Consider the following 130321-nt stretch of genomic DNA (forward strand, 5'->3'; position numbering starts at 1 on the left):
ACCCATCAGGGGATGCGGCTGACCTGGTTGGGGCAGGAGCATTGGCGATGGAGAGGAGAGAGGCTGTGCTCCGTCTTCGCCCAGATGTTTGTGAGAGCAGGGAGGGAGGAGTTCTGAATGCTGAGATTTCCAGCTCCGGCAGCTGGCTGGGTAGCCACTGATCAAGCTTTGTGGAGGCGGACTTGGGGTTCAGGCTTTGTCCTCCGTCAGTAGGTTAGATCGTGGGTGTAGAGATTCCAGCTGAGCCCAGAAATGCCGGAAAGGCTCCGCCTTCTGCTCCTTCCTTCCAGCTGCCCCATCAGCCCTTACTCCCCACTCCACACCCTGTCACCCCAGGCCCATGACCCTATCTCTGCCCACAGGGACATTGGGGGCAACGAGACAGTGACCCTGCGCCAGACGTTCGTACCTGTGAGACCAGGCCCCCGCCAGCTCATTGCCAGCTTGGATAGCCCACAGCTCTCCCAGGTGCATGGGGTCATCCAGGTGGACGTAGCCCCAGCCGCTGGAGGCGGGGCCTTTTCAGACACTAGAGGCATCAGTCACTCAGGGGAGACCATCCCCATGGCCTCTCGAGGTGGGGCTTAGCCCTGGGCCAGGAGCAATGGGACTGATGTCAGATGAGCAAGGACACTGCCTCAAGACAGGGGCCTATGGCAGAGAGGCTCCCCAGGGGCTCAGGTGGGGAGATCTGGGCCCCTGGGAGGAGCAGATCTCATTTGCACAGATGCTAGACATAGATGCTAATAAACTGTTTTTTAATGAAGCTGTTGTTCTGTCCATGTGTCAGTCTATGCCAAGCTAAGAAGTGTGGGCCCACGGCCTATCCTGGGGATGCAACTTGGCATTTCTGACACCCCTAGTTCTGAGAAGCGTGGTTGGCAGATCACCAATGGCACCCCTCAACAGCTCTTAATGGGGGCCACTTGGCATCAGGACAGCCTCCAGTGCTTCCCTGGCCAGTCTCCCCCAACCTCAGGGTGCTTCTACTGACCAAAGCCCTTCTGAAGCTACCTGGGCTGAGGGGGACTGCCCCTTCCACAGCACCCCCTAATGGAGAGAAGGAGCTAAATTCCTTTCTGTGGGCACACGTTTGAGGTAGAAATAGGCTGGACTTCTCTGTGAACACCAAAAGTCACTTCCCACTATTGATCTTCAAATATCCTTGTCAAAGAATTTTTATGAAAGTAATATGTGTTCAGTGTTAAGCATTAAGAAAATACAGAAAATTGTAAAGGAGATAACAATAATCCTCAACTCCCACCGTGTACAGAAAGTAACTTAACATTGTTTCACATGCTGCTTGCCACCACACCCCTGGCACCCTGCCTGTAACTTCCTATAGAGTTAAATATTCTTTGAAAACATCATGGCTAGAGACTAGATGGTAGACTAGGCCCTCCTGGTCCCTCAGATCTCTGGCTGCTGTTCTCACTCTCCTCGGCTGGTACCTCTTCCTCTCAGTTGGGGTGACTCAGGCCTCTGCCCCAGGCTGTCTGTCATCCAGCTACACTCTGCCAAGGTGAGCTCTGCCAGCCTTGACGTTTTAAAGACTCCCCAAGTTGTATGTGTTCCTTGAACCCCAAACTTGTGTATTTACTGCCTTCTCAATATCTTTACAATGTGACTGTCCAATGTGGTTGTCTCATAGACACCCCAAGTATAACAGGTCCGAAGTCAGGCTCATGACCTCCCTCTAGCATATATCTTCCTGCAGCTTCCCCTACATCAGTGAATGGCACTTCCCTCTTTCCAATTTCTTGGCCCCAAACTGTTGGAGTCACCCTTGACTCCTTTGTTTCTCTCATAACCCACATTGGATCTGTCAGCAAATCTTGCTGGTTCTATCTCCCATTCATAAGTGTTCGGCTTCTGACCACTCCTCATCTCCTCTACAGCCACCATCCTGTTCAACGTGCTTTCCTCCCTCAGCTGGACTGTTGCACTTGCTTCCTAATTATTTCCCCACTTTGACTCATGTCCTTTGATACCCCGTTCACACAGCAGCCAGAACGAGCAGGTGGACCAGATTGTGTCAATCCTCTACTCAAAACCTTCCACTTCATCTCCTCAAATCAAAGTCCTTATAGTGCTCTGTGACTCCGCCCTCCCTCCCCTCCCCGTCCCAGGCTCAGTCCATCCAGCTCGCTGGCCCCTTCCTACCCGGACAGTGTGAGGCACACTCCTGCTCCATGAGCTCTGTGGGGCTGCACTGTGCCTGAAGACTTCTTTCCCATGGCCCCCTCCCTCTTCTCCTTCAAGACTCGCTTAAGAGTCACCATCTTCTGGTCTTCTCTTCCATTCTATTTTAAAATTGTAACACCTTCCATGTTTGCTATCCCCCCTTCTTCTTTACTTTTCTCCAGAGTACATGTTACCATGTGATGTTCTTATATTGAATTTTTGTATCATTTGTTTATTATCTAATTCTCTCTACCAGTACTGCCCCATCCTAGTCCAAGCCACCATGCTCCATCACTTGGATCGAAACCCTAGTTCTCCCACAAGGCTTTGCCCTTCCCTGTCTATTCTCAACTTGGCAGCCAGGGGATGCTTTTAAATGTCAATCAGATTATGTTACCAATCTGCTCACACTCCCCAGTGGCTCCTTACCTCTCACAGAATAACAGCTATGGCTACTTCACCTTTCTTGTTGTTTCTCAAAGCCTTGACATCATGGCCTTTGGACTGACAGTTTTCCCTGCCTGGCACATCATTCCCCTGATATCCAGGTGGCAGGTACCCTCCTTTGAAGTCTGTCTTTGAATATCACTGTCTTAATGGAACCTTTTCTGGCCACCCAATTTTATTTTTTATTTATTTTTCTCTGTGCCAGGTCTTCACTGCTGCGCAGGCTACTCTCTAGTTGTGGTTCGAGGGAGGGCTTCTCACTGCAGTAGCTTCTCTTATTACAGAGCATGGGCTCTAAGCGCGTGGGCTTCAGTAGTTGTGGCTCCCAGGCTTGAAAGCACAGGCTCAGTAGCTGTGGTGCCCAGGCTTAGCTGCTCCAAGGCATGTGGGATCTTTCTCGATCAGGGATCGAACCCACAATCATCTCAATCAAACTCAATCGTCTCCTGCATTGGCAGGCAGATTCTTTACTACTGAGCCACCAGGGAAGTCCCTGGCCACACTATTTTAAATTGCAACCCACTCTTTTCACGACCACTTTTCCTTGCTTTATTTTTCTCCATAACACCTGTCGACATCCAACATATTCAATATTTTAACAATGCATTTATTTATTGTGTTTCCCCTGCCCCAACTGTAATATAAACTCCAAAAGAGCAGTGATTTTTGTCTGATTTGGTCTTTGTTATATGCTCAGAAGTTAGTGCATAGAAATGCTCACTGAATACTTGCTGAGTGAAGAAGAATTTGGTACTAACGTATGGCTTTCCTGGTGGCTCAGACGGTAAAGAGTCTACCTGCAGGGTAGGAGACCCAGGTTCGATCCCTGGGTTGGGAAGATCCCCTGGAAAGAAGGAAATGGCAGCCCACTCCAGTATTCTTGCCTGGAAAATCCCACGGATGGGGGAGCCTGGTAGGTTACAGTCCATGGGGTCACAAAGAGTCGGATACGATTGGGTGACTTTACTTATGTATAAGAATGACTGTCATCTTCACAGCAACCGCTTAAGGTAGTTGGATTGTAATTCCCCCTCTACAGATGAAGAAACCGAGGCAAGGGGCTAGGGGACCTGTCAAAAATCATTGAGCAGTCTAGAATAGGATGAGAACCTGAGCAGTCTGGTTCCATAGCCTGTATTTTATCTGAGACTGAAAGTGGCCCCACAGAGTTCTTAATTTCACCCTCACACTCTTCTTCCCCTAGTTTTCCCCATCTCATTGTTACTATGATCATCTAGTTGTTCCAGCCAAAAACCTACAAATCACCCTTGATTCCTCTCTATTCTCTCCTCCAAGGTTCACCCCACCAGGATTTCTTATCAGTTCTATGTCCAAAGTATATCCAAATCTGTCCTCTCCACTTACACTGTCACTGTGCTCTTTCCCTGCAGAACTGCCATAGCCTCCTGATGTGTTTCCACTCTTGTTTCTGAATAATCCAATTTCTACGCAGCCAGTGAGCTTTCTAAGCTCTAAATTAAATCCTGGCACTCTCCTGCTTAAAACCAGACAGGGCTGGTACTGAACCCAAGGTCATTTGTTTGCTGCTTGTAAGCCAATACTTGAGAGACATGTGTTGGTGGGAAAGGACTAGCTGCATTATTCAGGAGGACATCAACCTGGGAAGATGGTGGACTAATGTCCCCAAACCATCTCCAAGTTGCCAGTTATGGGACAAAGGGTTTTAAAGTGGAGTTTCAGGGGTGTTTGAGATGGGGCCATGTGCAGAAGAGCACCGTCAGCTCCAATAATAATAATAAATCGGTCATGTGGTGTTCTGGTCAGCACCATCTAAACTTCAGGGTTGGTCTGCGCCCATATTCTTAAGGCCAGTCCCTGGGATTCTCAAGCAAGCAAGATTAATTGTCTCCCATTCAACTAGTCATTATCTAAAAGCTCTAAGACATGCCAGGGTCAGTAGGGAGCGAAAATGCAGGTAAGTTTTTTTTTTTTTTAATAAATTTATTTATTTTAGTTGGGGGCTAATTACTTTACAATATTGTAATAGTTTTTCCCATACATTGACAAGAATCAGCCATGGGTTTACATGTGTTCCCCTTCCTGGACCCCCCAGCCACCTCCCTCCCCATCCCATCCCTCTGGGTCATCCCATTGCCCCGGCCCTGAGCATTTGTCTCATGCATCGAACATGGAATGGTGTTCAGTTTCACATATGATAATATACATGTTTCAATGCTATTCTCCCAGAACGTCCCACCCTCACCTTCTCCCTCAGAGTCCATAAAATTTTTCTATGCATCTGTGTCTCTTATTCTGTCTCGCATATAGGGTTATCGTTACCATCTTTCAAATTCCATATATATACAATTAATCTCAAAAATATACAAGCAACTTCTGCAGCTGAATTCCAGAAAAATAAACGACCCAATCAAAAAATGGGCCAAAGAACTAAACAGACATTTCTCCAAAGAAGACATACAGATGGCTAACAAACACATGAAAAGATGCTCAACATCACTCATTATTAGAGAAATGCAAATCAAAACCACAATGAGGTATCATTTCACACCAGTCAGAATGGCTGCTATCCAAAAGTCTACAAGCAATAAATGCTGGAGAGGGTGTGGAGAAAAGGGAACCCCCTTACACTGTTGGTGGGAATGCAAACTAGTACAGCCACTATGGAGAACAGTATGGAGATTCCTTAAAAAACTGGAAATAGAACTGCCATATGACCCAGCAATCCCACTGCTGGGCATATACACCGAGGAAACCAGAATTGAAAGAGACACATGTACCCCAATGTTCATCGCAGCACTGTTTACAGTAGCCAGGACATGGAAGCAACCTAGATGTCCATCAGCAGACGAATGGATAAGGAAGCTGTGGTACATATACACAATGGAATATTACTCAGCCATTAAAAAAATACATTTGAATCGGTTCTACTGAGATGGATGAAACTGGAGCCCATTATACAGAGTGAAGTAAGCCAGAAAGAAAAACAACAATACAGGTAAGTTTTAAAATCCATGCTGGAGCAGCTTATGTTATGGCTACACTTCCAATGCTTTCCCAACACCCTTGGAACCATGCAAAGTGCTACCCTCATCTATTTGGCCTTGCAGCCTTCTCTAACTCAACTCGACCACTTGCCCCTGGCCCTGCTGCCTCAGCCCCACAGTCCTTCTGCTTCTCAAATTCACCAACCTTCTACCTAAGCCTTGGCATCTATTCTTCCTTCTGGAGGAACACTCTTCCCTGTGGCATGGCTGCCCCTCATTCTTCAGGTCTCAACTCAGATGTCACCTCCCTCAAAAGAGAGGGGATGTAGGTATACCTATGGCTGATTCATGTTGAGGTTTGACAGAAAACAACAAAATTCTGCAAAGCAATTATCCTTCAATTAAAAAATAAATTAATTTAAAAAAAAAGATGTCACCTCCCCATAGAGCTCTTCTCTATCCATCAATCTGATTAGTTGGTTACCTCTGGTCTCTTAAGTATATCACACTATTTTATTTTGTATCCTACTTAGCACTTGTTTAACATCAGTGTGCTTGTTTGTTCATTAAATTCTGTCTCTTTTCTCTAAAATGTAAGCTCCTTAAGAGCTTATCTGTCTGTTCACACCCAGGACCCAGAACTGGGTCCAGCACAGAGCTTCACAAGAAGTGTTTGCTACTTATACACTTAAAAGCAACAGTTTGCAAGATTTAACTTATAATTGTTCCTTGAATTTGTGGAGCAAACTCTGATAGTTGTATGCTTTTTAATAAAAATGATGTGACTTATTTGATTAATCTTTCATTCCTAGAAATTTAAGTCTTCCCAAAGTTTTACAATTTAATTTTTTTTCTATTTTTTTAAAATTGAAGTATAGCTGATTTACAGTGTTGTGTTAATTTCTACTGTGCAACAGTCATTCATTATACGTGTACGTATACATTCTTTTAAAATACTTTGCCATTATAGTTTATCACAGGATATTGAATATATAGTTCCCTGTGCTATACAGAAGGACTTTGTTGTTTATCTGTTCTATACATACTAGTTTGCATCTGCTAATCCCCAAATCTCAGTCCATCCCTCCCCTCCCCTCCAAAGGTTTTGCTATTCTGAATAGAGCTATAATAAATATCCTTGTACAAGAAAATAAATCTTTGGGCTCATTTTAAATTATTTCCTTAAGATAACCCCCAGAGTGAGAATTATTACACAAACAAGATTGAACACATTTAAGGTGGTTCAATACACTTTATTAGTTTCCATAAAGGGGAGCAGTAATACATCAGTATCTCTTTTTATTGAACTTGGGGGAAAATGTGAGAGCTTAAGATTTCTAACAACTTTGTAACTTGCTTCACATTTATTCACTTTATCCTGGTCCTCTGCATGTATCAGAGTTCAAAAATGCTTGAAATCCTCAAAAAAGAAAAACAAAAATAACAACAAAAAAACAGGAAGGCAATGCTATTCTCCAAACAGCTAGAGGGAAAGAAACAAATATATGTTGAGCTCCTACTATGAGTTAAGCTCAAACTGGGTGCTTTATACGGATCATCTCCTTTAATTTTCTGGGGGTGAGCATCAGAATCCCTATTGTCCCAGCTTAATTTGTTCTTAGGCCTCTGGCTCCCCTCCCATTAGAACGGAAGGGCAAGGACCTTATCTCTCTTACTCACACTGATTCATAGTCTGTGACATACTAGGTGTTCATTAAATATCTGTTGAATGGAAAATGAACTAAATTGGAGGGTGATGGGGCCTCTGGAGGCTTAGGAGTGCAGTGGAGGATTATGTTTTGGAGCATTTGTGGGAAGAATGCATGAGGGATAACTAGTCCAGCTCTGGGAAGAGATAATTGGGTACTCAGGGAGAACTGAGTAATGACCAGCTGAGCAAAACTCTTACTGGGATTGTACCTCAGCAAAAGTACTAGGGGAAACCTATTTAATACCATTTACATTTTATATGATTATTTCCTTTACATCATCCTTTATATAACAGAGTGCCTTTCTTAAAAAATTAAAGATGTATGCTTAGTTTTGGTTTTAAGAAATTCACTAGAAGACTTCCTTGGTGGCTCAGTGGTAAAGAATCCACCTACCAATGCAGGAGATACATGTTCAATCCCTGACCCGGGAAGATCCCACATGCCTCGGAGCAACTAAGCTCATGCACCACAACTACTGAGCCTGAGATCTAGAGCCAGTACTCCACAACAAGAAAAGTCACGGCAATGAGAAGCCCAAACACCACAACTAGAGAGTAGCCCCAGTTTGCCACAACTAGAGAAAGTCCACGCATAGCAATGAAGACACAGTACAGCCAAAAATAAAATTTTTAAAAAAATTTAAAAAGAAATCTGCTAGAGTTGCTGAGGAAGGCTTGGGGAGATAACTATGAGGGGTTTTGTGGAGGTAGTCATCACACGGGCCACAGAAGATGAAAGTCAAGTCCAAGAGGCAAGGACAAAGGAATCATCCAGCATGCACAAAGCACAAAATATGAGACAACTCAGTATATCATGAAATGCAAGCAGTTTGAAGAGGATTGGCCTATAGGTGCATGATAAGTGCAAAGTGGCAAGCAGTGTGTTAGAAGAGGTAAATTTATCCAGATCATTAAAAATCCTTTTGCCATATTTTGGAGCTTGGACTTTCTTTTGAAAATAAGGGGGAGCTTTCAGTTAGGGATGATGTGATCAATTTTGCATTTCAACAGATTTATGATGAAAGCAACATGGAAAAGAAATTAGGAGTTGGGCTGGAGGTGGGGAGACTAGTCTTCTCAATGTGAGAGGCAGCGAACCTGAAATAAGATACAGACTGTGAGCATGAAAAAAAGAGGGCTAAGTTTGAAGGTTCCATTAGAAGTAGAACTGATTAGACTTGGTGAGGGATTAGATTTGGATAACAGAGAGGACAAACTTAAGGGAAGTGGTCTTGTTTTCTGAGTCACGGGTAAAGAAACATGTCATGCACAGAAATACAGAGGCCAGAAGAAAGAATAGAATTTAAAATATAAGATAATTTTCAGTTTTCAGTCTGGCATATATGGAGCTTAGAAGTTCTTCTCACTTCTGTCCTTACAAGAAGGATGAACAGAAAATCAAAAACCAGGGGAAAATCTTGAACGAAGCCTGAGGAGTAGAAGTGGGTACATCTTACCTATAGAGGAGCAAGGATAAGAATTACATTGGGGGAATTTCCTGATGGTCCAGTGATTAGAACTGTGTACTTGCACTGTCAGGGCCAGATTCAATCCCTGGTTGGGGAACTAAGACCCGGCAACCCATGAGGGGCAGACAAAATAATAATAATAATTACATCGGACTTCTTCAGAAACCATGGGAGAAGAGAGCACAGTAAAATGTCTAAAGTGTTGAAGGAAAAAAAGTCCATCAACCTAGACTTCTGTATCCAACAAGATTATCTCTCAAAAGTGAAGGCGTAACACTTTTTCAGGCAAACAAAAATTGAGGGAGTCTGCAGCCAGAAGACCTGACTTGCAAGATATGCTAAAAGAAATTCTTCAGAAAGAAGAAAAACGACATAGGTCAGAAACTCAGATCTACATTAAGGCAGAACGTTAAGGAAAAAAATAAAGGTAAAATAAAAAAGGAAGGTAACTAGAATTTCATAGATGTCTGATTTGAGTACTTTGGAACTTCCAGCTAGATGTCCCGCAGGCAGTCGAATGCATGGCTCTGCACAGAAGACTGATCTCGGGTGGAGACAGGGAGGAGTATAGGGGCCATTATCTCTAAGAAAGGAGATGGCCCATGGAAAGGGTAGTTTCACTAAATCCGTATAAGGCAGTCAGAGCAGATAATTAATTCAGAAAACAAAGAATACACACTGTTTCAAGGTTCTGTCCCTGGCAACGGAAATAAGGAGAGACCCCAGGAAGGGTGACAAGAAGAAAGACAAGTTATATGAGGGGGCTAACTGGAGTAAGCGCACGACAGAATTCGAAAAAGGAAATCTATGTTATTATTTTTAGCACTACACGCCTTTAAAAAGTATATCAAAGAAAGAAAGACACAAAAAATTACCTATAGTCTCACCATCTAGAAAAAAGTTAACAATCTGACGTATTTTTTCAAACTCTGTATTTTATTTTTTAAGGGCGGGCGCCCTCTCTTGTTCTGTAAAAAGAATCGAACTCTTACTGGAAGCCGCGCGCCGCCCGGGGAAGGCTTTGCAGACGCTGGTATGGGCGCTGGGATTTAAGGAATCGGATTTGAGAGGCTGAAGGCGATGGAGATGGAAAGTGGCACGAGCCTCCCTTTACAGACTAGAAAGTCAAGTCTTCAAAGAAGGAAGCGCTTTCTCTGCAGGTTCCCCGATATAATGCAACGGTTGGGGGCGGAGCCCAGATCCGCGGTCCCCTCCACCCCGAAGCTGTCGGAAGTGCGGGGAAGCGAGGGCGGGGACCAGCAGCGGCGCCGGATCTGCCAGGGCGTGGCCTTGTGACGCGACGTCACGTATCCCCTGTCTGGCAGCCCATTTGTTCGCCACTACCACCCTTTTCCCGGGTAGAAGAACTGGTCGCAGAGCCGGAAGCGAGGTAGCCTTCGGGTTTGAGACAGCGGCGGCGTTTCAGGCAGAGCGGTCTAGTGCCAGTGGAGCTGGCCAGCTTTTCCATTTGGGCTCCATCCCGAGTTGGAGAGAGACCCCAGAATTCTGGTGGCCCTTGGGAGGCGCAGAGTTGGATAGCCAAGTATCCGTTGCATACTGAAATAGCGGAGCCAGAGAGGGCCACCGGAAGCCCCGCCCCTGGGAGGAGTCGGGAAGCCGCGCCGGGGAGGTACGAACCCGAAGAGACGGCCCCTGGGGTGGGGTCCGCCGGCCATGGCCACACCCCCGGAGGCCGGTCCCGCTGCTCTTCGCCTTGTAGCTGCTGCCAGCTGGCAAGTCATTCGCGGACGCTGCGTGGAGCATTTCCCCCGAGTATTGGAGTTTCTGCGATACCTGCGTGCTGCTGCCCCTGGCTTGGTTCGCTACCGGCATCATGAACGCCTGTGTATGGGCCTAAAGGCCAAGGTATTGGAACCAATAGGACCTGGTAGAGGGAATAGGGGCCGACTGCTTGGGGATGGAACCGGTAGGAAAAGGGCAGTTTGCTCCGATATGGGCATTCTGAGCTCAGTACCCTCCACAGTTGGTGGTGGACCTCATCCTGCAGGGCCGGCCTTGGGCCCAGGTTCTAAATGCCCTGCATCACCACTTCCCCGAGTCTGGACCTCTAGTGCGGGACCCCAAAATGGTGAGTAACCCTTGAAGCAAGCCCTACCCGTCAACTGATGCAGCAAAGTTGCTCCTCTTCCTGGTCACTGGATCCTGGTGCCCCTAACCTGTTTGCCTTCCTTACCCTCGACAGACAAAGCAGGATCTGAGGAAGATTTCAGAGGCTCAGGAAACCTTTTGCCAGCAGGTGAAGCAGCTGGCAGAAGCCCCTGTTGATTTGGCTTCGAAGCTGCAGGTGGGACTGGCTTCTTTGGAAGCAATGGTGTAGCTGTTGGCTCTAGCCTTCTCTGACCTGCTGCTTTTCCTCCTGCAGGAACTTGAACAAGAGTATGGGGAAACTTTTCTGGCTGCCATGGAAAAGCTGTTTTTTGAATATCTGTGTCAGCTGGAAAAAGCACTGCCTACGCTGCAGGCACAGCAGGTTTTGTTGGGGCAAAACACATAAGGGCAGAATGCTGGGGTGGCAGATGGGGTTGTAACAAGGCCTGTGGTCTTCATGCTTCTCTCCCTGCCCACAGCTTCAGGATGTGCTGAGTTGGATGCAGCCTGGAGTTTCTATTACTTCTTCTTTTGTCTTGAACCAATATGCCATGGACATGGGGTGGCCACTTCCAGGTACCAGGACCATGTAGGAGAACTAAGAATTTTGGGGGTGGAGTGTTTAGCTTGAGACCTTTTGAGACAGGTCTCAAAAGGGTTGAACCAATATGCCATGGACATGGGGTGGCCACTTCCAGGTACCAGGACCATGTAGGAGAACTAAGAATTTTGGGGGTGGAGTGTTTAGCTTGAGACCTTTTGAGACAGGTCTCAAAAGCCCACTGGAAGGGTTATATGAGCCTGAGGTATAAGAAACTGAACTGAGTGAATGTGTTAGAATTTTAGCTTTTTAAGGAGCCTGTTTTCTTCTTCAGAATGCTCTGCTACTGATTCAGTGAACACGACAGAGCCCTCAGAACAGAGTCCTCCTCAGCAACCAAGCCCAGCACTCCACGACCCTCTGCCAAAAGCCTCGCCTGGCCCACTGCTTCCTCAGGGACCAGCCTCAAGGAAGCATCCAGAACCTCTGGCCGGCCACCATTTCAATCTGGCCCCTCTAGGCCGGCGAAGAATCCAGTCCCAGTGGGCACCCACTAGCAGAGGCCATAAGGAGCGCCCCACAGTCATGCTGCTCCCCTTTAGGGATGTGGGTTCGCCAGCCCAGGTCATATCTAAGCCTGGGAAGAGCAAAGACAGCACACACACAGCAGATCCAGCAGGTGTTGTGGGCACCAGAGCAGCCTCGACCGGGAAGTCTAGGAGTCCATCCAAGACCCTGGGAGGAAGAGCTCTGAAGGAGAATCCAATTGACTCATCTGCCTCAGAGCAAAAAGAGTGAGTAGAACAGCTGCTTCTTCCTACTAGAAGCACATGCCCTGCCTTCTTCCCTTTCACCTTGTCTTTGCTTGCTCCCACCTCAGGAACTGCCACATGGAACCACTAAGATTGTCATTATCACCTCCTAGGAAGTCAGGTAGGTCTCCTGAGTCAGAACCAGATCAAACAGCTTTCTCTCCTGGGGACTCCTGAGGATCTGTATTCACTGAGGAGAGTACCTGGACTCTGCTTTCCTCCCTACAGTGTGTCCTCCATCTCTGTACAGCTCTGACATTACCATAGGGGACCTGGTTTTGGACTCTGACGAGGAAGAAGATAGCCAGAGGGAAGGAAGGGTGAGTAGGAAAGCTGGGAAGGGGATGGGTGGGCAGAACAAGACAGAAAGTGACATGCTCTAGGATATGGAGGGCTCAGGGCACGTTTCAATGATAGGATCTCCCTGCTCCCTTCTCTGCAGGAATCTCTGGAAAACTATCAGAAGACAAAGTTTGACACCCTGATCCCCACGTTCTGTGAATACCTACCCTCTTGTGGCCCCAGCACTGTGTCTATCCCCTTCCCTGACTATACAGACAGTTCTAGAATCCTGTGATAAGACTGAAATGCCCACGACATTCTGCCTGTCTCCTTTCTCTCACACAGTTTAGTGGGGATAAAGTGGAAGCCTGGGCTTGGGTTGCCTGACTACAATGCTGAAGTTACTTTGTAATGCTTGATAATTAAATTTCAGATTTGTTAAAACACTGTCTTGGTGCAAGGAAGGGGAATGAAACCTTCTCTAAGGTCAGTGTAGGTCATTCTTTAGAAACACAACCAGCCTCTCTGGTGCTGGAAGCGGATCCTTTTGCCATTTTACTTCCCTTGGAGAGTGTTGTTCAGACATGCCCAATTACCAGGGCTGAGAGCCTGGAAGATAAATTTCCTTTTGCTATTCTGAAAATACTCGGTGGTCTGATGCCAGAGTATACTTTGTAAATTCTCATGCTGCCAGGTTCCTTGGGGGTAGTGGCTCTAGAATGGAGATATTTCATGGGAAGGGTACTCACTGTCTCTGACTCCACTGGGTCAGTGCTGACTCCTCCACTTGCCCTGGGGTAGCACCCAAATGCCAGCCTTATGCAGAAAACCCCAGAATCTCAAAGTCATTGGGATCTCTCTTTATTGAGGTATTTAAAGTATATAAACGCTTCCACACTTTGTAGATATTCAAAGGTCTATTTAATGAATCTGATGAACAAAACATGATTCTAAAAGCCTACCTCTACCAGAACCAAGGCCATATAAAACATTTATGTATGAATAGCCTCTCTTCTTTTTAATCATCTTCAGAATGCTGGGTCCTGATTCCCACTTGATTCTCTCAACTTCCTTTTCTCAGCCTGCCTGCCTTGCTTCCTCCCCACTGAGTGTCCTCGGCATTTTGCATGTGCAATAGAAAAGTACAGAATTACTGCAGGAGCCCTCAGGAAAGGGTAGGAAATGATCAAGTAATAGCCTGAGTGGCTGGGATGAGAGGGGGGCCCACTTGGGAGCCCTGTGGTGGATGCTAGAGCCCTGGGAGGGCAGAACTGCTCAGGTCTAGCTCTCGTCACTGAAGATTGGATTCACCTGCTGGGTGACACGGATGAAGGTAGTTCGCCGGCTCAGCTCCTTCAGCTTAGCTGCTCCCACGTAAGTGCAGGTGGAGCGGATGCCTCCAAGAATGTCTCGGATGGTATGTTCCACATCCCCTTTAAAGGGCACCTCCACCGTCTTTCCCTCTGAGGCCCTTAGAAGAAGAAAAGCTTTCTTTTCTTGCTGGATTCCTTACCCTGGTCTCTAGCATTTAGTCCTTCCCTGTTCATCACTTTTCTTCCAAGAACTGTACCATCCATATCCCAGCAACCATGAGTTTTGCCATCACCCTTCTTGGAAAGTCATGCTTTCCATGAACCCTTGGCTTCTGGCCACCACACCTACCTGTACTCAGCCACACCCCCGGCATACTTCTTCATGGCCATTTCGGAACTCATGCCGTAGAAGAGCTTGTACTTCCTGCCATTCCTCTCGATGAGCTCACCACCTGACTCACTGTGCCCAGCCAGCATGCCGCCCAGCATCACGAAGTCAGCCCCTGCCCCTGCCAGCACCAGCGAGAGGGTAAGAGATGAAACTGGCCCAGGTGCCCAAACTGTCACCCTCAGAAGCAACTCACCAAGTTTTCAGGCCTGACAATGATTATGGCATCTTCCTGGTTTTGTTTCCTTAGCTGGCTCATAACCCAAGCGCACAGGCCTGCTCTGCCCTGACTTCTGTTCCTCAGTAGGCCAGACTTTCCCAAGAATTTCAAAAAGAGTCTGCTAGGCTTCTGCTCTCTGCTTTTTGTTGCTTTTGCCATCTTCTGGTCACCTCTTTTTACTGTGCCCAGCCAAACAAGACTCACTTCAAGTGTCCCAAGAGCAAAGGTCTCCAATTTCAGTGTGAGCAAGGATGCCCCAGGAAGCTGGGGAAGTACAGATCTGCAGCCCTACCCCCCAGAGCTAGAGCCTGTGGATGCAGTGTGGGGCTCGGACCTCCACACCATCCAGCAGTCCAGGGAATGGTGCAGATGGTCTTGGCCCACATTTAGAGAGTTCGTATCAGAGTTTCAGAATGTCCCCTGCTGGCCTGCCCCAGGTGACACCATAGACTTCTGGGTCCCTAGTCATATTATAAAAGAACAGCTTTCTTGGACTTCCCTGGCCTGATCCTAGACCCTCAGAGGTGACTCATCCTCTTCTACAGGATCCTCCTTATGTGCCCTCCTTACCGAAAGCCTTGGCCACATCCCCAGGACAGCTGCAGCCTCCATCCTGCAAAGTAAGGAGCACTGTGAAGAGACAGCATGGATGCCCCAAGCCCTCTAGGAGGTCCCAGCGGTCCAGCTCAGTGCTGACAGGGACCCAGGAGCCCTGATCATACTCTACCAGAACCTCCAGACGTGGGTGAGAACCCAGATGTTTGGCAGCTTCATACCCTACCCTGCCCTTGACCTTACTGAAATGATGTGACCTTTGAGGCCATGAGCAGCATCTGCACACTCCATCACTGCACTTAGCTGTGGATACCCAACTCCGGTTTTCTTCCGGGTTGTACACACGGAGCCTGAGAAGAATTTGACAAGAATGAGGATGAAGTCCTCCACAGGTATCTGCCACTGGAGGGTGGCCAGTGGCCCCCAGTGAACCAGCTTACCTGGTCCAATTCCCACTTTGATGATGTCAGCCCCAGAGAGGATCAGCTCTTCCACCATTTCTCCTGTTACCACATTCCCTGCCTGGGACAGAACCATCAAAACAGCATTCTCAGGGTCAGAAAGAGAGGAGGTCATGTGCTTCCAACATTATTACAAAGAAGAGTCCCTGGGTTCCCCTTTTAGATGAGTCACTTCAAAGGACCCTGCTTCCCAAGCTGAGTTAAGGGGTGAGTGGCCAGTGTCACTGTTGTACTAGGGTAAAGTAGGGGTCCAACTGGAATAAGCTCACACCAGATTTACAGTAGATGTATCTCTCCCCACAGGACACCCAAACATATCCTGTGCTTAAGTTGTTATGTCATGAAACCTCTCTGGCTTCAGGGGAAGTGGGAGGACATGGTAATGTAGGCTAAGTACCCACCTACCCAATTGTATTTGCTTTTGATGAACAGGACAGAGAGACCCCACGATGCTATGAAGAAAACAAGGCCTTGTCATCGCTCCCCTGAGCTTGTAAAAAAATAAAACTGCATTTCATGCAACCCCTTGAATGTAAGACTGTAGTGTCTGTCCATGTCTTTGGGCAGGTGTGTATGTACCAGAGATATGTGCAATGCATAAGTGTTCCGTTGTGGTTTGGTGAGTGACATCGGGTACTGGATTTACAAGGCTGTGTATCAAGGGTCAGAGAAAATGGCAATGGCCAGTAAACAAAAACTAAAATGGGGAACCGTGGATAACCACCCAGTGACATGATTAAGTGGACTAGGAAATGCAGTAGAGGAGAAAGGAACTGTTATAACAAAACAGAGTGGCAGGAAAGAGTGGAGGAAGGAGAGGAATGGACCCACTAGAGGGTAACAGAGACATACCATGATGGTGTGTTCAGGGAAGCGTTTCCGCACATCCTTCACAAATTCAACAAAGTGTTCAGAGTAGCCATTGGCCACATCCAGGCATACATACTTAACCTGGGGAATAGCGTTCAGGATCTGTTCCAGCTGCTCAAAGTCTGAAGAGCCTGTGCCTGAGCTGGCAGCCAGATGCTGTGAGAGAAAGGGCCATGAGCATGTCAGAGACAACATGGCTGGTTAGCCAACGGGAGTGGGGAGGTCAGCGTTGGAAGCCAAGCAAAAAGGATTCTCAGAAGACTGGGCTAAGCAAGGGATCAGGGGAGGACCAGTGTTACCTCAAGACAGTCAGGATTCTGGCTAGCAAACTCTTTCCACTGCTTGAGGTTGTAGTGTTTATGGACAGCAGTGAAGAGGGAGAACTGGGGAGAAGAAAGAGCCGTTAAAAAGGAAAGAACTTTGTTAGAATCTCTTTCTCTGGAAATAGACCTTTATATTATCCTATCTGAGGGACAAAAGGACTGAAGTCTGGGAAAAGCAACTTGAAGATGTCAGTGGTTGAGCTGAGACTTCAGTTCCACCATTATTCTCCCTACAAATGCAATCGGGCTTTTCCACATAAGCTAGTACTTGCCCAACACTCCCACCAAAGCACTAAGTCATCTGGATTGGATTTCACCTGCCAGCGCGTGTAGTGCTTCTGACTTAAAAGGTGACAAGAACAAGCTGTTGGTGCAGTGGGATAAGCAGCAGACGAGAGAACCATGAAAAGGCTGAACAGAGACTGCCTGCCTGCACTGACTCAGCTCTTCCTCCTATGACAACCTAGTACAGAACTAGCCTATTTTAGGTATTTTCTTGTCCACTTATCAGCAGTAATTCAGTGAGCCTAAATGCTCACAAAATCAAAAAAGGTAAAGCCTTAAGGTTAACAGCCAATAAGGTACTACCCTTTCTCCATCTCCACTAAAGTAATGGACAAAAGGGTCTTTCCCAGTGGTCCAGTGGTTAAGACTCACTTCTCATGCAGGGGGTGTGGGTTCGATCCCTGGTCCCACATGCTGTGACGCATGGCACCCCTCCACACACACAAAAAAAGTAATGGACCAACCTGAAAAGTCTGTTTCATTCAGCCTATTTCAGCTAACCAAGTTCAAGGCTAGAATGACTCATCAGACTTAGGTTCCCTAGCTCAAAAAATTGCAGATAATACCCCAATACTCTGAGAAAGGCATTCAAAGGCCACTGTGAATGCTGGTGTTTGTGCTTTAAAAGTGCAGACATACAAATAAACAAGACAGCAGTTGAGAAAGCACAAATCTTGCAACTGATAAGAGATCCAAGGGAGTCACACATTAGCCAGCAGTAAGAAGTGCAAATGCTATACTTAGAGATCATCAACACCCAGCTAAAGCTGCTACTGAATTCTGCTCTCTCAGCAACACTCTGCCACCAAAAAGAAAAATAAACAACAACAACAAAATCACTCTAGGAAGTCATCACACCTGGGAGATATCTTGGCACAGGGTGGCATGATGAATACATTCAATTACATACCAAGCTAGAGATCTAGAAAAAGGTCCTTGCTTGCACTCAACCTTTTAATTATTACTGAGATTTGCCTGTATCTCTAAAATCTGACTTCTTCAGCATTCATCAGCAGAAACGAAAAGCCAGTCTCAATACAAAGCATCAAGACATTCCCAGCAAGGTCCATACATTGTAGGACATCTGTTAACACTGAAATCAGATTCACCATTCCTTAACTCTACTGGATAGGCCAGGTGGACAACGGGCAACAGTGGGATTCCTAAGCAGAGAGTGAATGGCAACAGTAATATGGTACTAAAGCTGCATAACTATGAACCTCAGAGAAATGACTGCAGACACTCCAGAAAGACTTACAGCAATCAGAAACAGAGAAAGGGAGACAAAGTCCTTAAGGATAACAGAGCCACAAGCAGCAGCAGAATCCATCAACCAGGGCTACATGCATTAACCAGAAGAGTGTATACGTCCTCAGGATACCCAAAGTAACTATCTACTTTCTCAGCTACAAGTATAGAAGCAAGTAATATAACTGACAGGAGCAGAATCTTCCATTTTGGAAACAAGCAATAACCTGTATAAGAAAAACATTCCATTTTGGGCACATCCCAGAACACCCAGGAACCTAGGACTTAAAAAAAAAGGAAGATTAAAAAAACAAAAAAAATGGCAGGTGTGAAAGAAACTAAATTTCTTCTCTCTAGGATTTTCTAGTTGGGAATTTTTGAATGCTCAAACTATATTTAGTTTCTGGACTAAAACAGTGAATGCTGAGTATCCTAACAGTAGTGTAAAGAGAGATGCATGTGGTTTGTAGAGGGTGATCTGGGTAGTGGGAAAAATTGGCAGAATGTTTAAAATGCTGGACAGGAGAAAAGGGAAGTTTCTGTTAAAATGGGTGCAAAACTTAGCTTTGAATCTCCCTAAGTCAGATGGTCATTTAAAGTTATCAGATAAAGAGGCCTTAGAACTATTGCAGAAAGCAGTAAATCAAACATCCTAACTGTTAATTGCCAGAGCTGACCTGGGATGGGAGTGGGGATGCAGATACCTCTGCAGTCAGCCCACAAAACACCATAAGGAAGGGACATGAGGGAAGTCCTACCTTACAGAGGACCTTGGCCATCTCAAAGGTGCCCACAGTATCCATATTGGCAGCAATAATGGGGATCCCAGTGTACATCTGCTTTGAGTTCCGAAATGCAAAGGATCTTGTGAGATCCACCTGCAGATGCGAACAGAAAACTGAGAGGTTCACTCATCCAAAAACAAGTACTGCAGGAGAGCAAAAGCCAGGAATCGTTCCCAGTTCAGGCCCTCCAAGGAGCTTGGGATGAAGAAAGAGCAACTAGGAAAGCAGGCTCACCTCACTTCGAGACTTAAGGGTACTGCGTTTGGGCCTCAACAGGACATCCTTGAAATCCAGTTTGACGTCGTTGTCGATGTGAGGCATGGCAGGGACCTCAAGATAGCAATGAATCTGAGGGTTGGAAGGTAGGAAAAGTCTGGGAGAGGGTAGCTGAGTCAACTTCCCTTTAGTTCTTAATGCCCTGTTAGGGTTGGGGGGCTTATCTCTCTCCTAGTTTAATCGTGGAAAGTCTGGGCATTGACTGAGGTACAGTCCCTGAAGAATGTCACTTCAGACCCATGCGGTTTCAATTACTCTCGGTGTCTTCAACAAATAGTACTATTTGTTGGGGGAGAACTGGGATGGAGTCGTGAGTGACCCTAAAATGGTGCATTCTTTTCCCCACCACTCTTCTTTCTGCCACCCTTACAAAGACCAATCTGGAGTAAGGGGCAGATTTGGGAGCGAGGAGTGGTGGGTTTCTCATAAACCAGCTTCCGGGATAGGGGTACTCACTTCCTGTCGCCGTGATCCAGAGGGCAGTTGACTGACTCTTCTCTCGCTTAACCACAGCCTCGCGCAGCCCCGCTGAGCCTTGTGGGATAACAGTTGGGCTAATTTGCCGCAGAGAACTAGCAAAGGGGGAATTCCAGCTTCGGGGGCAGCCGTGCAAGGCCTTCTGGGTAACAGTTCACACACTGAGAATGCCGTCGGATCCGAGGGACAGGGGACTACAACTCCCAGAGTGGGACGCGCGGAGCTGCCCCCTGGCATGATGGGAGTAGTAGTTCGTTCCGCGCCCGCTTATTACTAGCCCCAACTCACTGGGGACTCGCAGAATTGTCATCTCTGCTGTGACTAAGCTGGCTGCCTTTTTACCTTCTTTTTTTTTTCTTTCACTACGCCACCGAAACGAAACGCAGAAATATTCCTGAGCCTTTCCGGAACTCCTTGGAAAGAAGGGGGTGGGGGAGTGCGAGGCAGGGGTGGAGCCTGGCAGTGACCCGGAAGCAGAAGTGATTCCTACAGGCGGAGTGCTGGGGAGAGGCATCGGCGACCGCAGCGGCAGAAGCAGCCGTTAATCTGTGTGCAGCCCCAAGCTGAGAAGAAGATGCTAATTAAAGTGAAGGTGGGAGCACCACTAGCCTTGCCAAGACGCAGTGGTACTGGGCTGGCCGCTGTGCCTTAAGGGAGAAACCGGGAAGGAAAACTACGTCTTTCCCGAGCCTGGAGAGGGTTGACAGCTTCGGGGCTCCGCGCGAGGGGTGCCGGGAGGTAGCGGGGGAGGCCCAAGAGGACTTTGAGAGCAGGGGGTTGGCCCCGCCAGGGGTCTCTTCCTTACTTGCTTTTATTCCAGGGCCGCCTTTGTCCGAAGTCTCGCTGTTTGTATGCACCCCCGCGGTCATAGAGAGGGCCTAGCAGCATCTTGGCCTCCTTATCTCTCGGTTTCTTGAAATAAGCTCTGTTCTCCACCCTTCGTCCCCAAGTTACCCGCTTCTCCCAGGCCCTAACGTAGGCTACTCCTAGCACGGCACAGCACAAAAGCATCAGCCTAGGGAACTGGGGCCTCCCAGAAACTAGACTGTAAGCCTTGGCTAATTGTTGCCAAGATGTAATATCTCAGCCTTCCTTCAGGAGCCAAAGGTGGGAGCGTGTTCAGTCAGCACCTGCCTTTCTGAGCCAGCATCCTGGACTAGCCTCACTTCCTTGACTGAGGCAGGTTAGTTATCAGTGCCCTAGTACGCGATCTCCATCCCGCCTCCCATGGTTCTTCACTAATTCCCAACCCTCATTATCCCTACCTGCAATTTCCTCCTTTGTGCCTTAAGACGGAGGGACAAAAACTAACAATTGGTGCGGTGCAACGTTAAACGTTTTTAACTGCTAAGTAAGTCTGTCGTTACTGCATCTGCTCCTTAGTGTATTTACCACGCATAATAGCCATTAACATCTTCAGCGCTTCTGAACTAAGGATTGAGTTCTTAGCTCTCTTAGCTAAGGAGTGAGGCCAAGCAGCATTTTAAGTTCATTGTTTTTTAAAATTTGAATAATGACTTATAGCTTATAGCTCAGTTGGTAAAGAATCCGCCTGCAATGCAGGAGACTTGGGTTCGATTCCTGGGTCAGGAAAATAGATCCCCTAGAGAAGGAAATGGCAACCCACTTCAGTGTTCTTGCCTGGAGAATCCCATGGACAGAGGAGCTTGGCAGGCTGCAGTCCATGGGGTCGCAAGAGTTGGACGCGACTTAGCAAGTAAACCACATATTTTCATTTCCTTTGGATAAATACCAAGGAATGGAATTACTGGGTCATGTATAACTTTAAAAGAAACTGCCAAACAGTTCTCCAAAATGTGGTACCACTTTACATCCCCACCTCTGCAGTGAGTAAGCATTCTAGCTGCTCTGCACCCATCTTTATTTTAGCTGTTACAGTGGGTGTGAAATGTTATCTCAATCAGGTTTAAATTAATCACTGTTGGTCTTCCCTCACCACAGCACTTTGTCACTGCACCTTGTATTTGGACAGTAATGATCAGTACGGCATTTCCTTGTATGTTGGTTGGTTTTATTAATTGTATGTCTCATTGTCTCTTGATTGTAACTCTTCACTTGAAAAAGATTGTTGACAGAGGCTGAGTCACTTAATTCCTTTTGTATCCCCTCCAGTGCTTAGAGCAGAATGTTAAGCTTAGGTTCATCATAGACCAGTTGAATACCATTGGATATAGTCCCAGGTCACAATGATCAGATTTGAGGGAGGAAACCCAGTATGACACGATCTTTTAAAATTGTTCAGTTTTAAACAGTTTTAATTTATGGACAATTTCAAACATATACAACAGCAAAGAGAAGGAATAATGTACCCTATGTTGTTGTTTAGTCACTAAGTCATGTCCAGCTCTTTTGTGATCCCATGGACTATAGTCCACCAGGCTCCTCTAGGTCCATGGGATTTCCTAGTCAAGAATACTGGAGTGTGTTGCCATTTCCTTCTCCAGGGCATCTTCCCAACCCAAGGATTGGACCCAGGGATCAAACCCACGTCTCCTGCATTGGCAGGCGGATTCTTTACCACTGAGCCACCAGGGAAGCCCAAAGCACCCTATATGCAACTTCAAAACTATCATCTCATGGCCAATCCTATTTTATTTATACTCACCACTTTTCTTACTCGATATTTTAAGAAGCAAATCCCAGATAGCATAGCATGTATTATTTGTACATATTTCCGTATTTATCTGTAAAAAAGAATCTTTTTCCTAACATAACCATAATTATTACACCTAAAACATCAGTGATAACTTCTCACTATCATTGTCTTACTTATTTTTTACAGTTTGTTTGAATCAGGATCCAATTAAGATTCATACATTGTACTTGGTTGATAAGTATTTTAGGCCTCTTTAAACCTGTAATTCTCCATTGCCTCCATTTTTTCTTGTTGAATAACCTAGATTGTTGGCCCCATAGAGTTTCCTGTATTTTGGATTTTGCTGATTACATCCCCATGTTGTCTTTTAATATATTCCTTTCTTCTTTATTTCCTGTCAATTGATAATAAGATCTAGAGGCTCAGTTAGTCCTATTTGTCTGTTCATGTGAGAATAATTCATGGGTGGTTTTGTGACATTTACTTCTGTCAGGTTGTTTTGCTTTCTTTGATGTTAGTAGTTGCCTAGATCTATTATTTCCTTGGAGTTTACAAAATGAGGATATTCGGATTTTATTGTTGCTTCCTACGTAAGCTGGAATGCTTGAGCAGTGTCCAGCACAGTGCCCATTAGCCCACGTGGGCTATCAAGCACTTGAAATGTGGCCAGTGAGACTGAGGAATTGAAGTTTTATTTCAGTTATTTATTTTATTTGTATTTAATTTTAGTTAATTTAAATATAAGAACTAAAACTTTATTCAGCCCTTGGGAAACCTTTTAACTTGTTTGGGACAAGTTAGGAATGTAAATCTTTTTCAACTGTAAATTATGAAAAAAGTTTTTAAATCTTCTTAATACTTATTTATGTGGCTGCATTGGGTCTTAGCTGCATCATGTGGGATCTTTTGTTGCGGCATATGGACTCTGGCTCAGTAGTTGTGGCGCTCCGGCTTAGTTGCTCCTCGGCATGTGGGATCTTAGTTCCCCTACTAGGGATTGAACCCTGATCCCCTGCATTGCAAGGCGGATTCTTAACCACTGGACCACCAAGGAAGTCCTATCAGCTGTAAATTATGAAATTTAAATACAGGTCACGTATTTTAGATGAAAACTTACCATCTGAATTGAAGTGTGCTGTAAGTATGAAATGCACACAGGATTTTGAAGATTTAGTTAGAAAAAAGAATGTAAAATATATTAATAATTTGAATCTATTGGGTTTCAGAATATTAAAATTACACCTTTAAAAAATGTGGCTCAGTTCAGTCACTCAGTCGTGTCCAACTCTGCGACCCCATGAACCACAGCATGCCAGGCCTCCTTGTCCATCACCAACTCCAGGAGTCCACCTAAACCCATGTCCATTGAGTCGGTGTTGCCATCCAGCCATCTCATCCTCTGTTGTCCCCTTCTCCTCCTGCCCTCAATCTTTCCCAGCATCAGGGTCTTTTCAAATGATTCAGCTCTTCGCATCAGGTGGCCAAAGTATTGGAGTTTCAGCTTCAACATCAGTCCTTCCATTGAACACCCAGGACTGACCTCCTTTAGGATGGACTGGTTGGATCTCCTTGCAGTCCAAGGGACTCTCAAGAGTCTTCTCCAAACACCACAGTTCAAAAGCATCAATTCTTCGGTGCTCAGGTTTCTTTATAGTCCAACTCACGCATCCATACATGACCACTGGAAAAACCATAGCCTTGACTAGGCAGACCTTTGTTGGCAAAGTAATGTCTCTGCTTTTTAATATGCTCTCTAGGTTGGTCATAACTTTCCTTCCAAGGAGTAAGCGTCTTTTAATTTCATGGCTACAATCACCATCTGTAGTGATTTTGGCACCCAGAAAAATAAAGTCTGCCACTGTTTCCACTGTTTCCCCTTTGCCATGAAGTGATGGGACCGGATGCCATGATATTAGTTTTCTCAATGTTGAGCTTTAAGCCAACTTTTTCACTCTCCTCTTTCAGTTTCATCAAGAGGCTCTTTGAAGTTCTTCTTTACTTTCTGCCATAAGGGTGGTGTCATCTGCATATCTGAGGTTATTGATATTTCTCCTGGTAATCTTGATTCCAGCTTGTGCTTCCTCCAGCCCAGTGTTTCTCATGATGTACCCTGCATATATAAGTGAAATAACCAGGGTGACAATATACAGCGTTGACGTACTCCTTTTCCTATTTGGAACCAGTCTGTTGTTCCATGTCCAGTTCTAACTGTTGCTTCCTGACCTGCATACAGATTTCTCAAGAGGCATGTCAGGTGGTCTGGTATTCCCATCTCTTTAAGAATTTTCCACAGTTTATTGTGATCCATACAGTCAAAGGCTTTGGCATAGTCAATAAAGCAGAAGTAGATGTTTTTCTGGAACTCTCTTGCTTTTTTGATGATCCAGCGGATGTTGGCAATTTGATCTCTGGTTCCTCTGCCTTTTCTAAATCCAGCTTGAACATCTGGAAGTTCACGGTTCACGTATTGCTGAGGCCTGGCTTGGAGAATTTTAAGCATTACTTTACTAGCGTGTGAGATGAGTGCAATTGTGCGGTAGTGGCTACTAGAATATTTAATATTGTATATATGGCTGTCACTTAAGTTTCTGTCTCTAGTAGACGGTGCTATTTTAAAGAATTGTTTCCTTATACTCTCATCAAGGACATTGTTTGTTTTTTTTTCATCCCAGTGTGTTCATGGTTTTTAAAAATGGAAAACAGAAAAAAAGCAACAAAGAAAGTAATTTAAGTCAGCCATAATCTCACAACTCAAGATAAAAGCACTGATATGTATATCCTTTCAAACTTTTTTTGAAAGCATATAAATACACGTGTTTATTGATTTATTTACAAAATTAGAATTATACTATTAGTCTAAACACGATTTGAGGACTCTGTGATTTCCCCCCTGTGTCTATACCATAATTGATTTAACCTTCAATTGTATGATATTTAGATGCTGTTTCTAGTTTTGCAGTTTCAAAAGGTTGCAGTCCATTGTCATAGATATATTTATGGACATATTATTTTCCCAGAAGTGTTGTTGCTGGGATACCATATGCCAAATTGCTGTCTGGATACATTCATAGGCTTTTATAGTCAATCTCAGAAACAAGAGGACCAGTCCTAGACTTTTAGAATTTGTAAACCAGTAATTTTTTTCAAATGCTGTAAAGCCCAAGCATCCAACTCTTGGGGGGGCAGTTCTAGGCCTCCTGTTAGAGTCTTCTGTACTCTTTAAAAATTGTTATTATTAAATCAGAATGAATATTTATTAATATCCATATAAATAAAGGAATATATTTTTATTAGAAATGTAAATAGTACAGATAAAGGGAGAGTTAGCTTTGGTAAACCCTCTGCTCAGTCCTACTCCCCTTCTCAAGGATAATCATTATTTTAGGAGATATGTATACTTTTAATCCTTTTTATGTATGTATGTATATATCTACATATAGAAAGTGATACTAATCATATATTCTTTTAGATCTTTCCATGTCTGTGTATAAGCTGTTGCATAATAAATATATCATTCTATGGGTGTACCATAGTTTGTTTTCTTATTAATAGGCATTAAGCTATTTCTAGTGTTTTGCTTTTATGAAAGGTGTTACAATATACCTTATATGTTCCTTTTTGAATATGTACTAAAATTTCACGTTTTTCCTTTAGATTAGTTACCTAGAAATAGAATTGTCTGGTTAAAGAGTCTTTTGACTTAAAGTATTAAGAACAATAAAGTGAAATATTCGTGGACAACACAGAATTGTATACTTTTCATTTGGTCAGGAAAGAGCCTAAAAAATATACCATGTATTGTCACTGTCATTTCATAAAAGGACATTTTAACAGCTGAATATATTTAGTTTCAGGGCTTCCCAGGTGGCACAGTAGTAAAGAATCCGCCTGCCAATGCAGGAGATGCAAGAGACACAGCTTCGATCCCTGGGTTGGGAAGGTTCCCTGGAGTAGGAAATGGCAACCTGCTCCTGTATTTTTGCAGAAAATCAGAGGAGTGTGGTGGGCTACAGTCCATGGGGTCACAAAGAGTCAGACACAATCAAGAACCCACTCACATATTTAGCTTCATGAAAATCTCACTGTTGTCATTACTTTGCTCATTTTAACATAGACTATTGAATTTTCATATAGACCAGCTTGGGTTGGGGTGGAAACTTGAGAATCACTATTGTAATTTATTATTTTGCATCCAAACAGGTCAATCCAAGGGAGTTACTCCTGCATTTTTTTTTTTTTTTAATATCCTTAGTACTGAGCCATTCTCATGGTTGAGAAATTAGGTCCTATGTCCTTTCTTCATGCTCGTCCCATAAGTGGGAACCATATGTTATTTTGTGATCTGCCACAGGAGTGTACATTGAGTCCCAATACTAGATCACCCGGGCTTCCCAGGTGGCTCAGTGGTAAAGAATCCACCTGCCAAGGAAGGAGTTGGAGATGCAGGTTCGATCCCTGGGTCAGGAAGGTCCCCTGGAGAAGGAAATGGCAACCCACTCAAGTATTCTTGCCTGGAAAATCCCATGGACAGAGGAGCCTGGCGAACTACAGTCCATGGGGTCATAAAGAATCAGATGTGACTTAGCAACTGAGCATGCATGCACTAGATCAGCCAGACTCAGGCAGTGCTGAATATGGAGCAAAAAGCTCTGGTTCTGGGGCCAGAGAATTTGTATTTGGATCCATACTTTCCTTGTGACATCATAGGCATGCTTTTTAACCTCTCCAAACCCCATTTTCCTGATCTATAAATGGTTATAGGAATAGTACATATCTCTAAGTTACTTGAAGGATTAAATGTATTGATGCGTGTAAGACACTTGGCATGGTTTCTGACTCTTAGAAAGTGTTCAGTAAGTGTTGGCTGTGATCGTAACATGATCTTCAGTGTATTTAGTGAGTGAAGTCGCTCAGTTGAGTCCGACTCTTTGTGACCCTATGGACTGTAGCCTACCAGGGTCCTCCGTCCATGGGATTTTCCGAGCAAGAATACTGGAGTGGGTTGCCATTTCCTTCTCCAGGAGATCTTCCTGACCCAGGGATTGAACCCGTGTCTCCCGCATTGTAGGCAGACGCTTTACCGTCTGAGCCACCAGTGTATTTAGCCTTTCCATTAACATTTATTGACTGCTTATATGTCATACAACGTACTTGGTGCTTAGACTGGGAAGATTGAACAGTCTCTGTCCTTTAGGAAGCTGGAGTGTAAGTTGGAGAGTTTGACACTTAAACAAGTAGCTGTAATGTCTATTAAAGTGCATTGGTGACAAGTTATCAATCTTAAAGGGTCCCTTGAAGGTTTGAGAAAGAGTAGAAGAGGGGATGGCAACAAGGAAAACAGTAGAAGCAAAGAAAATGCCCCTAAATTAGACCATCCATTTGTAGTCTAGATTACTGTAGACTGATGCAGGTGGAGCTTTAAGAGCAAGGATGGATGGAGATAAGAATGGATGAAGCACAGCATTTGTAAGTGTACAGTTGTGTTTTGGGTATCAGCAACCCTTAGCCTATGGAAGAAGTCAAGAAGACCAGAACTGCAATTTTAGGATTTAGGTGAAAATCTGGAGAAGATACAGGAGAATAGAATGTTGAGTTCTAGTATTGCTTAAAAAGCTGGTCAGAGGTGATCTCTAGTGTCCTTGAGAATGCTTTGAATTATCTGAGTGTTAATTTCTAGCATTAGTACATAAAACAAGGTCCTTTTCAAAGGAATACTCTCCTTAGGACAACTCTCATTGCTGTCTTATCCAAAGGAGTTAGAGTATTCTCATGGATTCTAATTGGGTCGGGGATGAAATGACCTGTGAGATTAAGAGGTCAAATGGTTTACAGACTCTTCCCCTATCAAAGTTGTCCACAGCCTAAAAATGTCTGAAATTGGGTATGAGCAAATACTCCTGACACTTCAAATCAACTTTGCTGAGAGTGTGCATTTCTCAGAAAGAAGTTGATCCCCCAAGGCTAGGCCAGGATGTTTTACCTAGGAGACAAATTGTATACTGAACTATAAGATTCATGAAACCCTTGCCTATTTCAGACGCTGACCGGAAAGGAGATTGAGATTGACATTGAACCCACGGACAAGGTAATGTATGCCCAGTACCTCTCCATGCCTATCTCTCTACATGTACCTTTGCCTGGGTATGCTGATGAAATTAGTCCTTTTGCTCTCATGCTATCTGCATAGCTCTTGTTCTTTCCACTTCCATGGTCCCTTCCCCTGAGCAGCCCCTGACTACTTGTACCCCTAAAGGTGGAACGAATTAAGGAGCGTGTGGAGGAGAAAGAGGGAATTCCACCACAGCAGCAGCGGCTCATCTACAGTGGTAAACAGATGTAAGTATGGAAGGGAAATGAAGGTATGGTGATGGTTTTTTTGTTTTGGCTATGCTAGGTCTTTGCTGTGCTGGCTTTGCTCTAGTTGAATGTGTGGGATTCTCAATGCAGTGACTTCTCTTGGTGCAGAGCACCAGCTACAGGGCATGTGGGCTTCAGTAGTTTCAACTCCCGGGATCTAGAGCACAGGCTCAACAGTTGTGGTGCATGGGTTTAGTTGCTTCTCGGCACGAGGGATCTTTCCAGATCAGGGATTAAACCTCTGTCTCCTGCATTGGCAGGTTGATTCTTTACCACTGAGCCACCAGGGAAGTCTGAAAATATCTCTAATTTCTCTTGTTAACAGGTTACCCATATTGCTAGTACCCCTGTGCGCTTTTGTGGGCTTTTGTCTGTGTTCAAAATTGAAAGAAATATCAAATTACAGTTGGGGGTTAGTAAAAATATAAAGATGTAATTTTTTTTCTCATATGCATTTATAGATCTCCAGAGATCCATGAAACCCAGGTTAAGAATGCCACTCTGAAGGGTATTTCTAATAACTTTTTTTCTTTTGCCTCTTCCTGTAGGAATGATGAGAAGACAGCAGCTGATTACAAGATATTAGGTGGTTCAGTCCTCCATCTGGTGTTGGCTCTGAGAGGAGGAGGTGGTCTTAGGCAGTGATGGACTCCGCTCCATTTTACCTCCTTGCCCTGTCACTAATAATGAGGCATCATATATCCTCTCACTCTGTGGGACACCAGAGCCACTCCCCTCTCCCCTGGATGCCCAGTCTTGTGTGTCTGTTGGGAGACTGTGAGGACCCCAGGAGGCAGTGTTCCTAGCCCAAAGGGCCCTTGCTGGCTATTGGGTTTTAGTTTGCAGTCCTTTGTGCTTCCCTCTCTTATGGCTGTGTCCCTGGTTCTCAATAAAATATTTCTTGACCTCCTGGAATCTTTCTTCTATTGTACAAATGTGACTGAAATCAAAGTGGACCCAGGGAATTCCCCAGTGATTCAGTGGTTAGGATTCCATGCTTTCACTGCTGAGGGCTGGAGTTTAAGTCCCTAGTTGGGGAACTAAGATCCCACAAGGTGGGTGGGATCTTAGTTTTGGGTGTGGCCAAAAAACCCCAGAACGGACCCAGTGCACACCCAGTTACACCAGGCTGAAGGATTGGGACAATGGAAGGAAATGTACCCTTAGAGGAATTCTCAAACTGTAAGTGTATACTCAGGAGTGTGCTAGAGCCACCTGTTACTTGTGCCAGAACTAATCGTTGGCATCTTTCCCAGCCCCATATTAACTGGCTTCATGTTGATAGCTTGAAATTGGCCATGGTCAGAGTAGTTACAGAAATTGACAATATAAATCAGGCCTTCCCCCCCAAACTGGTTGTTAAATATCTTTCAGCATACTACTGATGTGGGTGGTAGAAACCAGGAGAGTGAGTTCTCCCCCATTGAGACGCTACAGGACATTTGGGCCTGGTTCAAGAAAAGCCCTCAAGAGCTTAATCAACACTACATTCTTCTATGGCTGGAATAGTGCTGAGGGCTCAGGTTTCTATACCATGGAGAGGCTGATACTGAGATAGGATGAGGAGTGATGAGCTATGATGAATCACTTTAGGTCTCGGTGAGATAAAATGAGAGAGGGGTACTAGAAGAAAGGGCTTCCCTTCCTTGGCTCCTCTAGTTCAGTAGAATATGGTGAGGCTGGGTGGGGTGGAGAAACAAGGGAAGTTACCTTGCAGAGACTGGAGGGTCATGGGAGCTGTCGGCGTTGGTCCTTTGCTGAGGTTCTTCCCCTCCTCCACCACCAGAGGGCGCCCTTGTGCGGTCTTGGGACCGACCTTCCCAGCTGGGCTTGGCGACGCTCTAGTCGCCGTTTCTCTGAGGCCCGCCGGCGGCCACTGAGCTGTGAGAGCAAGGCCTGCCTCCGTGTGCACCGCCTGCGGGCACGGGTCATGGCTCGACTCCCGAAACTCGCAGTCTTCGATCTAGGTGAGGGACTGGAGGGGGAAGAGTTTCGTAAGGCACAGTATTTCTCCAAACCCCAGTAGCTGCTCTCGAGGCCCGGCGCCCGCGCAGGCTGAGACACCCCCACCTTCTTTCTCTCGCAGATTACACGCTCTGGCCGTTCTGGGTGGACACGCACGTAGACCCCCCGTTCCACAAGAGCAGGTGAGGCTGGGCTGGGGAGGCCTGGGGCCAGGCGGGGCTCCGCGGGAGCTGAGCGCACTCTCGCCCTCTCCAGTGATGGAACTGTACGAGACAGGCGGGGCCAGAGCATCCAACTGTACCCTGAGGTGCCTGAGGTCCTGGATCGATTGCGGGGCCTGGGAGTGCCCATCGCGGCCGCTTCACGGTAAGAAGAGGGACTGAGTCGGTCTAATGTTGAGAGGTGTGTGCATGAGGAGACCCGTGTAACCCTTTGGCTGCAAAAATTTAGGCCGTGCAAATTTGCAGGTATTTGTATATTTTCGAATTGAATCCTCTGCTGTGCATTTTGTAATTTAATAAACATTGGCTCAGTGGTATCTGTATCAGACAGGAAGGATATGGAATTGAAGCTGGACGGAAGATGCTTGCCCATCCTGGACAAACAAGAAGTTGATTTACCCATGGTTACACTTAACTTCACTTGCAGCCTTGGCCCTCCATTCTCCCCATCTACTACACCTTTTTGCAGGACAAGTGAGATTGAAGGAGCCAACCAGCTGCTGGAGCTCTTTGACCTTGGCAGATACTTTGTTCATCGGGAAATCTATCCAGGCAGCAAAGTCACGCACTTTGAGAGGTACGAAGGGATAAGTGGTGAAGCAGGGAGAGAGACCAGGGAGACTGGAGGCGCTAAGAAGCCAGCGTGGTCACTCCCACCCTGTCTTGCACAGGTTGCAGCGGAAGACTGGAATTCCCTTCTCCCAGATGATCTTCTTTGATGATGAGAAGAGGAACATCGTAGATGTCAGCAAACTGGGTACTAAGTGGTGAGGCTAGCCATTTGGGGAATGAGGAGAAAGGCTTTTTAAGAGGGAAAGGGTTGGTAGGTATGTACAGGATAGTTTGCATGCAGGTGATTCCCCAAAAAGGCGAGAGTCCTAACTGGGAGCCCTGAAGGTCTGATGAAATATGGCATCTTTTCTTTCTAGGTGTTACCTGCGTTCATGTCCAGCATGGAATGAGCCTTCAAACCCTAACTCAAGGATTAGATGCATTCACAAAGGCCCAAGCTGGACTGTGAGGTCCAGTCATTTGAGGCACAGAACTGAAAGGAAATCAGGAGGGCATTTTCAGGTGCATTTGTAAATTATTAAAGTGTATTTGTGTGTGGCAGAAGAGATCTTACCCTGTGTGGGTTGTTTCTGTTTTGACCTGGGGTGGGCCATCCGGAAGTGCAAAGACCAGAATGTGAGGCACTGGTTCCGCCTTATAAACTTGTGGCAAACCGACTGTGATCTCCTTCTGCTCTCCCCATTCCCACCCCTCTCCCGAGCTCTGTCAAGGGCATAAAAAAACTCTTCCACTGGCCCCAAGTAGTAGGGTGCATTACCCTGCACATTTCCTTCCAGGAAACAAAGAGTTTGTTTGCGGGTTGGAGTGGGGCGGCCTTTTTATACAGCGGGAAACGAAGCGGCCGCTTTGAGAGGAGCGCGTGGATTTGGGGCTGGTGTGTTGGCTCACGTGATAGCAGTGGTCTCACTGGCGCCTGTTGATGATGTAGCCGCGGTGCCCTAAGGAGGGATTGGCCCAGGCCGGTCTCGGAGTGATGCGCACAGCACCTTCCTCGGGAGCAAGGCGGAAGCGCACGGGATACCGTGGGGCGGAGGCGGGAGAGGCGAGGGTCGCGATGAGTGGGCTTGGCCGGCTGTTCGGGAGGGGTGAGCCCGGGCGAGACTGGTCCCCGGGAGGTGCTGGCCGCAGGGGGCTGGAGGCGGGGAGAGCAAGACACGCTGTCTGGAAAATCCCTATAGCCCGGCCTTCTCCCGAGCCAGCACCGCCGCCTTGTCAGGGTGCGCGGTTCCAGCTGCCTTCTTCCCAGACCCGGGAGGGAAGAGCCCGAGGCCCTGGAGGTGGCGCGAGTGGAGGGCGTGGCTACTGTGCTGGCTCCCACTGTTGAGGCTTTGGGGACGAGTTTCTTGGCATCCAGTCTTTTCCAAAACACTGGTGCTTCCTTCATACTGGGCCGGAGGCAATCTGAGGTGACCCAAGAAAGCTAGCCCTCTTGAGCTCCTCTGAGGTGGGGGAGACAGGCAAAATCTGGCATTTACAGTGTGGTGTGGCAACTCCGTGATGGGGATTTTCCCGAAAGCCAGGGGCATACAGAAGAATCAGGGTGGCAGGTGGTGATCCGGAGTCTAGAAGTATGCCAAGTGCGGGGGTGGGGGGGTTGAGGTTCTCTAGGAAGAGGGAACTGTGTGCCAAAGAGAGGTAGGAAAAAGTGTGGTATATTTAGGGAAAAGAAGTTCTGACCTCTGAGTATGGTTGTGTGTGTATGTGTGTGTGTGAAGGACTCTGTATCTTGTTAAAAAACCTTTTTTGGATTTTATTCTGTAGGCTAGTGGAGAGTATGGAAGGATCTTAAGCAGGCTCAGGCCTTCAGCTTTTTTATTTTTTTTAAATAAGTCTGTTAGAAGTGCAGAAGATAAAGGGAAAAATTGAGATCAGATTTTTTTTTCTTTAACCTCCATGCTTAGTTCAATTTGATGCTGTGGAGTCAGGACCTTGAGTATCTTCTAGGATAACAAGTGGAACAGTGATTATAAAATGTGTGATTGAACTCTGGTGGGGAACGAGATAATGAGGAGGTTATGCATGTATGGGTGCCTGCAGCACATGGGAAGTCTTTGTACATTCCACTTGCTCAGTTTGCTGTAAACCCAAAACTGTTCTAAAAACTGTTCTAAAAAATAGTCTATTTGAAAAAAAAAAAGACTGGAAATGACTTGAAACGTAGCTAGGAATAGCAAAAGGATAGTGGCTTTGGAATTCATACTGTCACATTTCAGTTCCCTTGCAGTCTCTTACTACAGTAGTTGTGATTTTAGATCAAAATGTTAACCTTTTTGTGCCTGTTTTCACATTTGTAAACTGGAGTTAGTACATTCATTGTAGAAAGTCGCTTGGGGATTAACAATAACACTATTAAGTGCCTGGCACACACCATGCACTCCACAATCGGTGGCTAATATTTTCTCTTCACACAATGTGGGCTGCTCCATTGGATTCCAGGAAAGAAGGAGAAGGGGCCAACCCCTGAAGAGGCAATACAGAAACTGAAGGAGACGGAGAAGATATTGATCAAGAAACAGGAATTTCTCGAGCAAAAGATTGAACAGGAGCTACAAACTGCCAAGAAGCATGGGACCAAGAACAAGAGAGGTAATGGGGGAGGGAAAGGTGCCACCAGGGAGGGCCCGGGGGGAAGCAAGGGCTTCTGGCTCTGATGTTCAGGGTGTGGGCTGGATCAGCCGCCCTACAGGCTTTGCGGAGGAAGAAAAGGTTGGAACAGCAGCTGGCACAAACCGACGGGACATTATCCACCCTGGAGTTTCAGCGTGAGGCCATTGAGAATGCCACCACCAATGCAGAAGTGCTTCGTACCATGGAGCTTGCTGCCCAAGGCTTGAAGAAGGCCTACCAGGACATGTGGGTATGGGGGGAGGGGAGGAGGGGACCCAGGCACTGGGGAGAGTAGCTTGATTTTGTGCTGTGAATCTTAAAACCTCTCCAGATGTGAATTTAGAGTAGAGACGTTTGTGACGGCTAGACGTCTGTCAGCCTTCTTGCTTACTGCAAGATGATCTCTTTGCTGGCTGGGACATTCTAGGGAGGAGAGATGATTTTCCTGTTTTTTTTCTTTTTGGCTGTGCCGAGCAACTGTGGGATCTCAGTTCCCCAATCAGGGATTGAACCTGGGCCCCCAGCAGTGGAAGTGCAGGGTCTTAACCACTGAACCACCAGGGAAGTCCCGATTTTTCTCATTTTTTAAGACCCTTCAGAGAGAGCAACCAGTCTTCCCCATTGTGGCTTCATGTCATTTCTCAGCCCAAGTTTGCCTCTTTATACTTTTCCAGGGATCTCGTTTACCTGGTAGCCATGGATTTGTCAGTCTGAAGCCACAGGCAGGAGGGATGTCATTCATGTGAGATGAAAAAGTGAAGGGGATTGTCACCTGATTTCTGGGCTATGTATCTTGTTTTCAGGGACATTGACAAGGTGGATGAACTAATGGCTGACATCACAGAACAACAGGAGGTGGCCCAGCAGATCTCAGATGCCATTTCTCGGCCTGTGGGCTTTGGAGATGACGTGGATGAGGTGATTGGGTGGGAGGGGTCAGGGAATGTTGAAGGCACAGGACCAGCCAGAAGGAATGCCCAAGAAAATTGTGGGGCAGGTTTGGGGGGAACTCCAAAAGTATGTTTTGGGAAATAGAATTTTCCTTTGTTCTGAGTGGCCTTGTCCTCCCATATCCAGGATGAACTGTTGGAGGAGCTAGAGGAGCTGGAGCAGGAGGAATTAGCCCGAGAGTTGTTACACGTGGATGACAAGGAGGAAGAACCCCCAGTCACACTGCCCAGTGTACCCTCTACGCATCTGCCTGCAGAGCCAGGTACCCAGGGCTGTTCTGTCATCTCAAGGACTTAAGAGGGTGGGATAGATATGGGGAAAATTACTCCTCATCCATCCTGCCTCAAAGGATCCAGACAGAGAGGGTTGCTGCTACAGTTGCTTGCTTAGGTTGTTAACTGCATAAGGGTACCTGGCTGAAGGGGAATGGGGACTGAGATCCAGCCTGTGCTTCACTCCACAAACCATGTATCCTGGTTGACGGATGCAAATGGTGGGAGAAATGAGCACCTTCTGATTTGCACAAAGATGCTATGGGAATTAGCAGCAGCCAAGCAAGCAAGACCATACCCTTAGCTTCTTTGCTGGGAGAGAGCATTCAGCGGGTTCTGAGTGTTACAGGAGGGGATGATTGGAAGTTGCTGAGACCTTAACACTTTTCTTTCTCTGGGTGTCCTTGTCTCCAAAGCTCCCAAAGCGGATGAAGATGAAGCAGCACTAAAGCAGTTGGCTGAGTGGGTGTCCTGATGAGTCTGGGCTTGTCGGCCTGACGCTGCCTTTGTTGCTCTCTTTTCCTTAAGTACCAAGTGCTGAGCTAAAGGAACATGGCCTTGTTGGGAGGTCCTGCTGAGGGTGGTGGTGTGACCCTGCCTGAGAAAAGGGTCTGTGGCCCTCCCTTCCCTGGCTCAACTATGAAGAAGGATTTGTACGGGAAGAGCCACTGAGCTCCCATGGATGGCATTACAGTTGCCCTCACTCCCAATAAAACTGGGCGGATGGAACCCTAGTGCTTATGCTGCCTTGTCTACCACTGAAACTCATCTCCTGGTTCTTGGAGCTTTGTTTCAAGAAATGAGTGATAATGAGAGTGAGAAAGGGGAGCTGTAGCATAGAACAAATGGAGCTTCCAGTATCTGGTGTGTTCCAGGCAGATATTGTTCCATCTCAAGCTGGTTTGTCCTAGGGTTGCCTAGTGCTGAGGGTAAGGAAACTGCCGTCTAGTATTATCCCAGAATCATGTGGAGCCGCCCCTAAGTCTTCCCTCATCCCTTTTCACCCAATTGTGCCTCTGGAAAGAAAGCCGCATGATTTACTGCCCATATTCCTTTTACTAAGCCCGTTCACAGATAGCAAAGGAGAAATACATGGATAACGGGGGAAAATAGGTTTGCTTTCTCCAGAATGCATAGTGAATAGGCTTGGTTTGAAACCATCACTTCCACGTGTAGGAATAATGAGGGACCATGACTCCCGGGACTGTTTCAGCGGTGGTTAAGGTGGCATTTGGAGGAGGAAGGAACCAAAATATTGCCTACCTCCTGATACTGGTTTCTAAAAGAATGAACAATGCTGTCCCTTTGGACTATAGACAAGCAGAGCAACCAGGGTAGAGCAAGTTCTGCCCCACTACTTGAACATTTGGAGTGCGTGGAGATACACAACAGTGAACATGTCCTCAGCCAGAATAGTGAGGCTTCTCCGAGGCAGGTGTTCCTCCCATCGTGCCCAGCCCACCTTCAGAGCCACAGAAGAGCTACATTGTAAATTACCATCTAGACTTAACTGGTGTCAAGATGACTGGTTATAGGCTCTGGGCAGAAATCCACCTCTCACCCTCAGCACTGTTCACTGCTAAGGGTCCCCTGAGGAAAGAATGTGACTCCAGCTAATGAAACTAAAACAGATGTATTTATTTTTGGTATAAAAGGTTTTTAGCCCCAGACCCTCCTGCTTCGCTCCTCTTTCAACCCCCTTCCCCCTCCGCCACTTTCAGGTACTGATTTCCAAGGACTGGTGACGATTAGTGGTGCTGGGGGGCTGGCACATGGCCTCAAGTAGCCTGATCTCATGGGTGGGTTGCTCGGGCTGGAACTTCAGCACCCAGGGATCTTTGATGATGTCCAGGATGGTGGCACGCTTGGTGGCTTGGCGTAGCGTCTGGAGGATCAGGTTCTAGGGTAGGGGAGAGAGAGGTCTTGGGTGAGCTGGCCCCCTACTGTGCCACACAGGCAATGAGCAGCTGGACCTAAGGAAGAAGCAGGATAGACCATCACACCACTCTGGTGAAAGGGAGTATGCCCTGACTTTACCCTTAAAAGTCTCCTGTCTGCTCAGAAAGCCAATATCTTGAGGGGAATCCTTGCAGAATCCCCTTCTGGCCTAGAGATAGAGACTAAAACCTGCTATCACTCATCCCGGGTGCAAGCCCAGGGGTTGGCCCTTTAAGCCCTCCCTGCCATTCTAAGGCAGAGAGTGGGCATGAGATGGCCCTGGTGGTGGGGAGCCTCCCACAGGATCGGGAGGTCTAGGTTGGGTATTCCCTCCCTACGGGGCACCCAAGGCTTCAGCCCTCCTGGGGGAGCCAGCACCTTGCACTCCTGGGAGATGGCATAGTTAGGTGGAAAAGCGACCTCCTTCTGAGTCTCTTTCAGCAGCTTCTTGAGATTGGTGTCATCAAAGGGTAGACGGGCAACCACTAGAGTGTAGAGGATGACGCCCATGCTCCACGTGTCAGACAGGAAGGGGTTGTAGGGCAAGCCTAGCAAGATCTCTGGGCAGGCATACGCAAAGCTGCCACAGTAGGTCTGGCTGAGGTGGCTAAAGCAGTTCAGTTGGCGGTAGGAAGGGCTATTCCGCACAGACTGGTTAGAAGGCACCATCTTGGCGAAGCCAAAGTCTGATATCTTCACATTCTCCCGCTTGTCCAGCAGCAGGTTCTCCAACTTTAAGTCCCTACCAGCAGCAGAAAGGCTGGGAGTCAGGAGAGGGCTTAGTATTAGACTGGGAGCTGAAGGGCCAGGGGTCAGAGGCTAGAGATGAGGAAAGGCAAAGGGAGAGAGATGCCATTATGAGGACACAGGGCAGAGAGGAAGGAAAGCCAGGGAGTTGTGAGCAGAACCCAAAGGGGAGAGGATGGTAGTTAAGGACTACTGGGAACATACCATCACTTTTCATAAAGTGCTCTGCTCACAGTGAGCACTTAATATATGTTCTTGACCAGACGATTAAAGTGGATGAAAGGGCCTAGATACTGAGGAGGGAGATCAAGGAGGGGAGGGTGAGGGAAAGAGGGCAGAAAGTAGGAAATGTGCATAAAACCCCCTAGAACCCAAAGGCCCCAGTCTGAGTGGCAGCGCCCTCACCGGTGCACGATGCCTTTGCTGTGCAGGTAGGCGATGCCCAGGGTCAACTGGGAGAACCACTTTCCAGCAAGGGGCTCAGAGCAGGCCCCGTAGCGCTGGATCCACTCAAGAACGTCACCACCCTGAGCCAGCTCCAGAATGATGTAGACCCGGGATGTGGTCTCGATGGCCTGATAGAAGTTGATGAGATACTTGTGCCGCAGGACCTTCATCACCTGCCTCCAGAAGAGGGACCCATCAAACCCAGGCAGGGAGCTGAGCTCCAGCCCGCCTCCTCTCCCACTGCTGCTTGCTTAGAACTCTGCAACAGAATCAAACCCCAGAGGGCTGGTGGCTTATGGACAAACCCTATGTTTTGTACTTTTACTTTTGGAGGGTCTGAAGGTGAGGTGGAAGGAAACTTAAATTTTCCTAGCTGCCTAGTGAGTCATTCAGTTGTGGTTTAGTGGTTTCTGGCTCCACCCCCTCCTAACCATACCCCTTTTGAGAATCATTAAGTAGCTTGATATCAGTTCCCTCTTCTAGACCCCTTTCCAACCTGTATCTCACGGGGCAGGAACTTGTTAAGATAGTCCTCAGAGGCCTTCTTCTTTGAAATGATCTTGACGGCCACCATCACCTTCTGCTTTGTGTAGTAAGCCTCATACACTGTCCCATAGGAGCCATTGCCAATGACTTTGCCCACTTCATAACCATACTCCTCCATGACAGAGCGGTAGGCTGAGGTGGGTGGTGCTTCCACGTCTCCCTTCCCCATGGTATTGGGCTTGCTGAGTGCAGGGAGCTTTGCTATTTAAAAGCCTCCTGTCTGCCTAGAAAGCCAACACTTTAAGCTGCTGTAGGCTAGGGTACCAAAGTGAAGTTAAAGTCTCCAAATGCTTGCCTATGTAGTCACACAAGTTTGGGATGCTGGGCTCAGCTCTCCACTAGGAACTTGGAGGGGGAAGAAGGGAGAAGCAGTTCTTTTTGTCTACACTGGCTGTTGTTACTTCTTTCTCCTCTTGGTTACGGAACTCCCCAAGGTCCCATGTTCTGCACACATCACAATTCACCTTCTATCCACCACTGGCCACAAGGCTTGAGAGGAAATGCAGGTTCATTGCTGGAAATTATCGCTTTGTAATCTGGTGAGACTCATTCCATGGATCTGGTCCTTTCAACCAGTCATGTTTATTGAGTACCTGCTATGTGCTAGGCAGTGTGTGGCATCCTGGAAGAAAATTACCAGTAAGACCAATAGAGACCCTATGCTGCTAGTGTTTATAATCCAGCATGAGAAACACCTGAGTGTGAGAATATTACAGAGAATGGTAAGGTATTGCAGAAGCATGTTCTAAGGAATCTAAAATATTCTTTTTGTGGGGGTGGCTTTTTTTTAAACAGATTGAGCTGGACTCACTTAGGTAGTTCACCTGGTGACATCATCTCAGCTAGGCTGGTTTGTTTCTGCATAAGTGAAGTGAAGTGAAAGTTGCTCATTCGTGCCCTACTCTTTGCAACCCCATGGACTGTACAGTCCATGGAATTCTCCAGGCCAGGATACTGGAGTGGGTAGTCTTTCCCTTCTCCAGGGGATCTTGCCAACCCAGGGATTGAACCCAGGTCTCCTGCATCACAGGTGGATTCTTTACCAGCTGAGCCACAAGGGAAGCCCAAGAATACTGGAGTGGGTAGACTATCCCTTCTCCAGGGATCTCCCCAACCCAGGAATCGAACTGGGGTCTCCTGCATTGCAGGCGTATTCTTTACCAACTGAGCTATGCATATCATGTCATTATTCAGTAGACTAGCTCAAGTTGCCTTGCATAGTTTGCACTGAATTCCAAGTGGAAAAAAAAAAAAAAAGAAGCTGCATGACCAATTGAAGCCTAGGCTCCAAAATCAAAAAATATCATTTCCATACCTTTATATGAGTAAAGACAGTTACAAGGATCACTTGGATGTATGGGGTGGGGGTGGAGATGCCTCTTAACCTTGAAATGCACCCTTATCTTGTCTTCCATGACCCTGGACTCTAGTTTTCCTTACATCCAGCCAGCCATTCCCCAGGTTCCACTGGAGCCTCTCTCCCCATCCATCCCTGTAACAGAACCTTATTTCTGTTATTTCTCCCTCTATTCCTAATAGAAATAAGGTTCTGTTACACGCCTGATTTCCTCTGACCTTTACATCCTTCCTAAGGATCTCATCAAGACCCCTCATTTCTTCACTGATGACTCCAGCAAGCCTTCTGCTCCTCTCCCCTCGGTGTGTTCACCCTGAAGTCCAGGAAATAAATCTGATTTTGTTCCCACAACAATTCAGTGCCTCCCCATTCTCCTTAGGATCAAGTTGAAATTCTTTTATGTGACTTCAAATTTGACCCCACTTACCTCTCCAATTTTCTGTTGTAACCTACATGCAATGCTCCAGCCAAACAACTGCTTTTCCTTCATTGTTCCCTCTGTTCTGGCAGACCGTGACTCTCTCTTCGGGGCTTAGCTGATGCGCTGTTTTAAGGAAGCCTTTACTGACTGCTCAGGTCCAAATTAGATGTCCCTCCCTCCTGAGTGCTCCCACAGCTCCAGTACTTTCTCTAATGTCGTGTCTGTTATTTTTCTTGCTTGCATCTCCTGCTAGGCTGTAAGGAAGGTCAACTGATGAGAGAAGGGGTATGAAGTCAAAGATCTGAGTAGAAAGGCTTGTCGAGAATGGGAGAGAGCTGATTGGGAAAATGAACATTATTGGACAGCACTGAGGGTCCAACTGAGATTGGAAAACCCAGCTTATGGACACACAATCTTAACACATTATAGTGTTAAGATTCTTGTAGCATCCTGGATATTGGTGCTTGAACATTAACAGACAAATTGACTCAAGATTAAGATTTCACTTGGCAGCTGCAGTGAAAGGATAATGGGAGAGAGGCATCAAGAACTCAGGCAAGAATGTGGCTAAAGACCTAAGCTGCATGGGTTAGGAAGACAAGTGAGAAAAAGGCCAAAGGGCAGGGGGAGGGGTTGCAGGTCTCTGTGAAATGAAACAAGTCTGGTGGGAATGACAGAGGAAGAGCGAGTATCTGGATTTAAGATGATGGGGGGTGGTGATGGCACACAAGGAATAACAAGGGAAGAATCAAATTACTTTTATCTTCCATCCTCGAAAACAAAACTTTCAACAGATTATGCCATAGGCTACTGGTAAATTCTCATTTATTGACAATCCTGCTGGCAGGGTGGCTGAAAGTCCTGTTGGAGTCAGATCTACATCCTCAGTCTATCAAAATGAGTAGCTGTCCAGGACACACCATGGTAAGGAGGCTCACCCAGCCCCGCCTGTCTTCTGCTCCCCTGGATAGGCAGCTTGGTGGCACCTCTGTTCTCATCATGTACAGCAGGTAAATCAGTTCATGCAAGGAATGTGTATTAAGCTGCCTCAGTTCAGTTCAGTTCAGTTCAGTTGCTCAGTCGTGTCTCACTCTTTGAGAACCCATGGACTGCAGCACACCAGGCTTCCCTGTCCACACCAACTCCCAGTGCTGCTCAAACTAATGTCCATTGAGTCGGTGATGCCACCCAACCATGTCATCCTCTATCAGCCCGTTCTCCTCCTGCCTTCCATCTTTCCCAGCATTAGGGTCTTTTCAAATGATTCAGTTCTTCACATCAGGTGGCCAAAGTATTGGAGCTTCAGCTTCAGCATCAGTCCTTCCAAAGAATATTCAAGACTGATTTCCTTTAGGATTCACTGGTTTGATCTCCTTGCAGTCCAAGGGACTCTCAAGAATCTTCTCCAACATCACAATTCAAAAGAATCTATTCTTCGGTGCTCAGCTTTCTTTATGGTCCAACTCTCACATCCACACATGACTACTGGAAAACCATAGCCTTGACTCGACGGACCTTTGTTGGGAAAGTAATGTCTCTGCTTTTTAATAGGCTATCTAGGTTTGTCATAGCTTTTCTTCCAAGGAGCAAGCGTCTTTTAATTTCATGGCTGCAGTCACCATCTGCAGTGATTTGGGAGCCCAAGAAAATAAAGTCTGTCACTGTTTCCATTAAGCTGCCTACTGTATACAAGAACACTGCTAGGTTGTGCTTGCTAAGGATTTATCTTTTGCTAAGGATACCAAAATGGGTAAATTATAATTCCCCTGTGAGAAGTTAGCAATTAGCAACGGAGACAGACACATAAGAAGTTAACGAAATAGTACAGTGAGATAAAGTTCTATAAACAAAGTCTGACAGGTGATGTAAGGGAAGGCTTTATAGAGAAGGTGGCATTTGTACTGTTCAAAAGAAAGACAGGGAATGGTGGATTGAACAGTCTAGGCAGAAGGAACTATATGAAGCTTGCAGGCCTGAGAAAATATGACATTCAAGATTTCAATTTAAATACAGGATAGGGTTCCAGAGGGGAATGTACCTGGAGAAGTAATTTAGATCCAGGTCTGAGAGGCCTAATATGCCAAGTTTTTTTTTTTTTTTCGCTCTGTCCTGTGTACTCACGGTTAAATTTTGCTATGCATCAAAATCAGAGCTTGTTAAAAAATACTGATGCCCAGTAATGTCCTCCCCAAGATCCTGATTTGGGAGGGGACCCAGTATCTCTGTTTTTAATAAGTTGCTAGCTGAATCTGATGCACACTGAGATTTAAGAACCGTTGTTTCAAACTAGTGAATTTACTTTTTTGTTGTTGTTGCACTGCGAGGCATGTGGGATCCTAGTTCCCCAACCACGTTCCAGGCATTGGAAGCAAGGAGTCTCAACCACTGGACTGCCAAGGAAGTCCCAAACTAGTGAATTTAACAAAAAGAAGCAGACTCACAGATAAAAAAACAAACTAGTGGTTACCAGTGAGAAGGGAGAGAGGAACAATATAGGGGTGGGGGAATGGGAGATACAAATTACTGCGTGTAAGATACGCTCAAGGATGTACAACATGGGGAATACAGACAATATTCTGTAATAATAACTAAATGGAAAGAAACCTTTAAAAATCATATTAAAAATTTTTTTAAAAAGAATTACTGTTGCTGGAAATAGGACATCTTTAAGATTTAAAAAAGAAAAAAACCTTGCAGCAACAGTGTGGAAAATAGATACAAGGGGAAAGATGACCAAGAGAGAAGCAAGGTGGCTGTCAACTTAGTTGAGGGGATAGGGCCAGCACCAAGACAGCATGGAAAGCAATTTGGAAGATACTCAAGAGAAAAGCAGAGGAGCCCCGGTGGCACTGATCTTACTGGGGGGTGGGGGTGGGGTGGGCGGTGACTGTTAACTGTGAAAGAGGCCCAGGTTTAGAGACCAGGTGGTTGTCACGTAAAAGATGATTCCAAAGCCACTCTAAGTTACTTTTCTAATTACAAAACTCACTGTCTAAAAATCTCAACCCCTACATCCTGGAACCTCTCACCTCCTCCTGCAGGGAGGAGGGCTGGGTCAGAGAGGGCAGAAATGAGTAAATGAAGGACTTCTCAAGCCAGAAGTCAGTTAAGACTTTTCACTTTCTTTACTCAACTAAAAGGAACCTTAAGTTCTTCCCAAGTGGCCAAAGTCACCGACCCTAGGTCTGATCTCCAGAGGAACCTCCCTAATGACAGATCCCTTGACAGAATAAACTTTTCCAGAATAATCTGCAATACAAAATTAAAAGATGCTCAAACACCAAGAACTTCCAGATGTTCAAGCTGGATTTAGAAAAGACAGAGGAACCAGAGATCATATTGCCAACATCCGCTGGATCATAGAAAAAGCAAGATAATTCCAGAAGAACATCTACTTCTTGCTCCATTAACTACACTAAAGCCTTTGACTGTGTGGATCACAATAAACTGTGGAAAATTCTTCAAGAGATGGGAATACCAGATCACCTTACCTGCCTCCTGAGAAGCCTGTATGTAGGTCAGAAGCAACAGCTAGAAATGGACATGGAACAATGGACTGGTTCCAAATTGGGAAAGGAGTACATCAAGGCTGTATATTGTCACCCTGCTTATTTACCTTATATGCAGAGTACTTCAGGCGAAATGCCGGGCTGGATGAAACACAAGCTGGAATCAAGATTGCAGGGAGAAATATCAATAACCTCAGATATGCAGATGGCAGAAAGCGAAGAGGAACTAAAGAGCCTCTTGATGAAGGTGAAAGAAGAGAATGAAAAAGCTGGCTTAAAACTCAACATTCAAAAAACTAAGATCACGGCATCCGGTCCCATCACTTCATGGCAAATGGGGAAATGATGCAACAGTGACAGACTTTATTTTCTTGAGCTCCCAAATCACTGCAGATGGTGACTGCAGCCATGAAATTAAAAGACGCTTGCTCCTTGGAAGAAAAGTTATGACCAACCTAGACAGCATATAAAAAGCAGAGACACCTGTATTGCTATGAACCTTCCCCTTAGTATTGCTTTTACAGTGTCCCATAGGTTTTGGGTTGTTGTGTTTTCATTTTCATTCGTTTCTATGCATAATTTGATTTCTTTTTTGATTTCTTCTGTGATTTGTTGGTTATTCAGAAGCGTGTTGTTTAGCCTCCATATGTTGGAATTTTTAATAGTTTTTTTCCTGTAATTGAGGTCTAATCTTACTGCATTGTGGTCAGAGAAGATGGCTGGGATGATTTCAATTTTTTTGAATTTACCAAGGCTAGCTTTATGGCCCAGGATGTGATCTATCCTAGAGAAAGTTCCATGTGCACTTGAGAAAAAGGTAAAATTGATTGTTTTGGGGTGGAAAGTCCTGTAAATATCAATTAAATCTAATTTGTCTATTGTATCATTTAAAGTTTGTGTTTCCTTATTAATTTTCTGTTTAGTTGATCTATCCATATGCGTGAGTGGAGTATTAAAGTCTCCCACTATTATTGTGTTATTGTTAATTTCCCCTTTCATACTTGTTAGTATTTGCCTTATATATTGTGGTGCTCCTATGTTGGGTGCATATATATTTATGATTGTTACGTCTTCTTCTTGGATTGATCCTTTGATCTTTATGTAGTGTCCTTCTTTGTCCCTTTTCACATCCTTTATTTTAAAGTCTATTTTATCTGAAATGAGTATTGCGACTCCTGCTTTCTTTTGGTCTCCGTTTGCATGAAATATGTTTTTCCATCCCTTCACTTTCAGCCTGTGTGTGTCCCTAGTTTTGAGGTGGGTCTCTTGTAGACAGCATATATAGGGGTCTTGTTTTTGTATCCATTCAGCAAGCCTTTGTCTTTTGGTTGGGGCATTCAACCCATTTACATTTAAGGTAATTATTGATAAGTATGATCCCGTTGCCATTTAGTTTCTTGTTTTGAGTTCGTGTTGAAACATCCTTTCTGTGTTTCCTGCTTACAGAAGCTCCTTTAGCATTTGCTGGAGAGCTGGTTTGGTGGTGCTGAATTCCCTCAGCTCTTGCTTGTCTGTAAAGCTTTTGAATTCTCCTTCATATCTGAATGAGATCCTTGCTGGGTACAGTAATCTGGGTTGTAGATTATTCTCTTTCATTACTTTAAGTATATCCTGCCATTCCCTTCTAGCCTGAAGGGTTTCTATTGAAAGATCAGCTGTTATCCTTATGGGGATCCCCTTGTGTGTTATTTGTTGTTTTTCCCTTGCTGCTTTTAATATTTGTTCTTTGTGTTTGATCTTTGTTAATTTGATTAATATGTGTCTTGGGGTGTTTCGCCTTGGGTTTATCCTGTTTGGAACTCTTTGGGTTTCTTGGACTTCTATGACTATTTCTTTCCTCATTTTACCTAAAGCAACTAGAGAAGGAAGAAATGAAGAACCCCAGGGTCAGTAGAAGGAAAGAAATCTTAAAAATTAGGGCAGAAATAAATGCAAAAGAAACAAAAGAGACCATAGCAAAAATCAACAAAACTAAAAGCTGGTTTTTCGAGAAGATAAACAAAATTGACAAGCCATTAGCCAGAACTCATCAAGAAACAAAGGGAGAAGAATCAGATCAACAAAATTAGAAATGAAAATGGAGAGATCACAACAGACTCCACAGAAATACAAAGGATCGTAAGAGACTACTACCAACAGCTATATGCCAATAAAATGGACAACTTGGAAGAAATGGACAAATTCTTAGAAAAGTATAACTTTCCAAAACTGAACCAGGAAGAAATAGAAGATCTTAACAGACCCATCACAAGCACGGAAATCGAAACTGTAATCAGAAATCTTCCAGCAAACAAAAGCCCAGGACCAGACAGCTTCACAGCGGAATTCTACCAAAAATTTAGAGAAGAGCTAACACCTATCCTACTCAAACTCTTCCAGAAAATTGCAGAAAATGGTAAACTTCCAAACTCATTCTATGAGGCTACCATCACCCTAATTCCAAAACCAGACAAAGATGTCACAAAAAAGGAAAACTACAGGCCAATATCACTGATGAACATAGATGCAAAAATCCTTAATAAAATTCTAGCAAACAGAATCCAACATCATATTAAAAAGATCATACATCATGACCAAGTGGGCTTTATCCCAGGAATGCAAGGTTTTTTTAACATCCGCAAATCAATCAATGTAATACACCACATTAACAAATTGAAAGAAAAAAACCATATGGTTATCTCAATAGATGCAGAAAAAGCCTTTGACAAAATTCAGCATCCATTTATGATAAAAACTCTCCAGAAAGCAGGAATAGAAGGAACATACCTCAACATAATAAAAGCTATATATGACAAACCCACAGCAAACATTATCCTCAATGGTGAAAAATTGAAAGCATTTCCCCTAAAGTCAGGAACAAGGCAAGGATGCCCACTTTCACCACTACTATTCAACATAGTTTTGGAAGTTTTGGCCACAGCAATCAGAGCTGAAAAAGAAATAAAAGGAATACAGATAGGAAAAGAAGAAGTAAAACTCTCACTGTTTGCAGATGACATGATCCTCTACATAGAAAACCCTAAAGACTCTACTAGAAAATTACTAGAGTTAATCAATGAATATAGTAAAGTTGCAGGATATAAAATTAACACACAGAAATCCCTTGCATTCCTATACTCCAATAATGAGAAAACAGAAAGAGAAATTAAGGAAACAATACCATTCACCATTGCAACAAAAAGAATAAAATACTTAGGAATATATCTACCTAAAGAAACAAAAGACTTATATATAGAAAACTATAAAACACTGATGAAAGAAATCAAAGAGGACACAAACAAATGGAGAAATATACCGTGTTCATGGATTGGAAGAATTAATATAGTGAAAATGAGTATACTACCCAAAGCAATCTATAGATTCAATGCAATCCCTATCAAGCTACCAATGGTATTTTTCACAGAACTAGAACAAATCATCTCACAATTTGTATGGAAATATAAGAAACCTCGAATAGCCAAAGCAATCTTGAGGAAGAAGAATGGAACTGGAGGAATCAACCTGCCTGACTTCAGGCTCTACTACAAAGCCACAGTCATCAAGACAGTATGGTACTGGCACAAAGATAGAAATATAGATCAATGGAACAAAATAGAAAGCCCAGAGATAAACCCACGCACATATGGACACCTTATCTTCGACAAAGGAGGCAAGAATATACAATGGAGAAAAGACAATCTCTTTACTGGGAAAACTGGTCAACCACTTGTAAAAGAATGAAACTAGAACACTTCCTAACACCATACACAAAAATAAACTCAAAATGGATTAAAGATCTAAACATAAGACCAGAAACTATAAAACTCCTAGAGGAAAACATAGGCAAAACACTCTCCGACATAAATCACAGCAGGATCCTCCATGACCCACCTCCCAGAATATTGGAAATAAAAGCAAAAATAAACAAATGGGACCTAATTAAAATTAAAAGCTTTTGCACAACAAAGGAAACTATAAGCAAGGTGAAAAGACAGCCTTCAGAATGGGAGAAAATAATAGCAAACGAAGCAACAGACAAACAATTAATCTCAAAAATATACAAGCAACTTCTGCAGCTGAATTCCAGAAAAATAAACGACCCAATCAAAAAATGGGCCAAAGAACTAAACAGACATTTCTCCAAAGAAGAAATACAGATGGCTAACAAACACATGAAAAGATGCTCAACATCACTCATTATTAGAGAAATGCAAATCAAAACCACAATGAGGTATCATTTCACACCAGTCAGAATGGCTGCTATCCAAAAGTCTACAAGCAATAAATGCTGGAGAGGGTGTGGAGAAAAGGGAACCCTCTTACACTGTTGGTGGGAATGCAAACTAGTACAGCCACTATGGAGAACAGTGTGGAGATTCCTTAAAAAACTGGGAATAGAACTGCCATATGACCCAGCAATCCCACTGCTGGGCATACACACCGAGGAAACCAGAATTGAAAGAGACACATGTACCCCAATGTTCATCGCAGCACTGTTTACAATAGCCAGGACATGGAAGCAACCTAGATGTCCATCAGCAGACGAATGGATAAGGAAGCTGTGGTACATATACACAATGGAATATTACTCAGCCATTAAAAAAAATACATTTGAATCGGTTCTACTGAGATGGATGAAACTGGAGCCCGTTATACAGAGTGAAGTAAGCCAGAAAGAAAAACAACAATACAGTATACTAATGCATATATATGGAATTTGAAAGATGGTAACGATAACCCTATATGCGGGACAGAATAAGAGACACAGATGCATAGAACAATTTTTGGACTCTGAGGGAGAAGGTGAGGGTGGGACGTTCTGGGAGAATAGCATTGAAACATGTATATTATCATATGTGAAAGAGAACACCATTCCATGTTCGATGCATGAGACAAGGGCTCAGGGCCGGGGCAATGGGATGACCCAGAGGGATGGGATGGGGAGGGAGGTGGGTGGGGGGTCCAGGAGGGGGAACACATATAAACCCATGGCTGATTCATGTCAATGTATGGCAAAAACTATTACAATATTGTAAAGTAATTAGCCCCCAACTAAAATAAATAAATTTATTAAAAAAAAAAAAAAAAGCAGAGACATTAGTTTGTTGACAAAGGCTCATCTAATCAAAGCTATGGTTTTTCCAGTAGTCATGAATGGATGTGAGAATTGGACTATAAAGAAGGCTGAGTGCAGAAGAATTGATGCTTTTGAACTGTGGTGTTGGAGAAGACTCTTTGAGAGTCCCTTGGACTGCAAGGAGATCAAACCAGTGAATCCTGAGGGATATCAATCCTGATACTCACTGGTATACTTCAGCATAGCTGAAGCTCCAAATCTTTGGCCACCTGATGTGAAGGGCTGACTCATTAGAAAAGACCCTGATGCTGGGAAAGATTGAAGGCAGAAGGAGAAGGGGCCGACAGAGGATAAGATGGTTGGATGGCAGCACCGACTCAATGGACATGAGTTTGAGCAAGCTCCGGTAGACAATGAAGGACAAGGAAGCCTAGCGTACTGCAGTCCATGGGTTCGCAAAGAGTCATACACGACTGAGCGACTAAACAACAAACACATACACACAGGTAAATAAAAATAAAAACAGAGTTCAAAACATGTTAAGATGCTTTACCTGCAATTAATAATAAGCGTCACGCTGCCCAACTTACGGGGTAAAAACTCTGATTTCTTTTGCCTGCCTCTGCATCATACCTGGCCCAGGCCTGCCTATCGTCCGACACAGGACGGTCACTATGCAGTCAAGGAGGCCTCCAGTACAGCCTCGGGAAGATGCTTTTATTAACGTATTTGGTTTTTGGCGAGAGGCCATTCATGACTGTTGGCAGAGCAGCCGTGAGGTGAGAGCCGACTCTAGGGCAGTTGTACGGGCTGTGTCCTCGCTGTCCTAGCACAGCAACGCCCAAGGCCTCATCCTCGTCCTCGGTGGGAACCTTGAACCGCCTCTCGGGACTCGGCCTCAGCACTCGGTGGCGAGTCCCACTGTTCAGCCGGCAAACGCTTCGGGCATCCACTAGGCGTGGGCTAGCCGCCCCCAGGATCCGGAGGGTCACTCGGTGCGCGCGGCAGGCACTGCTCTTAGGCGTCCAACCCCAAACTTCCCGAGGACCGGGGACTGGACTGTCGGTGACTCTTATCCAAAAAAAGGTGTTTGTGTCCTCGTAGCAAGGTCTCAACCGCAACCCCTCCGGGGGAAACAGGACAGCGTAGCAGCGGCTTCTGCCAGGGGGCGTGGCTCCCTCCAAGCCCCAGGAAAGGAGTTTTCCGCGGGGCTGAGGTCCCTGCGGGAGAAGGCGGAAGGGGTAAGATTGACGTGTCCTGAGCTGCCCTTCCGATTGCCCGGAGGGCCCCGCGCCGGGCGACGCACTAGCGGGGAGTCGCTGGGTCTCCAGAGGTGGGCCGAGCCTCCAGCCGTAGAAAGTTCCTCCGGCAGCACTGAGGTGAGCCGAGCGCGGGGTTTTGCGGTGCGGCCGCAGCGGCTGTGATCAGGCACCGCGGCGGCCAGCCCCGTGGAGGTCGGTCGTCAAGTCCCTCTCCAGGCCCCCCGCTAGCGCGCCGCTCAGGGGGAGACCCCGGCTGGAGCGCAAGAGCGGCTACGGGGCCGCGGAGGCCTCCTCGGCCAGCCCTTCCCGCGCGGAGATCACCGCGGGGCTACAGCGGGAAGGTGCCGGAGGTGCGGGGCCGCGTCGCGTTGCCATGGAAATGGGCTGGGGCTCGCGGGGAGGTCCCAGGCAGGCAGGCTGCTGGAGGGGGGACCCCAGGTTCAGAGGACTACAAGAGCAGAGGCCGAGCCTGGTGTTCGGGCTAGAGAGACTTTGTGTGGTATGGCGGTGGGGTCGGGGGGTGGTGGCCTCCTGAGGGATGGGAGGAAAGGCCAAGGGGAAGAATTGGAGCCATTGGCTTCAGTTCGAAGAACCTGACCTGGGGCGTCATTTGATCCCTGGTTCCCATAACTGCAGGACTCCCTCAAACAGGTTCCGCTGCCTTAAGGATGACAGTCCTAGGACACCGTCGAAGTTGGAGCTGCCGGTGGTGGCCGCTCCTGCTGCTGCTGCTCACAGGCCGTGAGCCAGGGGTGGAAGGTGTGACACACTACAAGGCCGGCGACCCCGTCATTTTGTATGTCAACAAAGTGGGACCTTACCATAATCCTCAGGAGACTTACCACTACTATCAGCTTCCAGTCTGCTGCCCTGAGAAGATACGCCACAAGAGCCTTAGCCTGGGCGAAGTGCTGGATGGGGACCGAATGGCAGAGTCTCTGTATGAGATCCGCTTTCGGGAGAATGTGGAGAAGAGAGTTCTGTGCCACATGCAGCTCAGTTCTGCACAGGTCAGCTTCTCCACCGTGACTCGGACTCAGCCCTCCCTCCCAGGACCTTGAGTTTATGGTTTTCAAAGCACCTATATGGAAATGATCCGATTTGATTCTAACTACAACTTTATGTGACAGGCAGGACAGTTGGTTGATACAGAAACATCCTTGCTCAGAAGTAACTTTTTTCGAGACTACATAGATGGTGGATTGCAGAGTTGATATGAGAGCCCAGGGCTCCTGACTCGAAGCTTCTCTGTTGGTCATAAGGTCCCAACTCCTACATAGTCATTTTTTTCCATTCCTACCTCTCAGCTATTTTAACTGGCTCCTTTACACTCTATTTTGCCTGTCATGCTTTTTTCTTCAGCAATTCCTATCTTAGGGCATTTTCCCTTGGTCTACTCTAGGCCTTCCTATACCTTCTCCTTCTTCTAGGCCTTCATCCTGACAAATCATACTTGTTCATTTAGGAGAATCACAACATACTAGGGTCTAATCCAGTGGCTCTCAGCAGAGGGTTTTTGTCTCTCAAGGGACATTTGGCAATGTCTGGAGATATTTTTGATTGTCAGGATTGGGGGATGCTGCTGACGTTTAGTGAGAAGCCAGGGATGGAGCATCTTACAATGCATAGCCCCCCGACAACAAAGAATCATCTAGCCCAAAATGTCATTAGTGCTGAGGCTGAAATCCTGCTCTAATCCATTGCTTGGGGAGGCCTTGTCTGACTCCTGACTTGCTCTCTGTAGGTGGAACAGCTACGCCAGGCCATTGAGGAACTATATTACTTTGAATTTGTGGTGGACGACTTGCCAATCCGTGGCTTTGTGGGCTACATGGAGGAGAGTGGCTTCCTGCCTCACAGCCACAAGATAGGACTCTGGACCCATTTGGACTTCCACCTAGAATTCCATGGAGATCGAATTATATTTGCCAATGTCTCAGTGCGGGACGTCAAGCCCCACAGTTTAGATGGGCTACGACCTGATGAGTTCCTAGGCCTCACCCACACCTACAGCGTGCGCTGGTCTGAGACGTCAGTTGAGCGTCGGAGTGACAGGCGCCGTGGTGATGATGGTGGTTTCTTTCCCCGAACACTGGAAATCCATTGGTTGTCCATCATCAATTCCATGGTGCTTGTGTTTTTACTGGTGGGTTTTGTGGCTGTTATTCTCATGCGTGTGCTTCGAAATGACCTGGCTCGGTACAACTTGGATGAAGAGACAACCTCTGCAGGTTCTGGTGATGACTTTGACCAAAGTGACAATGGCTGGAAAATTATCCATACAGATGTCTTCCGCTTCCCTCCATACCGTGGTCTGCTCTGTGCTGTACTTGGTGTGGGTGCCCAGTTCCTGGCCCTTGGCACTGGTGAGGTGATAACAATTAATCAGGGATTTCTCTCAAGGGGTAGCACTAACTAGGTGGTTTGTTCAGAAAAAGATCTGCAGATCTCCTTTTCTGTCCAAGGTGAGGGGCAGACCTAAGGGGTGGGATGGTTCTAGCGAGGATGCATACATTCTGTTGTGGGTTTTCTGGATAACAGAACTGAGGGATATTGGATGCCCTGGGTCTGGGAGAAAGGGGGCTGGCCTATCCCTCTGAAGTGGGATAAGTGAGATCTAACACAGGCTTTCCACTACCACCCTGCAGGCATTATTGTCATGGCGCTGTTGGGCATGTTCAACGTGCACCGTCATGGGGCTATTAATTCAGCAGCCATCTTGTTGTATGCCCTGACTTGCTGCATCTCTGGCTATGTGTCCAGCCACTTCTACCGGCAGATTGGAGGCGAGCGCTGGGTGTGGAACATCATTCTCACCACCAGTCTCTTCTCTGGTATGACTGCCTGTTTCCTGGTGGGACAGTTTAGGAACTTAAAACACATTGTGGAACCTGAGATAGAGTCCAAGTAAGGCTTTAAGGGACGGAAAATAGGCAAAAGAAACACTAAAAAAAAAACATTCAAAAGAAAAAAATGCATTTTTTTGCATAGTTAAAAATGATTAAGCCCTTAAAATGTTCTAAGCAGCATGATAAGCACTTGACATGCCTTCATCTCATTTAATCCTCATTACTGACTTTTATGAAGTTGGTACTATTGTTCCCCTTTTACAGATTAGGAATTTGAGCTTAAGGCTGGTTGGGTAACTTGCCTGAGATTATACTTATAAAAAGCAGTGAATCAGGTTTCACAACTAGGCAGTCAAATTCTAGAGCCTGTATTCTCAACCATTCCACTGAAATAACATTCTCGAATTTATCTTTTGATACTCCCGTTCTTTTTCCCCGAAGCTTTTTTAATTTGGAAGTGGGCTACCCTACTCCAGCCTTTCAAGCCAGCTTGTCCTTTCAAAGACAGTAATTTGCATTCTGAACCTTTTGTGTTTCCAACTCAAGTGTCTGATTTCTGTTCCATCACATTTACATTTGAACCAAGGCTTTCTGAAAACAGGGCCTTAATTCAAATGAATGTCTCATACTAGGAGTCAACCAGTGCCATGGCAGGACAAGTCCTTGGAGACAGGTGGATTTGTGTCATTCGTAGATCATTATGTAATGGGCTTGCCTTGATCCTTAATGATAATGGGTGGGGGAGGGCGTGTTGGTAAGCCAGGGAACAAAGAACAAGACAAGAAAGGGTGAAGTCAGCCTGGGAGCAGGATGTTTCACTCCTCACCCCTTTAGGTCCAGTCTGATTGGTGCTCCCAGGGATGTAGCTCCTAGTGCTGACCCTCCCTCTGGGGGCCCATCCCTGCAGTGCCTTTCTTCCTGACGTGGAGTGTGGTGAACTCCGTGCACTGGGCCAATGGTTCAACACAAGCTCTGCCAGCCACTACCATCCTGCTGCTTCTAACGGTTTGGCTGCTGGTGGGCTTTCCCCTCACTGTCATTGGAGGCATCTTCGGGAAGAACAACGCTAGCCCCTTTGATGCACCTTGTCGCACCAAGAACATCGCCCGGGAAATCCCGCACCAGCCCTGGTACAAGTCTACGCTCGTCCACATGACTGTTGGTGGCTTCCTACCTTTCAGGTATCCTCCTTTAATTCTGTGGCCATCACTCTCAGGATCCTGACCTTAACTTTCCCCTTCCCTACTCACCAGTACCCTAACCCAGTGTCAGTGATGGTCCCTGGTTCAGCTGTACCATTAAGAGATCACTAAGTGATTCCTCCTTTCTCCAAGCAGAAGAATCAGTTCAAATATGAGGGTGTCTAATTTGAAAAGCTCTCCAGAGACATTGCTCCTTTCACTGCCTTCCTAGTTTCTGACCTTAGTGACACTATGTGGGGCTTAAAACCCATTTGATTACTCATTCAATTTGTTGAGTACCTTTTCGTGCCAGGCAAATACAGTGCAAAACAGAACAGACAAATTCTCTGCTCTCAACCTACCAAAGATGTTCTTGAAATGAGAGCAGCTAATCATAGGTTAAAAAGAATCCCCATCAAGCCAGGAACTCCAGGGCAGGAAGTGGAGAGGGCCCACTTTCCACAGTGACCCGGTAACACGGAGGGGTGGTGGCTGGATTTTGGCCTGGCTGCTGCGGCAGCAATGCACACAGTCCTTTAAATGCTGTATACCGTCTCTTCTCTTCACAGTGCCATCTCTGTGGAGCTCTACTACATCTTTGCCACAGTATGGGGTCGGGAGCAGTACACTTTGTACGGCATCCTCTTCTTCGTCTTCGCCATCCTGTTGAGTGTGGGGGCTTGCATCTCCATCGCACTCACCTACTTCCAGTTGTCTGGGGAGGATTACCGCTGGTGGTGGCGATCTGTGCTGAGTGTTGGCTCCACTGGGCTCTTCATCTTCCTCTACTCAGTTTTCTACTATGCCCGTCGCTCCAACATGTCAGGGACGGTACAGACAGTAGAGTTCTTTGGCTACTCCTTACTCACTGGATACGTCTTCTTCCTCATGCTGGGCACCATCTCCTTTTTTTCTTCCCTAAAGTTCATCCGTTATATCTATGTTAACCTCAAGATGGACTGAGTTTTGGGTGGCAAAACTATTGCTCTTTCCCTTTCTTCATGCTGCCCCCATGCACTGGTCTCTTACCAACATCTCTCCGATTGAGTGAGTGACTTGTGTGGTGGTTTGTTGCCTTCCCCTTTGCCCTTTGGGTCTCCCTTCACCAGAGGGGGCCTGGAAATTATAAGTCTCTATTATTATAAGGAGTATATATTTGAATTTTTTAAGTTGCTTTTAGTTTTGGGCCTGATTTTTCTTTTTACAATACCAAAATAAAATTTATTAAGAAAAAGGTTTGGTCTGGATATAGGAACTCATGCCCTGCCGTTAAGGGCAATGTCCCCTAGGAAGCCGGGTCGGCCGGGAAATGCACGGAACTGGAATTCTCCGCGGAGCTTGGAAACTGTCCGCTGGGGGAACTTATATTACCAGGGCCCTGTTTCCGCGGCTCAGCCGGCGCTCGGCCCAACGGAAGTGGTGGAGCCCGAACTCCGCTGGAAGCGAGTTGAATCACCCTGGTGACGGGAGGGGCGCGGAGCAACGCCCTTTCCGCCGGAAGCGGGTTTCAGAGCGTCCACGTGCTGTCCCTCCCCCTCCCCGTCCCGCAGCCGTGGCTCCGCTGCTGCCATGGAGCCCGCCGGCCTGGAACAGATCCTGCGGGAGCTGCTGCTGCCGGACACCGAGCGCATCCGTCGGGTACGGGGCAGGCGGGACCGGGCCAGGGCGAGTAGGAGATTGCGGGAACGGCCCGACTCTGACCCTCAGGCTCTTCCCAGGCCACCGAGCAGCTCCAGACCGCTCTTCGGGACCCCGCCTCCCTGTCCGCGCTCTGCGACCTGCTGGCCTCAGCGGGCGACCCTCAGGTGAGGCTTCTGGCCCTTCCCGCTGAGCTATAGTATACGCCACATGTCAAGTCCTAGCTCCTGCTCTCGGCCATCCGCTCAGCATCTTCCTGCCCCGGTCCTCACACGCCCGCTTCCTCGTCCTTCCCTGGACCCCCAAACGCCTGCTTCCTCGTCCCGGCCCCTCACGTATCTGCTTCCTCGTCCCAGATCCGCCAGTTCGCGGGCGTGCTGACACGCAGACGACTGAGCACCCGCTGGCGTCGGCTGGCGGCTGAGCAACGAGAGAGGTGGGTTGGGCCAGGGGCGGGGCGGGGCCAGGCTGAGGCGGCTCCTGGGTACCAATCTTCTGCCACCTGTGTTCCAGCATCAAGTCCTTGGTCCTGACGGTCCTCCAGAGAGAGACAGAGTAAGTGCCTACCCGCCTCCTTTCGGGGTCCTAACTGACTCCAGGCTGAGACCTTCTCCGGGTTTGTAACTTCTTTTTCTGCTCTAGGCTGGGTCTTGGGAGGCGGGGACTTTGGTTCTAGATCAAAGAGGAGGAAGAATTTTTCTCAGGATGTATTAAAGACTAAAGTGCTTGAGAGTGGTCTGTGATGGTCTGGCAAACTCGAGTCAGAAGAATGGAACTGAAATTCAGTATGAGGTCAACCCCACCACGCTTCTAGTTTCTCTCTTGAGTTGCCGTCGTCTGTGTCCCAACTTGGCAGAGACCATGTGCGCACACCTGGAGGTTTCTCTCCTGGCCATCCTAGGGAGACAGAGCCATCATGTACAGAAGGGGAGCTGGAGGGTGATTGAGGGTGGGGAATCTCTCCTGTTTGCAGGCATTCTGTGAGTCTTAGCCTGGCCCAGCTCTCAGCTGCCATTTTTCGAAAAGAAGGCCTGGAGGCCTGGCCTCAGCTCCTGCAGCTTCTTCAGCACAGTACACACAGCCCCCACATCCCAGAGAGAGAGGTACTGTCACATGGTTGGTGGGAGGAAGGGACCCAGAGGCTGGATAGACTGTAAGCTTTTCCCTCTCAACCCTTCTTCCTGAGCAGATGGGGCTTTTGCTTCTAAGTGTGGTGGTGACCTCCCGACCCGAGGCCTTCCGACCCCACCACCGGGAGCTTCTTCGACTTCTAAATGAGACCCTTGGTGAGGTGGGCTCTCCTGGGCTCCTCTTCTATTCCCTGCGCACTCTGACCACCATGGCCCCTTACCTCGGCATTGATGATGTGGTGAGATGTGGGCCCTTACCTTCCTTGGTTCCTGTCCTCGGGCTTTCGTGTCCTTCCCCTAGTGGACGCAGATCTACTTGAGATTCTTGCCCTGGTTTTTGTTCTGCCTAACCATTGAGAGGGGATCCTGTGGGTGGCTGTCCCTGGACTCCTCCTATGTCCAGATTTTGAGGAAGCTGCCAGTTTCTGGGGCTGGAGATTAGGCTGTGTCTTACTTTCTGTGATTCATCTCATCTTGTGTCCTCCAGCCTCTTGCGCGGATGTTGGTGCCCAAGCTCATCGTGGCTGTGCAAACTCTGATCCCTATAGATGAAGTAAGGACATTTGGATGGGAGCTCTGTTGGAAGGAGGAAAGTTGCAGGAGTGTTCAGCATGATCCACTAAAGAAGAGCATAATAAGCCTGTGACTTCTCTGTTTGGCAGGCAAAAGCCTGTGAGGCCATGGAGGCCCTGGATGAATTGCTGGAGTCAGAGGTGCCCATCATCACCTCACACCTCTCAGAGGTCCTCATGTTCTGCCTGGAGGTGAGCCTGGGGTCGGCACTGTCCTTGCTGCTCGTTCTGCTGGGATCTTTCTTGCCTGTTTCTGATTTGAGCTGGTCTCTGGGCAGGTGGCTAGAAACGTGGCCCTGGGCGATGCAATACGTGTGCGTATTCTGTGCTGCCTCACTTTCTTGGTCAAAGTCAAGAGCAAGGTGAGTTGCCTTCTGACACACATCAACCCACCCCCATCTCCTCCTCTGTCTCACTCTTGGGGCTTGCTGTCCTTTTGGGGATATGTAAAATACCATAGCTAAGGTGTTCCAGATTTGGCCTGGACTCAGCCCAGCTCTTGGCTTGGGGACTGGGAATCTCCTGCTGGACTCCTTGTAGCCTGCAAGGCTAGAATTTTAAATGTGAGCCCATCTTGGGAGCAGATTCTCAGGGACATCCTTTCATCCTTCTCCTTCAGGCCTTGCTGAAGAATCGCTTCTTGCCACCCTTGCTGCACACCCTTTTTCCCATCATGGCTGCCGAGCCCCCCCTGGGCCAGCTGGATCCTGAGGACCAGGATGTGGAGGAGGAAGAGCTGGATCCTGGGCTGGTGGGGGAGACCCCCAAGCACTTTGCTGTTCAGGTGGGATGAATGTGGAGGGTCCGGTGGCTGGGGTGTGAGGTGGTTGAAGAAGGTTGTGGGGCAGAGATGGAGTCCAGCTAGGTCTTCCTGTCCTATTCCAGGTCGTGGACATGCTGGCACTCCATCTGCCTCCTGAGAAGCTCTGTCCCCTGCTGGTAAGTGTGGCTCTGTCCTTCCAGCACTCCTAACCCCAGGTTTGCCTAGTTTCCCCGAAACTGAAGATGTTTGGGCTCTGGTGGGTGTGGCAGGCTCTTGCTGGGGTCTCAGGAGACTACCATCTGCTCCCCTAGATGCCCATGCTGGAAGAGGCCTTGCGGAGCCAGAGCCCATACCAGCGCAAGGCTGGGCTCCTGGTATTGGCAGTACTCTCCGATGGAGCTGGCGACCACATCAGGCAGAGGTGTTTGTTCCCCTGTCTTGGAGTGAGGGTGGGCCATGGTGAGGAGGACCACACCGCCCACGGCAGTCCGGGGCTGCGCTCGTGCTTCAGCCTCATCATCAGGAGCATCTGCTCTTCTTCTCAAACATCCTGATCTGGCAGATAAATGTCTATACCCCGGCAGCTGGTGCTTACCGTCTGGTGACAGAAAGCTTGGTTTTCCCAGGGGAGACAGCAGCCTGGCTCAACCCAGGGATCTCAGGTTCTGCCCCTCAGACTCCATCCTCTTGTCTTGCCCCATCCAGACTGCTGCCTCCACTGCTGCAGATCGTATGCAAGAGTCTGGAGGACCCGTCGCAGGTTGTACGTAATGCCGCGCTCTTTGCCCTGGGCCAGTTCTCAGAGAACCTACAGGTCAGCAAGGCTGCAATGGGCAGCCACCATTCCAGAGTTCCCACTGCACCCCCAACCCCCTGCCCCGTCCCAGGGACCAGCCTCCCCTCAGCTCATCCCTCTGCATACCTGCTGCCCTCAGCACTTAGACATGTACCCTGCAGCTAAGCTGACTCAGACCCCCTTTCTCCTCCCCCCAGCCCCACATCAGCAGCTATTCTGGGGAGGTGATGCCACTGCTCCTCGCCTATCTAAAGTCAGTGCCTCCTGGGCACACTCATCACCTGGCCAAGGCCTGCTATGCCCTGGAGAACTTCGTGGAGAACCTAGGTAGTGAGGGCATTTGGGGGTGTGAGGGAGTGGATGGGGCTGTGGTTTTGGCCAAAAGGGCAGGATGTGCAGCTCTGTGAACCACTGCCTGTGGTGGGGACAGGTGTGGTAGGGAGACAGGCGTGGTGGGGCCACAAAGTGGATTGGCCTGGAGGCAGGCATGAGAACCTTGGTTGGTTGCTAGAGGGGTGCCCTTTCCCACAGGGCCTAAAGTGCAGCCCTACCTTCCGGAGCTTATGGAGTGTATGTTGCAGCCTCTGAGGACCCCCAGCAGCTCTCGGTCCAAGGAGCTGGCTGTGAGTGCCCTGGGAGCCATTGGTGAGTCAGAGGCAGAAGGTGGGCGCCCAGGGTTCGCTCACCGTTCACTCACTCACGGTGCCTGTGGCAGGTAATCCCTGCTCACCCACTGTCTCTGAGTCTGTCCTTCCATCCATAGCCACGGCTGCCCAGGCTTCCATGCTGCCCTACTTCCCCACCATCATGGAGCACCTGCGGGAGTTCCTGCTGACGAGCCACGAGGACCTGCAGCCTGTTCGGATCCAGAGCCTGGGTGAGTGGGGGCTCCTGGCAGGCTTCCCGGGCCCGGAGAAGGACTGATGCTCACCTGATGTTCCCAGAGATGGGCTCCGGGGCAGCACAGGTGTCTTCCTTCCCTCGCACTGTACCCAGGGGTGGGAGGGGTTTCTGAATCCCCCTCAGCTACCTCTAGTTCCCCAAGCCTTGGCCCTGCACACCTCTATCCTAGAGCTCCTGGTGCTAACCATGCCCTTGCCTCTGCAGAGACGCTTGGGGTGCTGGTGCGAGCAGTAGGGGAGCCCATGAGGCCCCTGGCTGAGGAATGCTGCCAGCTGGGGCTGGGCCTGTGCGACCAGGTAGACGACCCTGACTTGCGGCGCTGCACGTGAGTGAGCCCTCACCCTGCCCCCACCCAGACCCCAGACCTCCCATTCTGGACCATGGGTTCCCCAGGCTCCCCCATCCAGCCTGACTACAGCAAGCAGGACTATACAGCTTCCACCTGCCTCTCCCAGGTACAGCCTGTTTGCAGCCTTATCAGGGCTAATGGGTGAGAGCCTAGCTCCCCACCTGCCACAGATCACCACACTCATGCTGCTGTCGCTGCGTTCCACCGAGGGCATTGTGGTGAGTGGAAGGTTGGGGGGAGGGTGTGGGCCAGTGGGGGAAGGCACCCCTGGGATGGGAGCTCTCTCCAGGGCCCAGCTGAGCTGAAGGCCCCGCTGGGCCTCCCCATCCAGCCTCAGTACGATGGAAGCCGCACATTCCTTCTTTTTGACGATGAGAGCAGTGGTGAGGAAGAGGAGGAGCTCATGGAGGAGGATGACGAAGAAGAGGATGATTCAGAGATCTCAGGGTGAGGGGGCTGTCCTTCTGGTCCAGGGAGTCCTGGCTTAGACAGGGGCCCAGGGCCAGCTCTGCTCTTACTGGCACCTGATTGCTGCTGCCTCCCCACCTCACTCTAGATACAGTGTGGGAAACGCCTTCTTCGATGAGAAGGAAGACACCTGTGCTGCCCTGGGGGAGATCTCTGTGAATACCAGGTGAGCATCAGCCCTTCCCCAGCACTGGGAACCCCTCCTGGGACCCTCTTCTCCATGGTGGTGTGTCTGTTTGTCTGTCTGTCCACAGTGTTGCTTTCCTTCCCTATATGGAGACTGTCTTTGAAGAAGTGTTCAAACTGCTGGAGGTGAGTGGGCCAGTAGGCTGGTGAGCAGGGTCACAGGGCTCAGGTTCGCCCTGCACACAGCATGCACGTCCTGCCCCTCCTCATGCTGCAGTGCCCTCACCTGAACGTGCGGAAGGCAGCCCACGAGGCCCTGGGTCAGTTCTGCTGTGCACTGCACAAAGCCTGTCAAAGCTGCCCCTCGGAATCCAACACTGCTGGTGAGAAGGGGAGGCCAAGCCCCCTGGAAATGGGGTAGGTGGGGAGAGGGGCAGGGCCTGACCAGGGCTTCAGCCAATTGTGTCCCCAGCTCTGCAGGCCGCCCTAGCCCGGGTAGTGCCATCCTACCTGCAGGCGGTGAACGGGGAGCGAGAGCGCCAGGTGGTGATGGCCGTGCTGGAGGCCCTGACGGCGGTGTTGCGCAGCTGTGGGGGTCTGGCACTGCAGCCCCCCGGGCGGCTTGCTGAGCTTTGCAAGGCGCTCAAAGCTGTGCTGCAAAGGAAGGTGAGGAGGGCAGCAGGTTGCAGGGTGAGGAGGTGGCCCGGCCCCAGGTGGGGCTAGTCAGAGACATTCCCCTCCTTCCACCCCGCGGAGATGGGAAGGGGCTGGAGCCCAGACTGAGCTGAGCGCCCTTTCCCGCAGACAGCCTGTCAGGACACTGAGGAGGAGGAGGAGGAGGAGGAGGACCAGGTGAGAGCTTCGGGTGCAAACTGGGACCCGGTCATCTCCACGGGGCAGGGTGGACAGTACACTTGGCCTTGGCCTGTGGGTACAGGGGCTGCTCAAAGATTGCTAGTGGCTCTGAACAACCAACCCTGCTCCCACTGAGGCAGTGGAGATTCAAGGAAGGCTTCCTGGCGGTGGGGATTTGGGGCAGGCTTGGATCAATGGATGGGAATAGGAGAACCAGGAAGGAGGAAAGGCTGGGCTGCAAACCACCCTAGCCTGGGAGGGGCCCCCAGTCCTGTCAGTCAAGGGCAGCCCTCAGGGGAGACCACCTGCAGTTGCGGAGGAGCACGATAGGAGCTGCTCCCAGGCTCAGAGCTGGCCCTGGCACTCCAGCCTCTGACCTGGCCCTGCAGGCTGAATATGATGCCATGTTGCTGGAGCATGCCGGTGAGGCCATCCCTGCCCTGGCGGCTGCAGCCGGGGGAGACGCCTTTGCCCCCTTCTTTGCTGGCTTCCTGCCATTACTGCTCTTCAAGACAGTGAGTGCTCTGTTCTCTTGACTTCCAACCCTGTTCCTCCCAGGCCCCAGTGCCCTCCTTCCCCCTCTGTCCCCGTCCCAGGCTGACTTGCACTCCTCCCCTCACCAGAAGCAGGGCTGCACAGTGGCAGAGAAGTCTTTTGCGGTGGGAACACTGGCGGAGTCCATTCAAGGCCTGGGTGCTGCGTCAGCCCAGTTTGTGTCCCGGCTGCTCCCCGTGCTGTTGAGTGCCTCCCGTGAGGCAGACCCCGAGGTACGAAGTAATGCCATCTTCGGACTGGGCGTGCTGGCAGAGCACGGGGGTCGCCCTGCCCAGGAGTATCCTCAGTTTGCAGGAGGGGGCCTGGATGCGGTTGGGAGCGTGGCCCTGGGGTTCAGGAGGGGGGGGAGCGGTCTGCCCGTGTGCCTGTTCCTTGACTTTGGACCAGACACTTCCCCAAACTGCTGGGGCTCCTGCTGCCCCTCCTGGCGCGAGAACGCCATGATCGTGTCCATGACAACATCTGTGGGGCGCTTGCCCGCCTGCTGATAGCCAGTCCCACGAGGAAACCGGAGCCCCAGGTAAGGTTGGGGGGCATCAGGCAAGGCCAGGGAGCTGCGGTGTGTGTGGGGCCAGGGCCCAAAGTCTTCTGTTTGTGCAGGTGCTGGCCCCCCTGCTGCATGCCCTGCCACTGAAGGAAGACCTGGAGGAGTGGGTCACCATGGGGCACCTCTTCAGCTTCCTGTACCAGAGTAGCCCTGACCAGGTAACCCCGATACTGGGGCCCTTGCAGGGGGCTTGAATGATGGGCAGAGTTAGCGTCAGTTGAAGCTACCCTTCTCGGCTTTCTCATTAGTCTGCCAGGATTGGCAGCCAGGCCTTTAATGCGAGAGAAGGGGCTTCCTCTCACCATGTAGCATTTTTCCTCAGGGAGGCTTTGTTTCTACCCTCTGTTCTGAGCCAGAAATCCCAGCTTTCATAAACTGATTTCCTAGACCAGGGCTCTTTCAGACTATGCTCCATGAAGCCTGGTTCCATTGGGTCACCTCACCTCCCATTCTAATCAGAGCAGCTCTGCTTTCTGAATACAACTTGTCTGAACCAAGTGGCTAGCTCTGGAACCATGTCCCAGTGCTCCTGTATCTATCACCTCTGTCTTGCACCTTCAGAGACTCTGTTGGTGGAGCTCCTGAGTGTCTGAGCTCCTTTTGGTCTGGAGGCCATGATTTCAGTTATCTTTGGTCACAATCCCATCCTCCCGCCACCCCTCCTTCCCTTGCAAAATTACTACTACCCTGTTTCATGGGTCCTTCTCAGGGTTCACAGTTGTTTGGGATGTCTGTTAATCAGTGTCAGGCTCAGACAGCTCAGGTGAGAGATTGCCTCTCCAGGGCTCCTACTGCCCACCCCAGTACTGGGGCCCAGAGGTTCCTCTGCCCCTTAGTCAGCCCATCTTTTCCCACAGGTTGTAGACGTGGCTCCAGAGCTCCTTCGTATTTACAGCCTCATCCTGGCTGAGAACAAGATCCCATCAGGTGAGGATGGCAGTTGTGGGCAGGGCTGGGGGGAGGCGGGGAGCAGCAGGGCTCGGAGGGCCTGGGGCAGCTAGGGTTGGGGGCCAGTCCTCCCCAGATGTCTCCCTCTTCACTCTCCACCCAGACACCAAGGCGGCGCTGCTGCTTCTCCTCACGTTCTTGGCCAAACAGCACACCGACAGCTTCCATTCAGCACTGGGCTCCCTGCCTGGTGACAAGGCTCAGGAGCTCCAGGCCGTCCTGGGCCTCACCTAGACTGTGGGCTGCAGCTGGGCTGGAGAGAACAGAGCCTGTCCAGGCCCAAGACCAGCTCTCAGCCCAGTTCCAGCTCAAGCCTTACCAAAGATTCTGGGCCTGGGCCTCATACCCATTTGGAGTCCCAGCCCTACTTGCTGCCTTAGGGGGTGTCCCCTAGGGCTGGAGCTGTGGGACAATACAGAGTCATGACACCATTCTGTAATAAAGGCAGTTTATTTTCTGCTTGAACGGTAGCTCTAGGAGCAGGAAAGACAGGGATACACGTTCAGAAGGACACAGTGTAATGTGTTAGTTGGTTGCCTGGCAGCTTTGTAAATTGGCTCTTAACTGTCATGGAATCGGGGCCCTGGCTGGATCAGGAGGCGCCCATATGGCTCCTCTTGTTTCACATGAAGGATCTGCTGCGCGGCAAGCACTGGTCAACAGAGGAGGAGGGGGCTGGTCAGAGGAGTCCCGACCACAGCCTCTGGCCCGTGTGTCCACTCCCCACCCTCCACATGGGCACACATGCTCCTCGCTCACCCAGGAGCAGGTAGAAGACCCGGGCGGCCATCCTGCGGGGGCTGAGAGGTGGCACCAGGCTGCTGAAGTCGGGCTCCCTGTTGGCCTGCAGCTCCCGTGCCACTGCCCTGTGGTCAAGAACCAAGAACCGTCAGATAAGGCCCCAGCCCCGGCCACCCACGGAGGGACGTCCTTCCTGGTACCTGTGCACAGCCTCCAGCGAGAGCAGCTCGGGCTCTGGGGGCAGCTCCACAGGCAGCTCCACGGGCACCTCAGGGAGCTCAGGCACCACGGGCAGTGCAGGGGCCTCTGGCTGCTCCGCCTCTATCCAGGCCCTAGAAGAGTTGGGCGGAGCAGGGGAGGAGGCAGCGGTGACAGCTCCATCCTACTGCTTCCCCCTCCTGGCCAGGGCTGCAGGCAGACCGCTGCTCACCACCGCTCTTCCGGGGGCACGAGGCTGATGCGGGACTTCTCCTCCTCAGCTGCTTCTAGGGAGACCTCTGTCAAGGAAAGGGGAGTGTCCTGAGCGGGTCTGTTTGCATCTGAGCAGTCGAGATTTGGGGTCACTTGGCCCAACTGGGTGCCACAGCGGGCAGTGACTTGTTAACAGCACTTGGCAGGGAGGGGAATGAAGATAATCAGTCTGTGACCCCTTATGTTAAATGCACTGACAAGAACTGTCAGCAGTTGGGGTTCCACTTTCCCGGGACAGTGGTTAGAGTGGTGGTCTCCACTGCCCCTTCTCCAGGTACTTACCAGCAGATATCATGAGGGGCCCACTGGGCTCCAGGGCCTCCCTCAGGACCTGGGGATGAGAGAAAGAGAACTAAAGCCCCAAGCATCACACCTGAGGCAGGGGTAAGGCAGGCCTGTGGGAGCTCAGTCAGAGCAGACGGGGCTCCAGGAAGGACTGAGGGGGCCGCTACCTCAATATCGCTCGGAGTCTCAGCCTTTCTCCTTTCCTCCTCAGCCACTGCCTCCCTCTCAGCCTCTTCTAGCTCCTCAGGCAGCCTTCGCCTTAGTGCCGTTGGAGGTGGCTGGGCACAGTGGGTCCAGAAAGCCAGCAGTTCTGGGGGTAGCCAGCCAACTGAGGAGAGGGGCAGCAGGGAGGGGGTTGAGGTGTGAGGAATAAGGGTGTGGAGGATCCCCTACACCAGCTCCCATCACTCCTCACAGTAAGTCGGGTTTCGGAACAGCTCCCCGGGGCTCCTGATCATCCTCTCAGGAGGCTGGACCATTGGCTGTGTGCAGAGAAGGCCAGAAAACCGGTTAGGAAGGATCCCTGGCCCTTCACCTGTAATGCCTCATTCCAAGGCCTCTGGCCTTCCAGCTTTTCCAGGCTCGTGCACCTGCCTGCTCTGCTCATTGTTAGAATGATTTTCAACTGGTGCCCTTGGATGTGCTAGGCAGGGTCATGAAGTGGTGTGTGGGCAGCCACCCAACGCATGTGTTTTGGAGACTGTTCTCAAGATTCCCCCAGGAGTTTAGATGGCCCAGCATGCACCTGCCTCCCTCCATCCCTCCAGAGCCTGGGGTGTACTCACACACTCCCTGCAGTGGGCTTTGGTTTGCAGTTGTTCCTCAAATTCCTTCCGGGAGATCTGAGTCTCCTTGTCCCAGAATAATAACTGGCGGCGGCGACGGCGAGCTGGTGGGCCCCTGGGAGGTGGGGAGACTGGGGGCCTCCACTGAGTGGGGAGGGGAGGTGGGGGCAAAGCTACCCATTACTCTTTTTCCTGAGGTCCTGGTAGACTGTAAATAGGCTCCACACTCCCATCCCTAGAGGTGCCCTGGCGAAGGGCTTGGGTGGAGACTCGGGGAGGGGGTGCAGTCCCCACTGTATGAAGTTCCCATCTGGGAAGTGCAGGCTGGATAAAATGGGGTGTGGACCAGGCTGTCTTGTACAAATTTGCACAAAGGCCTGCGGAAGCCAGGAGGGACCTTGAGGAAACTGAAAATGGGTGAGGCGCTCTGGCAGAGAAGGCAATGTGGAGGGGCACCACTCACCTCCGGGCTGACTGGGACGGGTGGCAGACGCAGCTCCGGCGGGGGTGTCACCTCTGCAACAACAGTCTAGGTCCACACCCTTTGCCCTCAAAGCCACCCAGGTGAGAAGCTAGAGGGTCCTCCCTTCAGCAAGTTGGATTACAGGGCGTTGTCTGCAGCAGCTGTGCTGGGACCCCCAGGAAGGACCCTGGTTTGGGTACTCACCGGGAAGTGGGACCTCCGGCTCCCAGCCTACCAGTTTCAGCTCCTCTGGGGCCAGGACCTGGCTGGGAAGGAGCTCTGCTGCCTCCTCCACCCTGAGGGGAAATAGGCAAGAGGATGAAAACACTCTCCCAGTGCTGACCCCTACCTGGCCCGGGGCTCCTGCCCTTACCCTACAAGAGCTGAAGGTAAGGGTGGGGGTACTGTGATCTCCCTCTCTGGGACCCAGGGCTCCTCTTTGAATTCTGTGAGAGAGGATCAAGCTTAGAACACAAGAGATGTAAACGATGCCCGGCCCAGATGGCCCGTGTCCAGGATCTGACCATCCAGCACCAGGTGGGTCCTACCTAGCCGACGTTCCTCTAACAAGATGGCTTCCTCCTCCTCAGCAATCAGCAGGTCCAACTCTCGGCGGCTGACTTCTGGGAGGTCCCGTTCACCCTGTCAGGAGAGGTGACAGTTTCATTTCTGTCTGAGAGACATGCCACAGGGCTAGGCCAAGCCAGGCTGAGGAAGCCTGTGGGTACTCAGGCATCGGGGGAAGGACTAGAGAAACAGAGGCAAGAAGGCAGGACTCTAGGGGCAGAAGGAGCGGGTACAGGGGGTCCAGGCCATCAGACTCAGGACTTGGGCCTTGGGCTCTGTGTGTAGGGGGACAGCTCACCTCGATCCGCAGCATACGTATGGGCTCCGCCTCCCGGATCGTGATGGCTTCAGGGGTGACCAGAATCCTTTCTGGAGGGGGAGGGAAGTCACACAAGCCTCTGTTTCTTTTCAAGTCCCCACACCCATGTGTGTAAGGCAAAAACAGACTCTTAAGAGTCAAGCCAACCTGGGTTCTTCTAGTCAGGCCCTGGCCAGTCACTGGCAGTCTGACCCAGGACACATTGCTTAACCACTGTGGGCTTCACTTTCCTCATCTGTAAAATGGGGATAATAATTCCAGTCTCGTAAAAATCTTGTAGTGCCCCTCCCAAGGCCTTGCTCCTGAAAGATGCTCAAAAACAGTTATTTCTTCAGCCCTTGGGTGTTCCTCTGCCTCTCAGCAGAAAGAAGGGTCTCTGCTCACCTGGCTTCCGAGGCTCTGCGGGGACTTCAGGAACTCTCTCTGGGGTCACGGCCTCTAAAAGGTGTCGAACCTTTGGGAAGGGATGGGAACAAAAGATCAGATTCAGCTTCAGCGCCCTGCTCCCCCACTTTCACAACGTTATTCAGACAATGGACAGTGACACCCCTTTATGCCTAATTCTGTGGCACTAACAGCAGTATGCAGGGTGAACCCACTCACCATCCAGCTCCCCTTCCTCCCATTCCTGTCCCTGCCCAATTATCTAGTCTGGGTCACTTTGTGAAAGAAGTACTGCATCGTTGGGTCAAGTGTTGCCAGGGACAGAGGAAACAAAAGATCCTTGATCTTGAGTACATTGTCTAGTGGGGAGACAAGTTTGTGTATGACCCCAGTAAAAGCCAGCACAAAGGATGCTGTGCTGCTGGAACTAGCACAACGTTGTAAATCAACTACACTTCAATAAAAGCCTGTCTAAGCTGTAGGGGTGTCAGGAGTGGATGGACAAGGACATGGAAAACCCAGTGCTGAGAGACACTGAGGGCCTGGATTGGGGCCTCAGCTCTAGGAATAGTGTGAAGACAAAAGCTGCCTCTAGGTTGGTCCTGAACAGGTAAGTGCAGCAGGCTTGTCTGGATAGGTCCACCATGACAGCTGCCCTGCACTGACTCCTGTAGGGCAGAGCTGGAGCAGGCCCCCACCTGCCCCCCATCCCTAGTGTTATACTGGCACAGAAAGAGCACGCCCCTCTGCACTGTCAGCTCATCAGTCTGAGGTGTCTGAGGGGGAGGAGACCTACTTGAGGGATATCAAAGGGACCGGGCAGCATGGGATCCACAGATATCATCCCAAAAAAGGGGTCTGGAGCATCTTCGAGAGTCTCCATCCTGGCCAGGTGGTCAGGCAGCAGCAGGTTGGGTCTGAGGGAGACAGTGGGCTGTCAAGGACTGAGGCCAAGTTCCCTTCCAAAGACGGGTGGTCCCAGCCCCAGAGACGCACTCACAGGTCAGTCTCCACCATATCAATGCGGATCTGCAGCTGGGCCCGGTGCAGGCGCTCCAGGATGTGCTGGATGTCTTCTGTGGTCAGAGAGGGTAAGCTACAGTGCCCGCCCAGGGGAGGACCACTTGGCACTGCCCTACATCCAGTCCTTCCAGCCTTACCTACAAGGTACTGGCATTGTTGAGAGTAGACCCGGATGACGCCAATCTGGAGCTGTGCTGAGAGGTAGAGCGAGAAGCGGGGCCGCGGCGCACCTGGCAGCGGGGGCTGAACTCGTACCAGCACGTAATTAATTATTTCCTCGCTGGGGGAACAATGCACCCCATCACCGCTGCGCCAAAGACCTACAGCCTTGCCCAGCTCAATCGATCCTCTAACCCACCCCAGCCCTGGGCCACTCTTTTCTGGGCCTTACCAGGTCTTCACCACATTCACCTTCAGGTATTCGCGCTTCACCAACCGGGCGCCCCGCGTCGCTGCCAGCCTGGAAGAAGAATGAGGGGTGTAGATGGAGGGGGAGCCTTCAGGCTGGGACCTCTGGGTGCCCCTCCCGGAGCACCTACCGTGGCTGCACCCGCCCTTACCAGATGGTGGCGAAGCAGCCGGTGTGGCGCTGAAGCACATTGGGATAATAGAACATGGTCCCTCCAGGGTTTCACCCTCGTCTACACCACTTCCGTTCAGATCTCAATCCAAATTCTTCAGGGTACAGAATTTCCCAAACCGTCGGAGAGAAGGATGTGGACAGGTGGCGTGGCAGGTGGACTCAGAATGCCAAATAAAGGAACCGATGAACTATGGGTGGATAAACGATTAAGGGGATAAGTAAATGGAGACGCAGACTGGATATACGTCAGCCCTGAGCCAGTCTGCACACCGTGTGGGTGCTTCGAACTTACGGGAGCCTTGCAGGTTGGGTTCCAGGTTGGAGATGCAAAGATTCGCGAAGGAAGAAGGTCCAAGCTACAACCCAGGCCGGGTCCGAGGGAGAACGGGGGTCCTCTGCAGATAGGCCCGGCAGCTGACTGTTGCGCAGCTTTGGCCGCTGCCGGGTCCGCTCCTGCAGCCTAGATCCCGCCACGGGGAGCGCGTGCTCTGGTGCTTTTCACTTTGCTCATTAGATGGCGCGGTCCCCAGAGCAGCCAATGGGGAAGAGGGTCAACTTGGGGGCGCTCGTTTAGGGCGCTAAGTAGCCTGGTCGGGGGCAACAGGGGGCTCCCGAGGCAGGCAGCGAACCAATGGGAAGAACCCTGCAGGCGGTGGGGGGAGGGGGGAGGGATTGTGAGGTGTCTGGACCAATGGGCTGTCATCCTCGCCGGGGTAACAGGGGTACCTCGGAGGTGCTTCCCCATGGACCAATGAGTGGGGAGGAGACTCCGAGCACGGAGCCTGGTAACAAGGGTGCTTCAAAACTAGCCGAGGAGGTTGCGTCAGGCCAAGGGCAATCGCCAGGCCCTGTTTAGGGCGCCTGACTTGCAGTTAGACTTTACCCTTTTTCTGAATCCCACCGAGCAGCAATTGGTTGGTCTACTTTTGTGCCCAGCCTAAGGCCCTTGGTGAACGGGTGTGAGGTGGCCTTGGAGCCACCACAGGTCGATGGGGAAGAAAGCTCTCACAGTAAGCAGTGAGGGACTCACCAAGTTACTTCCTAAACTTGAACAGCTTAGGTTGTAGGCATTCCTCTCCTGGCTGTTTCCCAGGTGTGAATGTTCTCCTGGCTGAGACCTTAGTTTTGTTGGATGTAGGGCATATTTATAAGCATAACAAAAGCTGTTTGTCTCAAACAACTGTTTGTGTAGTATAAATTGTATGGTTGTAGTTACAAATATTCCTTTCCCTATGCCTGCCTTTGCACAGTCATTTCTTTGGTCTAGAGTGCACTTTTCAGCCTTGACTCCAGGGCATGCTTCTGTCTCTAAGGCTCAGCTTTTCACACCATACACAAAAATAAACTCAAAATGGCTTAAAGACTTAAATAAGACATGACACCATAAAACTCCTAGAAGAGAAGAGAGGCAAAACATTGTCAGACATAACTGGAGCAATATTTTCTTAGATCAGTCTTCCAAGGCAAAAGAAATTAAACTCCAAAATAAACAAATGGAACCTAATGGAACTTAGAAGCTTTTGAACAGAAAAGGAAACCATAAACAAAAAGGAAAAAGCCTACAGAATAGGAGAAAATATTTGCAAACGATGTGACCAACACAGGCATAATTTCCAAAGTATACAAACAGCTCATACAACTCAATATCAGAAAAACAAACAACCCAATCAAAAAATGGGTAAAAGGGGACTTCTCCGGTGGTCCGGTGGTCAGGGTACATGGGTTCCATGCTTGGTCTGGAAAGATCCCACATGCTGTGGAGCAACTAAGCCCATGTGCCACAACTACTGAGCCCATGCACCACTACTGAGCCGATGAGCCTTAGAACCCATGCTCCGCAACAAGAGAAGTTACTGCAATGAGAAGCCTGTGCGCTACAAAGAGTAGCTCCCCACTCACTGCAACTAGGGAAAGCCTACACACAGCAATAAGAACCAGCACAGCCAAAAATAAATAAAAATTTAAAAATATTTTTTAAATGGGCAGAAGATCTAAACAGACATTTCTCTAAAGAAGATATACTGATGGCTAACATGCACATGAAAATATGCTCACCATTATTAGAGAAATGCAAATCAAAACCACTGTGAAGTATCACCTTACACCGATCAGAATGGCCATAACTGAAAAGTCTGCAAATAATAAGTGCTGGAGAGGGTGTAAAGGGAACTCTCCTACACTATTGGTGGGAAAGTAAATTGGTGCAGCCATAGTGGAAAACAGTATGGCGATTCCTTAAAAAGCTAAAAATAGAGTTACCATATGAACCAGCAATCCCACTCCTGAGCATATTTCCAAAAAAGACAAAAAGTTTAATTTGAAAAGACACATACCCCAACGTTCATAGCATTATTTGCAATAGGCAAGACATGGAAGCAATCTAAGTGTCCATCAATAGATGAAGATGTGGGGTATATATATACACATATATACAATGGAATATTACTCAGCCATAAAAAAGAATGAAGAATGACTTTTGCAGCAACATGGATGGACCTAGAAATTATCTAAGTGAAGTCAGACAGAGAAATACAAATATTATATGATATCACTCATGTGGAATCTAAAAAAGACTACAAATGAACTTATTTACAAAACAGGAATAGACTCACAGACATAGAAAACAAACTTATGGTTAACAAAGGAGGAAGGGGAGGAAGGGATAAATTAGGATTGTAGGATTAACAGATACAAACCACTATATATATAAAAGAAACAAGGACCTACTATATAGCAAAGAGAACTATATTCAGTATCTTGCAATAATCTCTAATGGAAAGAATCTGAAAAAAATGTATATAACTGAACCACTTTGTTTAGTACTTTTGAAACCAAAACAATAGTTAATCAATTATAGTTCAATTAAAAAATAACTTCAGCTCTTATTAGAGCCAAACTAACCCTATTTTATTTTGTTCCTTTAATCCAGGAACTCTTAAGATTGGGGTCTTGTTTTTTCCTTTAGTGCTTGAAACTTAGCAAATATTTGTCAAATGAATGTACAATTGCCCTAAATTTACAACCACTGAATATTGAGGCTGAATGGGATTTCAAAATCTAGTCCAAGACTTGTCTTCATAGGTGAGAAAACAGAGGCCTATACAGACTGTTTCTTCCAGACCACACAGCTCTGTAGCGGCAGCCTGGTTGGGAACTCTACTCTTTGAATTCCAGTGTTCTCAATCCTTCCATGGTGCTTGGCTAAACTGGTTTCTACATGATACTTACAAATTGTTTTGATCATATATTGCCAACGTTCCTAAGGGTTCATACAGGGGCACAAATATGATAAAGTTGGGGGCATCTGCCCTTAAGGCACTTATAACCTAGTTTAAGAGATAAGGGATACAGTAATTTGTTCATTCATTTAACAAATATTTATTACATGCATACCATGTATCAGGCACTCCTCCAGGCACTGGGGGTGTAGCAATGAACAAAATAAGTCCTTGTTCTCAAGGAATAGGGAAGGAGTGATGATGATCGAATAGACAAATAGAAATGTATGAGGTCATAACCTGTGCTATGAAGAAAAATGAGGCAGCATAAAAGAATAGAGTAGTGAGGGGTGCTATTTGGGTCAGGTGCTCAGGGAAGCTCTCTGAAGAGAAGGGGGCAAGTCAATGTGCTTACCTGAAAGAAGAGTGTTTTTTGACCAAAAAAAAAAAACAACTTAGCAAGCGCAGAGGTCCTGAGGCAAAAATGTGTTTGGCGGGTTCAAGGATCCAGGAGCAAAGTGACTAAGGAGAAGAATGGCAAGGGGTGAGGTTAGAAAGGTGGATAGGAGTCACATCACCTTGGAGGCCAAGGAAAGGATTTGGGCTCTTCCCTGAGTGAACAGAAAACTATTGGAGGGCTTTGAGCAGAGGAGTGACATAATGAGATTTATGTGTTAAGTGGATCTCTTCTGTGTTGAGAATGGACTGAAGGTGAACAAGAGTGGGAGCAGAAAAGATGTGGAAGGAAGCGGAAAGAAGAGGTGTGGGAGATAACAGTGGTTGAACAATCAGTCTTAGTGAGGGAAGCAGAGGCCAGATTCTGGAGAGATTCTGAAAGGTATGCTAGAACCTGCTGGCTGGAGGTGGGGTATGACGTAACAGGAAGTAAAGGGCCTGTGCATCTGCGCACTCAGCACCCAACTTCCTAACTGGCTATGCAGATGCCTGTCTCAGGAGGGACAAGGAAGGTCCAAGGAGGCAGGAAGGCTTCAAAGCAGGGCTGACGTTTTTCAGGTGAGACAGTAAGGAGTTCCTCAAGAAGCCAGACATCTATCTAGACTTAACAATGTAGCTGTACCACTCAAAGCATATATAAGTGACATGACAGGAAGGAGCTGGTTTGGGAGGTTCCTTCTCTGCCCATTTGGTGTCCTATATGGGAAAGGGGGAAGCCAGAGGCTATGGCAGTTGGGTAAGTGGTGAACTAGTTTGGTGAAGGTGAATGTCCAGAGAGGTAGGAGGACCAGTGGCCTTGGGAAAAACTTCCAATTTGGGAGCAAGATAATCACGAGGTAAGGGAGAGAGGTGTTGGTGGATTTGGGCCCTTGGAATCCCCACAAATAGAGTGCTGCTGACGTGGCAGTCTAGGTTAATTTGTCTGTCGTGGGGCTCAGGCAGAGTAAGGAGACCAGTGTGGGAGCAGCTTTCAGTTAGGGTGACAGTGCCCCAGACACTGGGAGAAGAGACACCAGGATGTGATCTGCCCTAGGCACAGGAGGCCCAGCCCCTCGTCCCTCTGATGTCCTCCCATGCCAGGCCCCAGGGCCTCGAGCTCAGGGCTTCAGGTCTGTTCACTGAGACTTCCAGGTAGGAGTTCAACGCTGGGCCACATCAGAGGCCTCTAGCCATGGGCTGTGGACACTGGATTTTCCCATGAGAGGCGGTGGCTCAGTGCCCTTCTTGGTGGCTGACCCCAACCCTCCCTCCAGTCCTGGTTGCCCAGAGGATACAGAGAGCTGGGCCCAGAACCCACAGAGCCTGGACAACTAACTCACCAGAACCTGTGGGTGGATGAGGGGAGAGGGGCCCAGAGACACCAGCAGGAAGAGGCCCTGGGAACCCTGCTCTCGGGTGACATCTCCATCACCTCCCTGTGATCCTGCTGCCTTCTTCTCTCAATGAATCTGATGCGGAGTCCTTTTTCAGTAACATTTTATTTTAAATCCTTAGTGAAGATCTAAGACAAAAATATAAAGTGCTAGGTTTTAGGGTTGGGGGCGGAGGGAAAGGCCCACTGAGTTCACACCATTTGGACTTGCCCTGTTCAGTTCCTCAGAGATGAAAGAGGGTATATCTCAAAATTGGGGGAAAAAAAACCAGTCATCCTTGAGTTCCCCACCAATCAGTGTCCATGAGGAGTCGAGGGACAAAGTCATCACGGATCACCAATGAGAACGGTCACTGTGGGAGGCAGGTCGACAGCATGGAGGTTGCGGCTGTCTCAAAGAAGACGGGCGGGATAGAGAGGAGAGGAGGCGACGGGTCCTGCAGGCTCTGCAGCAGAGACAGGGTGGCCGCCTGCTCCTCTGGGGTCTCCTTCAGCATACGTCGGGCAAAGGCCTGCTCCATCTGTGCGGAGAGGTGGGAGAGGGGTCCGTGAGCACCGCAGGGCCGGATGCTATACCCCGGGGCTCCTTCCCCAGGGCGCCCTTCTCTGGGGTATACCACCCCCGTGCAGGCAGGCTCTGCTGACTCACCTGCACTGCGATCAGACTCTGTGAGGAGTGGCTGGCGTCAGGGTTCTCCTCCCAGAAATTCAGTGTCACCTGAGACTTGGGTGGGGGCCCCAGGCCCTGGAAGTACCTGGCCAAGTCTGAGAGAGAAAAGGCCAGGAGTTGGAAGAAAGAGAAGACAGAAGGCCCCAGGCAGGGAGGGACGAAGGAGGAACCCAGAAGGGAGGAAGAGGGGTGGCAATGGGGCCACTCGGATACCAAGGCTAGAGCAGGAGCCGGGGGTGGTGAGACTGCTGTCCGGTGCTAGGAACTAAACTGCTACTCACTTGAGGACAAATAGGGAAAGGGGCCCCCTTTAGGGGTAGCCGATCATCACACACCCTGAAACCTCTCTGCTGGGGGAGCTCAGAGTCCGCTTGGCAGCAGCCCTGGCTGCTAACACAGCCATGCGACACCTTGGTTGCCTGTTCACTCCCTTCCACACTCACGCTCTGTGTCCCCTATGTTCCTGGCCCCAGTCCCAAGGTCCAGTTGAGAGCTGAATGGAGGCAGGAAATGGAATTCTCAGCATGGATGGGAGGGGGGAACCCGAGGGCAGCCCGAGCAGTGGGTGAGAACATGTGACATGCACAGCTCTCACAGGTGTGTGGATGGTCGTTGTGCAAGAGTGTCTGGCGGGGGAGGGGGTGTGTGGTACAAAGCGCACCCCACTGTAATTACTGTACGCTTCCATGTGGTGGCGCTCTTGAGATGTGCTATTAAGGTGCTGGGCTCCACCTGGGCCTCATCTTCTGTGGCCATGGCCCAGGAAGGGGGACTGCCAGGGCTGAGCCCTGGGATGTGCACCACACAAGGGCAGAGGCCAGGCCTGGACTGTGCTGGGGGATTGGCTGGAGGGAGTGCAGAGTGACAGCCTGCCCAGAGGCAGGGAGCGGAGGTGGGGGAAGGGGCTCAGGTGCTTGGCGGAGCAGCCTCACCTCTGCAGAAGGAGCTGGTTCTGAAGAGCTCCACACACTCGTTGCTGGGCAGCAGGTGCGGGCCTGGGCCAGGTGGCATCTGGGGCGCATTCCAGGAGATGGGGATGGGGCAGAGGCGCTGCACAAACAGGCCCCGGGAGTTGCTGGCCAGCAGGACCCCTCTCTGGAGCTGGCTCAGCAGGCGCTGGGCGGGCTCGCATGGGCCGGGTTTGGGAAATATCACCTGCTCCATGCTGCACTGGGAGCTTGAGGGCTCAGCCACAAGGCGGCAGTCCAGGCTCTGCACCTGGGCCTCACCCACCACACGCCCATTGTAGATGAAGGTGAGTAGCAGCGAGTAGTCTGCAGACAGAAAAAGGCCAGCTGCATCAGTGCCCTTCCGAGGGCCCACTGATTGGCAGGAAGTTCTGGAGAAATGAAGAGGGACGCCTTGCAAATCCAACATCCTCATTTTGCTGGCAAGGAACGTGGAGCTCACAGAGAGAGACCAAATGAGGCCTGGTGAGCACCAGGCAGGCTATGAGGTGGGGGCAGCAGCTGTACCTTCTGAGGACAGAGAAGACCCTTGCCTTTCCTATCCTCATCCCCCAACCGTCAGCAGTTGGGGGGGTCTTCCACTCATGTTTTCCCAGTCCTTGTGTGTGTGTGTGCTCAGTTGTGTCTGACTCTTTGCAACCCCATGGACTGTAGCCTTCCAGGCTCCTCTGTCCATGGGATTTTCCAGGCAAGAGTACTGGAGTGGGTTGCCGTTTTCTTCTCCAGGGCATCTTCCCGATCCAGGGATCAAACCCAGGTCTCCTGCATTGCAGGCAGATTCTTTACCACTACACCATGGGAATTCCCTGGCTCCCAGCACTCAGGAGAGGAGCTAATACCTAGGTTTCTACTGAGGCCTTAATGCCCAGGGTCTTACAGTTTACAAGAGGGTCCCAGAGATCGGGCCTCTACTTAACCCACAGAATCAACATCTCAAAGTGGATTTCCAGGGAAGAGAATGTGTAGGGGGTATTTCTGAGAAATGAGCTGTGTGGAGTCTGGAATCTGGCAGGCATGCTGCCTATAAACCAGTGCCTCTGGGTCAGGGGGCCTGCTGCAAGCCCTGACAGATTAGATAACACATGCATGGCCTTAGGATGACGAAGGGGGACAGGGGCAGGGGTGAGTCAGAAACACCAAGTACCTGAATCTGGAGGGGGCAGGAGCTCCAGGGACAGCAGTTCTCCCTGGAAAAGAGCCTCAGCTGTGTCCCTACCTGGAAGGAAGGCAGAGGTACTGGTCATTCAGAGTGGACTGGGGAGTCCAAGGGCCAGAGGGTGTGGTGTGGAGGATGACACAAGAGGCAGGGCACTTGGTACCTTCCTGAGGCTCAGGGCTGTTGCTGCTGCTGCTGCTGCTGTTGCTGCTCCCACTGCTCCCGCTGTTGCTGCTCCCACTGCTCCCAAAATCTAAATGTCCAGCTCCCCCATTGGTCTCCACCATCTGCTGCAGACATAGTTCCTGTGGTTGGCCCACCTCGCCCCCAGTCACTGCTCTGCCCTCAGACCCATCCGGTTCTCTCCCCAGCTCTCACATTCTGAGGAGGATCCTGGAGCAAGGAGGGGCTGAGCATGCAGTTCTTTGCGGTAACCTCTTCCTCTTTCTTCTCAGATGGTGTAGAACTGTGGGGTCGCTTTGATGGTAATTTCTGGGTCCCTGATTGAGCTGTGGAACATTGAGAGGGAGGCAAACGTCAGAGCCTTAAGTGGGCACAGAAGGAAAGGGAAAGACAGGAGGCAGTGAAAGGATGGGCAGGACTGGGCAGGGAACCTCCTTCCGAAGGACAGGGCAGATCTCTGAGCGAGGGGCCTGGAGGGAGGCCCACCACCCTCCCAGGAGGCGCACAACTTCATCCTCCCCCCCGCCACACTCCACTCCTGGCTGCTGATTTTAGGAGTGGTGGGGCAGAGGGACACCCACCGGGGACAGTTCCTGGTGGCAGCAGCCGGTACACCTTGTAGGGCTCAGCGCCATCCCTATGGCCGATCTCAGGAACCTCCTCAAATTCACAACTTTTGTTGAGAGCACAGCGCAAACGAGTCTTCCAGATGGCAGGGCCTTCCGAGCTCCCCTCCCTGTATTTCCCCTTGTATATTGCCCAGGCCTAGAAGACAGCAGAGTAAAGGAGAGATCACTGGTAATGGACCACTGACCCGGCTGGCTTCATGGATGTACAGCCCAAACACTTGCACAGAAGTGCTTGTGCTAGGTTTATGCTCAGCTGTTGCCACCTTGAGATCCCTGCTGAGTTTTGCCTTTCCATCTTGCTTGGGGCTGGTCCTACCCTCCAATCTCCCCTTTACCTACAGGGTGACAGTGCCAGCATGTGCTCCATCCCTCCCTCCAAGAGGCCAGTTTCCAGGCCTTTCACCTTGAAGAAGGCGGCATCCTGGTCCTCCCGGAAGTCTTGCTTGCCTGCGTGCTTCCAGGGGATCCGAAACATGGTCTTAGCCGCATCCTCCCAGCACACTCCTGGGAACTGCCCACTCTCCACTTGCTCCACCACCCAGTTCCGGAGCTTTCGGGTGCAGCGTGTCCTGCCTGATGCCATCCTGGGGATAAGAGCAACAGAAGTGTATGGGGAACTGACACTTTGGGAAGACTGAGACCCTGGCCCTTGGGGCTTCTGGCCAGGGCCCCCGGAGATCCCATTTATCTTTTGCCTCCAGATGTATCTCAAAATTATGAGGTTGAATTGTTTCATTTCTGCCATCACTAGCAAGTAACAAAAATACTTTCTTTTTAACATCCCAAGCTGTGATGTCTGGAGGGAAATCCTAGGCATTGGTCTTCATATTTTTCAGGAATCTGTTGTTTGGAAGAGAATTCCCCTGGTGTCCTGCTCCAGATGAGATGTCCTGTCTAGATCCCCAGTGTTTACAGTAGCTGCTTCTGAGATGTCTCATCGACTCTCTTCACCCACCACCCTCACAACTCCTTTGATGTTCCCCAAACTTCCTCTGTGCTTGTCCCAGGAGCAGGTGGGGCAGGGAGCTGGGGGCTGGGGCAGAGCTGCGGCGGAAGTGGGCAGGGCCAGAAGGCAAGAAAACAATCAGGAGACGGGGCAATCTTCTTCCCCAAACAGCCCCATAGCAGGTCCTCCTGTCCTTGGCCTGTAGGGCTTGGGACACTGGCCCCTGATCAGTCTTTCACTCAGGCCAAACTTCTAGCTCCCTAGCTCACAGGCCTTCTGTCTATCTCCGAGTCTAGCAGAGGGGTCCCTAGAAGCCCCTACCCACCACCTCCAGTCTGGCAGGGCTTTCCAAACCTAGGCCCAAGCTGATACCCATTTTTCGTTAATCTTACCTGAGTGCTGTGCAGGCAGTCCCAGGGCTCAGCCGACCTCAGCTCAACTCAGCTCAGCTCAGCTCAGCTCAGCTCAGCTCAGCTCCCAGCTGGGCAGCTTCCGTATCTCTCCGCCCCTTCCTACAGTCCCCACCCTAAGTTTCAGTTCTCCTCCAGGGAGGGCCTTTTCCCTGAAATCACGTGGTCTCCGAGTTGCAGAGCAACTGGTTACCACCAGGGGGAAGCAGCATCTGAGAACCTTATTTTTGGAATCCTGCTGTCAGAATGTGGAGAAGGGCCTCTCCTGCTTCAGGCTCCTTCCCTTTACTCCCTTAAGATTCCCCTTACTTGTATCCGACGTCTCTGTGACACTGCTGCTTCCCCTGGGAGGCTGCAGTGTCCTGGAGTCTGGCCTGGGGATAGTTCTGCACCACTTGCCCATCTATATTCCCCCCAAGGTGCCTGCTTGGTACCTACTAGGTGACCCCAGATATCAGCTAAATTCAATGAAAGAAAGAAAGGAAGCAGGGAAGGAAGAAGCCCAGGCCAGGTGGCTGGATGGGGAGGGTTGCCCTTGGCTACCCACAAGTTTTAACAAAGCTCTGTTCACCCCATTCCCCTTTCCCTGGTGCCCCTACATGGTTGGGTCAGGAAGGAAGAAGGACTACCAAGAAGCCTGGGCAAGGAAATGCCTCTTTATTGGTGCTGGAGTTGTTCCTGCGGGAGTCGAACCACAGGTCCCTCTTTGGGACCCTCGCCCTCAGCTACTTCCTCCTGCGGGGGATACTCTGTCCCAAGGGCACCTCTTCTATCAGCTTCTGCAGAAAGAGAGAGAAGATGATGATACTGGAAGCCTGGGACTCAGACACAGGCTGGACAGGGGACTCCTAGAGTGGCGTCAGAGGCAAGGCTGGCAGGAGAGGCTTTACCTGTAACAGGCGGGCGTGGTAGGTGGGGGCGTCCTCCCCAGGCAGTGCCTGGGGGCGCAAGTGCAGGTAGCGCTCGGCAGCTGTCTCCAGTTCCCCCACTTCATATAGGGTGGCTGGGTCCAGTGAATGGGCGTTGATGAGGCTCACAAGATACTCTTTGTAGTGCGCCCTGGGGAGATGAGAGGATGGAAGATTTGTTCTGTTCGGCTGATTTTAGATTTTAGCTGAGTGTGCCGAGCACCGTGCTGAGTAGCGTACTCGGAAAAACCAGATGGACGCCCCTCGCCTGTTGTCCTTGTAGGCACTTGCCAACCTGTGCGTGCTGCCTGCTGCGCCCCTGCCTGGAGGGCCCCCTGCTTCCCACTTCTCACAGGACCCACTACTCCCAGAGACCCACTTCTCTGCCCAGGCACACCCCCAGTTCTCCTGTGCCCCGCAACACCAAGCTCCACGCCCCGCCTAGCACTCACTGGCAGAGGCCAGCATAGCCAGCAGGAGTCTCCTTGCCACAGGCTTCGTCCCGGAACCCGTTGGGAACTTCCTTCTGCTCCATCACTCGACAGCCACCTAGGGGAAAGGGAAGGAAGGGATCCTTTGTCTGGAGGAGGCCACTGACCACAAAGGTCCAGGAGAACGTGGGAGGTGGCCTCTAGGAGAGGACTGAGGACAGGAGTCCCTGCTCTAACAGGGGGGTGGGGGGTGGGAAACAGATGCCACTATGCAGACCACTTGTGATACAGAAGCAGGGACCCAGCTGTCCTTGCGTTTAGCTAAGTTCTTACAAGGTTAGCTCATTCTGTGAAGGTCTTACTCTATGTAGATGGTAAGAAGTGGGATAGATTAGAATCACATGCAACATCTTTTCTGTTGTCCTCACAGAACCTAAAACAGTGCAACTAGTAAGTCTCATTAAATAGCCATTGAGTTAATTAATGAATTACTATCCTTTGGGAATGGGAGAATAAAATTAGCATCAAGGTACCAGGCGCTTGAATATGGCCTCACATAAAGGGCTGTAAGTCGGACACAACCCCCACTTCACAGAGGAAGAAACAAGCCCAGGGAGGCTGACTCACCAAAGGGCACAACAAGCAGGCACAGGACAGGCTCTGCATCCTGGTTCAACCTCAGACCCAAGCCCCCCACCTTCATCCATCACACAGCGGGAGCCCAGTGACTCCTCTGGCCTCTTCCCAGGCCTCTCCCGACACTCACCTCCGGGCACTGCCCGGGCCCCCGCCGGGGGTTCCGTGTTGAACATGACATTATTGTCCTGAGGGCAGAAGGGTGGGAGTTAGTTTCCCTCGATGCCAGCCTGCTGATTTCTCTGTGTCTGACCTTTCCCTTCCTGCCACCCTACACCCTGCCTCCTCTCCTGGGCAACTGGCAAACCAGCCAAGTTGGCCACCTGACCTGAAGCAGCTTTTGGAGCCGGACAGCAGACCAGTCCCGCAGGTAGAAGAGGCAGTCTCGGGGGTGGTGGCCGTGCAGGGACTTCTTCACCCTGCAGTTAGGGTCTGGACATTTCTGGTGGAAACCCAGATGGGAGAGGGGCAGTTGGAAACTGCTGGGGTCCTGGCCTCTCAGGAACCCCTGCATGAGGGGTATAGGGGTGGGGGAGATGGAGACATTGGAGGGTCTGGAGCAAGCAGAAGGGGGGAGGGGACAGAGAGAGGTGCTTTACCTCACCCCCCACTGGTCTCCTCTTCCCCTGGGCTGTTCCTCCACAGCCTCTGCCCCTCACTCCTCATGGGAGCCCCCACCCTGCTACCCCTTCCATCCCAGTCCGGGGAGCTCACATTCTTGGCGTAAAAGGCATTGTAGCAGCCACTGCAGAACTGGTGGCGGCACTGGGTGCAGTGAAAGTGCATGCAGCCTCCTCGGGCCAGTGCGTACGAGAACTTGCATTTGGGGCAGTCTGCAAGGGTCAGCATGTCAGGGCTGGGGCTGCTCCTCAGGCCCCAGGGAGAGAGTGTCATTCTTCGCAATGAGAGATTACTGGGCAAACGGGCCACCTTACCTATGCCGTTTTCCTGAAGGTACATCGCCAAGCCCTGGGCTTGGTATTCTGGGTCATTGGTGCGTTTCCAGTTCTGGAAATCTTCACAGCTCCGGCCTCGGTGCTGCTCCTCCCACTGCCAGAAGGAAGCAAGCTTCCCATGAAAGCTCCATGCCAGGCCCTTCTTGCTGGCCACCCCACTCAGATCCAGAGGGCCCTGACTCAGTGAACAGCAGTGCCATCCACCCTGTGCTCCAACACCAAACTGAAGGGCCAGCCTTGGTTCTCTCATCTCTTCACACCTGACACATTCACCAGCAAGTCTCGTTTCTGTCACTCCAGCCCAGCTCCCCTTTTCTTTATCCCTACTCTGACCACCTTTACTCCAGGCCAGGTCAGGTCTTGCCTTGGTTACTTGCATTGATGACCAGTCTCTCTGCCTCCACTCCTGCTCCCCTGTGGTTCAGCCTCCACCCGGCAGCCAGTGTGCCTTTGAATGCATAAATCAGGCAGCTTCAACTGCACTGGGAGTGTTCTAGCTTGGAAGTTTGGAGGTAGGGTGGCAGGTATTCACTTTATTATTGTGTTTCATAAGACAGATGCAAATTTTTTGGTATCAAATATTTAACTTATTTTTATGAAGAATAAACAGTCAATTTTATTGGGCTCACTCAGACTAGGAATCAATTCAAATATTCAACATTTTAAAGGTAAATGAGAGTGCATAACCCCTTATTCAGTCTTAGAATGAAAGGACCTGAGACTTCCCTGGTGGTCCAGTGCTTAAGACTCCACTTCTACTGCAGAGGGCGCAGGTTCGATCCCTAACTGGGGAACTAAGATCTTACATGACCCATGGCATAGCCAAAACAGAATGAAAGGCCAATCCCCTTCTTGCTTGGCCTCATGATGACCTCTCTTGATCGGGCAGCCAGCTCCTCTCGGACCACCTGCCACTCTCACCCTTGCTCTTGAGGCTCCAGCCATACAACACTTTTTTGGACTTTGGCCTTTCCATGTTTTGTTCTTTCTCTCTCAAATACTTTTTGCATAGCTGACTTCTTAATTTTCAGGCCTGAGCTTAAATTAAGCCATTTCATTTATTTCTAAATATTTATTTATTTTTGGCTTTGATGGGTCTTAGTTGTGGCAAACTGTTGGGACTCTAGTTGTGGTGCATAGGCTCAGATGCCTCAAAGCATATGGGATTTTAGTCCCCCGACCAGGGATTGAACCCCTGATTGCAGGGCAGATTCTTAACCACTGGACCACCAGGGAAGTTCTAAATCAAGCCATTTTAGAGAAGACTTATCTAACCTCCCAAACCCATGTACCAGGTAGGTCCACTCTGTTATTCCTGACCTCAGATTCCTAGTTGTTTTCTTCATAGAACACATGGCGATGTATATACTTCTGTTCTCTCTTCCTTCCTCAACCTTGCCCCCTCCGTCCCTTGCTAGTCTGTAAGTTCTTTGAGACCAGAGAGCTTGTCTATTCTGTTCTGTGGCAAACCCCGAGTCTAACACAGCACCTGCAGTGGCTCAGCAGGTATTCCAAAAGGTTAGATGTGCCTCACCTGGCGTTTACAGCGCACACAGAAGGTCTGGTGACACTGGGGACATGTTGCTTCCAGCTGTTCACGCTCATATATGAAGCCAAAGGAGCACTGTGGGTGCAAGAGCATAAAGCTGTCTAAGGCCTGACCACGTGCTACTCCCCACCCCTCCTCTGGTCAGCAACTCTGGGCAGCCCACTGACCTGGGCACACCACAAGAACTTGGGGTCCCGCATGAGCACGCCCTCAGTCAGCTTCTTGTGGAACAGTGCATAGGCATCTGGCTCTAGGCTCTCGCGAAGCTGGGGACAGGATGAGAAAGTGGCGGGTGGGCAAGGCTCCTGTTCAAAGCACCCTGAGTCCGAGGGACTGCCCTACCTGGATGTCGAGGGTGGAGAAGTAGCTGAGCAGCTGTGTGTCATCGGTGAGGTCGGGGCGGCCACAGGCAGGGCACACCATATCTGTGATGTGCTTCTCTTTCAAGGCTATGGTGAAGTGCTGGCGGAAGCAGTCGGGGCAGATGGTGCACTCACAGGAGGTCAGGGCCTGCATCTGGCGGAGGGGAGAGGATGGGAGGGGAGCCGTCAGAAGCTACAGCTGCCAGCCGGTGGAAGGGGCAGTGGCCTGGTGTCTGCTACAACTGGGCAGGCAACCTAAATGTCTGAAGACCTTCAGATGGAAAAAAACACACAATGGTGAGACCTAATGTAAAGGGAAGACGATCCTCTAAAGGCATCCTCAGTCAATTAAAAGCAAACACATGATAACTGAATCACTTTTCTGTGTTGTACACCTGAAACTAGCACAACATTGTAAAACAACTATACTCCAATAGAAAATAAAAATTAAAAAAAAAAACATTAATTAAAAAAGAAAAAAAGGGAGGAGGGTATTCCCTGGTGGTCCAGTGGTTAGGATTCCACACTTTCACTGCTGAGCACCTGGGTTCAATTCCTGGTTGGGGAACCGAGATCCTGTAAGCCATGTGGCATGGCCACAAAAAGCAAACACACAAACATTCTTGAAATGATAAAACTATAGCAATGGAGATCAGACTAGTGGTTGCTATATGACAGGAGGAGGGGAAGAAGGTTACAATTACAAAGCTGTAGCACAAGGGGTTTCTTTTGTGATATCTTGATTGTAGTGGTGGTTACGTGAATCTACATGTGAGATAAAACTGCACACAAGTACACACATAAACCAGGAGAAATATCAACAACCTCAGATATGCAGATGATACCTCTTTAATGGCAAAAAGTGAAGAGTGACTAGAGAGCCTTTTCATGAGTCAAAGAGGGGAGTGAAAAAGCCAGCTTAAAACTCAATATTAAAAAAACTAAGATCATAGCATCCGGTCCCATCACTTCATGGCAAATAGAAGGGGAAAAGGTAGAAGCAGTGACAGATTTCCTCTTCTTGGGTTCTAAAATCACTGTGGATGGTGACTGCAGTCATGAAATTAGAAGATGATTGCTTCTCTGTCTATGACAAACCTAGACAGTGTATTAAAAAGCAAAGACATCACTTTGCCAACAAAGGTCTGTATAGTTGAAGCTATAGTCTTTCTAGTAGTCGTGTACAGATATAAGAGCTGGACCGTAAAGAAGGCTGAGTGCCAAAGAATTGATGTTTTCCAACTGTGGTGCTAGAGAAGATTCTTGAGACAGCAAGGAGATCAAAGAAGTCAATCTTAAAGGAAATCAACCCTGAAAACTCATTGGAAGGACTGATGCTAAAACTGAAGCTCCAATACTTTGGCCACCTGATGTGAACAGCAGACTCACTGGAAAAGACCCTGATGCTGGGAAAGATTGAAGGCAGAAGGAGAAGAGGTTGACAGAGGATGAGATGGTTGGATAGCATCACTGATTCAATGGACATGAACTTGAGCAAACTCTGGGAAATGGGTGAGGGACAGGGAGGCATAGTGTACTGTAGTTCATGAGGTTGCAAAGAGTTGGACACGACTTGGTGACTGAACAACAAATATACACATCCATGCACAAAATGAAGAAGGTCTGCAGTCTAGCTAACACTGTACCAATATTTATTTCTTGGTCCTGACACTACACTACAATTATATAAGATGTCACCATTGGGAGGTGGGTAGAGCACACAAGACTATACTATTTCTACAACTTTCTGTGAATCTACAATTATTTTAAAATAAAAAGTAAAAACAAACAAAAACACAGAGCCAGCTGTATTTTATACAGCCCACCTGGGCTGTATTTGGCCAAAGAACTGCCACTTCTGACCTAGAGTTAAGTTAGAGTGGGTTCAGGAGATAAGAGGGGCCTATCCCTACCAAATGGGTATTTGATGATGACATTAAAGAATTACTGGTAATTTTTTTTGGTGTGACAGTGGCATTTGTGCCTGTATTTTCAAAGAGTTTTATCTTTTAGAGATAGATATGGAAATATTACAGGTGAACTATTTGATGTCTGAGATTTGCTTCAAAATAATCTTGTGTAGATAAGTAAAGATTGGCCATACATTAATAATGGTTGAAGCTTGATGACGAATATATAGTGGAGGGAGGGAGGCTGAATTTCTTATACAATTTTCTCTACTATTGCATACTTGAAATTTCCCATAATAGAACATTTAAAAAAGAGAGAGAAGTAGCCTATTCCTGCTCTCCCCCTCCCAGAAGCCTTCAGGGGCACATGGGCAACTGCAGAGCAAAAGACAACATGAGAGACAGGACCTGGGGTAGAGTGGAGGTCCAAAAGGAACAGGGCGATTCTAAGGCTGGAGGCAGTGGAGACTCACCCGGTTGCGGGGCAGGGCCCAGCTGCACACAGCACACTCCTGGGCAAGCAAGCGGCGCAGGAAGGCCCGGTCCTGGCTCTGCCTCACAGCCTCCACCACGTCCCCCAACTCATAGTTCCTAGGTGTTTCCTGCAGCAGCGCCAGCGCCAGCTCTGCCCGGCCCCAGCTGGGGAGTGCGTGGACTGCCAAAAGCCGTCTGACCAGGCTCTGCAAGGCGATTCAGGTGGAGAGGGAAGATGTGGTTGTCAGACCCCAGGGAGCTTACCCTTCAGCCTGCCCTCAGCCCTACTAAGTGGGCTCTTCACCTCCTTCCAGCACCTGCTTATCTGGTCCATCCCAGGAAGGGGTGGGCTCAGGGCCACTGTCCCAGAGACGCTGATGGAAGGGCTCTAGCCGCTGGCGCTGTAGCTCAGTCAGGGCTCGTGCCACATCACCCCCATGTTGGAACAAGGCTTGAAGAGACCCTTCCTCAGGCCCAAAGCCCAGGGACTGGAGCTCCTGCACCTGTGAGTTGGGAGGGGCAAGAAGGAGTGAATCAGAGTGTGAGAGGCTCTTAGATCCACAGCCCTCAACCTCCAGCACAGCTGCTATACCTTCCTCCGCCGGGCCCTCACACATTCTTCCACAGCTTCATCCAGGTTGCCATGACGATCCAGCCAGGCCTTCCGGGCCTCCTGACAGGAAAAGGCGCCCAGCCCCGGGTCCTGCTGTCCAGCCAGCTCAGCCACCATCTCCAGCACGTATGGCAGCTCTGAGCGCAGCCACTGCAGGGGCACCTCGGTGCCCGAGTACTGCAGAGCTGAGAAGACCTCCTCTGGACAGGCGCCTCCAGCTTCCCCTTCCTGAGAAACAGCCCCGCTCAGATAGAGAGCCCATCAGGAAGGGCACACTCCATCCCCTCCATAGCCTGAACCAAAATGCTGACAGTGCTTGAGACCATGGATCATGTGAGCAGTGCACAGTCTGATACCTGCCATGCGGGAAGGGTTCGGGCAGCTGCTGCTGACAATGATAGGTTTTGAGAACTCCCCCATCAATCAACTGCAGCCTCTCCCTTCCCCGACAAGCTCATCCCAGGCCCAAGTCCTCACCCGGATCTTGATCACCAGCTGGAGTCCTTCCTCCCTCATCGTGTCTTGGCGCTGCTTCTCAAGGTCCTCACAGGAACTGGTCATGGGGGCACTGAGGCGTCGTGGAGGCCCTGGTTCAGGGTGTCGCTCTTCCAAAGAGCTGGCATGGGGCTGGGGGGTCTGCTGTACTGGGATGGGGCTGCTTGTCCGGTTGCACATAGCACACACCCAGCCAGGGCCCGAGTTGCAGAAGGTACAGTGAATACAGTACCACGCTGGAGTCTGGACACAGGAAAGCACAGTATCTCCCTGCTGGAAAGGCAGAAAGAATTATCTTATCGAAGGCTGGCTAAGGCTCAAAATGGAAATATAGGAAGCTTGGGGGACAATACCGGGGAACTAAGGGAAAACAGGGGATGAAGAAGTAGAGAATAGTCAGTGGTAACAGATGCAAATAAAGAGATGAGAAGGCCAGGAACAAGATACCTGAAGGGGCTTCAGGCAAATGCCAGAATCCTGAGAATCCACCACCAAGCTGGGAGGCTGAGCCAGCCGAGGTCGCTCACATATGGCACACAGCACGGCTGCAGCCTCGTTCTCAAAGGTGCAGCTCTGGCAGGCCCAGTGACCTCGGGAAAGCTCAGGTTCTACGCCCCCAGTTCCTTGGGGACCTTCGATTCCCAGACCCAACCCCTTACAGCCTCGGGGCCGATCACAGGCCACACAGAGTACTGCCCAGGGTTCATTTAATATGGCACAGGCAGAACAGGGCCAGAGCAGACGGGCACTTGCAGGATCGGGGGGAGAAAAAGAGCTGTCTCCCAGGGTCGGCACGGAGGCTGGCTGAGGCTGTGGTGGAGCTGAGGCAGGTAGGCTGTAATGGAAAAAATAGACATGGCCTGCTGAAGGGGTCGGAGAAGGCAATGGCACCCCACTCCAGTACTCTTGCCTGGGAAACCCCATGGACGGAGGAGCCTGGTAGGCTGCAGCCCATGGGGTCGCTAGGAGTCGGACATGACTGAGCGACTTCCCTTTCACTTTTCACTTTCATGCATTGGAGAAGTAAATGGCAACCCACTCCAGTGTTCTTGCCTGGAGAATCCCAGGGACGGGGGAGCCTGGTGGGCTGTCATCTATGGGGTTGCACAGAGTCAGACACGACTGACGCGACTTAGCAGCAGCAGCAGCAGCTGGGGGGGTGCCTAGGCCCCTTACCCATGGGCCCTCCTCATACCCTGCAGGACAGCACATGGCTCTGGCCTTTGCACATGTTATCCTCTCCACCTGGAACACTCGCACACTCATAGCCTATTCAACACTGAAATGACAGCTGAAAGTTCAGGTCTGGCTGGTAAATATCCCAGCCTCACCCCTATTAGATGCTTAAAATACTGCCAACTGATTGAGCTGATCCTTCTAACTAGGGTGCATCCTCCCACTACCTATTCGCACACCATGACAATCTGTTTTGCTATGACTGGTATGTATATTTTGCTTGGTATGTATGTCTATGATCTCCTGAAGGGCAGGAGCCAGCCGCTTGACATGTATGAAACAGACTTTAGTACAAAATCCAGCACATAGTAGACTCAAGGAACATTAAGTTCTCTCAATTTTGCTCCTACTCAGAAAAGAAGATCTCGCACCTGGGGTGAATGGCCTGAGGGGTCCCATGCAGGGTCTGGCGATGGTGATGTGCACGGTCTGGGTGTCCGTGGAAGAGGCGATCACAAGCTAGACACAAGCCCTGTTTACAGGTTGAGCAGTGCAGCGTGCCTGGGGCAGAACCACAGAGGAAGCAGGGACCAGGAGTGGAGCCTGGAGAACAGGAGAGAAAGAAGAAGAACAGAATATCTTTCTAAAAAAGACCAGGTTACATTTGAATCAGCTGTGGAGGGAAACAAATCACAGCTTACTTTTCAACATATTTTTCTCCCCAAAGAAACAATCTTAATCTCTTTTTTAAAAGAAAGGGAGATAATCAAGAAGAAAGAGGAAATTTCTATCAATATGATCTACTAGCACTCCTTCCCCCAATACGGAACAATAATACCTGCAGCAGAGGGTATGGTGAGGGGGCCAGGAGCAATCTCTTTCAGTAAGGGGGCAAACTCTGAGAGCTGCAGTAGCTGAGGAAAAAGGACAGGGAATGAGTAAGGGCTTGGGGCACAGGCCCACAACAGGTTTCCTTTGTTTACCAGGCCCCAGAGCCCCATTCCTGCCTTCCTTACATCATCTTCAACCTTGTCTTTCAGCAGCTGCTCCAGTGCTTGTGGTTTTGGATGAGCATTCTGCAAACAAGATGAGAAGAGTTCCCACCTATAGCCTTAGAACAAGACCCTCCCTCAAAGCCCTGGTCCCCCAACATTCACAGAGTGAAAAGTACAGAGAGATCCCAAGTTACTGTGGAGAATATGCCTGTGATTCAGCAATATGAGAGTCCCCAGACTGGCTTTGTTGTCAAGCTCGGCCCCCCAGCCCTGGTGCTTAAGTCCTCAGGACTAGAGACACCTCACCTGTAACAGCAGATTGAGCTCTGTCCGAAGCACCAGTACTTCCAGTGTGACTGTAGCAACTTGCTGCTCATCCGGCTCCTCCTGCCTCTCAGGGAAGCTCAACCCATCTGGCTGCTCCTCTGTGTAGCCATACAATCGCAGAACATCCCGGCCCCCCTGCCACACAGGCAAACCAGTCACTGCCCAGCAGGCCCCCTTCCCAAAAGGGCTGGGACTCAACCCATTCAGCACAGCCTCAGGCCTTTTCTAGCCACCCCTCAGCCCAGGCTAAGTTTCCTACTCCCATTAGGGGCCCAGGGGCTTCACCTGCACGGCATCCACCGTAGAACGAAAGACAGGGTTATTAAACTTGACCCCGCGCCAGTACCGAGGCCTCTGAGGGCTTAGGAGGTTGCGGCCATATTTCTCCAGGATGTTCAGGGCGGTGGAGAGGGTGTTGAGGTAGTTTCGGGGCTGGGAGCAGTCAGAGAGCAGAGAGTTGTGAGCCTCGGCCCAGCCTCAGGTCCTCCGTCCTCCTCCCGAGCCGGGGCGAGCCTCACCTCCCCATGAGCGTTGCAGCGGACCAGGCGTGCAGCATCCAGCTGCAGGTAACGGGCTTCTGGCGGCAGAGAGGTGCCCAGTAGCGGCCAGAGCTGCTCCTGCGTAAAGGCCTGCCCGGAATCCCTCCTCAGGGCTCTCGCCAGCTCCTCACGGGCCTCCAGGAAGGCCCGCTTCTCTTCCTCCCCCGGCATCCTGAGACAGGAGTCAGCCCCGGCCCGCTGCCAAACTGGATCGGGCGCAGGCTGTGCACGGCCCGAGCACCGCCCGGAGCGTCTGGGGTCTAGCTTCCCGGCCCGACCCTGGTCGGTGCGGACGCCCCGGGTCACTCAGGCCAGGGTCACTCTTCGGCCCCGGGCCCCAGGCCAGGGTTAGCGGGAACAGGAAGTACTAGGAAAGAGGGCGGGATTGAGACCCAAATTCAGGGGAACGGGAGGGGTTTAAACTTAAGGGAGGGTGGGGCCAGGAAGTCAGGGGGCGTGACCATGAAGGCCTAGCCAATTATAATGGCAAATAGTCCCTGGCTCCTCCCCCAGAGCGTCTAGGCAGTAAACCTTGTTCTAGCTCCCTTCCCCTCTTTGGTCCAGGCTGGTTCCACGCTTCTCCGGGTGACCCCCGGTGCGGGGTTACTTTATTCCCCTCAAAGTCCTCCTCTCTATCCGCACCCCACTGGGGAAATCCCACTCAGCTGGGGACTCAACTCTGGCCAGCCTGAGCCGGTCAAGCCCCTTCTGTCAGTCTTGAAGATAGAGCGCCCTTCAGGAGGAAGCCCCCTCTCCTTCTCCCATATCCTCTATCTCTTCTCCCTCCTACTACTTCCCCCATTCACTCTGATCCCTCTCTGACCATTCCCCTCAGTCGAGCCTTCCTGGGAGAGCCACACCACTGAGCACCCTTTTTCCCACTCTCCCACCCTTCTCATGCCTACCCCAACCCCGACCATCCTTGGGCGGTCCTTTCCCTTCCCTCTAAGCCTCTCCTATTCGAGAGACAGCCCCTGTTCAATCTCCGCCTGTTCCACTTGTCCTAGTCCCTCCCCCGGGCATCCCCTGGGCTTTTGACCAGTCAGCACCGCCTCTCCTACTCGCACAGGCTGAGAATGGCAGAGGGGCTCCCTACGGTTTGCTGCCTTCCAGGGGGAGGGGGAAAAGAAGGAAAGGGGCGGGGCTGAGGGGGGCGGGCCTGGACGTCGGGAGTGAAAGCGAAAGCCCAGGCGGCGAACTGGGGACCGGAGATCTAGCAGCAACTGGAGCAGCATGGCCAAGCCTTGTGGGGTGCGCCTGAGCGGGGAAGCCCGCAAACAGGTAACGGGGGACCGGGAGGCCAGGAAGGGGTCGAGGAGCCCCTCTGAATGGAGGCCAAACTGGGTGCTCCGGGGGACCGAGGCCGTGCCAGAGAAATCTCCCAACCTCTTTAAGTGCTTTCACTTCTGCCCCGGGGGATTACAGATACCTGCTCTCTGGACTATCTCTGCACTGAGCATAGGCTTCCAGGGAAATCTGGCTTGTGGTGCGAAAGGACTGAGCCAAGTTGGAGGGCATCCCATTGAGGGTGGGATCTTACTCTGGACAACTGAGACCCTTAACCGACATCCGGGTACTGCTCTCTGTGCAGGTGGATGTCTTCAGGCAAAATCTTTTCCAGGAGGTAAGTAAGTCTTCAGGATTCAAGCGATTTAACCCAGAATCTAAGGCCAGTACTTGAGGGTTGCAACTTCTCAGACTGGTCCCCAAACCCACCCTCGCCCCCTGCCCTACTTTATCAAGCCTCCACCCAAGATAAGCTCTTAATTATTGATCTCTACTTTTACTTTGACCTCTCTTAAAACCTTCCTCAGTTCCGTCACTTCCTCTCCCCTCTTTTGGTGTGGAGGGAAAAGCCATGGCCCCAAAGTAGGAATGAATACCACAGTTCTAACCTTGGTTCTGCTGCGTCCCAGCTTGGGCAAGTCCCTTCACTTTTCAGGGCTTCAGTTCCCTCATTTGTAAGTGTTAGAGTCAATGATTTCCAAGGGCCCTTCCAGTGCCACTTCTCAGACATCTCACTGAATGTCTTCTGTGATTCTGACCCTTGCAATATAACCCACAGGCTGAGGAATTCCTCTACAGATTCTTGCCTCAGAAAATCATATACCTTAATCAGCTCTTGCAAGTAAGTAGTGTGAACTCCTCCTGCCCCATCCCATGGCCTCTCTTCTCTTCATCCACACTCTCTAGCTAACAACTGCATTCTGAATGCAGAATATAGTTGTAAGTGGTAGACTGGAAACAGAATAACATGAAGCCTAGGTTCCAAGGCAGAGGGCGGGTGTGATGTGTCAAGGGAAGGCTGTGACCCAGGCCGAGGGGGAAGAGGCTGGGCAGCCCCTGACAGTGAACTCTGTGCAGGAGGACTCCTTCAATGTGACTGACCTGAATTCTCTCCGGGCCCCACTGGACATCCCCATTCCAGACCCCCCACCCAAGGATGATGAGGTGAGGCAAACAGGGTGTAGGGCTCTGGCTATAAACACAGTGTAAATGATGGCCCTCCAACCTCCATGACTTTTCTAAAGCTACTTTTCCCTTTTTTCCCTTAGATGGAAACAGATAAGCAGGAGAAGAAAGAAGGTAAGAGAGGAAGAGGTGGCTAGGGAAAGGGAAATGGTACGTTGACTGTTGGATGAGAAAGGGTCTAAATCCCCTCTTTCTCACAGTCCCTAAGTGCGGCTTTCTCCCTGGGAATGAGAAGGTTCTGGCCTTGCTTGCCCTGGTTAAGCCAGAAGTCTGGACTCTCAAAGAAAAATGCATTCTGGTAAGCCTGGGAACTAGGGGACATAGAGAAGACAAGCAAGGCCAGGCCCTAGAGATTCAAGTCCTTCATTCAGGAACCTGTTCCCAAGATAGGAAGCTTCCTTCTGTGCCTTGTAGTTTAGATACCTTTTGTTTATCACAATGGTGATCACATCCCCAAATCAGATGGTGCTGTATCCACCTCTATAACCTCTGAACCTACTGCTGTACCAGGTATGCAGCACAGGTGCTATGATATAGTGAGCTGGTTTAAGAACTTAGGCCCTAGAGGGAGACTGCCTTGGTTCAAATCCTGACTCTATCACTTACCTAACTGGTTACTTTAAGTAAGTCACTTAGACACCCTGTGACTCGGTGTTTTCATCTGTTGAGTGGGTACAATAAGAATATTTACCTTGAAAGTTTGTTGTGAAGATTAAATAAGATATATAATACATAGCACAGTGCCTGGCATATAAGTACTCAGTTAAATGTAGGTTTATTAGGAAGTAGCAGTAATAAGAACAGAGTTTGTTGAATGATTCCTACATGATATCTTTTAATGTAGGTGATCACATGGATCCAGCACCTGATCCCCAAAATTGAGGATGGAAATGACTTTGGGGTGGCAATCCAGGTAAGAAAGGGTATGTTAGGATGCTGAGAGCAGGGAGAGACTTGGAGAGTAAGGGACAGGAGCTGGACATGAACTGGGAGGAGGTGGGAGATAGTGAGCAAAGGAGGGAGGAGATGAAGTGTTTTCTTTGCCTCTCATCATTTTTGTCACCACAGGAAAAGGTGTTGGAGAGGGTAAATGCAGTCAAGACCAAAGTGGAAGCCTTCCAGACAACTATTTCCAAGTGAGAACAGTTGGAGGGCTAGTATGGGGGTCTGCAGGGACATTTATTTGGGACTCCCAAAGCTGAGCATGCCCATTGGGATGAAGCGGGGCTTTGGGAAGGGTCTGAGGGAGTATCTCTCTCTCTCTGTGAATAGTCATTCCTGTGGTTATTCCTCTTGCTTCTGGCAGGTACTTCTCAGAACGTGGGGATGCTGTGGCCAAGGCCTCTAAGGAGACCCATGTAGTAAGTACATAGTCTACCAGCCTTTTAGCTGAGGTTGGCTGGGGTGGGGGAAGGTGAGGAAGTGGGGATAGAGGTCCTTTTTGTCTTGTTTATGACCTTTCCAATGTGGAGTATATTAAGCCCAGGAAAACTGATTTGGGCTTCACAAACCTTGAGCCCTTTCTCTGATCCTGTGGGATCCCATTTCTTGGCTGAGAAGGGGCTCATTCCTCAAGTTACCTATTCCCTATATGAGGAAACCAGACTAATGTCCCACCCTCCTATGGGGCTGACTCAGCTTTGCTTCCCACATCCCAGATGGATTACCGGGCCCTGGTGCATGAACGAGACGAGGCAGTCTATGGGGACCTCAGGGCCATGGTGCTAGACCTGAGGGCCTTCTATGTGAGTCTGGAGTAAGCCCTTAAGGGAGGTGGATGAGGGAGGCAGGGGAAAGGCCAAGAAACTGACTGTTGTCCTCTGGCCTTCTTCCAGGCTGAGCTTTACCATATTATCAGCAGCAACCTGGAGAAAATTGTCAACCCAAAGGGTGAAGAGAAGCCATCTATGTACTGAGCCCAGGGTTAGAAGGGAAATAAATGACCTATACTTTGTGTAGATAACCTCTGGTGTATGTCATTCATTCAAAAAACATGTACTGTTACCTGGGCTTCTCTTGTGGCTCAGATGGTAAAGAATCTGCCTGCAGTGCAGGAGACCCAGGTTTGATCCTTGGGTCAGGAAGATCCTCTGGAGAAGGAAATGGCAATCCACTCCAGTATTCTTACAGTAGCCTCAAGACTTCTCCATCCATACAGCACCAATGATAAAACATCTAGGTTAATGGTGAAAAGATTCTCCACAGTGAGGGACACCCAGAGAGGTTCACAGGGTTACATGGAGAAGAGAAGAGCGAGGAGAGAGATAGAGGTGACCAGGAGAAGAAGGGGGGAATCAAAAGGGGCGAGAGCAATCTAGCCAGTAATCAATTCCCTATTTGCTCTCCACAGTCTCAAACACTCAGAGAGGTTCACAGAGTTACACAGAGAAGAGAAGAGGGAGGAAGAAGAGGTGACCAGGAGGAGAAGAAGGGGAGTCAAAAGAAGAGAGACCAAGCTAGCCAGTAATCAGTTCCCTAAGTGTTCTCCACAGCCCGGAACACCCCAAGAGATTCACAGAGTTAAGTAGAGAAGAGAAGGGGGAGGGAGGAGATAGAGGTGACCTGGGGGAGAAAAAGGAGAGTCAAAAGGGGAGAGAGCAATCAAGCCAGTAATCACACTCCTAAATAAAAATGGGTACTGAAGATTGGATTCTTAAAGGTACAAAATTGATAACAAATACCAAAAAGCAAAGATCAAAAATCTAGAGTAGAGGTTAGACTCTCAAAAATACAATACTAAAGAAACAAAACAAAATCGCAAAAATTATAGAAAATGTATAGATTTTATAGAAAATATATATATGAAATTTGCTTTAAAAATAGGGGCTTTTTTTTTGCATAGTAATAGTAGGTTTTAAAAATGAAAATTAAAGGAGTAATACAGAACTTTAAAAAAAATTTTTTAATTAAAAAATGATAATAGTAAAATATATCTGAGAATTTCTCTGGAGCTGTTGAGGGCAGTGTGGGGTCAGTTCAGTTTCAGATAGTTCCTTGTTCCAGCTTATACTTCTTCTCAAGGTCTATAGGCCGCTGCATCTGTCACTTCCAAAGCGATTCCCCCTTCTTTGTTTATTTGGCTTCCTCTGTTTGCAAGTCTCTTCAGTGTCTAATTTCCACCCTGACGCAAAGGGGCGAAGGTGGTCATTTATTTAGGTTCACTTGTTCAATAGTGCTGTGGGGAGGGAGGAACACTGCAAACAAATATCACTGGCATGTGTGGGGTGTGCTCGCAGTGTCTGGGCCACACTGGGTTTGCCCCTGCTCACTGAGTGTGTGCTTTCCCAGTCTACACTGCTCTCAGGCTCCAGGCTGCTCTGCAGGGGAACTGTCTAAAGCGGGCCCTGGGTTGCGTGCACTTCCCAGGTCTAAGCTGCTCAGGTTCAGGTTCTCGGATACTCCACAAAGGCACAGACTTGGTTGGGCCTGCGTTTTGTGCCCTTCCCAGGTCCCAGCAGCTCAGGCAACCAGGTGCTTGAAGAATGCAACACTCCAATATTCTTTCCTAGAGAATTCCATGGACAGAGGAGACTGGTGGGCTACAGTTCATGGGGTCACAAAGAGTCGGACACGACTGAGTGATTACACTTTTACGTGTCATCTGTGTCCAGACACTAAATGTGAATGTGGTGATAGGAAAAGAAGGGGTGCCAGGAAGACAAAGATGAATTAGAGATCCATCCTATTCTTAGGAAGTCATCCTAAAGAACAGGGTGGGGGCTGTTACTTGCCATGACAGCCATGAAAATAACCTGTATTTGGGACTTCCGTAAGATTATTTCCATCTGGAGGTTTCTTGAGTGCTGCTGGGAGAGATGGCATTTGGGCAGAGCCCTTATAGGAATAATCAGGCTTTGGAAGGCTCTGTGGCTGAGGTCAGGGAATGAAGAAAGGAGCAACCTTTGTCATCAGCTCAGGGCAAGCCCGGAAGGAGAATGAGGTTTTACTGGGAAAATTATGGGTAGATGGTTGGGCTTCTTCTCAAGGGTTGGGAGGGTAAAAAACACTCCCAAGGCATTAAGGCGAAGGAATTATACTACAGGACATTATGGGAAGGATAGGTCAATAAAATTATTTTTGACCTTTATCCTCCGCCTTTCTGCAATTACTTCCCTGAGGAAACCAAGGGCCAGATAACCTGAAGTGCGAAAGTAACACGGCTTAGTAAGTGGCAGAACCACTCTAGAGTACAGACCCACTAATTCCATAGTAGGAACCAACCAGGCTGTCCGCTTTCTACCCACGTTGGAGACTCCAAGGCTCCGGTAGACTCCCAACTTGGGTGCGGGCTCCACCCAGAGGCCTCAACAGAGCCTATACGGACGGGAAGCAGAGTTAACAGACGCAGCCATCTTGCAATCAAGAGCCGAAGTGGGATAGCGTAGCCAGTCAGCGCGCGGTCAATTCTAGTCAAAGTTGCCAGTCACAGGCGGGGCAAGGTTGGATACCGCCCGTGATTGGGCAAAACGAAACCCTCTAAGCCTATCAAAGAGTACCATGTGGGCTTGACTCCAGAAGCGGATCCGACTCGTAGCCCGGGTTTTGCGTGTGGGAGGCAAGCGCAGCTCTGCTGTCGCCGCTTGGGGTCGGGAGAGGCGGAGCTCGGTGCTGCAACATGCAGTTTCGGCCGCCTGCATTCCGGGCCAAGAGGGGGCCGGGCCTGAGCTGACGGGCTGCCTTCGAGTCGAGTCAGCGTCACCGTCGAGCCTAAGTGAGGGGGCACGGGGAAGGGCCCAGGAGGGCTCTGGGGCTCTGGAGGGGGCTTCGCGAACGCGATCTGGGGCTCCTCTCGCCATGGGGGAGGTGGAGATCTCGGCCCGGGCCTACGTGAAGATGAGCCTGCACGCCGCCCGGTATCCACACGCCGCTGTCAACGGGCTATTGCTGGCGCCGGCGCCGCGGTCGGGAGAATGCCTGTGCCTCACCGACTGTGTGCCCCTGTTCCACAGCCACCTGGCCCTGTCTGTCATGCTGGATGTCGCACTCAACCAGGTGCCGCCGCCGGATGCCCACCGACCATCGCGAAATCCCCTAACACCCCTAGCCCAAGCCCATCCCCTGGTTTCTTGGCAGTAGTGCACACCCACAGGGCGGGCGGCACGATTTAGTTACTGATGGCCCCTTTCCCATGGCAGGTGGATGTGTGGGGCGCGCAGGCCGGGCTCGTAGTGGCAGGGTACTACCATGCCAATGCAGCTTTGGACGACCAGAGGTGAGTGGGGTTGCCAGAGGCAGAAGGCTAAGGGTTATGGGGTGGGGGTTGTCAAGAGAACCTCTCTTGGTCATTCCTTCCATCCTCCCTTCATCCAAGGCTTAGGCACTGTAAAGCAGGCACTAGCCTGCGTTCGCAGTGAGGAAATTAAAAGAAACGTATTTTTCTGGAGGAGCTAGGTGGGGGTGGGTAGGACAATATCAGGCTGACACCTGCTGTAACTGAGATGCCCTCAACCCCCACCCCGCCACTGCCCCAACAAGTGCTGAAAACACATAGGAAGCTCACCTGTAAACTTATATTTTTTTTAAAAAGGTTTCTTTTTATGTATACAGTTCACCATGTAATGACACAGGTTTGAACTACCTGGGGCCACAAACAGGCAATATTTTTTCACTGAATAAGTACTGCAGTACTACAGGACCCGAGGTTGGTTGAATTCCAATGTGGAATCCAGAATAGGGAAGGCCCACTGTAAAGTTATCTGCAGATTTTCAGCTGCTGGAGGCTCTGTGACCCTAACCCCATCGTTGTTCAAGGGTCAACTATATATAGAAAAAGCTATCTAGTTATAATCAAGTATTTGGATCAAACTATACTGTTTTGTAATTTGCTTTTCCCTCCTTAATAAATATCTGACATCTTTCCATCTCTACACTAATAGCTACCTTACCCTAATAGCTATATAGTACGAATATGGGTGTACCATAATTTATTTAATGCTTTAAACATTGAGGTTGTTTCCAATTGTTTTGTTATTACAGGCACTTTCCTATTAATATAGTAAATTCTTTATAAGTAGAATTTCTGGGTCAGCATATGTATCATATACAATATAAGTTTGGATGGTTATGCCAAATTACTCTCCAAAAAGACCATCTTAGATTTCCACTCTCACCAGCAGTGTCTGAGCACCTGTTTCCCACAGCACTCAAGCATCAGGCAGTCATGCATGAAGCATCAAGTAGGCCTGATGCCCCCAGGCCAGATACAGGGAAAGGCCATCGCTGCATCCATGTCTTTGAGACCTGGGAGGCCCAGCTCAGGTGGATGTGGTCTGCCCACAGTATGCTCCTCACACCTCTGATCTTCCCTCTAAACAGCCCTGGGCCCCTGGCCTTGAAAATCGCTGGGCGGATTGCTGAATTCTTCCCTGATGCTGTACTTATTATGGTGAGGCTTGGGTTTCGGAGTGGGGAGTTGGAAAGAAAGTAGGAAGGGGGAACCCTCGAAACCCTCACCAGCTCTTCCTTGTCCACACAGTTGGATAATCAGAAACTGGTGCCCCAGCCTCATGTGCCCCCAGTTATCGTCCTGGAGAACCATGGTCTCCGCTGGGTCCCCAAGGATAAGAACTTGTGAGTGCCCCACTCCTTCCACCTCTTCTTGGAAGCCCACAGCTCCTGAGCCTCCTCTGTTGTTGGTTCTGTTCCAAGGGTCCTTCTCTAGACCCTAACTTGGCCCCACTGCCTGCTGAGTTTGACCGCCATGGGGGTTATTATTTCAGAGTGATGTGGAGGGACTGGGAAGACTCACGGCAGATGGTGGGAGCATTACTAGAGGGCCGGGCCCATCAGCACCTTGTGGACTTTGACTGCCACCTTGACGACATCCGAGAGGACTGGACCAACCAGCAGCTCAACGCCCAAATCACCCAGTGGGTTGGTCCCACAAATGGAAATACCTGAGCCAGGGCCAGAGGGGAGGCTCAGGATCCAATAAAGAGACTTGGGCTGTTGGGCAATGGTATGGCTATATTTATTGTGCCTGGGAGGCAAGGTGAGGGAGAAACCAACAGGCAGAAGGTGGGGAAAGTCTGGAGTCCCCTGTAAAAGTCAGAAGGTCTCTGCTGGAGCCATCACAGAATGAGAGGAGGGTCTCAATAGATCATTCCCTTTGTTTCTCCCCTGGGCTTCTTGAGCTTCTCGAAGTTCTTCAGGATGATGTCATATAACACAGCCTATGGGGCCAGGGAGGAGTAGGAGTCAGCCACCAGCCCCCAGTGGCTCTGTACCCCATTTCTAGCCTTGTGGAGAGGTTGAACTTTGTAACCCTTCACCCCCAGCCTGCAGGGTCAGGGAGTGGGTGGCTTGGGAAAGCTGCCTTAGCCCACCCCCGCCCTCGCCTTCTCACATAAGCATTGCGGATCTCCATGACCATCAGCCGGATATCCCGGTACTCTGCCTCATCCAGCTCATGCACCAGTTGCCGATAATCACCCTGCAGGAGACTCGGATCAGGCCTAACTTCAAGGGTGTCCCTCCTCCCTTGCACCCAGACTGAGGCCTCACCTACCACGTGGGGCTGCTTGGCTGCTTTGGTTACAGCATCACCACGCTCAGAGAAATACCTGTGGGAAGTAGAAGGGTATGGAGCAGGAGGAGGAGGGAGCAGAGGCCTCAGTTTCTGCCAGAGGCAGAGCAGTGGGTAATGACTCACTTGGAAATTTGAGTGTGGAAGCCTTCCAGTTTGGTGTGAAGGGCAGTCATCAGCTCAAACACCTTCTCCTGGGGAAAGAAAGCAGGAGGCAAAGTGGAAAGCAGCAAGGACTGGAGAGAGAAGGATGGCAGAGGAGTGGGGCAGTGCTCTCACCTGGACAGCCACTCCAAAATTATTCCCATCCTCAATTCGAGGTATTTGCAGCTGCAACCAGGTGGTGACCTGGGAGGAGGGAATGGCAATGAAGCCCCATCAGTCCCAAACCCAATTCCAGTTTCCTGTCCTTTGTTTCCTTGCCCACAGTGAATGGGAGTGTGTCAGGTCTGTCCTGAATGCCATGGCCTGGAATTCTGGCTTTCCTTGCTGTGCCCTCTCCTGCTAAGACCTGGCTGGTGCCATGCCCAACTGGTAGGGACAAAGGAGGACAAAGAGTTTGATCTGAAGTGTGTGGATGGAAGTGGGAGGGCTCACCAGGTTGAGCTTCTCAATGACATCCTTGATCTCAGGCTTTACGCGCTGCAGGAGGACCACAATCTTCTCATTGCAGCTCACTGGGCCACATGGAGGACCTAGGAGGTGGGTACTGGGTCAGTCACATGACTGGGACTGTGCCAGGCAAGGAAAATGCATCCTTAGGGAGGAGCTCCTGGGAAGTGAGACACAGGTCCCTTCCACCATAGCGATACCTTTGTCTTCATCTTCCCCTTTCTTCTTTTCATCCTTGTCTTCCTTCTGCAGGGAAAGGGGGGCTCTTGGGAGTCAGGCCTGAGGCTGATTTTTCCCCAGGTTGGGTCCCTCCTCCCAGCTCTTCCCAGCTTGCCTCCTGCTGTTTCCTCCGCTCCTCCTTCTCTTTCTCCTTGACTGGATCAGGCACTGGGATGTCCAATGGGGCCTTCAGATTGCTCAGATTGGCTTCATTGAGAGCTGGCTCCTGGTGCAGGGTGGGAGAAGGGCTGGAGGCAGGGGCGAGCTCTCACCTCCTCACTCTCACAGCCGCTGAAGCTCTCCCTTTGGCCTCTACTCCCTGCCCAGCCCCAGTACCTTTAAAAATGCGTCCAACTCAGAAATCTTCTTGGGAAAATAGCTCCCGAGCAGGTTCTCTGTCTGTGTGTAGGGTAACGGTAAGGGAGGATGGGGGGTCAGAATCAACTTCCCTTCCTAGACAGTGAAGGAAGGGCTGCCGCCGCTGCCTAGCAAAGGAGGGCTGAGCAGCGGGCTTGGGGAGGGGTGGGGTGATTACCACGCAGGTCTTACCTTAGTACATAGGTCTTCACGGAACACATCCACCTGTGGGACACAGGTAGCCCTTCAGACATCTGGCTTCATGGCCAGTTTATTCGAGAACCCTTAGGGTTGGATGGGGTCTGACTCGGGTGGGGCGGGATTTGGGGAATAACATTCCTGGAGGTGAAGGGCAAAGGGTTCAAGTGGGAACAGATTACTCGGTGGGCAGTGGGAGGAGGGATGTAAGAGAGCTGCTGCGACTGGGGCAGGGTCGGAGTGCCCTGTGGAATGGGCGCGGGGCCTCCCATGGTGGCAGGGCAGGGCCCGAACCCCGTCTGTGTGTGGGCCGGGCCCCGGGCCAGCAGATTTCCCCTCCACGCCAGGGCTCCGCTTCACCTCACCCCGCTGAACCTCGGCCGCCTCGCCTCTCCTCCCGCAGGCAAACCTGGCGGGGCTCCCCGGGCTCAGGTGCTCTGGCACGGGGCCCACAAGTGTTCGGATGACTGACCCCTACTCGAGGGGCTGGGGGGCGGGTCACGGACTCTTTCAGCCTCTCGGAGGCATGTCTCCCTGATGGGCCCTTCCTCGAACCCGCAGCGCTCACCTTGGCTTGGGCTTCGGGCAGGACCCTGAGCGTGGCCATGGCCGGGGTAGGGGCCTAACGCCGCACGCGGAGCAAGGAGTGGGCACGGGGAAGGGAAAGTGAAAGCAGCGCTCGCTCCCCGCACGGCCTTCCTGGGTAGTGGGAGTGGAGGTACTAGAGGAGGCGGGGACAGACCAGAGAGAAGCGAGGAGCGGAGGAGTGCCGGGAGGCAGCCCAGCCGGGGCTCCCCCTAGAGTCGGAAAGGCGCCTTTCCGCCTCCCCGCATCCCTATCGCTGCCGGTCTTTCGATTCCCCGCCCACGACTCCGCCCACCTGCCCCACCCTCCCCGCCCTGCCCTTGACGCCCCGCCTCCCCGGCCCCCAGGCCGGGGTCCGCCTCTGGACTCCCCGCCCCTCCCGCCCCCTGCCCTAGATCTCCGGCTCTCTTCCCAGCGCCGCCTGGGACAGTGACTAGCCTTATCTGCCTCTCTTCTTTTCTGGGTGGTGAAGCAAGACTTGGCCTCCCTTCCTTTGCCCTGCCAGCGTGGACCCCTGGCTCCACGGGCATCGTCTGGCCCACGCAGTGACGTTCAGACTCTGGCATCATCCCATCACAGGACCCGGTCAGCTCTCTTAAGACCCTCGTGGATTCCATTCCTCTGTAACCCACTCACCATGCAGCAGCAGGATTCCACCTGGCTCTTGCTTAAAACTTTCTCAACTTCCTGTTGACCTTAGAATCCAAAGGACTTTCCTGGTCCAAAAGGCCTGTCTGGCACCTGTTCCCCTTCAACTTTGCTTTCCACTGTTTTCTCCCTCTTTTCAGTTATAAATACCTGGACTTTCCAGTTGTTTCTCAAACCTGCCAGCGTCATGTTCATTCCTACCTCAAGGTCTTTGCTCTCGCTAATCCGTTTGCCTGACACAACCCTGCCTCAGGATGTCATTCTGTTCTCAGCTTAGATATCACTTCTTCAGAAAGAACTCTGCTATAAAGTAGCTCCCTCCAAGTCTATTAGAAAGCAGCCTGTTTTAGTACCTTCATAGCACTATCTCTATGAAGTTAGTTTCTTTTTTGAGGATAGTGTGGTTTAGAGCAGGGGTTGGCAAACTTTTTCTGTCAAAGACCATATAGTAAATATTTTAGGCTTTGTAGTACCTGTAGCAACTACTCAACTCTGCCATTGTAGCAGGAAACCAGCAATATACTGAAATGAATTAGTGTGGCTAGTTACCCTAAAATTTTATTTATGGACAGTGGCATTTCAATTTCATGTAATTTTCACCTGTCATGAAATATTCTTGATTTTTTTTCAACCATTAAAAAATGTAAGATCATTTCTTTGCTCTCAGGCCATATAAACATTGGCCAGAGGAGGACTATTGCTTGCTGATCTCTGTTTTAGAGCACAAATAAAGGATCCATATTGCCTGGGTTAATAATTCTAGCTCCAATATTTACTAGTCGTGAAAAACTTACTTAACTCTGCACCTCCATTTTCACAAATGTACAGTGGGAACACTCCTACCTCATGGTGTTGTTGTGAGCGCTAAATATGTGAATTTATATAAAGAATTTATAGGTACTTAGAATGGTGCCTGACACAGAGTAAGCACAATAGTATTATTATTTGTGGGTTTATCATCAGGCAGTAACCCATGGGCCCCCAAAGAGCAAAAACTTTGTCTTATTCATGTGGCAAAGAACTATGCTTGGCTCAATGAACATCTTTTAAGAAAAGGAGCACATATAGACCCCTTTGGAAAGACAGGGTAGAAAGGGTGGCTGAGTAGCGTGCCCAAATAGAAAGGCCCCTGAGGATGGTGAGGGGGAATTCAGCGCTGGAGGCAGGAAAAACAAATCAACCAAGCTGGAGATGGAGCATCTGCTTAGTGGGAATGCTGCCCATCCCTGAGGACACTGTTACTTGCCCTGGCAGTGCCAGTCTTTGACATCAGAGCCCCAGATAGCTTGACGTCTGCAGAGACCAGGAGACTGAAAGGACAATGAGAGGGATAGGGGTCAAGCATAAGGACATTCAAGGTCAGTGACAGCAAGGAATGACTGGGGAACCCTGGCGACTATTATACTCTCTTCTTACCCTACCCACCCTTTATAGGTCCTGCCAACCCAGTGATGAGCAGAGCCGGAGCTGTGTCTGATGTGACTTTATTCCTTTCAGTTATGCTTGTGGCTGGAGTGGGGGCAAGGGAAGAGCCCATGGCCGGGGCTCCCTGGAGACCAGGGCTGATGATACCAGCTGCCATAGGTGAGGTACCAGGCAAAGGTACCCACCGCGGCCCCCACCACCTTGTGGGTATACTGGTGGAAATAGATGACGGTGCAGAGCAGCAAAAAGTTCCAGAGGCCCAGCAGCAGCACGTTGAGCAGGAAGACAAGGCGCAGTGGTGCGCCAGCAGGCAGCCCATGGGCCAGATACTTGGCGAACACTGCTGCTTCCTCGGCCATGAGCAGGCAGCAGAAGGTAAGCAGGAAGGTGTGGGAGGAGACCGTGTAGCCCCGCCACTGGTGGCCGGCTGCCAGGCAGCTGCGGCGATCCGGCAACTCGTGGAGCAGCAGGCCCTGGGGCAGAGGCTCGAAGCAAGAGCCGGTCAGGTCCTCGATGAGCAGGAAGGCCCGGCCGGCCCCCCGCCACACGGCTGCCCCCACCACCAGCCGGCTCAGGTGCCGGGCAGTCACTGCCACGCGCCGTGTAGCCAGGAAGACCACCAGCAGCACAAAGCCCCCCAGGAAGGTGCAGGTCCAGCCCCACGCCGAATTCACAAACTTTCTGTGGGCAGAAAAGAGGAAAGGCTATTGAGACCCCTCAGCCCCATCGCTCCCTTTCTGTGTGTTCCCATCCTGGCTCTGTCTCCAGTCACACCTATCATCCCCCTGTGGTTTTCTGTGCCCTCTACCCCCCCTTTCCCACAGCCACTTGAACTTGGCCATCTCCTTGGAGGTCCATTCAGTCTTCTAGAGTCCATGTTTCCTCTTCGGCCCTGCTCCTGTACCCCCACGGCTCTGTTCCCCTCCCCCGTCTGACTTTCTCCTCAACCTCCTAGTCTATTTTTAGTGTCCCACCCTGGCAGGAGGACAGAAACCTGGAGGGAGCCGGGATCCCAGAGCCCAGGGAGCCAGCGCCCCCAGCCTGGAGTGGACTCACATGTTGAAGAAGTTGCCGTGGCTGGCGAAGATGGTCCGCGGGTTGACGTGGAACTGCAGAAGGGGCCCAAAGATGACCACTGCTGCCAACCAGGCATGGTAGAGGCGCCGTAAGCAGGGGCTGCCCAGGAGGCGGGCAGCCTGTTCACTTCCAAAGTACAGCAAGGCAGAGGCCACCCAGAGCAGTACCCCGACCAGGCCACCCAGCAGGGCCCAGATCCGGGCCCTGGCCCCCTGCCCTGCCCCCACCACTGGCCCCCGGTCCATGTTCCCTCCCCTCCCCGCTAACCGCTTGCTCTGCTGAGCAGCTGAGGAGGGGCTGATGGGGCCCCCCCTGGACAAGGACAGGCAGTGACAGGTGTGGCAGACACAGGGCAGAGCCCTGTTGGCAGCTGGCAGGCGGGGGAGAGGGGCGGGGGGCAGTGAGGGGCCAGGGCTGAGGGTTGCCACGTCAGCAGGGTTCTCACTTTGGGTGTGTTTCCTGACAATGGCCGTGTTCCTTCCCTGGCAGTCCTATGTCCCTTGACTTTAGGTCCTATGTCTCTAGCTCCAGCCATGTTCATGTTTCAGGGCCACTCCTGAGGTTCAGGGCTGTTTTTGTCCACAGCTTGCTTGGGTCTGTTTGTCCCTATTTGGTCAGCCAAAGTCACCCCCACCCCACACAGGTTGGACTCTCAGAGCCCCAGAGATCAAGTTCATTCCCACGTGATAAGGGGTGGAAGAGACCCTTGGAGGAAAATCCCCAGTCTGGAGTCCATCAAATCCTTGGGGTTGTGCCCCTTAATTACCTTGGAGCTTGGCCACACATAGAATGTGGCCACCGAGGCTGGAGCCATAGGGCGGTGAGCAACTTACCCAAGGGAAGTCCCTGTTATTCATTCAGTAACTGTTTTGAGATCCCTATTTGTCTTCTCATTTCTCAAAATGAGATCTGAGAAATGGGATTTCAGAGGCTGCCTTTGTGGAGGCTCATGAAGTAGCTGAAAGGAATGAGCATGAAAGGGTACCTGGGTTCTGGCCCAACTCTGTGACTTTGAGAAAATAAACTAACCCTCCTCAGTGCCAGTATCTGCAAACTGACCAAGATGGATTAACCAATCAGGATCCTTCCAGATTCCACTGCCCATACCTTGACATACCATGTGCTCAGGGACTCTATACCTGAAGACCTCCAGAAGCACTCACACATTTTTAAGCTGACACAGAATTTTTCATTGTAATTTTAAATAGTTGCAAAGGACAAAATATCTAGTGTATTATATATACTTACTTTTCAAAAATAAAGCTATCTATATAACTCTCTCCCTGGTGGCTCAGACAGTAGAGAATCTGCCTACAATGAAGGAGACCAGGGTTTGATCCCTGGGTCGAGAAGATCCCCTGGAGAAGGAAATGGCTACCCACTCAGTGTTCTTGCCTGGAGAACGCCATGGACAGAGGAGACTGGTGGGGTACAGTCCATAGGGTTGCAGAGTTGGACACAACCACGCAACTAACACTTTCACTTTCACAACACTAGTAATTATATACCTCACCATTTTTCATTTTAAAAATGTGACAAGATCTTGACAGTCAGAAATTATATTTCCATTCTACTCTCCCTACAGAATTTATCCTAATATGTTTTCATGCCTGAAAATCTTTCATTGTTAAGTCTCTGCCAAAAAAAAAGAGTAGATGATTTGAAACAATTTTTACACATTTCCTGTGATAAGTTGAATTCTTCTGTATTGAATTTCCATATAAATTAGTACAAATTTCAAAACTGTTAGTAGCACAAAATATATTATTTGTACAACAAACCTTTCACACAGTTTCATAATAATACAATAAGATTGTATTGGAAATGCATCTCTTAATGAGAATAGATGGCCCTTGGGGCCTTGATTAAATGAGGATTTGAGGACACTACTCATTTTAGTTGGTGTCTCCTTCTAGCATCCTGGAGGTAAAACAGTTCTGGGTGAGATGGGTGGCATCTCTGGGTGTTAGGAGGTAGAGATAGGTATCATTTGTTAACTAAGCTTTGCAACAGGGAGTCCCTCCTGGGTGAAGAGGCAGAGAGGGGATGACCTGGGTGAAGAGGCAGAGAGGGGATGAAAGGAGCCAGTAGGGAAGAAGATCCGTGTGATAGTTTCATGCAGGTGGGTCAACTGGAGGAAAGAGATCACCTGGAGGCCAAGCATCTGGACAATTTATTCTTTTAAAAGTGTTTTGCTGTTGAACAGGTACATCTCTTAACCCCTTGCTGTGTCTCTAAGACCCCTTGGAGGTGTGCATTCCGGTTCCAGAACTGCCTTAGAGATAATGGGGAAGGTCAGGCCAAGCTGCTCCCCTACTGTCCACACCATGGGTCTGCCCTGAGGCATGGTGGCTGACCTCTGCATGCCTCCATTTCCTCACCTGGAAAAAAGGGTGCTGTGAGAATGGGTGAGGTCCTGAGTGTGAAGTGCCCAGATGGGGCCTGCCATCAGTGCCCACCAGGTGATCTCTGGCTCCAGGCTACTTCTCTCCATAGACTGGACCAGCTCCAGGGCAGAGCTGATGTGGGTGTTCCGGGTTTTCATCTAAAACGTGTTTACTTCCTATTATCTCAATTTCCACTTGCTGAGAAGTTTCTGAGGTCGGTGAGGGACTCCCTGTTGCAAAGCTGAGTTAACAAATGATTTTGGTATTCCCCTTCATCTTTGGGCATCAAAGCAGTGATTTCTCTAAGAGAGGAGCATATCTGAAAGCTTTGTTGAAACCATTTTCTTAAAGTGAGAGGATAAAAGATCTGCAACAGGATAAAGAGAGAGAGACAGACGGATCCTGAGCCAGGTTCCCACAGAGTTTATTGAGGGAGCCAAAGCCAGTGAGAGGACAAAGGAGTCCTACTTCAACATCCCTCCTTGAAGCTGCTGGCCTCTGGCATGATGGAACATTCTGGGAGGGGAGGACCTGCCCTGTGTGGGGCCACACAGAGCCTCTCACACCATAGCCTGCCCACCCCAAAGACCCAGATGCATGAGAGAGAAGACGTAATTCCCACTGTGGGAGGGTGCTTATCCATCCCCCTCTCCCTGAGGGGCTAGAGCTCTAGCCATTAGGACCTCTAGAACAAAGGCCAGCACTCCTGGCCCTCTGACTGACCAGTCTAATCCTCAATGTGAAGGCCTGGGCAATGGGCCTTGCTGATGGCACAGTTCAGACCTGGCCCCAGGTATCTACTCTAGGAGCTAACATTTAACATCCACACATGATTAAAAACACTCAGGACAGTTCTCCTGCTGATCAGATAATGGCAGTCCTGCCAGACCCCAGCCAGAGACAGAGGTCCAAGATGATTGGGTGTGAGCATGTGAGAGGACCACACTACCCCAAGGGGAGGATCTCCCAGGGGTCAGCTAGGGGCCCAAAGCCTGGGCTTCTGTTTCTCCCCAGCCAGTGCCAGTGAGTCCCCAAAGATCCCCCACAGGGGAGAGAGGGAGGAGAAGGTGGAGAGCTGGTGAAGAGGCTCACCCATGACTGGGCCTGGAGGTCAGATCTACTGGGGCGAGGAAAAGGCTGTAGAGGGGTGGGACATTGGGGCAGGGGTGCTGGGGTGCTCCTCTGACTCTGGCATGTCATCCTGGAAGTACTCAGCCTGGCGGTACTGCCACAGACGCAGATTCCCGTCCCACTGCAGGGTAGAAGGTGGCAAGCAGTCAGGGGACGCTGCCCTCACCCGGTCCCAGACACACACTGGCCTCCCTTACTCTAGCATCCTCACCGAACTGCTGACAATCTTCTCCTCAAAGGGATGCCAGCTGACGTCACGCACGCAGGCCTTGTGGCTGGTGAGCTTCTTCACGATGTGGCCACTGAGGAGGTCGTACACTGTCCGGGGAAGGCCAGAGTGGAGAAGGGCAGCCAGAAGACCTTCCAGCCATCCCTCATCTCTCCCTGCCTCTCAGGCAACTTCCCACCTTCCCAGAGGAGCAAAGCCCACATCTGGGGATGCTGTTAGTTTCTTTTCTCTACCTCAGGTTGGCAGTATGATCCAGCAGAGCTTGGGTATCTCTGGGCCTTAGCTAAATGTTACAGGGTCTACAGTTAAGAAAATGAAATGTGGCTTTAAAGCAGCAATTTTCTTGAAAGCTCACAAGATATGGGAGACACCACAAAGGTGAACACGGGGCTGTCTCCATAGACTTGTGAACCTGCTGCTCCTCTTCTGGACTCAGGTGCACCTTTCTCTCTCCTTGGATAGGCCTTCATCTCAGCACCTCCCTAAGTCTATCTTAGGCTCTGTCTTAGGGTCCTTCCATCTGTGTCTGTTTCTTTTCATGCATTCCTTCTGCTTCAGTGGCTGTACATCTTTTATGACTTGCTGCTTTTTGGGTCATTCTTTCTGTCTCTGTTCCCTCCTACCTTTCATCTGTAATCTCTTCCCTGACTGATTAAAAAACAGAACCGTGTATATTTTTGGTGATCTAGTATATTTACTGACTAGAATTCTGTGTTCCTTTCTTAATTTAAAATGCTAATGAATAGAATGTTTTCTCTTTCTCTAAGCCGCCCACTTCAGGCTAAATGAAATTTCATTATAGTTCTCACTAGATTTCTTAAGGTGTTCACTGGTGGTTACAGGTAGAATGCCAGGGGAACATTCCTGCCCTTCCTGAGACCCCCTAGTCTGACACAGTCCTTACCGACCACTTTGCCAGTGGAACAGCCACTGTAGATGAACTGCTGGCCAGTGCTGTGGGTGGGGGAGAATCGGCAACGGATGAGGGTGTGCAGCACCCCGTGGCCCCGGTAGGTCATCAAGGAGCTGTCCCCTGGGAGCTTCAGCTTCCGCCAGGCTGGGGAGGGATGCAGGGCAAACCCTGGGTTAGGGAGTCTGGATTCTCCTGTATCACGGGTCTCAGCAAACGCTGATGCTCACAGTCATCTTTCCAATCCACAACTGGTGTCTTTTTCTCCACCAAGCAGTCAGCTGATATACGCCAGTATGGCTCTGCTGATTGTCAAGATGCTGTAGTACTTTGGTATCCATTGGCTTGGAGTGAGTGTTCCCCAGTTCCCACATTGGTAACCCCTGACTTTCCCATGGTTCGGCAAACAAAGAGTTAATGCCTGGCAAGGGGGAGTCAGGAGAGGGGTCCCAGCTCCACCCACCATGCCCATCCTGGGCCTTACCACAGGTTAAATATTTAAACTACCACTCCTGACTCTTCACTTGCCAGATCTCAGGTTCTACTTCCGCTCTCACCTTTTTTGGGCACCTGCTGCCAGCGGTAGTCCCAGTTTTGCTGTGTGGCAGCCTGGCGAGAGGCTTCCATGCCTTCCCGGCTAGAAAAACGTCGGATATCCCAGAGCTTGATGGTCTGGTCTTTGGAGTTGGAGATGAGATATCGGGCATCACCCTGTGAATCCCAGGATGGATAAGGAGGATCAGATCTCCCCTCTCTCAGTTGAGGGGTATGAACACAGGCTGCTCTCTGGTCGCCTCTTTCTTCACCCAGGTGGGCCTCGCCATTGGTTTCCTACCAAGGGCCACACAAACTGGCTAGGTTTCCCCTTCTTTGTCTAGCACACTGGCTGGCTCTTGTTCTACCTTGGATCAGATCGTCTATGTTTCTTGTACAGAAAGCCCTGCTCCTTGTGGAATGGTGACGATCTTGCAAACTGTGGCTAAAGGAGGAGCTTGGCGAGTTGCCACACCTGTTTGCTTTGATACCACAACTCAGTCGCCTGGCTGTGCGGTCCTGCCTCTGCACCCACCTTACTGTCAATGAAAGTGATGCCGTCCTGGTGTCCGGCGAGTGCGCCTACAGGCTTGGGGTCATCCTCCCTCATGGTGCGTCGATCCCACACTTTGCAGATGGCATCATCACCCCCGGAGAACAGGATTTGGGAGCTGACGTCAGCAAAGGCCACTGCATTCACATCATCCTCATGGGACTCAATCTAGGGGAGAAAGGGGCCAGTATGTTTACAACCTCTTTCTAGGTCTTCCAACAAGCCAAGGACCAGGAGGCAGAGGTTTGAAATCTTGGGAGCAATACCTGAAGGGTCCGCCGGTTCTGTTCTCGATCAAAGACGTACAGGCAGCCATCATTGGCCCTGAAGGGGAGGGGATAAAGAGGGCTCTGGAGCCAGGAACGAGAGGACCCATGCTACGTGTGCTCTGGAGACACTGTGTCTCAAAGTCCTGCTAAGAGGCAAGCCCTTGTGTCTTCTTATACAGGAGGTGGGAGAAGAGTTGGCTGTGACCTCCCATCTCATGCTGGGGAAATGGTGCTTGAGAAGTGAAGCCACTCATAAATCTTGGCCCTGGAGAAGCCCTGGTTGTTCTCCATGGCTGCCTGGGTACGGGTATCTGCTGTAGTCTCTGTAATGGTAGAGCCTATTTCTGGGAGAATTTCTATCTCATTAAGTTCTGGAGGCATCCCCACAAACACTCACCCTCCTAGCACTTCCCGTCCATCTGAGGAGACAGTGATGGAGAACACAGCGAAGCGACGTTCATCTGGCCTGAAAAGAGACAGAGAGGAGCTGCATTAAGTGGACTTCCCTTTAGCCCTGGTTAATCTACACAGAATGTGATGAGGGCCATGAGGCACACTGCTGAGGGGAAAAGAAATCCCACCAGCACACATGCCAGAATGTGGGGCACCTCAGTGAGGAACCGAGAAGAATCCTGCAGCCATCTATTTTATCCTGGTCCTCTGGCTGACAGGCTGGATGGTTCCCTCCCAGGAGTCCATACAGAGAAACTTGCAACCAGTGTACTTTCCCCTCTAAGCAGGAGTTCCAGTTCAAGAGGTGTGCTCCTAGAGAGCCTTTCTTGAGTAGTTTCTGATGAGTCTGACCAGGAAGGGAAGCCAGTACCTTAGATCCAGGGCAGTGTGTGTGTCTCCCTCCCCGTAGATGTTGCAGATATGAACTAAGAGAAGCAAGAGAAACAAGAATCTTTCAGGGATGAGGTAAGGAGGGTAGAGCCAGGGAAGAGATAGAACAAATGGGAAGGAAGTTGGACCTGGGGAGTAATTTGTCCAGGAAAAGGCATGGAGTCATGGCACAGAGGAGATGGATGTTTGGAGACCTCAGGTCCCCAGCTGGAGAGAACATGGAGGTCTGGGGCACACTCACTGTAATCAGACCAGCTGGAGTAAAGGAAATGGTTCCCATCGGGGGTGAAGGCCACATCCAAGACGCTCCAGCCGACATCCCGGGCCTTGATGCTCTTGAATTTACGAAAGCGGCCATACCGGCAGTCATATAGTCGGATTGTCTGGTCTGTGTGAGTGGCGATCAGGCAGAATTAGAAAACAGCCTCCTGGAATCCTCCCTAGATCAGACCTCTCTCACTCACCACTGATCTGTGGAATCTTCCCTTGATCATGGGACAACTCATGTGTTCTAGCTAAGCATCCTTAAGCCAGGGTCTGAGCTCCCTGGATCTGGGGCTTTCTAGCATCAGTCAGAGGGAACATCTCTTGTTCTAAGGCAGTTGGTAGGACTAGGGTATGGTACCTTGACAAGCAGACATGAAGATTTGACCATCTTTACTGTAGATGCCACAGAAAGCCTTCTGAGAGTAGGTATCGGTGAAGCCCAGATTGTTGGGCAAGAAGCTGGGGAAGCAGAAAGTGAGGGTAAGAGGAGCTCAGGATGGCTCCTGTCCCAGTTAGCAGCATCCTAACAGAGCTGGATGTGAGTACAAGGGCATTCTTTCCGGCTTTGGGTATAAGCCTTTGTCTTTGATTCATTCTATCATCCTCTCAATTGCTATCCTTTTCCACTTTGCTCACTCTCAAAGCCTCAACCCCACATAACCTAACTTTAATATCCCTGAGAATCCTTTAACACTCATCCCTTCAAAGTTTAAGAAAGTTTAGACTTATCTGGCCCTTGGAATCTCTCCACCAAGCCCCATACTCACTGAGACATCACTCGAGACTGTTCTCCAAGGGAGAAGCTTCCCTGGTGGCAGAGGCCCCGTTCTCTCTAAAGGAAGGGATTGGGGAATATTGCTAGCAGAAACAGAGGGCCACCTCAGCCACACCAAGCCCCCTCCTCCAAAAATATTTCTCTTGCTACAGGAACAAACCCAGTACACAGTAATATGTCCCACCAAATGCCCATTCAGGCTGGTTGAGAGCTCTCCAGCTCCAGCACTTGAGGCTTCCTTGGAAAGCTTACTTCCCTCTTCTCTGGGATTGTGGCTTCTGGCTGCACTGATAGGCCTGCTGCCAGACTGGCTGGATAAGGAGAGGCCTACCTGGTGCAGCATTTGAGGAAAGCTGAGCTCCCGGGCTGCCCGCCTAAGCCCCAGCCGCCCCGTGGCCAATTCCACTTGTGTCTTGATCTCACTGCATTCCAGCTCCCGGGTGTCAGGGGTTGCATCCACTGTGAGCACCAAAGAAAAGTTTTATCCTAGGTCTTTTCCAGCCCCAGCGGACAGTTAGCAAGGCTGTGCTCAGCCTTCCCAATGTGGCTGAATATACTGGGGCTGCAAAGACTCCCTCATTCCCTGAATTATCTCATCTTTTTCTTTCAATTTTTGCCAAAATTAATTTTTTTTTAAGTTTTATAGTGGAAATCCTTTGATGTTAGGGTCTCTGTCTGCCTTTCCTCTTACCCGGTGGGTTGTATCGGTCTCCAAGACGACCATCCCAGGCACTGTCATGCTCTTCCTCTGAGTCCGAGAGGGCCTGGATGAGCTGCAAATTTGCTGCACCTCCTCCCTGCACCAACCTCACTTGGCCTCTGTGGAGAGAGCCCTCGTGATAAAAGGGAGGATCCCTTCCCCAGACCAACCAAATTCAGAGTCAATGGTTATGTAGTTTATAGACCACCTTGTCCTCAAACCCTTGTACTGTCCCCATGTTGAGGTTTGAGGCTGACTAGACCCTGGCTGTTATTTTGTCTCCTATAAGACACATCAGGAAGCTAATTTTCACTCTTACAAGAGAAGTAGAAAACCCCAGCATTGCATGGATGTTGACTGATCTACTGAGTTGATTTCCCAGAGAGTTAAAAATTCTGAGAGCATTTCCTTCTGAATCTCTGCCCAAGGAGTCTAGCATAGGACATGGTTTTCTGAAGGGATTCCCAAGCCTGTCTTCTCCCTCAAGGAGCCATAGCTAAGAACCAAAACCAGTTGCACCCCCTTTCCAGTCAATTCCTGGTGGTCACTTCCCTCAAAGCATTCTTTTTTCAGGAACAGGATTAGAGTTAGGTTAATTTAAACTTGTTTTTCAAGTAAATCCACACGGACTCATATCATGTGTCAATGACTTCACTTAAATTCAATACCCTCTTCCTCAACTCTTTTCTTCACCCCTCATAGCGCTTCCTTCCCACCAGGGCACCCCTCCCTCTTTTTTTTTTTTTTACTTACTTGGAAAATAGGTTACATGTGTGTAGACATAGCTAGACTCCCTTGAATAGTCCCCTCAACACAAGAGCAAATCATCCTGTTGGCCCTGCCTAGGGGAGGGCTGCCAGTGTCCAGCAGGGAAGGCTGTTCTGCTCAAACAGAACAGCTGTCCTGGGCTGATCCCATTCCTTATTCTCTGTAACTTCCCTGACTGGAGCTGGTATCAAGGGACTGTGGTGGTGCCTGGTGGGGACACACCAAGGGGTAAGTTACCTGCGTAGGAGATAGGCCAGTACCTGGGCCAGATCCACATCTTCATCCTCCTCTTCCTCCTCCTCACTCCTGCGCAGGCCAGCCCCTCTTCGGGGCAAGCCCTCGGAGGGGTCTCCGGACCCAGTTCCTGCACTGCTACTGTTCCGTGATCCCATCTTCTGGTCACAGCATCCTTTAAGTCCTGTGTGGGGACTCCTCCTGTCACCTCCTTGGGTTTGGTGAAAGCAAAGCCTGCTCTAGAAACACCAGAGTTTCCTGAGATCGATAGTAGCTATCTCTAGGAGGGCGAGCCTTCCTAGGTATTGAGATCCCTTCTCCTCAACCTGTAACAACTCCCAAGGCTTCGGGAACACAAACCTTTCCCAATCCTGTGAAGCAAAATAAGCAGAGTGAAACCTAGGGCGTGACCCTAGCTCACAAGTGAAAATTCTTTGAACAGGAATTCCTCAGTTTTCCATCTCAAACTCACCTATCAAAGTCCCTGGGGTGGGGGTGGATTCCCAGGTAACCTCTCTGGCGAACCAATCAAAACCCCTCGCGGAAGGAAAGGCGCCTTATTAGCTTACCCCATCTAGCCAATCAGAAGCCTTAGAACTCAGAGACCCCCTCGACGCCCCCCTTGCCGGCCAATTAGAGCACTCCCTTGCGAAAGCCGGTGGCAGCAACAACCAATGAGGTTAAAATTCGGCCTAACACCCCCCCCCTTCCTTGCCTCACGCCCACGTGGTGTTCCGGGGGTGTGTACGCTAAGCGGGGGCAGTCAGGGAGGAAGCCGAGAAGCACCTCCCACATAGCCTGCGGTTACCGCCACGCGCGAGACCACCCACCAGCGAGAAGCAGTCGCAGGACCAGCAGCGGCGCGAGGCCTTGTTTACACGGACTGCCACCGCAGCGTCGGCTAACCGCTTCTCCGTCACGCGCCGCCTTCGTCACGCATCTCCCCGCTCCGCGACCGGCGGATTACGGACGTCACGCGACACTCCTGATGGCCCAGCCCTCTTGGCCAGCTTACTGGACAGCTGAGCGCGGTGATTGACAGACGGGCGGGAGAAAGTGCGCGAGGGGTTTGAGGGGAGGAGAAAGCGCGCGACCCAGTAGGGGCGACCGCTCCTTGTGGGAGGAGTATGTAGGGAACCGGCGCTTCCTGACTATGAGACGACGGAACTAGACTTGATGGGCGAGGGGCGGGGCTTACAAAAGACGTTGGCGTGCTTCCGTGGGGTGTCTTAGCAAGGGATACAATTTGCTGTCGGTCCCTTGGGTTAATTTGGCTTCGCACTTTTCAGACGACCTCTAAGGACCTACTCTTTCCTCCCCTTTTGCCCTTTCGGCTCTAGCCTTTCTCTTTTCGCCGTCTGCTGCTACTGCCGTCCCTGCCCTAAGGGGTGCCCGGCGCCTTTGGGACGTGTTCACGTCATAGGCCCTCAAACCCTCCCTTCCGGGCTTAGCTTCCGGAAGCCTTGTTCTTGTAGGGTTTGCCGTTTCTAGACCTCCTGTTAGCAGCTTTGGCAACTTTTTAGGTCACCCCTGGCGGTCTTTGCTGACGTTCCCTAACACAGTCGCGGGTCTCCTTTGGCCTTACTTTTTTTTTTTCAGAGCAACAAAAATAAAAGCTTTTATTTGTTCATTTGAATATAAAACAGGCGTTATCACAGATGTACAAAGCTTACTGGTGGTTTAACATACGAGAAGGTTGCTGTCCTTTGCACATAAAAAATTTGTTTGTTTGGCCTTACTTTTTGTCAGTTCCCCTCAGTCGCCCCTTGGGCCCTCAGGGATTTGCGGACTTTCCTTAGACCTTCTGTCCTTCGGGTGCCTCTCCGCCCCAAGCCGGTCCTGGCGCGCGGCGCCTCCTACCCGCTCCGGGTTTATGAGTAACTCGGCTAAGTCCAAGGCCGCGACTTGTGTACTTTGGGATCCTTGCCTTTGCTGGAGTAGGGTGTGTGTGTCTGTTGGGGGAGTGTTGATTGTCCGTGTCGGGCGCGTAGATCCGGGGCCCGAGGTGCACCTCAGCGACCCCAGACGGCACTCTCTTAGAAGTGTTGTCATCTGTTCCCCTCCCAGTGCCGCCTCAGGGCAGGTAGGGGAGTGGGGACCCTTAATTTCCCTGGGCTCATTCTCCCTGGGAGGGCGAGGGTGTGGTTAGTCCTTTGGGCGAGGCCTCCTGGTTTCTAGGTCGCCAGATGGGTGCTTATCACCTCATCACTAGGGTCGGCTTCTTGGGCCCACACTTGGTTTAATACTCTGCTATCACCCTTTGAAATGCTTAAAATTTTTTTGAACAAGTGCCCCACAGTTTTCTCTTGCTCTGGGATCTACTAATTAAGTAGCCTGTTCTGCCAGTCAGCCATCTCTTATTGCCAGGTTACTTACTATCTGCCCTATAGTGTTTATTGCCTCAATAAATCTTACATATTTATTTATAAATAAGTTCTAAAATAATATAAGCAAAAGTGTTAGTCTCTCAGTCGTGTACTACCCTCTGTGACCCCATGGACTGTAGCCTGCCAGGCTTCTCTGTCCATGAAATGCCATTCCCTTCTTCACCGTCTTGAGTCACCATCAGAGAATCTTAGGATTCTGTGGCTTCTGGGTTGTCCAGCCTGGAAAATTTGGAATCTTTTTCCAAAATGACCTTTCCCTTCTCTTTGGCTTTTAAATTCAGTTATTCAAGTCCTATGGATTCTTAACTGATTAGTTGAGGTGGTTTTCAGAGTCATCACACAACATCAAATTTTCATTGTTTCACACCTCTCCCGGTTAGTTGATCTCTGGAAGTATTCTTCTCTAATAGCCTTTAGTTCTTAAGAACCTACAACTGGTTCATTAGTGTTTGTTTCAAATACAAACTTCCAAGCCTGCTTGGCTCTCTTTTTACTCTTAGAAGTGCTGTGATCTGTCCCCCTCTTGTCTTTTTTTGTTACTTCTGCCAAGCAAATATGGCCATAAAGTCCTTACTTGTTTCTCTTCTCTGCGCCTTCCCAGAATTTCTTGTCTGGGGGAAACTTTGTCTCTACCAGTCAGACTCACTTTCTCATGACCCAGTAGTGTCACTTCTAGGAAACTAGCCCTAGTCTATATGCCAAATCTAGCATAAATGTTTATGTTCAGCAGAGCAATTATGCATTGTAGTAAAACACTGGAAACAAAATAGATCCAAGCACACTGCTACAGGATAGGATTGGTTAAATAAATTATGGTTCATATGGTAGACACAAAAATGCCAGGTAGCCATTAAAATGATGTAGTCTTCTATTATGCTGTGGGAGATTGTGCAAGTTACATTTTTAGGTTTCAAAAAGGTGGTGGTTCTTTTGGTGACATGTGGTGGATGCAAAAACAATTGTTTAAATTCTGCATTTAACAAGTATAAAAATACCCAGGCTTATTATTAGACAAATAGTAGAGAAAGCCTTTCATGAACTAATATGACAAAGATACAGTATGAACAAAGCATTATGGTTAACACAGTTCAACCACCTGAGGTCCATAGAAAACAAAAACTTGTTAAACTCATCTTCTTAACTCATTTAAAAATTACCTCTTTCCTCTTTTCCTCCTTAGCTTACAAATCTGTTTAATTTACAAATGCAGTTTAAAGCTGAACAAAATCTATACTCAAATCTTTGAAACATGGAACTTGTGTGTTATTGAATAAAACATTTTAAAGTCATTGTAAATGTTAAAAAGAAAAATCTGAGGTTTTATGGCCAAAATGTCTTGCCATCAAATGCTAAGGAGTGTAAGGTTTCATCTCTTGATCCATTGGTTGATTTTTGTATATAAAAGATTTTTAAGCCTATGAACTTGATTAGATCATTTGTGACAATAATTTAAAAATGTATATGAGCATTTATATGTTAGGATATACTGTGTTTTATTGAAAGAAAATGGTGTTTCTTTAAAAAATAATTTTAAGTCATTTTGATAAACTTTATTGGCCCTTCCTCTTATGAATTTGAAATTTGGCACGTTGCTTGGTGACAATTTCTAAGTGCTTTCCGTTTGGGCAATCTCCACTCTCCCCACCTACACTTAAAGCAACAGAGAGGTTTTCTAGTTAGCACCCATTTTAGGACTGGTTCTAGTGGTTGCTCAGTCAATGTCAGCTAGTTGACTTCCTGTCTGACCTGCTTTGGGCATTTCCTGCTCATTAGCATGTCCACCAGGGGGCGGGCTGGGCTTGAGAGGAAAGAAGGAAAGCAAATTTTTCTCTGGCTACCTTTGTCCTCCCTCTCCCCAATCCCAGCCTGGTGACGGCACAGAGCTCCTGGAACATGTGTCCAGCTACAAAGGAACATGTGGGCAACACAAAGGAACGTTTTGTCTTCTGAAGTGATGGATGACGTGTGTTTATACATTATCTTCTTATAGCACGCTCAATGTAGAAGGAAAGGGGGAAGTATGCTAGTTTACCCAGGACTTAAAAGTGTGTTGACTGTAAAGCAATTGAGTAATTACGGGATTTCTAATACTTCTGTATCCTGTGTCCTTGGGAACCAGAATTTTTTGTGTGGCGGGTAGGAGGTACAAATGTGAAATAGAAGTTAAAAACCCTTTAGCTCTGAGTTTGAATAGGAACTATCAGTTTGAACTCAAGGTGTTTTATTTTCCTATCCCTATCCACTGACAAGATCTAGAAACAATATAGTAGCAATAAACACTCCTACCACCTAAATCTTAAAATACCATTTCCCGTGAAGGAAACCAGAGCTTGGGGTAGGTCTGGGGTGCATGTGTGTGTGCTCAGTCCTGTCTGACTCTTTGCAACCTTATGGAATGTAGCCTGCCAGGCTCCTCTGTCCGTGGGCTTCTGCAGGCAAGAATACTGGAGTGGGTTGCCATGTCCTCCTCCAGGGAATCTTCCCCACCCAGGGATCAAACCTGCGTCTCTTATGTGTCCTGCATAGGCAGGTGAGTTCTTTACCACTAGTGCTGGGTCTGGGGTAGGAGATGTACAAAACTTACCATACCAGATAGTAAAGAAGCCAGTAAACGTTATCAGGGTAAAGTCAAAAGGACTCAGGAGCCAAGCCTATGGCCAAAGATGGGATAATTTGAGCATTATAAGGATAATTTAATAAACATTAAGTATGTTTAAATCCTTGAGTTCATAATGGGTGTGTGTGTGTGTGTGTGTGTAACTAATTTGTCACCAGAAAAAACCTACCTGGTCACCTTTTTGAAGGATGATATGAAACCAAATCATTATTTTTTTAAATAACTAAAACACTTATTTGACTGTGCCAGGTTCTAGTTGCGGACCATGGGGTCTTTGGTTGTGGCGTGAGGGATCTAGTTCCTTGACCAGGGATTGGGACTGCTGCATTGGGAGCTCAGAGTCTTATCCACTCACTGGACCACCAGAAAAGTCCTCAAAACATTATATTGAAGATGGTAAATTAAGGAAAAGAATCAAGCAGTTATCTTGCTATACCTATATAAACTGTGCCTCAGGGTAACGAAAACAGAAAATAAAAGGAGTGTCCCTTTGTAAAGGAATTCCAAAGATTATGACAGAGTTTGAGGAGAGCTTTTCTGAAATCCCTAATGAATGAATCTAGGCGACGAACATCTAGGCCTGGATTCTTCAACGGTTAAACTGAAGAAAAGAGGAGAGAAGTAACCTGTAGATTGAAAGATTAAAAGGTATACAGATTTTTTTTTTAATGGACAAGGTTAGGCTATAATGTCTAGGGTTCTGGATTTAGATAATACAGGAAAAAAAAAAGCAAGGATGTGATTATCATGAACCATGGTGTCAATTTACACCGGGAAGGAGGGACTGTGGAGATGAGGAACATGGTGGTGGTGGTGGGTGCTTTTAGTGTTTGGCAAAGTTCTGTTTTTCTGGGTGATGAATTCAAGGTTCAATTTAGTTTATTAAGCTATACTTTTATTTTGTATGGGCTTCCCTGGTGGGTCAGAGGGTAAAGCGTCTGCCTGCAATGCGGGAGACCCAGGTTCGATCCCTAGGTAGGGAAGATCCCCTGGAGAAGGAAATGGCAACCCACTCCAGTACTCTTGCCTGGAAAATCCCATGGTCGTAGGAGCCAGGTAGGCTACAGTCCACGGGTTCGCAAAGAGTCGGACACGACTGAGCGACTTCACTTCACTTATTTTGTATGGTTTTCTGTATATGTTTTAGTTTAAAATAAAAAGTTTAATAAAATGTGTTAATTATATTTTATCATTTATCCAGAGCTGCAGGGCATGCAATTTTATTCTAATTGGCAAAATCTTTTTTTTTTTTAATCGGGGTTTGTCCAGGCTTTTTATTTTTTTAAATTAAAAAAATTGAGGTATAGTATTAGTTTCAGGTATACAGCACAGTGATTCAGATACTTGTATGTGTGTGTGTGTATGTATTCTTTTTCAGATTAGTTTCTTTTATAGGTTATAACAAAATATTGAGTATAGTTCCCTGTGCTATACAGTAGGTCCTTGCTTGTTATCTATATTTTATATATAGTAGTGTGTATATGTTAATTCCATTATCCTAATTTATCCCTTCCTCCTACCTTCTGCTATGGTAACCATAAGTTTGTTTTCTCTGTGTGGGTCTATTTCTGTTTTGTAAGTAAGCTCACTTGTACCTTTTCAGATTCCATATGTAAGTGATATATATTTGTCTTCTCTGTCTGGCTTACTTCACTTAGTATGATCATCTCCAGGTTCATCTGTGTTTCTGCAAATGGCATTATTTTATTCTTTTCTATAGTTAATATTCCATTGTATATATATACATCTTTATCCATTCATCTGTTGATGGACATTTTTTCCCAGTGGACATTTAGGTTCCTTCCATGTTTTGGCTGTTGTAAATAGTGCTGCAGTGAACACTGGGGTGCGTGTATCTTCAAATTCTAGTTTTCTCTGGATATATGCCCAGGAGTGGGATTGCTGGATCATATGGTAACTCTGATTTTAGTTTTTTAAGGAACTTCCATGGTGTTCTCCATAGTGGCTGCACCAGTTTACGTTCTCACCAACAGTGTAGGAGGGTTCCCTTTCTCTCCAGCATTTATCTGTCGACTTTGATGATGGCCATTCCGACCAGTATGAGGTGATATCTCATTGCATTTCTCTAATAATTAGTGAAGTTGAGATTTTTTTTCATGTTCCTGTTGGCCAGCTGTATGTCTTCTTTGGAGAAACAAAAAGTTTTTTTGGCCTTGCCATGCAGCATGTGGGATCTTAGTTCTCTGATAACCACTGGACTGCCAAGGAAATCTCCAGAATCATCCTTAACACTAACACCTTCCTATTCCTGTGCATTTAGGTATGGTATCAGAGAGGTGCCTGGAATCCCAGTTTCCTGCCTCTTTCCAGGAAGGACTTTATTTCCAACCTATTTTCTTTCTCCTCTAAACTGTATTTACATTGCTCACTTTCCTCTTAAACTGTCAAGTCAGCAGTGTTTAACATGCCTGCAGGGCCCACTCTAATCCATACAGAGTGAAAAGGTGAGGACAGCTTACACTCTAATCTATACAGAGTGAAAAGGTCAGGACAGCTAACTTATAGTCAATGGTTATTCCTTGTCAGGCATAGTTATGAGTACCTGGCTTCACTGACTCTTAATCCAAACAACACTGTCAGATGTAGGCACATCCCCATTTTATAGCTGAAGAAACTGAGAGGCACCCCTGGCCTGAGTCTACTATGTGCCTAACATCTATACTATGCTACCTCTGATCATATTGTTTCAGTTATCACATGCTATTTATGAAGTTTTAATATCTGTTAGTGCAGTTTAAAATCTATTTTAGTGCCATGGACTCCATTGCTGTGTTTTAGCATGTAATCCACTCTGACTTTAGATTCCTTTTTGCTCTTTACACATTATAACTGGTTATTGGCTGTTTTCTATAAAAACATTTGGTGTTTCCTCCTCCAAGGTTTTCTTTTGAGGAATTTTCAGTTATTTTGTGAATATTTGTCCTCATTTTGTGGGTACAAAGTTCCATCATACCCATCTCAGTTTATACATTCACTCAGGCAGATCCAGATCACAGGTGAAGTTACTCTCAGCCGTCACCCCTGAACAGTGCCTGTCACGCAGAATGTACGATGAAAGTGTTAGCTGCCTCAATAGTGAATCAGCTCTCATGAATACTTTGTGAGTCAAAACTTCAGGGTAATGCAGGAGGAAGAACAGATTTGAGAACTGACAGTGGAGCCGCTTCACTGGAGTGGGGTTATAGAGGCTTCTGCTTCTCTGATGGGAGACTGGGAATTTTAGGCCTGGAGGCTATACTGAGCAGCTCACAGAGGTCCCTCCTTTTTAATTCCTCAGGACACCAGTAGATACTGTCTTCTCCCAGCAATTTCTACTTATCTGGCTTGTTGGTTGAGCTGCCTGTGAGAGAGATCCTTATACCCCTGGCCATGCCAGGGCAGGCTGCACTGGGACACCAGCTGCTTGGAAGAAGATTGTGAAATTGGTGTTAAAGGGAAGCCTGTGAAGACAGGCAGGAAATGAAAACAGCACAAATGTTATATAAATGAGCATCTCATTATTAGGCAGCATGTGGGGAAAGGTCTGGGGCCTGATCTCACAGCAGCCAGAGGATGAGAGTGTTAAGTTGCCCATAGTTTCTGCAGGCCTGGTGGCTTGCTTATTCCAGGGGAGTTGAAGGTGGGGGTGGGGGGTGCTGCGCCCTCTCACTAGCCAAAGGCTCAGGTCACATTCTGCGCACACGTCCCTCCAGGGCCTCCAGCTCAGCCAGCACTTCTTTGGGCAGATCCTGGTTGACCTGCTCTGTCAGATAGCTCCGAATGTCATGAACCTCCTGTTGCCAAAAGTCCTTGGGGAGGGAGAACAGCTGGGTGGTGTCTATGGCTCCCAGGCTGCTGAGATCCAAGGCGCCTTCCTTAGGCACGAGCCCAATGGGTGTCTCTCGGGCACTGTCCTCCCCGTCGAGCCGTCGGCAGATCCAGTCTAGCACCCGGGCATTCTCTCCAAAGCCTGGCCACAGGAAGTGGCCTGCCTCGTCGCGCCGGAACCAGTTGACATGGAAGATGCGGGGCAGCCGGACCCCCTTGCGCCCCTCCATGCTCAGCCAGTGTTCAAGGTAGCGCCCAAAGTTGTAGCCGAAAAATGGCCGCATGGCAAATGGGTCATGCATGATGACCTTCCCTGGGGAGGGGAGCAGGATGGGTAAGAAATCTCCTTTCTTACTGGAGAAGGGTATCCTGCCTCCAGCTGGAGGAAGCTGTGAAATGTTGGTGGTACTGGAATATCCTTAAGGCAGGGTTAGGGGAAGGGAATGGGGAAAAGATACACCTGGGAAGGGGTGGGCAAGAGGAAGGTCTGGCTCAGGGAGGGAGAGAAGAGGCAAGGTGGGCACAGGAGCGAAGCAGGGAGGGCACTCACCTTTGTGTTCAGCCGCTGCAGTGGCCTCTGAGCGCATGGCACTGCCTACAAACACCCCGTGGCGCCAGTTGAAGGCCTCATATACCAGGGGGACTCCTGGGACACCAGGGCACATGGTCAAAGGCAGCCCTTATCTTTGCACCATCACTCTATCCCTTCTGGTGACTCCTAATCTCTCCTAGGACCTCCACTGTGGATTTTCAAACCCCATGCTGCCCCCCTCCACCTTGATTCTCCCGGTGGGGGTCTCTCTACAGGCAGACAGCTGTAGTTAGCAATCCAGGTTGAGGCCCTCTGAGCTTTAAACACAAGAGGGAGGTGTGCTCTGATAGAAAGCCTGACCCTTAACCCAGAAGGCACGGAGCCTGCATTATGTTTACCTTTGGGTCTGCGTCCTCCAAAGATGATGGCGTCAATGGGGACTCCCTCAGGGGCCTCCCAGGCGGGGTCTATGATGGGGCACTGGCGAGCCGGGGCACAAAAGCGAGAGTTGGGATGTGCACAGGGCTCCTTGTCACCTGGCAGAACAAATACAAATACTATCACTTCCAAGGGCATGTCCATTCCCAACACATATACCTTTACAGGCACTCTTGCACAATTTCTTTTTGCCTCATCAGCTCCCTGCAACCTTGAGTTGGAGGTTGGTAGGGAGAAGGGAACCAGGACATCTCCCCTGAAGATCAAGTTATTTATCCATAATGGTGCTGCCAACTGAGTTATAGGAGAAAAGAATGGGAGAAGAACTGGGGTTTAGCAGGAAATTAATGTTTATGCTAAGTTACAGAACTTGGCCAGTGCTCAAGGGAATGGGGTTAAACACTGTCATAGAGTTATCATAGAAATTTTGCCCCAGAAACTCTTCTTTTAATTTATGAGATTACTATTTAAATAGACACTCAAACCTAAAGCAAAAACTGAGACTGTCAGGTCAGTATTTCAGATAACTGACTTTCCATCAGCAAATGGTGGAAGACAGAATTTCCTGAGTTATCAAAATGCAAACAGGAACTAATTTTAAAGCTAGCAGTATTTTGGTAATTTCCCTGGGTCTGCTTAGACCCTGCTGGAGTGACAGGGCTTGAAGAACTCAGTTGAGGACATAAACTGGACAGTTATAACCTGAGGAGGTCATTTTAGGCCCCTTCAGATGCCTGGAGAGGAGTTGGGACCAAGTCAGTGGCATATGTATAAAGCACCATCATGGGGGCCCTGAATGGACACAGTGCTTTCTCTGCTAGAAGTTGCTGCTCAGACCTTGGGGGGCAAGGCAGTCACAGAGCCAGTGTACCCTGCCCTGCTCCAGCCCCGGCTCCTGCCTCCACTCTCATATAAGAACCATCCCTTAACGCTTCTCTCTGGCACTTTCATCTCCAGTTCAGGACCTAGCTCAGGGTATTATTCTGAGAACTGAAGCTTGGTACAACATGCCCTAGTAATACCCCTGAATCCAGAGATGATGAAAGGGTTGGGCAACTAGCCTGTGGGGAAATATGAAAGTTTCTTGGATTTCTCAGTTGGGTGGGGAAGCTGAGGAGGGCTTAATGATGGTGTTAGAAAAAAATGAAGGATGATTAGATGAAGAGGGTGACTGCTAAGCCAGCCTGGAAAACTTGAATGTAGGCTTCAGTGACCACAGGCCACCCTCCCCTGTTGCTCCCAACCCTAGATCTCGGCTGTCTAAATGCCAAAGGCCACTAAAAGCTGAAGGTCCAGAGTGCAGGGCTCGGGGAAGGGGAGGGCTGCAGGGCACTGGAGAGTAATGACAGGGTTGAGAAACTAGGTTCCAGGAGAGGCTAAAGAGCTGATCTAACTTCGTTTGAAAGGGCTGGGGTGGATATGTTGGAAGAACAGGGGAAAGGTAACAATACTGACCTTTAGCCAATGGTTATTTTAGGGGGGTGACGATGGGGACCCAGTGGAGGGGAGGGGCAGGCTTCCTCCTTCCTAATGGGTCCCACTTTATGGATTGTGCTTTGAGTCCAATTCTTTCTGTAATAACTTCCAAGACAGCCCTCCTCCTTTAAAAACATTCAGCTTATATTGAGAATTTACTATGTATTTGGCACTATGTTGAACCTTTTACATGCATTATTTAATTTAATCCTCCAACACCTTATGAGATAGGTACTGTAATAACTACCCCCATTCAAGTGATGGGGACCCTGAAGCTCAGGAGGTTTTAGCAACTCAGTCAGGCCACAGAGCTAATACTTGGTGGAGCTGGGATGTGAATTGAGATCTTGCTTAGGGTTAGAAAACTGAGAACATTCATAACTCCCTGTGCCTCCCAGAGGTCCTGGGAGGTGGTTGCAGGTTGAGGAAAACTCCTTTACATCAACAAGGTGCTAAGCCCCGGGTCTGACTAACCCCTCATACCAGGTTTCCAGGGTTTGCCTAGCCAGGAGGTCACGGTGACGCCAGGTGGAAGAGGCTGATCAATGCCCTCCCAGTACACGCCGCCATCGCTCGTCTCAGCCACGTTGGTGAAAATGGTGTTACTCTGGATTGTGGCCATAGCATTGGGATTGGTGGTGGCAGAGGTGCCAGGGGCCACCCCAAAGAAGCCATTTTCAGGGTTGATGGCCCGGAGTCGACCTGTTGGGAGGAGAAGTGAAAAAAAGGAAGGACTAACCAGGAAGAGTTGAGAGGCTCAGTCTTGGAAGGTCTTGCTCAGCTCCTCCCTGCCCTGAGCTAGACCCTAGATCTGAGGGGAAAGGCTCTGCATCTCCACGGTGGGGGGCTGCCAGGAAGCAGGGGGGTGGGGCAGTTGTTCAGGAAAAGGTTCTCACTGACAAAGTTCACCCTGAGCAGTGAGGGGAGAGTTGAACGAGAACCCAGAGTATGATCCGAGGGCCTCTCACCATCACTGTCAAACCTCATCCAGGCGATGTCATCCCCCACACACTCCACTTTCCAGCCTGGCAGTGCCGGCCGCATCATAGCCAGGTTTGTCTTGCCACAAGCACTGGGGAAGGCGGCTGCCACATAGCGCTTCTTCCCCGTGGGATTGGTGATACCCAGGATCTGAGAGTTGGGTAGAGAGAGGACACGGAAAAGAGCACCAGAGAGAGGTCAGGAATGGTCTGCTTGGGAAGGACAGCTAGGGGTCAACAGGGAGGACCAAGGTTTATTCACTAATTGTGTGCACTGCCTTGCCATGGGGCCTGGGGTGGCAGCAAGGGGAAGCCCCCCAACAGTCAGCAGCCTCAGGCCAAAGCTTCGGGCATTTGGGCTGAGTCCCTGGCCTCCAGTCTGGCAGTGGAGAGGCGAGGCTGAGGCTGACTGGTCAGGCCCCGCCCCTGGCCTGCCCCCCTCAGATCCTCACCAGGCCCTCACCAGCATGTGCTCCGCCAGCCAGCCCTCATCCCGGGCCAGCCGAGAAGCGATGCGAAGGGCAAAGCACTTCTTGCCCAGCAGGGAGTTGCCACCATAGCCGCTGCCGAAGGAGATGATCTCCCGCTGGTCGGGCACGTGGCCAATCAGGGTTTTCTCTGGATTGCATGGCCACTGGCTCACCGGCTCCCCTGGGGACAATGGATTCATGGGGCTGCTGGCAGGGGCATCAGGGTGTCAGGGGCTGGAGGGATTGGGGTTGGCTGGAAAGACACTGGTAGCAGTGGTGGTGTCAATGGGTGGCTAAAACCTCCTACCTCACGATACCTGTCAGTTCCCATGCCCCTATTCTTGGATGATAATTCTCAATCTTGTGCAAACTACTCTGTCAACACAGCCTCACCCCCAGCCCACTCCTGCTCTAGAACATGAGACTTCACCATCTCACTAATCAGGTTGGCTAGGATGTGGGGTTCCCTCTGAGTACAAGCGGGCCTCTGTGTCCTCCCCTGGGCAGAGCAGGTGCTCACCTTGCCCAGTCAAGGGCTGGCCCACGGAGTGAAGACACTTGACAAAGTCGCCATCTCCCAGGGCCTGAAGCACAGGCGTCCCCAGCCGGGTCATAATCCGCATGCTTGCCACCACATAGGCAGAGTCCGTGAGCTGCACTCCGATGCGGGACAGCGGGGAGCCCACGGGACCCATGCTGAACGGAATCACGTACATGGTTCGGCCTACGGAGGAAAACGCCACCTGGATGAAGGGTTCCAACCTGTTGATACCTTCAGTGCCCCTGCCTCTGTGTCCCTGCCCTGATTACCCTGCATGCAGCCTGGAAACCTCTCATCCACAGCTTGCTGGAACTCAGCTGGGGACATCCAGTTGCCCAGCTGCCCACGGGCCCCACCAGCCGGGAGGGGCACCGTGTCCCGTTGAGAAGGAGTTACAATCACCGTCTTGCTCTCTACTCGTGCCACATCCTTGGGGTCTGTGCGGGCCAGCCAGCTGGGGGAGAGCGGATATCAAGAAGATAGTGGCCAGCAGACCGCCCTCACCCCAGACCCACTCTTTCACGTCCAGCTTTGTCTCCAGGTCTTCTGTTGGCCTTATTTTTTCCCACCCATTTGCATCTCAGTTCTTCCCCCAGATTTTTTTTTGGGGGGGTCTTAGTTGCGGCATGCCAAGTGCATGGGCTCAGTAGTTGCAGTGTGTGGGCTTAGTTGCTCTGCACCATGTGGGATCTTAGTTCCCGGACCAGGGATCAAACTCATGTCCTCTGCATTGCAAGGCAGATTCTTAACCACTGGACCACCAGGGAAGTTCCCTCTCCCAGATTTTGTCCCAGTCTAAGGGGTAGTTCCCTTGGCCCCCAGCCCTCTACTGGCCTCTGCCCTGGCAAAAACTCCCTGAATTTGTAAGTAAAAAAAAAAAGTAAAGGCTTTTATTTGTATCAACTTAGCATAAAAGTATAGACCAACTGCAATAATTTCTGATGGTTTCCCTCAAAGCTCCCATTCTGCTTATTCCATTGGCATGGTCTATTTAAATTGGATTTTGTCTCAGTAAACCCAAAGTGGCCTCGGTCCACGCAACTGCCCCCATCTCACAGGTTGCTGGGCTCAGGGCTTACCAATTTT

At 49.5% G+C, this 130321-nt stretch overlaps 18 protein-coding genes and 2 long non-coding RNA genes across 78 annotated transcripts in view; 11 read left to right on the plus strand and 9 right to left on the minus strand.

The window, feature by feature from the left end:
* The window catches only part of TGM1 (transglutaminase 1), a 16381-nt gene extending 15615 nt beyond the window's left edge, over positions 1-766 (plus strand). The window contains exon 15 of the mRNA XM_081506404.1: positions 363-766. Within this exon, the coding sequence (XP_081362530.1) occupies positions 363-588 (226 nt within the window). The 3' untranslated portion in view covers positions 589-766. The remainder of the gene's footprint in view (positions 1-362) is intronic.
* A 9368-nt stretch (positions 767-10134) lies between these two features.
* Positions 10135-15994, plus strand: TINF2 (TERF1 interacting nuclear factor 2). Of its 9 annotated transcripts, XR_014058591.1 has the most exons (12): positions 10379-10643; positions 10762-10866; positions 10981-11082; positions 11161-11268; positions 11366-11462; positions 11762-12221; positions 12308-12360; positions 12468-12559; positions 12955-13007; positions 13603-14363; positions 14988-15389; positions 15891-15994. XR_014058591.1 is itself a non-coding variant. In XM_081506428.1 (11 exons), the coding sequence occupies exons 2-10, from the start codon at positions 10626-10628 to the stop codon at positions 15156-15158; spliced, it is 1206 nt and encodes a 401-aa protein (XP_081362554.1). In that variant the 5' UTR covers positions 10135-10407; positions 10498-10625; the 3' UTR covers positions 15159-15187; positions 15891-15994. The 9 variants fall into 9 exon arrangements, 3 of the variants coding, with proteins under 3 accessions (XP_081362554.1, XP_081362553.1, XP_081362552.1); XM_081506428.1 differs by lacking the exons at positions 12955-13007; positions 13603-14363 and having other exon boundaries at positions 10135-10407; positions 10498-10643; positions 14988-15187; XR_014058589.1 differs by having other exon boundaries at positions 12682-13007; positions 14988-15994.
* On the minus strand, positions 13426-19891 carry GMPR2 (guanosine monophosphate reductase 2). 4 transcript variants are annotated; one of them, XM_081506430.1, is made up of 10 exons: positions 19702-19891; positions 19204-19299; positions 18943-19062; positions 16628-16711; positions 16311-16484; positions 15438-15519; positions 15241-15347; positions 15013-15055; positions 14184-14343; positions 13426-13992 (listed from the first exon to the last, which is right to left on the minus strand). In XM_081506430.1, the coding sequence occupies exons 2-10, from the start codon at positions 19288-19290 to the stop codon at positions 13803-13805; spliced, it is 1047 nt and encodes a 348-aa protein (XP_081362556.1). In that variant the 5' UTR covers positions 19291-19299; positions 19702-19891; the 3' UTR covers positions 13426-13802. The 4 variants fall into 4 exon arrangements, with proteins under 4 accessions (XP_081362556.1, XP_081362555.1, XP_081362558.1 ...); XM_081506429.1 differs by having other exon boundaries at positions 19204-19317; XM_081506432.1 differs by lacking the exon at positions 16628-16711.
* A 312-nt stretch (positions 19892-20203) lies between these two features.
* On the plus strand, positions 20204-29611 carry NEDD8 (NEDD8 ubiquitin like modifier). Its single transcript, XM_081506453.1, has 4 exons — positions 20204-20314; positions 28377-28424; positions 28593-28675; positions 29245-29611. The coding sequence occupies exons 1-4, from the start codon at positions 20297-20299 to the stop codon at positions 29339-29341; spliced, it is 246 nt and encodes an 81-aa protein (XP_081362579.1). The 5' UTR covers positions 20204-20296; the 3' UTR covers positions 29342-29611.
* A 943-nt stretch (positions 29612-30554) lies between these two features.
* MDP1 (magnesium dependent phosphatase 1) lies at positions 30555-31995 on the plus strand. 2 transcript variants are annotated; one of them, XM_081506451.1, is made up of 6 exons: positions 30555-30663; positions 30783-30843; positions 30917-31027; positions 31352-31459; positions 31554-31639; positions 31812-31995. In XM_081506451.1, the coding sequence occupies exons 1-6, from the start codon at positions 30627-30629 to the stop codon at positions 31901-31903; spliced, it is 495 nt and encodes a 164-aa protein (XP_081362577.1). In that variant the 5' UTR covers positions 30555-30626; the 3' UTR covers positions 31904-31995. The 2 variants fall into 2 exon arrangements, with proteins under 2 accessions (XP_081362577.1, XP_081362578.1); XM_081506452.1 differs by lacking the exon at positions 30917-31027.
* Positions 31996-32445: 450 nt separating this feature from the next.
* CHMP4A (charged multivesicular body protein 4A) lies at positions 32446-36014 on the plus strand. Its single transcript, XM_081506449.1, has 6 exons — positions 32446-32540; positions 33892-34041; positions 34131-34308; positions 34866-34980; positions 35140-35275; positions 35702-36014. Exons 1-6 carry the CDS (start codon positions 32510-32512, stop codon positions 35758-35760), a joined length of 669 nt encoding a protein of 222 aa, XP_081362575.1. The 5' UTR covers positions 32446-32509; the 3' UTR covers positions 35761-36014.
* Positions 36015-36902: 888 nt separating this feature from the next.
* Positions 36903-50495, minus strand: TSSK4 (testis specific serine kinase 4). Of its 16 annotated transcripts, none has more exons than XM_081506443.1 (5): positions 49860-50495; positions 40748-40864; positions 38376-38590; positions 37602-37965; positions 36903-37185 (listed from the first exon to the last, which is right to left on the minus strand). In XM_081506443.1, exons 2-5 carry the CDS (start codon positions 40808-40810, stop codon positions 37003-37005), a joined length of 825 nt encoding a protein of 274 aa, XP_081362569.1. In that variant the 5' UTR covers positions 40811-40864; positions 49860-50495; the 3' UTR covers positions 36903-37002. The 16 variants fall into 16 exon arrangements, with proteins under 16 accessions (XP_081362569.1, XP_081362573.1, XP_081362568.1 ...); XM_081506447.1 differs by having other exon boundaries at positions 38376-38676; XM_081506442.1 differs by having other exon boundaries at positions 40748-40995.
* Positions 39419-40674, plus strand: LOC145512552 (uncharacterized). Its single transcript, XR_014058601.1, has 2 exons — positions 39419-39685; positions 40503-40674. It is a non-coding gene; the product is annotated as an uncharacterized LOC145512552 (long non-coding RNA).
* On the plus strand, positions 50048-55832 carry TM9SF1 (transmembrane 9 superfamily member 1). Of its 6 annotated transcripts, XM_081506418.1 has the most exons (7): positions 50048-50085; positions 50411-50685; positions 51220-51578; positions 52313-52934; positions 53217-53402; positions 54325-54598; positions 55168-55832. In XM_081506418.1, the coding sequence occupies exons 3-7, from the start codon at positions 51237-51239 to the stop codon at positions 55559-55561; spliced, it is 1818 nt and encodes a 605-aa protein (XP_081362544.1). In that variant the 5' UTR covers positions 50048-50085; positions 50411-50685; positions 51220-51236; the 3' UTR covers positions 55562-55832. The 6 variants fall into 6 exon arrangements, with proteins under 6 accessions (XP_081362544.1, XP_081362546.1, XP_081362543.1 ...); XM_081506420.1 differs by having other exon boundaries at positions 50072-50547; positions 51205-51578; XM_081506417.1 differs by lacking the exons at positions 50048-50085; positions 50411-50685 and adding an exon at positions 50798-51067.
* A 275-nt stretch (positions 55833-56107) lies between these two features.
* On the plus strand, positions 56108-64679 carry IPO4 (importin 4). 4 transcript variants are annotated; one of them, XM_081506407.1, is made up of 30 exons: positions 56108-56236; positions 56317-56403; positions 56593-56672; positions 56750-56791; positions 57210-57339; positions 57426-57605; positions 57854-57919; positions 58029-58130; positions 58217-58300; positions 58558-58722; positions 58824-58877; positions 59013-59122; positions 59407-59515; positions 59695-59824; positions 60029-60142; positions 60261-60374; positions 60605-60725; positions 60856-60967; positions 61081-61196; positions 61306-61383; positions 61472-61529; positions 61621-61726; positions 61816-62009; positions 62148-62195; positions 62588-62713; positions 62822-63030; positions 63141-63273; positions 63354-63458; positions 64158-64239; positions 64352-64679. In XM_081506407.1, the coding sequence occupies exons 1-30, from the start codon at positions 56168-56170 to the stop codon at positions 64480-64482; spliced, it is 3255 nt and encodes a 1084-aa protein (XP_081362533.1). In that variant the 5' UTR covers positions 56108-56167; the 3' UTR covers positions 64483-64679. The 4 variants fall into 4 exon arrangements, with proteins under 4 accessions (XP_081362533.1, XP_081362534.1, XP_081362536.1 ...); XM_081506408.1 differs by having other exon boundaries at positions 64158-64227; XM_081506410.1 differs by lacking the exon at positions 56750-56791 and having other exon boundaries at positions 56593-56720; positions 57161-57339; positions 64158-64227.
* A 3-nt stretch (positions 64680-64682) lies between these two features.
* On the minus strand, positions 64683-70446 carry REC8 (REC8 meiotic recombination protein). The gene is made up of 20 exons (XM_081506421.1): positions 70162-70446; positions 69847-70057; positions 69678-69746; positions 69424-69566; positions 69264-69339; positions 69060-69180; positions 68264-68333; positions 67859-67929; positions 67542-67635; positions 67367-67439; positions 67198-67289; positions 66994-67046; positions 66531-66674; positions 66161-66227; positions 65913-66073; positions 65743-65791; positions 65420-65486; positions 65190-65321; positions 65008-65114; positions 64683-64900 (listed from the first exon to the last, which is right to left on the minus strand). Exons 2-20 carry the CDS (start codon positions 69900-69902, stop codon positions 64809-64811), a joined length of 1737 nt encoding a protein of 578 aa, XP_081362547.1. The 5' UTR covers positions 69903-70057; positions 70162-70446; the 3' UTR covers positions 64683-64808.
* A 4559-nt stretch (positions 70447-75005) lies between these two features.
* IRF9 (interferon regulatory factor 9) lies at positions 75006-79971 on the minus strand. 4 transcript variants are annotated; one of them, XM_081506425.1, is made up of 9 exons: positions 79860-79971; positions 78925-79105; positions 78474-78657; positions 78088-78218; positions 77873-77996; positions 77698-77769; positions 76518-76859; positions 75565-75680; positions 75006-75436 (listed from the first exon to the last, which is right to left on the minus strand). In XM_081506425.1, the coding sequence occupies exons 2-9, from the start codon at positions 79102-79104 to the stop codon at positions 75266-75268; spliced, it is 1320 nt and encodes a 439-aa protein (XP_081362551.1). In that variant the 5' UTR covers position 79105; positions 79860-79971; the 3' UTR covers positions 75006-75265. The 4 variants fall into 4 exon arrangements, with proteins under 4 accessions (XP_081362551.1, XP_081362550.1, XP_081362549.1 ...); XM_081506424.1 differs by having other exon boundaries at positions 77873-77999; XM_081506423.1 differs by lacking the exon at positions 79860-79971 and adding an exon at positions 79281-79483 and having other exon boundaries at positions 77873-77999; positions 78925-79106.
* A 541-nt stretch (positions 79972-80512) lies between these two features.
* RNF31 (ring finger protein 31) lies at positions 80513-91587 on the minus strand. 4 transcript variants are annotated; one of them, XM_081506414.1, is made up of 21 exons: positions 91228-91587; positions 90995-91141; positions 90689-90844; positions 90404-90463; positions 90226-90301; positions 89819-89990; positions 88659-89046; positions 88194-88481; positions 87696-87944; positions 87421-87606; positions 87103-87309; positions 84700-84873; positions 84525-84623; positions 84343-84432; positions 82788-82902; positions 82567-82685; positions 82181-82294; positions 81983-82040; positions 81238-81334; positions 80768-80936; positions 80513-80653 (listed from the first exon to the last, which is right to left on the minus strand). In XM_081506414.1, the coding sequence occupies exons 1-21, from the start codon at positions 91417-91419 to the stop codon at positions 80603-80605; spliced, it is 3207 nt and encodes a 1068-aa protein (XP_081362540.1). In that variant the 5' UTR covers positions 91420-91587; the 3' UTR covers positions 80513-80602. The 4 variants fall into 4 exon arrangements, with proteins under 4 accessions (XP_081362540.1, XP_081362539.1, XP_081362538.1 ...); XM_081506413.1 differs by having other exon boundaries at positions 80513-80656; XM_081506412.1 differs by having other exon boundaries at positions 88194-88484.
* Positions 91588-92448: 861 nt separating this feature from the next.
* Positions 92449-95683, plus strand: PSME2 (proteasome activator subunit 2). The gene is made up of 11 exons (XM_081506450.1): positions 92449-92529; positions 92840-92872; positions 93314-93376; positions 93613-93699; positions 93804-93834; positions 93921-94018; positions 94565-94633; positions 94789-94856; positions 95027-95081; positions 95379-95465; positions 95556-95683. The coding sequence occupies exons 1-11, from the start codon at positions 92482-92484 to the stop codon at positions 95634-95636; spliced, it is 720 nt and encodes a 239-aa protein (XP_081362576.1). The 5' UTR covers positions 92449-92481; the 3' UTR covers positions 95637-95683.
* A 2619-nt stretch (positions 95684-98302) lies between these two features.
* On the plus strand, positions 98303-100676 carry EMC9 (ER membrane protein complex subunit 9). Its single transcript, XM_081506456.1, has 5 exons — positions 98303-98712; positions 98856-98932; positions 100036-100105; positions 100196-100290; positions 100440-100676. Exons 1-5 carry the CDS (start codon positions 98515-98517, stop codon positions 100618-100620), a joined length of 621 nt encoding a protein of 206 aa, XP_081362582.1. The 5' UTR covers positions 98303-98514; the 3' UTR covers positions 100621-100676.
* On the minus strand, positions 100667-103321 carry PSME1 (proteasome activator subunit 1). Of its 2 annotated transcripts, none has more exons than XM_081506454.1 (11): positions 103200-103321; positions 102626-102658; positions 102413-102475; positions 102192-102302; positions 102058-102103; positions 101843-101940; positions 101525-101593; positions 101372-101439; positions 101228-101282; positions 101066-101152; positions 100667-100892 (listed from the first exon to the last, which is right to left on the minus strand). In XM_081506454.1, the coding sequence occupies exons 1-11, from the start codon at positions 103236-103238 to the stop codon at positions 100812-100814; spliced, it is 750 nt and encodes a 249-aa protein (XP_081362580.1). In that variant the 5' UTR covers positions 103239-103321; the 3' UTR covers positions 100667-100811. The 2 variants fall into 2 exon arrangements, with proteins under 2 accessions (XP_081362580.1, XP_081362581.1); XM_081506455.1 differs by having other exon boundaries at positions 101058-101152.
* Positions 103322-105129: 1808 nt separating this feature from the next.
* LOC145512559 (uncharacterized) lies at positions 105130-108255 on the plus strand. The gene is made up of 3 exons (XR_014058607.1): positions 105130-105222; positions 105362-105664; positions 106272-108255. It is a non-coding gene; the product is annotated as an uncharacterized LOC145512559 (long non-coding RNA).
* FITM1 (fat storage inducing transmembrane protein 1) lies at positions 105333-106643 on the minus strand. Its single transcript, XM_081506475.1, has 2 exons — positions 106346-106643; positions 105333-105970 (listed from the first exon to the last, which is right to left on the minus strand). The coding sequence occupies exons 1-2, from the start codon at positions 106609-106611 to the stop codon at positions 105358-105360; spliced, it is 879 nt and encodes a 292-aa protein (XP_081362601.1). The 5' UTR covers positions 106612-106643; the 3' UTR covers positions 105333-105357.
* Positions 108256-108516: 261 nt separating the features above from the next.
* DCAF11 (DDB1 and CUL4 associated factor 11) lies at positions 108517-117088 on the minus strand. Of its 15 annotated transcripts, none has more exons than XM_081506462.1 (16): positions 116797-117088; positions 115970-116150; positions 114956-115083; positions 114596-114723; positions 114257-114321; positions 113848-113948; positions 113464-113610; positions 113203-113257; positions 112777-112845; positions 112377-112434; positions 112093-112278; positions 111581-111734; positions 111018-111170; positions 110096-110202; positions 109846-110005; positions 108517-108747 (listed from the first exon to the last, which is right to left on the minus strand). In XM_081506462.1, exons 2-15 carry the CDS (start codon positions 116122-116124, stop codon positions 109871-109873), a joined length of 1641 nt encoding a protein of 546 aa, XP_081362588.1. In that variant the 5' UTR covers positions 116125-116150; positions 116797-117088; the 3' UTR covers positions 108517-108747; positions 109846-109870. The 15 variants fall into 15 exon arrangements, with proteins under 15 accessions (XP_081362588.1, XP_081362589.1, XP_081362598.1 ...); XM_081506463.1 differs by having other exon boundaries at positions 108517-109120; XM_081506472.1 differs by having other exon boundaries at positions 115993-116177.
* A 7378-nt stretch (positions 117089-124466) lies between these two features.
* The window catches only part of PCK2 (phosphoenolpyruvate carboxykinase 2, mitochondrial), an 8269-nt gene continuing 2414 nt past the window's right edge, over positions 124467-130321 (minus strand). Inside the window, exons 2-10 of one of the 3 annotated variants that reach the window (XM_081506457.1) lie at positions 130315-130321; positions 129505-129689; positions 129215-129418; positions 128688-128875; positions 128213-128375; positions 127728-127946; positions 125729-125866; positions 125349-125444; positions 124467-125111 (exon numbers count right to left, since the gene is read on the minus strand). The exon at positions 130315-130321 is cut by the window's right edge and continues 239 nt beyond it. In XM_081506457.1, coding sequence (XP_081362583.1) covers positions 124657-125111; positions 125349-125444; positions 125729-125866; positions 127728-127946; positions 128213-128375; positions 128688-128875; positions 129215-129418; positions 129505-129689; positions 130315-130321 — 1655 coding nt within the window. In that variant the 3' untranslated portion in view covers positions 124467-124656. The remainder of the gene's footprint in view (positions 125112-125348; positions 125445-125728; positions 125867-127727; positions 127947-128212; positions 128376-128687; positions 128876-129214; positions 129419-129504; positions 129690-130314) is intronic. The other 2 variants (XM_081506459.1, XM_081506458.1) reach the window with 2 other exon arrangements.

The sequence above is a fragment of the Giraffa tippelskirchi genome, chromosome 7 (genome assembly GCF_054371585.1).
Source record: "Giraffa tippelskirchi isolate mGirTip1 chromosome 7, T2T-mGirTip1v1.2.pri, whole genome shotgun sequence".
Lineage (NCBI taxonomy): Eukaryota > Metazoa > Chordata > Mammalia > Artiodactyla > Giraffidae > Giraffa > Giraffa tippelskirchi.

Bases quoted from the DNA above. Each gene is read 5' to 3' on its own strand.
- PSME2 (XM_081506450.1), top strand. From the start codon at position 92,482: ATGGCCAAGCCTTGTGGGGTGCGCCTGAGCGGGGAAGCCCGCAAACAG. The intron at 92,530-92,839 runs GTAACGGGGGAC...CTCTCTGTGCAG, and splicing joins GCGGGGAAGCCCGCAAACAG to GTGGATGTCTTCAGGCAAAA. The intron at 92,873-93,313 runs GTAAGTAAGTCT...TATAACCCACAG, and splicing joins GGCAAAATCTTTTCCAGGAG to GCTGAGGAATTCCTCTACAG.
- DCAF11 (XM_081506461.1), bottom strand. From the start codon at position 116,761: ATGTGGGAGGTGCTTCTCGGCTTCCTCCCTGACTGCCCCCGCTTAGCG. The intron at 112,279-112,376 runs GTATTGCTCCCA...TTTCTCCCCTAG, and splicing joins AGAACCGGCGGACCCTTCAG to ATTGAGTCCCATGAGGATGA. The intron at 110,203-111,017 runs GTAAGGACTGTG...TTCCCCGGACAG, and splicing joins TTCCACTGGCAAAGTGGTCG to TGTACGACCTCCTCAGTGGC.
- IPO4 (XM_081506407.1), top strand. From the start codon at position 56,168: ATGGAGCCCGCCGGCCTGGAACAGATCCTGCGGGAGCTGCTGCTGCCG. The intron at 61,727-61,815 runs GTGAGAAGGGGA...TTGTGTCCCCAG, and splicing joins CTCGGAATCCAACACTGCTG to CTCTGCAGGCCGCCCTAGCC. The intron at 63,459-64,157 runs GTAACCCCGATA...CTTTTCCCACAG, and splicing joins ACCAGAGTAGCCCTGACCAG to GTTGTAGACGTGGCTCCAGA.
- IRF9 (XM_081506423.1), bottom strand. From the start codon at position 79,338: ATGCCTAGGATTTCCCTCCAGACATCACAGCTTGGGATGTTAAAAAGA. The intron at 79,107-79,280 runs GTTACTTGCTAG...CTCTTATCCCCA, and splicing joins GTTAAAAAGAAAGTATTTTT to GGATGGCATCAGGCAGGACA. The intron at 75,437-75,564 runs GTGAGTCAGCAG...CTCTCCGCACAG, and splicing joins AGAGTCTGATCGCAGTGCAG to ATGGAGCAGGCCTTTGCCCG.
- GMPR2 (XM_081506430.1), bottom strand. From the start codon at position 19,290: ATGCCTCACATCGACAACGACGTCAAACTGGATTTCAAGGATGTCCTG. The intron at 15,520-16,310 runs GTATGTCTCTGT...GTTCTGTCCCAG, and splicing joins TCCCTGAACACACCATCATG to GCAGGGAATGTGGTAACAGG. The intron at 14,344-15,012 runs GTAAGGAGGGCA...TGGTGCTGGCAG, and splicing joins GGATGTGGCCAAGGCTTTCG to GGGCAGGGGCTGACTTCGTG.
- NEDD8 (XM_081506453.1), top strand. The intron at 28,425-28,592 runs GTAATGTATGCC...GTACCCCTAAAG, and splicing joins ACATTGAACCCACGGACAAG to GTGGAACGAATTAAGGAGCG. The intron at 28,676-29,244 runs GTAAGTATGGAA...CTCTTCCTGTAG, and splicing joins ATCTACAGTGGTAAACAGAT to GAATGATGAGAAGACAGCAG.
- FITM1 (XM_081506475.1), bottom strand. From the start codon at position 106,611: ATGGACCGGGGGCCAGTGGTGGGGGCAGGGCAGGGGGCCAGGGCCCGG. The intron at 105,971-106,345 runs GTGAGTCCACTC...TTCTGCCCACAG, and splicing joins CACGGCAACTTCTTCAACAT to AAAGTTTGTGAATTCGGCGT.
- MDP1 (XM_081506451.1), top strand. From the start codon at position 30,627: ATGGCTCGACTCCCGAAACTCGCAGTCTTCGATCTAG. The intron at 30,664-30,782 runs GTGAGGGACTGG...TTTCTCTCGCAG, and splicing joins ACTCGCAGTCTTCGATCTAG to ATTACACGCTCTGGCCGTTC. The intron at 31,460-31,553 runs GTACGAAGGGAT...TGTCTTGCACAG, and splicing joins AAAGTCACGCACTTTGAGAG to GTTGCAGCGGAAGACTGGAA.
- PSME1 (XM_081506454.1), bottom strand. From the start codon at position 103,238: ATGGCCACGCTCAGGGTCCTGCCCGAAGCCCAAGCCAAG. The intron at 101,283-101,371 runs GTGAGTCATTAC...TACTTCCCACAG, and splicing joins TTCCACACTCAAATTTCCAA to GTATTTCTCTGAGCGTGGTG. The intron at 101,153-101,227 runs GTAGGTGAGGCC...AGTCTCCTGCAG, and splicing joins CAGCCAAGCAGCCCCACGTG to GGTGATTATCGGCAACTGGT.
- CHMP4A (XM_081506449.1), top strand. From the start codon at position 32,510: ATGAGTGGGCTTGGCCGGCTGTTCGGGAGGG. The intron at 34,309-34,865 runs GTGGGTATGGGG...TCTTGTTTTCAG, and splicing joins AAGAAGGCCTACCAGGACAT to GGACATTGACAAGGTGGATG. The intron at 35,276-35,701 runs GTACCCAGGGCT...TTGTCTCCAAAG, and splicing joins GCATCTGCCTGCAGAGCCAG to CTCCCAAAGCGGATGAAGAT.
- TM9SF1 (XM_081506418.1), top strand. From the start codon at position 51,237: ATGACAGTCCTAGGACACCGTCGAAGTTGGAGCTGCCGGTGGTGGCCG. The intron at 51,579-52,312 runs GTCAGCTTCTCC...TGCTCTCTGTAG, and splicing joins TGCAGCTCAGTTCTGCACAG to GTGGAACAGCTACGCCAGGC. The intron at 54,599-55,167 runs GTATCCTCCTTT...TTCTCTTCACAG, and splicing joins GGTGGCTTCCTACCTTTCAG to TGCCATCTCTGTGGAGCTCT.
- TINF2 (XM_081506426.1), top strand. From the start codon at position 10,452: ATGGCCACACCCCCGGAGGCCGGTCCCGCTGCTCTTCGCCTTGTAGCT. The intron at 12,222-12,307 runs GTGAGTAGAACA...CTCCCACCTCAG, and splicing joins TCTGCCTCAGAGCAAAAAGA to GAACTGCCACATGGAACCAC. The intron at 12,361-12,467 runs GTAGGTCTCCTG...TCCTCCCTACAG, and splicing joins ATCACCTCCTAGGAAGTCAG to TGTGTCCTCCATCTCTGTAC.
- TSSK4 (XM_081506433.1), bottom strand. From the start codon at position 39,132: ATGGGGAAGGGAGACGTGGAAGCACCACCCACCTCAGCCTACCGCTCT. The intron at 38,002-38,375 runs GTGAGGGCGCTG...TCTAATACTAAG, and splicing joins AGCAAAGGCATCGTGCACCG to CCCTCTCCTGACTCCCAGCC. The intron at 37,186-37,601 runs GTGCTGGCTCCC...CCCCTACCCTAG, and splicing joins CCATCTCCCAGGAGTGCAAG to AACCTGATCCTCCAGACGCT.
- RNF31 (XM_081506411.1), bottom strand. From the start codon at position 91,419: ATGCCGGGGGAGGAAGAGAAGCGGGCCTTCCTGGAGGCCCGTGAGGAG. The intron at 84,624-84,699 runs GTAGGGCAGTCC...TCCTGTCCCCAG, and splicing joins TCTCCACCCTCGACATCCAG to CTTCGCGAGAGCCTAGAGCC. The intron at 80,657-80,767 runs GTAAAGCCTCTC...CTCTTTCTGCAG, and splicing joins ACCACGCCCGCCTGTTACAG to AAGCTGATAGAAGAGGTGCC.
- REC8 (XM_081506421.1), bottom strand. From the start codon at position 69,902: ATGTTCTATTATCCCAATGTGCTTCAGCGCCACACCGGCTGCTTCGCC. The intron at 69,181-69,263 runs GTGAGTGCGTCT...TGTCTCCCTCAG, and splicing joins GATATGGTGGAGACTGACCT to ACCCAACCTGCTGCTGCCTG. The intron at 66,228-66,530 runs GTGAGTACACCC...CTCTGCACACAG, and splicing joins AAGCCCACTGCAGGGAGTGT to CCAATGGTCCAGCCTCCTGA.
- EMC9 (XM_081506456.1), top strand. From the start codon at position 98,515: ATGGGGGAGGTGGAGATCTCGGCCCGGGCCTACGTGAAGATGAGCCTG. The intron at 98,933-100,035 runs GTGAGTGGGGTT...CCCTCTAAACAG, and splicing joins GCAGCTTTGGACGACCAGAG to CCCTGGGCCCCTGGCCTTGA. The intron at 100,291-100,439 runs GTGAGTGCCCCA...TTATTATTTCAG, and splicing joins GTCCCCAAGGATAAGAACTT to AGTGATGTGGAGGGACTGGG.